A 121217-nucleotide genomic window follows, 5' to 3' on the forward strand; every position below is an offset into this window, starting at 1 on the left:
ATCAATATCCAAAAACAACTTATAATATTTATTGTAATTATCAATATCCAAAAACAACTTATAACATTTATTGTAATTATCAATATCCAAAAACAACTTATAATATTTATTGTAATTATCAATATCCAAAAACAACTTATAATATTTATTGTAATTATCAATATCCAAAAACAACTTATAACATTTATTGTAATTATCAATATCCAAAAACAACTTATAACATTTATTGTAATTATCAATATCCAAAAACAACTTATAACATTTATTGTAATTATCAATATCCAAAAACAACTTATAACATTTATTGTAATTATCAATATCCAAAAACAACTTATAACATTTATTGTAATTATCAATATCCACATTGTTAATAGCGGTTAAAGCATGATAATAATTTAGAAAAATATTAGTAGCAAAAAAATTGTTGAAAGATGAAATAAAACGTGATTTGAACATTTTTTGGTGAAGTTTTGGTATCCAGTATAAGGTCGGAACCGTCATGTGATCGATGCGAGTACACAACAAAACAGCTGATTTGTTCTTTCGTTACATAACTATCTGTAGAATATAATAATTGACAAGTACTGGAGTTAGTTATTTCGTTACGATGTATAATATTTACGTTTACATCAAACTTGATAATTTCCCTGTTATCCACGATGTTTAGATCTCCGGTAATAATATGGCCACAGGGTTCATATCGAAATTTTGAACTGGCACTACATCAGGATGATGGGCAATTTTGTATTGATGTCCGTATCAGTAGAAACAGAATTGAAATTAAAAATAATATTTCTAAATACACATGTAGTAAGTGTCTTTTATGAATGAAATAAAATGGGAAGGCGATTGAGGTTTCTAGATTTTCAAAACTACCAGGAATGCATGTAGCTTCAATTACTTTGCAGTCCCTGAATATACTAGTCAAATTTATTAAATCAATATCTTTGTTAATAAATGGTAGTTTGAGATATTGTCTTTTAACATATTCAGATTTGTCAATTTTATGAAACAATTCATAGTAATAGTAAAAAAATAACGATAAGAGCTACATGTACCTCGAGGGCTAATAATGTGTCTAATTAGACCCAAATGTGTTACAGCCAAATATAGATAGATAGAATGAATGAGTGTTTATATACACTCACTATAAGATTACAAAAGGGTGTGAACAGATACACAGTACTCTCAGGGTTCTGCCTGAACTAGTTCCATCTAGACCACACCCTCTCTACCAGATAGAAAATCTAGTTTTAACTATACTGGAGTTCTGAATGGTATGCAATGAACTTTTTTTTATTTAACCTTTTGGAAGTCACCTAAGTTTTAATCTACCTTGTGAGTTCTTTAATGGATCAATGACTCAGACACTTAGAATGTATTGAAAAGTTAGGCTTATAGTTAATTGTTATCTTCACAGAACGATTGCTCATCTCATTAAATTGTTGGTAGGTTAGAGGGAGAATTGTCTTTATCGGTGCTGGTCCTTGATAAATTTTACTGATGAACCTTAAGCAAAATTATTCGCTGGCACCATTGAATAAAGTTTCAGGGGCTACAAACCAGCTTTAACGATGGATGAGATCAGCAATGATACAAGAAGTAATATAAATGTACAGCTATAAATCTGGTTTTTGAGATGCAATTTGAGTTACTTCTCTTGCGCCAATTTATTATTTTGTGAGTGAATTTGCCATTGCAAATTCTAATAACAGTGACCTGACCATACCCAAAAGAAAGTTTTGAGGGATTATTTAAATAACCCTGTCTGTCCGTCTGTTCGTCCGTTTACACTCTTATTATACACGCAACTCTTACTAAACCGCTCTACAGCTTTTCAAAATATTTCATGGGAAGTTTGGCCATTATATGTAGACTATATTATACATGTATGATACCAAACCTTCCGATACCAAACCTTCCGATTGAATTATCTACTAATTAGATGTGAATGGAGGAATATACTTTTAGTCGGAGGACTCCAAACGGGTGGACTTTTAGTCAAGCTTCATTTAAAATAGAAGAGCTTGCTTTCACAAGGCAATGCATCTTGTCATTGGCAAAGGCATGTAATCATATTTTAATAGAATTTACATAAATAGCAACATTATATGCACAAATAACTTTTATTTTATAGTAATAATGTTTATATTATTTCTGAAATATTATTTTTTAGCTGAGGTGTGACTTTTACACACTATATACATTCTTTAGTGATATTAACACTAATGCAATGATTCTGTAGTGATATTAACACTAGTAGAATGTAACTTTGTAGGTTTCTTTTGACACTGTCTATTTTAAATGAATATGAATAAAAATAAAAATTGTTCATTTATTTCATTCCTTTAAATGAAACGTGAACAAATGAATTGATTTCATTCAGTCCTGTTAACTATAAGTATAATGGCTCTGAGAGGAGTCGATATGTACACCTTTCCTATACTTTCTCGGTCCATTATAATCACTACACGGCTGGGATATAATATTATAATCACTACACGGCTTGGGCATTGGTATAATATTATAATCATTACTAGGCTGGGGCATTGGTATAATATTATAGTTTAAGTAAAATGTACAGTTATTCAAGACATATCCCGAATAAGCCGTTTAAGTTCGACAAAGCCACGTTTACACCATGTTCGAAGTCCTTTTTGTACATTTATCACTTTTTCTTCTGATCTATAAAGCCTTCATTTTGCTTTTATCAAGTATTTAATTGTTCCGTCTATTCTTTTTCAAGGGAATCGACTTGACCAATGTTCTTATCTACTCAAAAGATAGGCCATGTTCTGTTTCGCCATTTTATTTTATTTAAGGTATAATACCACTATTAAGAGAATCCGGTCGCCTGCATATACTAGAAAGTAGTCCGTAAAAACAAAGTAGTTCTTAGGATGCATTGTATATTTTTTTTTGTGATTTAGCCAGTATATGCAAACTGGGTATCATCTGAAAGCTTATCATGTCAGGTACACACTGAATACAACAGTTTTTAACTCTGATGTAGAAAAAAAAATTAGAGTCTCAATCGTAAGCCCATCGATTTGACAAATTTCCAAAACGAAAGTATTATTTTTAATACCTTTCTACACTTACATTCTTTCTTAGAAGCCATAAATGGTATGCTGCAATTTTTATGAAAGAGTCTTTAAAGGGTCCTATCTATGAAAAATCTGTTAAGTTCATTTTAGCAAACTTTAAAATTTAATAGAACAAACCATAAAGTAGGATTAGTATCGATGGATTTAATAAGCTGATATTTGTTAGGCATGTCATTAACATTTTTATGGCCATTACTTAAATGATAACAAAAACATGCACGTATTGTTTACCCGAATTATGATAAACTAAACACTGTAATGAAAGATTGACTAAGATATGTCGTCATCCAGGATATTTAAACGTTATATATGTAGGATTTGTCGGAGATTCATTTGATGTACATTGAAACAGTTCATTTGTTTTGGTCCTTTGTAGTCACCTTTTTTGTTTTAAAACTTAAAACTGATTTACTTGAACGACATGCATTGAAGATTTTGCAATTTTCTTTACCTTATTCACTTTTCATAAAAGAAATTAATGCTTGCTTTTCTTTTTTTTTATTGATATCGTACCTTTTTTCTTTATTTTTTTATTTCCAAAATTCAATGAATGTAATTTTGATTCGTAATGCATGTACTATGCGTTCGTTCTATTCGTTCACTACACGTTTTCAATGCGTTTAGATCGTTACTATAAACACAACTGTAATAGAGAATGTTTGACTTCTTTCAGTATTCGCTTTCGTGTTCGTCATTTGTTCGTTAAAAAAATCGTTCCGAATGCACTTTGCTCGTAGTACATTCTTTTTGATCTCGCTCCGATCATCAACTACTCATCTGACAGATAAATAGCAAGTGGCTTTTTCACTTTTTCAATTCGCTGGTAGTTCGTTCGCTGAATTGGTGATAATGTTAGAAGGGCTCATCTACCATGGATTTGTCCTATAAACCTGAACAAGTATTGAGTCAGACCAAAAGTATCAACCACGAAGACAATCAATTCAATTTGAAAGCATTTTTTGCTGTTAGACCGAAATTTATTGGATCACTTTTGTATTGCACTAGAATTATAGCAAATACGGTACTGTTGCTACAACATTGAAGTCATCACTACAAAAGTTTTATGGTCGTCATTATGTACTCTTGGATCGTTACGGTGTATCCATCTGCGTCACGAAAACTGATTTGTTCAACGTGTCATATTTTTCCTTTCCTCTTTCGTCTACCCCGGACTTGACTTTTTATGAGCAACTCGGCGGGTGTTTCTAGAAAAGCAGAGGACCCTTACCTTACCGGTGCACCTGGTCCATGCTCCTAGTTTTTAGTGGAGTCCGAGTTGCTCATTTGCTTTTGTTACTTTGTATTTATGATTTTAGTTACTTTATGTTCTTTGTTGTGTATGTCTGTTTTCCATGTCTGGTCTTTGTCCCTGGAATACATTCTTTTGATTACCACTATAACCTTGGTTCCCTTCATTACATTTTCGTATATTTCTTGGTTCAAATCAATGATAGACCTCAGACATCGCTTTGTGCATTAAATTTGCCCATATGTCGTCTTTAAGACGACTTAATAAAACCCATAGATCGGGTCCATTTCGATAATGTGCGTTTTGTATAACAGATTTCTATTCTGATTCCATTAATTTGAGTGTTGGAATCTGTAAGAATAAATCAAAATTAGAAACAAAACACACACACACGCGCGAGCGCGCGAATTTGACAATATGGGTTCGTAATTTATAGCCTAAAAGCTCGTTTGTTTTAGAAGTGTCAAAGGATGCAATATAGCGAGTTCTAAGTAACAATAAAATGTTATGGAAAGTGCGTTATCTCCCTTTGATTCTGTTTGTAACGATCATACAATTTATACCTCGAATTACTGACACTTAAAAGAGAAATGAATGCCATTTCGGAATTTCGGATAATATTCTAAATAAGATTTCAAAAACGATTTGTGTTTTTTTTCCGCCACGATTCACCCACTGCCTAATTGGTAATCAGATTGTAAGAGTATAAATATGCTTTATACCAGTAAAGAAAAGTTGGTATTATAATCATACACTATATACTATATGAAGAATATATAATTTGCGATGATCGAAATTGTGATTTTACAATATACTGTATGCCTCGGCTCACATCATTACCAATGTCTATAAAGTGTTACTCGTTGTTTTGAATTTGTCCAGTATTATTATATCAATAGCAGTGATTTGCCGATTGTTCCCAGTGTATTTTTATTCGATAATACACTCTGTGTAAATAAATTCGGTAATTTCACTCTGAGACTCGCGCTTTCTCCCGCCAAAACGTCACGACACTAATATCAATCCGCCGTCCACAACATTTTTAATTTGCGTTGAAAATAACAGAGAATAATGGAGGAAATCTATAAAATAAATAGGATAATCAATTGGTTATCGAGAATAACGAAAATATAATCACGCCTAAACAAGTTCCGCACACTCGTTAAATCTAGGCGTTCGTCGGCACCCGAGATCATATTTTGGTTATTCACTCTTGTCATTTAATTATCCTATTACTATTATTTGAATCATCACAGTTGTAAAGTTACCTGTTGCAATTTAAAGTGGTACATACACGCATATGGTTTTCCATAGACCCAATACTATATAAAATTTACAATGACAATTACTAATATGAATTTACAATTACTGATATGAATATACAATGACAATTACTAATATGAATTTACAATTACTGATATGAATATACAATGACAATTACTGATATGAATTCACAATGACAACTACTATTATGAATATACAATGACAATTACTAATATTAATTCACAATGACAATTGTTAAAATGAATGTACAATGACAATAACTAATATGAATTTACAATGGCAATTAATGATATCAATTCACAATGACAATTACTAATAATTATGAATATACAATGATAATTAGATAATTACACGAAGAAGGATTATTTCTTGATCTTTTTTTTTTTGATGAAACACGATTTCTAAGTTATCTTGAAATGTCCATATTATTTTTATGTATGGATTGTAAAACATGTTACACTGTTGAAATAGAACCTACATGTATTGTATGTGCCAGTCTGGAAAGCCAGATATGACCCTCCCAATTACAAAAAAATTTCCAAGGGTTTTAAAAAAATCGGAAGTTCGGTAACCAAATTTTACCCCGAAATTAATTTATTTTCCTGACTTCCCCCTTTTTTCACTACCTAAAAAACTATTAACGTGAAAGTAAAAAAGTTTGTTAGTCTACAAAACTAGAGTTACATGTACAAAGCATTATTTCTGTGTAAAACATAATAGTCTGATATTGCATGACAACTTTTTTTTATAATTAGGAACCATTATTTCCTTCTTCAGTACAGTTAATGAGCCTCAGTTTGCATGTTATCCAATAATTTGAAATATTTCTTATGTAAGGAAATTAGTTCATTACCGTTTTAATAGGAAATATCATTTGGAGTGTGATGAAAGAAAGGTAATATAGGTGAACCACTAAATCAGTGGTATGGTATGTAAGATCGGCAGGACAGTAGTGGGTATATTTGGTTCGAAGTAATTTCATTAAACTCTAAAAGAGAGTTGATAAAGAATGTTGAAGAAAATCTGAGTGTGTGGCACTCCCTGTTGTCTTTGATGTCACATAGTTTATTTTGATAATTACAATGCATATTTCAGAGTATCATTCAGATTTCAACAATCTTAGATTGTTCGCAGAGTCAATGAAAGTTTAGCCTTTCTCTAGAATGTTCTTGCATTATTTCATTTGGCTGACGGTATGTACATATATGTGAATCATATCTGTTACAGCACAATGCTAAATGTAAAGAAATACTTCATATGGTTGCTATATTGTGCACATGATAGTTCTTCTAAAACCTATACTGATATGTAAAATATTTGATAACAAATTGCGGGAAGTTTTAGAAATAGCTCACCATAAAGTTTTGCACTTATTCCAACTAAACGAGAGCTTTGGTATTTCATCTCTATAAGTAATTCTTTAGCAAATTACAATGCTGCACTTCAATCAATCCGCTGAAAAGTTGTTTGAAAGAAGAGGTAGGCTTTACCAAACATTTTTGTACTTTTATTAAATCGTGGAATCCATTTTTCTGTCGTTCCAACTAATGACTGTTGTAATTATTTCTATAAACAACCGGAAGTTATTGTAGCTTTCCACATAGACTTGAATTAATAGGACGCCACAGCGAAACAAGAATTAATCTACGCCAGAACATTTATAATTGAGACTTTGTAGATGACATATTTTTACCATTTTTCAGATGCACTGGAAGTGAGTTAAATGGGATATAATATACTTACTGTAATTCCTCTGTTAATATAGACATCATTTGAGGTATACTTGTACTTGTAGGCAGATATTGATACTACGGTTTGATTCAAATGTCATGAAATATTCATAAAACTTTAAAATGTATTAAAATGCGAATGGCGGCATTGGAAGTTCAAAAAGATATAACGATAGAAGAGCGATCATTTGAGGCAATAGATTCCTTAGTGCATAAATGTTTGGAAGAGGAACAGAAACAATCTACCTCTGATGTTGCCAGAGTGTCCCGTGGTATTAAGTTGGATAGCTGTAAACGGACAAGGGATCGGTTAAGTAAACATCAGACACAAGGTAGGTCCAATGTATTCTGTTGTGGCATATGTTTAAATGAAAAATACAAAGTTATAGTTTTTATCTGTCACGGTGCACATTTGTTTTCCTTAAATCTCACTTTAAAAACATGCATATAAACTTGATAAATATAAATGCCACAGACCTGGGTGTCAGTATTACTGCTTTAATACACATGGATGGTTGTAATGACTTCCTGTTCAATGTCCGGAAATGTTTTTATTTAAAAGAATAACATGAAATACATGATTAAAAATTGAACAAAAGGACCATGCTTTCTGCTCTTTCGACCTATTGTTCATAGGATTTTATTTTTGTAAATGTTTTTGTGGAAGTTGATTTTTAGGTCCTTGTTAGTTCATTCCAATCTCCTCCGCGGGCATTTTATCGCTTCCTTACAACGTATTTGATACGTATCACTCCGCCATCTTAAAGGTACTGCTTTAAAGGATTAGAAAAAAATCACATGGCATGAGCACTAGTATTACTCATTACAAATCAGCAGAGCTGTGTTTGGCGAACTGTACTATTCTGCATAAAATGCAGGATTTAGCATTGGATGTCACAGAAGTGTAAAGCTTTGAAATAGCGAATATACACTCTGAGCAGGAGATTAGGTTCATTCGTTCTGTAAACGTTTCCTTTACTTTAAGTAACAATTTTAGAGCACTTACAGATGCAGACCCCCATCATTTGCCCAACCGTATCTTGAATCATTAATTACCTTCATTTAAAAAAAACATTTAACACGTTAATCATATAACATAACATAGAAATTCCACAACCTAGATGTATAAGGCGTTGCACTCTCGTGAAGAGACAAAGTTTCAGGATCTATTGGAATATGCCAAGATTTTCCAGTAATAAACTTTCAATCTGCGGTGGTATGTCGTTTAGAATAAAATCGTTTGATTAAATAGGCTTCGTGAGTTGTTTCAGTGAGAACTAATTACAAACTACAAATATTTGTAACGTTCCTTAAAGTTTAGATTTCCCCGTTATATGTATATGATCTGATTTCTTGACACGTTTTAGATTGGCTGATTATTTCATTCGGTCATTGGCGTTACCTTACATTAATTCGCGGTAAGCATACACTGTGTACAAATACTGTCCCTTTTTCTAGTACCATATACTTGCTTACTGTATTTTACAGTGGTTTAATTTTCGTTAATTACGTGGTAGAGATCGAGACACGAAAATAAAATACGCAAATTATAATCTCTGTAATTTAGGGTTATTTTCCCTTATGTGTGCATGCTATAGGCTAAAAACCACTAATTCCACTTTCCATAGGCTTCTATGCTAATTTCACAATATTCAATGGCTTCTCTGGACTTTACCTTAACTTTAACCTGCAGAGGACTGTATATCAGCATGATTCTACATATGTCAGCTCACAATCCTCAGAATGGCATGTGGGGTTAGCAGACTTGCAGTGCAGTACTGGTCACCGGAAGTGAAGGGTCTATAAATAGCATGGGAAATCCCAGTGTTTTCACAAGACAGGGGTATATTTAAAAATCATTATGGAGATTAGGCTTCACATCACAAGAAGCAAAATGCACCTATAAAATGTACAGCAATGTTTTTCCTTTCAGAAACTGTTTCAATTTTTTAAATAAGATGAGAACTTTTTTCACAGCACTATGAGGAACAGGGGTAATTTCTGCGTAGGAATATTTTTGCCTACGTTCCAAATGCTCATTGGTTGAATTGGTGGTCTGTAACCTATAACCGGGACCACGAAAACAAATGAGGCAAACATACCAAACACATTTCAACAATACCAAAATACAAAATGTTCAACCTGCAAACACGAAGACAAAAGTACATACAAAGAAACACCAATACATTATGTTTTTTTTTATTTAACATTGAAACTATTTTATCCAGACAAATCATACTAGACACTATTTCTCAGTCGGAAATTGACATCATATGTTTTATGTTGACCTTCAATCATCATTAACAATTACTGTCTGTATAAGGATTAGACAATAACTATAACAAAGCGATAACATCGAAGGGATGTTCATTACAAAAGCTGTAATAAATGGAACATAGATAACAGCCTTAGAAGTAATCGACAGGAGTTGCAATTCATTAATATGTTGTATTCAACAGAGGTGGAAATATTGGCAATTAAATAATATGATTTATAAAATCTATATAAGGTTCAGACAGTCTAGTACCTTTAAGCAATTCCATACCCACTGAAGTATGTCTATAATGTTTGCATGCTGTAAGACAATTATGAAGCTTTAAAGCACATCATTTAAAGCACTAAGAATTTTTTAAAAAAAAGTTAATTCTTCGGAGCGATTTACTGTGTCTAAGAGATTGCCCTTACGCAAATGTTTAATTCATCAAAACAATTTCAGGCAGTGGGATGATCAAAACAGATTTTTCGCTCTTAAATTTGAAAGAAAATACAAATTTTGATGACACTTGGTAAAACTCTGTAGCAGTTATTTAGTCTAACCGTGGGTATGAATCGTGTGGTCATCATTTTATCTTTCTGTGACAATTGCTGTATCTAAATTTGGGTATGACTTGTGTGACAAATCTAAATTTGGGTATGATTCTTGTGACAATATTATTTTTATCTAACTGTAGTATGAATTGTGTGGGCTTGGTATATATATTTACCTACCGTGTGAATTCTCTAGGCTTATATATTTACCTACCGTGTGAATTCTCTAGGCTTATATATTTACCTTCCGTGTACATGCCATGCGGGATAATTGTTTAAAGGGAGTATGGACTGTACATGTTTAAAGGAAGCATGGAGTGAACATTTTAAAGGAAGTATGAACTGTACATCTTTAAAGGAAGTATGGACTGTACATATTTATAGAGAGTATGGACTGTACATGTTTAAACATACTTGCTTTAAATAACCTTCAAACTCCATCTCGCTGTCGTGAATAAAGTTAATGTGAAATTCACATTCACTAGAGAGGTTGTAATTAAATTTTCTATACTAACAATGACGTATTATTAAATATTATCAAGTTATCATATGCAATGATTTTTTATTGTACGTTAGTGAAATATCATAAAATCATAGTAAAGAGTCAAACGATCTAATTATGGCGTGATAGGACGACATATAATAGATAAAAGCCAACAAGGGAAAAAAACAACTCATTACGACGAATATACATGCGCTGTATTAAACAACTGATTCAGTTTGATATTATGATATTAGCCAATATAGAGGTAATAATAATAAGCAATTAGAAGAAAGAAGAAAGCCAAGTTTGCAGACGTGTATCATAGAATATATTTATGCGTTGGGTGTTATAATTGAATAATGATTAAGATAAGATTTACTTTTCTTGAAGTCAAATATAATTTGTGACAAATTAAACTAATTTGATAAACAGAACGATTTTGTTGGGGGTGAAAATGATCTTTTTGTAGCAACTGATCATACAACTATAAGGCTATGGACAAAGATAGTCAGTGTGTTTGTCTTCTATATCTACATGACTACTTCAATAGTTCGATATTTAAATGAAATTTCTACAGGGATTCTTGACTACAATGACTAGATATTGACTACATTGACTAGATATTGACTACAATGACTAGATATTGACTATAATGACTAGATATTGACTACAATGACTAGATATTGACTACATTGACTAAATATTGACTACAATGACTAGATATTGACTACATTGACTAGACATTGACTACAATGACTAGACATTGAATTTCACCACCCACTTAAGCATGATGTTTCCTGTTCCATGATTTCTTAACTTTGTGAAATTATATGATAAGAACTCACGATCGATGAACAACCAAATTAATGATAAAAGATTTGATATAAATTATGTGTAATTATTGTCATTCTATTATTTTGAATAGAATTAAAACGTATCTAATGCGGAGATATTGTCAGTTGAAATTTAACCAAATTTCAGTTGCAGTACCCAAGTGATAGCTAAAAATACATCAATGTCATTTTATAACTTTGATACCAGACATTCTATATAATCTTTGCAATTAACCAATATCCCACTATTGTGGAATCATATTGCTTGTGCTTTAGTTTTGTATGTGACGTCTTCCATATTTATATGGACTCCGCTACATTGTGTTTATAGATCGTCTCTTTTCGTGTGTTCACGTTTATTCTATGTTTCTGGATTTTGACGTATGTGAATCATCCCACTGCTGATGCTTTAGTATTTGTTGCCGTCTTTAGGAGGTTTTATGCAATATATGCTCCTTACTTCTGTCAAACAAATGTCAGTGCAGGCTCTTAGTAAGCGAGATAACTGGAGGAAGACTATTTAAATCATCTCTGTAACTTAATAGTCTTTAAAAGGTGTAAATAATACCTGTTATGGATATATTCAAAGCTTTGGCAAAAATGTGAAAAATGTAAAAGAAATAACATTGGACTGGGTAACATCGCGGTACATTAAAAAAATAGCTTTGCGCTACCTATTTTGTCAAGTCATCACTTGATACTATGCAGATCATATGAATAAGCAAGCCTAATTTTATCGTTTGGACGAAAATTAGACTTATACATAATTGCTGCAATGAAGACCTTGAGATGGTTTCCATCTCGGTTCATGTATCAACTACAGTTTTTTTAAGGGTGAACTTTTACACTCTAACAGCAACATTATCTAATTCCGATCTAAATCGCCATGCTCATTTCCCATGTATCATTCCCAATCCATCATGTCCGATAATACGGACTTTGCATATTACATTTACAAAATTGGTTTATTATTTATATTAGATTAAACAATATTTTACAATTAAATCAAAAGTAAGATCATGTTAATCATCAATGTGTGCTTAATTCAGCAGTATGCAAGATGTAGTCCGGTATGAAAATGTCCGTCCGACCGTCACCCACTTCTTTCATTTAAAATCAATATACAAAAAACCGTATTATTATTGCTAAAAGTAAATTTAATAATATTTTAATATGGAACTTTGGGATAATGTTACCAGTGATCAATTATTCTTACTCTTATTGTCAATCAGTGCGAAAGTTGATAAAATTAACTTCTGTTTATATATATATATATAACCATATGCATCTATCGTCCTAACGTCGATATTAAGCTGTTGAATAGAACGTTGTACCATTTCGTAGCTGCCTAAATATAATGTTTCTGACAAACATATTAAAGATGATGGATTTTCACAATGTGTACAAATTATATTTTTTGTCGTTTGTACTTGTGTATTACTAGTATTTCATCTTGAAATAAATCTTTGGTTTCATGCTGTCCATATGTTTTGAAATATACCAAAGATAATGAGCCGTAATGTAAGCGGGAGGTATAGCGCAATATAAAACCTGGTTTACCTCACCTTTCATGTTAGAAGTGCATGTACCAAGTCAGAGCCTTTGCGATTATTTTCAACTTTATAGTTTTACCCTGACTCTGCCATTTGTTATACGGACTCTCCTTTTCGACTATTCTTTTTGACTATTGCCTAGATTTGATTAGTTCGGTAATTTTGTTATTATCCTTCATCCATAGATATTCATATTTCTTGGTGATCAAGCTATGTTATGTGGACCTCACGGATTTGTACTTATCGAACAGCTATTTTAACTTTCATTTTAAGTAAAAGATCAAACAAACAAACTCGGCATTGTACACACAATAACAGGCAAAGTCGTTTTTTTGTACTAACTATTAGAATGTGAGGTGAGGTAAAACACATTTGTTCAAGAATATTGTTCAGGTTCCTTATACTTCTCTTTAAAAAAAATTGTCGCAAAAAATAAACTGTAGCATTATTGTATTATATTGGCCACGTTCTATATCTCTACATCTTACGACTTTGAAGTGTCAAACTTGCATCAGACCTGTCAAATAAAACATAAAATACGACTTTGAAGTGTCAAACGTGTAACAGACCTGTCAAATAAAACATAAATACGACTTTGAAGTGTAAAAACAACTGATTCAATTTACATCTATTTCAGGAGTAGATTTTAATCTAAAATAAATATTTGCAATATTTCTATTTCTTTGCAGAGTTTCCTTGCAGTATCAAACATATTGACACGTGTTGGAAAGAAATAAATAAAAAAACGACAGCAAATTACAAAAAGACAAAAAGTTAAAAAAAAAAAAACAAAACAAAACAAAACAAAAAAACAAAAAAACAAAAAAATCAAAAAGTAGAAACGTATATGATTTTAAACATTTGTAGTTTTCTGTGGCTTCTTTGCTTGTTTTTTTTATTAGCTGTCTCAATTTCCCTGGCTTTGATCTTTCTACCGTATGTCATTTTTACTGCTTTGACCTGTTATTTATTATGAAGCTTCACGCGGCTTGACCCGTATTTAATAAACTTTATATGCAATGATTTCAGGCGCTGTCTGATGGAGACTGGCGAAGTGCTTACTTTTGTATGTATATATTGTCGTCATAACGGATTAACATTTAGACTTTTTATTTACCAGTGCAAAGATAATGTTTATTATCCAGACAATAATAGAATTCAGAAAAAACCACCTGCTACTGGTTCAAGCCATCTAACCAAAAGGAAGAATTATGAAATTTTATTGTGTTAACACTGGATAGAAAATAAATGCTATCTGTGATACTCTAGATGTTGGTTAGAGCTTACACTGAATAGAGAATTTCCGTGTTTAGAACTTTAAATGACAGCGCCAATGAACCGGAAGTCACTTCTGCCTCTAGATTATATATTTCATAGAGACGAAGACTTTTAAAAATATAGTAAAACAACGTGTCCATGGAAATAACTATTGAAATATAACATTAATCATAACTTTAACATTTTTGACTACTTTTTATAAATTAAAAACATTGAGCATGCGCCGGAGGGTACGACATATAAATCATTGACAAGGCTTAATATTGTTTACCATAATCCCTACCACTAGCAATTTAATTTTAAATTTTAATTGTTATACATTTTATTTCCTTTTTATTTCATAAAATAATAATCAATGTTTTATTATTAAATCATTACATAATATTCATACCATCTATCTATTTCTGTTTATCAGATACAGAGGAAATAAGAAGACCATTATAAATGATTTACTATAAAAGCAATAAATGGCAATATTATGCCGGATTAAAATAGACATTAGTAACGCGAGACGGACGCGCAATATGCAATAGTTATACCATTGTAGAGAATGCTAGTTTTTTTTTTAAATTTTAATTTGTAACAATATCAATTCATTTTAAAACGTTGAATACATAACTGTTTCATCCGAATGATAATTAAATAAAGACTTCTGAATGATTTTTGATAAAAAATGAAATTCTATTTGAATGCTTGTTTACTTCCTGTATAGAATTGTTTAGTGTGAATCTTTAGCATCATAAGTATGGATTATAAGGTTATTCCTTCCAACATGTGAACAACACACCGAAATTTACAATAATAAGGTTATTGATAATTTAGTGTCTTGATTTTACATAGAAACCGAATACTTATTTTTTATAGGGGTTATACGATGGTGCACTTGTTGCGTTTCACCATATTTGTTCTCTTTTCTATTGTATTATTAAACAACTACCCAAAATACGTTAAAATATGTCAAAAACTGACCAATTGTTTGAATTCAAACTGGCCATCTGTACGGGGCCAATATAAAAAGTGAGGGCCAATATGGATTATAGCAGGGCCAATACGGCATCATGACTTCTAGTCGTTTGATACTGCCATTCCGAATTAGATATTCTCACTTCATTATCCTGCTGGATTATTTATGCATATGTACCTAAACAAGTATACAACTAACCAAACAAATATGAAACTTACAATAAGGTAAGAAAACTTTATTTCGATTTGGTATTCATATACAATCACAAGGTCTAAGGAGCTTCAGACAACCAAAAAAAAAAAAAAAAAAAAAAGAAAAAAAAAAAAAAAAAAAAAAAAAAAAAAAAAGCATACATTATGTAACTTAAACAAGACAAACTAAAATCAAAGGTTTTGCATATAAAACCAAAAAAAAAAAAGAAGAAAAAAAAAGGGGGATCCAATATAATTAATAAACATTTAGGTGTCATTGCTATATTTTATTCTATGTCAATAAATATGTAATTACGTATCTGAATGCTTAGTAGTACAATATACAATATAGCAATGATATCTGAATGGCTTTTTGTGTACAATTACAATCTGAATGCTAATAAAAAATGCAAACTGCCGACCGATCGACGGTAATGACGTCAGAGTACCAAGTTAGTTTAAGGATAAGGGAAAATAAACTTTTTTGCCTAGACGAAAAATAAATTTTTGCCCAATGTTAGTGGATGCTTGTTATTGTATTTCACTTGACATATGGTACGACAGACGAATATCTTAGATGTATCACGTACGTTGATCGTAATTATTTCGCTCTTGCTTCATTTTAAGTCCAAATAGGTATTAACGAATATTTAGTACATACGTCTATGTTCAGTTTTCCTCTTTAACTCCATATGAATTATTATGTAGATATATTTTTATTTTTTTAGCCTGTCTGAATACATGAATCTGTTGCTGGATTTAATTGTTTAATTCGACCTACTTTTTGACATCAGAGCATTTGATATAAAAATGCATTTACATAATTACATTTTATTATTACGTAAAAAAAATATTTGCTTTTATTCAATTATTTTCAAAAAACCTCCTTCTTGTTTCAATAACTCGACCAGTTTCAAAATTATAATCCGATTCCTATTACTTCCTTAACATTTTCGTCGTGACATTTTATGATGTAAATACATTAATTAAATTATCTTATATCGCAAGAAAAGCATATAGAGCGCTTTTGTCGCCTGTAGATTGTCGTAAATCAGATATGCAACTAATTCTTGTTAAACTTACAATGGGCTTAAAGGATGCTTCCAAGGCTTTTTGCGAACCCACATTGCTAATTAACAAGAAGCTGACTGAGATTATTCCCTTTTTTTTTAAACATTTTTATTTTTGTTTCTGTTTTTCATGTGATTTCTGATACACGTATTTATTTCTGATGCATTATTTAATCCCATCTAATCATTTGTACTCTGACAGAAATTATAAGAGAAGTTGTTTTATCGTGAAATTCTCAGTTTTTAGTGCAGTACGGGTTGTTCATTTACTTTTGTTTCTTTGTACGTGTCATTTTGGTTATTTCATGTTCTTTGTTTTGTTTGTTTTTTTCGCTGTCCTGTCTTTACTCTTGGAATGTATTCTTTAAACTCCACTCGAACCTTCATTCCCTTGATTACTCTTTCTCTTATAATTAAGAAGACCCCGTCAATAGAAGATACCATACAGATTAATTACGATTACTGTCAAACTTGTCTAAGCGACCACTTGTATTAAGCTGTACCTGTCAATAACATGTTAAAGGCTAAAATCCACTAATTCCACTTTCCATAGGCTTCTATGCTAATTTCACAATATTCAATGGCTTCTCTGGACTTTACCTTAACTTTAACCTGCAGAGGACTACATATCAGCATGATTCTACATATGTCAGCTCACAATCCTCAGAATGGCATGTGGGGTTAGCAGACTTGCAGTGCAGTACTGGTCACCGGAAGTGAAGTGTCTATAAATAGCATGGGAAATCTCAGTGTTTTCACAAGATAGGGGTATATTTAAAAATCATTATGGAGATTAGGCTTCACTTCACAAGAAGCAAAATGCACCTATAAAATGTACAGAAATGTTTTTCCTTTCAGAAACTGTTTAAATTTTTTAAATAAGATGAGAACTTTTTTCACAGCACTATGAGGAACAGGGGTAATTTCTGCGTAGGACTATTTTTGCGTACGTTCCAAATGCTCATTGGTTGAATTGGTGGTCTGTAACCTAAAGAGTCACTATTTGTCTTAGAAAAAATAAATAACTATACAGGTATCTTCCTACACACATACTGAATGCATTTGCAAAGTTTCAGTGAAATGTGACAAGCACTTTTTTAAATATTTGATTTTTAAATATAGGGTAACCAAGTTGTGCGAGCAAAAAAGTGACAATATTCTACCATACTTAAATGCATTAAATATTTGCAAAGAACTTTTTCTGACTTTTCAAATAAAAAATATCAATCACAACTTGTTTTTTAACAATATTAATGAAGAAATAGTTTTAAAAGTAATCATTTTCTGAGAAATTGGTCTATTTTTAAAAATTTATTTCTGACATGCCTCCCCCTTTTTCTTGATCACATGTCAAAAATCCTAAATCTTTAAATTTTCACAAAAGGTGATATATTTGGCTTTAAATTTGTAAATACAGTGTTTTCACATTAAAACATGACCAGTAAAGGGCACCTAAAGCAAAAAAAGTACTCAATAATGGATTTTCCATGTTGCCATAGGGGAATGCTGATATGGCCTTAACCGCAGTAATGAAAGTGAGTTTTTCCTCATTTCTAACCTAATTTTTGCTCAAATCTACACAAAACTTGATTTCAAGTGCTTATTACCATCATATTTAGGTAAATATAGCCCTCAAAGTTTAATATTTGATATTTTTACTAAATTTTCTACACTTTTTACAAGATAGGACATAAAAATCAGCCAAAAAGACCAATTTTCCATAATTTGGACCTATAACTTAAAAAAATGCATATTTTGAAGGATTTTTGTAGTGTATTCCTCCCATGGCAAAGTTAACAAGATCTTCAAGTAGTTTAAAGCTATTTCAAGAAACTTTTCATTTTGCCATGGCTTAAGCTTAAGGCTAAAAACCACTAATTCCACTTTCCATAGGCTTCTATGCTAATTTCACAATATTCAATGGCTTCTCTGGACTTTACCTTAACTTTAACCTGCAGAGGACTATATATCAGCATGATTCTACATATGTCAGCTCACAATCCTCAGAATGGCATGTGGGGTTAGCAGACTTGCAGTGCAGTACTGGTCACCGGAAGTGAAGTGTCTATAAATAGCATGGGAAATCTCAGTGTTTTCACAAGATAGGGGTATATTTAAAAATCATTATGGAGATTAGGCTTCACATCACAAGAAGCAAAATGCACCTATAAAATGTACAGAAATGTTTTTCCTTTCAGAAACTGTTTAAATTTTTTAAATAAGATGAGAACTTTTTTCACAGCACTATGAGGAACAGGGGTAATTTCTGCGTAGGACTATTTTTGCGTACGTTCCAAATGCTCATTGGTTGAATTGGTGGTCTGTAACCTAAAAGAGAACGGTTAAAATATGTATGTATAACTAACCTGCATATTAAGGCCACTTGTCTTATGTTACCATGATTTTACTCTTAATTGGATGGTACGTTTCAACAGGTTTAACTGTATATAAAAAGGTAATTACAATGTGATTATTGCGCGAAAAATCAGATTAAATGAAAACATTTATTCTGTACTGTGTAATCTAGCTACGATTGACTTCAAAGATGCCAGGTTTGAAGATATTTGTAACACAACAGCACCATTTCGATATTAGTCGATACTCGGCATCACATACATAGCAAAGGGTTCAAATTTGATTTAAATATTATTTAACAATTGTATTGACACCTACCGATTTTTAAATTGGATAAAATGACTTGTGAATTGTTCAAATCCGATGACATTTAAACCCAGCTCCCAATGTTTACGTCGTCAAATCGGCCGTGAAATTGTTACCAAGACGGATTTCGGCTGTTGGTATTTGACGGAAACAATGCTTTACCACCTAACTGCATTCTTATTTAATTAATTAAATAATTAAATTCTTTTGAAGGTTATCGTTCCTACAAAATAATTAGGTAATTTCATAGTTGTGAGGAATTACAATTTTTGTCAACACAGAAATTAAAATCATAGTTTGCAGTACTTTGTCAACACACAATCGACACTCAGCAACAAAAAAAGGAAGAATAACTATGGTATTTCTTGTAAGGAGCTTTCGATTTGGCATATAGATTGTAAGTACCGATGTTTTGTTTTCATAAACTAGGAAATATTAATAACATAAGAACAAGAAAGAAAGACAACTCGGCCTCGTTGATATAATGATTGAAGAAAATTATGATTAAATCGAAATTGGGTTTGAACTGAAATCTCCTATGATATTTAATTTTTATATGGAATTTCAACAAATCAATCGATCACTTATGTAAAAGGTTTCCACGTTGGTTTCAATGTATCTGCATTATAGCTCTTACATGCACAAGCATTCAATTCTTATTCTCATATATAGGATGGACGGTTTAAGAGGAGCTTAACACTTCGATTTTATTTTTTTTCAATTTCTTTTGACAATATGCAAATATACATTTGTATGTTTTCTTCAATTTAAAAAATGTATGGCTTTTCAGCACAACCATAAATACCTTTAAAACAAAAATTAATTAATAAATGCAATAAACCAGCAGAACAGAAAATATGAGATAATGTTATCTACACAGAAGAGGTAGCAACATAATGAGTTGATTATAGTAATATTTATAAAACTACGATGTAACATTCTTTTTCATAGGATGAAAAAGCAATCTTCTTTCTTATTTTCTTATTGTTTTCTGTCATTATTTCCTTTTCTATAACAATTTGACATTTCAAGATGTTCTGTTTTGATTGGAAAGTATAAAGTACAAATGTATATTTTTGTTTGTCGTTATGGCGAAACTAATAACTTAACTACGTTTTGCTTATAGTTAAAATCAATAAAAGAAGTAAAGAATACAAGTGATGTTTCTGTTGTAATATGATTTTGTGACATGTATGTTTCCCTAAGGGTAAACAAATCAACATAAGATACGTACGTATAAGAAACCTCTGACTGCTAAAGGTAATAATAATGATTATTATACCTTACATAAAAAGGATTAATTCTATTGGATAAAATATAATCTCGTGACATAGATCAATTTTGTATATTTTTTTATTTAATGGCAAGAAAAGTTTAAAGGGTAATCAAGGGAACCAAGGTTATAGCGGTAATCAAAAGAATGCAATCCAGGAACAAAGACCAGACACGGAAAACGGACATATACAACAAAGAACATAAAATAACTAAAATCATACATACAAAGTAACAAAAGCAAATGAGCAATTCGGACTCCACTAAAAACTGGGAGTATGCACCAGGTGCACCGGTAGGGTAAGTGTCCTCCTCTGCTTTTCTAGAAACACCCGCCATAAAGTTGCTCATAAAAAGTCAAGTCCGGGGTAGACAAACGAGGAAAGGAAAACTATGACCAGTTGAATAAATCAGTTTTCATGGTGCAGATGGATACACCATAACGACCCACGACCATAAAAATTCTGTAATGATGACTTCAATCTTGTGCAACATAACCCTGTTCTAGAAGCCTATTTGTTAGAGTTCTAGCGCGATACAAAAAGTCTGCGTAGTTTCGACAAGCTCTGGCAAAGCGTACTAGTTGTGATAAGAACATTGCATACGCAGGTGCTGAAAGGATGTTGCCACATATAAAAGGAAAGTTGACAATTCTGAATGAAAAGTCATCACGTTTGTTGTAAAGTTTGGTCAGTAGTTTTTCTTTACCATCGATTTCTAAGTGTAGGTCAAGATATGAGGCTGACCTTATAACCCCAAAATCCATGCCATCATTGAATAACCATATTATTCATCGGTGAATAACCCGTCAAAAATACAAGAGCAGGTGAATAACCCATCTTTACAAATTACGACTGTATTATTATAAAAATTATTGCATTTTTTGTCAGTCCTATGTTTGTTCGGTATAATAAAACAATTATATGTACGGCACTCTAATTCGGTGAATATCCAAAATTGTCAACCTCACTAAGGTTATTCCCTTCGGACTAAATCCTTCAGGGAAATAACCCTGGTTCGGGTTGACAATTTTGGTTATTCACCTCCCCGGAGAAGCCCCGTGCAGATCCGGGAGTTAAAGGAATAGGCCTGCAGCAGCGCTAAGCTTGTCGTAAAAGGCGACTAAATAGTGCTAAGAACCCTAGCCGGGGGCTAGGGCGCTATGCCCACAGAGTAACTGGGATGTGTGCCCCAGGTGGTTGAATGGGGTACTCCTGGCGTGTTACACGCTGGGGTTGTCAGGCTATAATACGGAAAACCTGACCGCAAACCATAGTGGTGCACCGTGTTGGAAAAGATGCCACGTTCCTCGCACGTTAAAGAACCCTACTGTGGTATCCTCCCGGAGTAGGAACCGTAGGGTTCCGCCACAGGAGGCCAAATTGCCCGACCCTACCCACCTCTCCCTATTTCCAGTGGCAATCAAAATTTGTCAACCCCATTGTCCGTGTGTCCCATCCCTTTTTCATTTCATCAGCATTTCATGTTCATTTTATCATCATTTTCATGTTCATTGTCTGAATATAGCTGAAATATTGCTGCTCGGACGTTAAACCCCAACAAACAAACAAACAATCCTCCGGTGGTCGTAACTGTATATGATATTCTGTTTTGAAGTAATAGTTATTCTATCAACTACATAAACACTTATGGAATGTGAACCCAGAGTGATTAATTTTGTTTTACTACAGAGTTTCATATTTAACAAAGAAGGCCTGGCTAATTTGAAATGACCCGTTCGATTTATCTATAGAGTCATGCCATATTAACTGCAGGCCTTAATTAAAAGCCGCAACATATTCGTATCGGCACAAAATATCACGGCGACAGCAGCCTGATGATACAAGTACGTCAAAATCTAACAAACCTGATACAACGACGATATACTTACTCAATGCGGTAAACCGAATATAAAAAATACACATAAAAATGAAGATAAGGGAAATTAAATGTCACAAAACTGTTAAACATGAACTCCCACAAGAAATAAAGCAAAACAGGAAAAAACCATGATGACAGCCGGTGCTCCAGAAGGGTAAGCATTTCCTGCTACGTCAGCGGTGCCCGCCATATTGCAAGAAAGGGTAACCCAGGTTAATTCATGTATCTAGTGTTGTCAAAATAAAACCATCTAAATTTGAAGTGGTTATTCGCTGTTTTCAGGCTGAGGTAATGTATCATTAATGTAGATTTGAAACAAATAGATTTATATGTAGAAAATAATTTAGTTGTTATTGATTTTAAGACAGAAATACTAGAAGACTAGTCTTTACAAGCTACCTGCTGTTTAATACCATATAAGAATATAAGAGTTAGTAAAAATCAGGTAATTGTTAAATTTGACTATCAATGACTATCTAACATGCGAGGCAATGATGGGCATTACTTTCAAAATATAAATTTATAAATGTAAACATAATGTTACCGTTTTTTTAATCAATTAAAAGATCTGAATAAAGGAAAACTCAGAAAACGAATAGTTCCAATAAAGATTTTCATTAACGGGAAAAAGTGGTATTTCTCAATACAAAATATCAGTCGAAGTTAATGTGGTTTTGTCAGTAATTAAAAGTGCCAACGGTAGCTTTCCTTATTCTACATGTTGTATTGAAAACCCGTGTAATTAATTTCTAATATCAATTTGTATCTTCTGAGGGACCCCGTGTTCGTTCATTCTATGCTTATAAATAATTTCATCTAATTTTCAGTCTATTCACACAATAAACAATTCTCCGCGATGTATTGTAAGGCAAACACATTTCTTAATTTAATAAATCTCACGATACAGAAATAGCATCTGGATTTTACAATAATTTATAATGACAATTTCTCACGCTATATATAAGGAAAAAAGTAAAGTAAGGAAAATCGATCTATCCTCTTAAACATCATTTCCATGTAAAAATAACGATTATTATATAATACTATGGTAGTTGTGTATACTATGGACACGGAACTAATCTTCTATTTTAAAACATTTTCTTGATACACTTGTTGAAACTTATCTAGAAGTAGACCTGATTGTACAGGCAAAAGATTCCCGGTATGCAAAAAACTATATTTGCCTGTTCCTTGTTTTATACAGAATATAAGTGAAGGTTAGTAACCCTATATATATCCTATTTACCTATTCATAATATAGCTGTACATTACCAGTCATTTGTCTGTGAGTGTCTTTAATTCATATTTTATATACATAATTGATATATTCATTATATGCATTTTCGACTTAAGGTTATATGAATTGCTCATTTACTTTTGTTACTTTATATGTATGATTTTAGTTACTTTATGTTCTTTGTTGTGTATGTCTGTTTTCCATGTCTGGTCCTTGTCCCTGGATTACATTCTTTTGATTACCGCTATAACCTTGGTTCCCTTGATTTCTCGTATATCCAGCAGAGGATAGTAGAGGTCTTTGAAAAACCACAATGTACGTACATATTGGCAAAACAAATCTTAGCGTTAATAATTGGACAATTCAGATACATCAAGATCCAGGTACAAGGCCTGAACATGTTCATTCCAATTATGGAAACAAAAGAAGTAAAAGCAAATGTGCAACCTGGACTCCACTACAACCTGGCACCACGGACTAGGTGCAGCGGTACGGTGAACGTCCTTTGCTTTTTTAGAACCCCAGTCGTGTTGCACTTAAAATGTCACGTCCTGTTTAGACGAAAAAAGAAACATAGACGATCTAAATACACAATATAGTGAACCGAGTGTATCATATAAAAAACTGAAAATAAGAAGTACACGACGTAACAAAAAATATCTAAAGCATTAGCAAGACGAATCTCACCATAACCGGGAGTAACATCAAGTAATCAATATAGATTAAAATTTAAACCATAAGGAAAAACAGTTACATTTAGCTTTCTTTTATTCCCACTTTTCCGCGGAGAAATTGAATCACCTCAGGCTTTTAGTAGGATTCCAACTGTTTGGTCTGTTACCCCACTGTTTCTGTGTTGTACTATTCGTTTTTAGTCTACTTTTGTGCCCTTTATACCATTTTTTAAGTCTGATTTTGTATCCCCTATATTGGTTTTAGTCTGATTATGCCCCCCCCCAATTGTTTTTTTGGCTGATTTTGTGCCCCGATATTGTTTTTCATTCTAATGTTGTACCCCTCCCCATATTGTTTTAAGTTTTATTTTGTGCCGCATATTGTTTTTAGTGTGGTATGATTGTATGTCCCCGATATTGTTTATGTCTGATTTTTTGCCCCGATATTGTTTGAAGTCTTATTTAATGCCCCCTCCTAATCCCGATATTGGTTTTAGTCTGGTTTTGTATCCTCGATATTGTTTTTAGTCTGATTTTGTGCCCCCGAAATCGCTTTTCATTCAAGTATTTTCAATCGTTTGTAACTTCAGTGTTGCTAAATCTGCAACGAGATTTGACGCAAAAAAGTATACACCACATGCATAAAGACATATGGATATTGAAGTTTTTTCTAAAGGATAAATAACAAATTCATACTTTTTTCACCTTGATGGTAACTATATTATTAAAACAGAATGCATATCTCATAGGGAGAACATGCAGCGTTATTAGGAATTAGTTAAATAGGATAAAATGTCCTGCCAGTGTAAGATAATTGGTTATTTTTAAGGAACGATCTTCTTGCCTAAAGACAGATGTAAAATCTAGCATCAGCACTGCATTACTTAACATTATATAATGCCTGTATTCCAAAACTTTCCACTCTGTGACTTCAATCCCTGTATTGAATACGGTATAACCTCTGGGTTTGGCTTCTTATTTCGGTATTTGTGGTACTGAGCACATGTTGTACACAATTAAGTAGCACTTCAGCTTAGATTCATGCAAAATGGTTGGAAAGCCTTTGTACGTTTATTTTTGATATTTGGTTTAAAATGTAATAGTAAACAGAAATTGACATATTGATTATTTCCTAAGAGCAAATGAATAATTATACATTTCATCATATAAACCAATAAAGCAACATAATAAAAACATAGTAAAAGTGTGGAGCCTTTTTGGGGTGTATCAAATATTACAGAATTTGCATGATTCTCACAAAGACTACTACTAAAGTTTTACATTGAGATATTTCTTTATGTTTGACTCCAATGCTGCTGACGAGAGGTTACACCTTGAAGTACGTGGACAGGATATCGAAATTTGCAATATAAATTATTTGCATTTTGTATTGCATAACTTAAGTTTCATATCCCGTTCCTTCAAGAAATTTAATGTTCAACATCATTTTGATTAATATTTAGAAATATAACTCTGGTTATACAAATGTATATTTGAAATCTGAGAATTTGTTACCTATACAATATGATTTAGACATCTTTCATGTATTTGATCGGATTTTCTCACGATAGAATTATATTATCAGCCAGTGGATGTATTACATTCAATTGGAAAACGCTTCTATATACAAAAGAGATACTCGAGGGTAATTTAGTTGTGTCAGTCAACAAAGTTCCAAACCGCAAAGGCTCGATTGGTATATTATTGGGGTAGCCTTATAGTAGGGAAAGATACATATCTAGTTTGTTGTGCAAGTTACTGTTATTAACTATAATAACTGTGGTTTGACAACAAGTGGCTATCATTTATAAAAAAAAAACATGCAATATGCAATATGGAGACAAAGGTGTTTCAAAATATATTGAACAGATTCTTAAAGAGCAGTTCACTCAATTGTGTTTATCTCGCCAAAATGTCTTTGTTATAAAACATACAAAAAAGTTCAATTTGAAAAATATCTAGAATTTTTACCACATAATTTGTTATTTACTCCATGCAAATTTAGATGCGGTAGGCACCCATTGCCAATCGAGGCGAGAAGGTGGCCGGGTGTTCCAAGGACTCTGTTAACTTTGCAACGCGAGAGATATCGGAGACGAATTCTATGACATTCTATCTGGCAAGTATTTTTCTTTGGATAGAAAAAAACATTTCCTGAGAATTGTTGGAAAAATCCTAATATTGTAAAGAGTAATCAAGGGAACCAAGGTTATAACGGTAATCAAAAGAATGTAATCCAGGGACAAAGACCAGACATGGAAAACAGATTACTGCACGATTTTTAACGGTTCTTTGATAGGAAAATGTTTACAAAATCTAAACCAAATAAATAACAGAGTTTTCTGATCATTTACTTATTTATATTTAAAGAGAATATGAACCCCAAAAGAGTTTTACTCTAATTTAATAGTATCTATGTAAACATGCAAACAAATGTGTTTCTTTAATATCGAAGCCTCACTAATTAGCCTTAATTAACTGATAAACACTAACACAGGAGGCTGACATTTTTCCCCAGCATGCATCATGCCTATAACGTATTTGTGGCACTAATCTGATCAAGTAATACTTTATCTTATCATGTGGTCAGACAAGAAACAAAATATGTGTGAAGTAGAAAATATAATTCAAAACAATTGTATAATAAAAAAATATCAAATCTTGAAATTGTTTTTTTAAATCAACATTAGGTGTAAAACAAATTAAAATTTAATATCATAATTTGAGACACCACAGCAGGTCTTTGATGTAAATAATATTACACTTTTATAACATGTTTATAACAAGACAAAATGAGAAAAAAAGAAGATAAATAATAAAAGAGTTTAATTTTCTCTTTGTTTGCATTGAATGAAATTTCAAATTCAAGAATGTTAACTTCATTAATTTGTACAAAAAGTCTTTCAAAATCTTTTTTAAAAGAACTTTTGGTTTTGTTTTCAATTCAATTGAAATTAAAAAATTAAGAGAAACAAGTATATATATGTTTTGCATGATTGAGTGAAGTATAGAAAAAAATATATAATGCATCAGCACTGTCAATGACTTAAATTAAAAAAAATAAATATATGTTCTTTTTGTTCCATTATTATCTTGTGTATATTCCATTGAACAGAAATGTAAACTTCACTCACAAGTAGAATACATTTTCACAACCACTTTCATGATTTTCTACTTGTGTCAAACTGTACATTATTCACAGATTTAGGGTTGTTTACTTAATACTACATCAGGTAAAGTGCCACATTTACATCATAATGTCTGCCCCCTGTAACCATAGATTTAGAGGAATTATATTCTCTAATTAAGTAATTAAGTACGATATAGGAAAATGAACTTCAGATTCTTCTTGTATTATGTAGAGACTATCAATATACCCCACATGTTGAAAAGGGTTTCTATTCCCTTTGATTCAATTACCATGATTCGTTCTCTTCAAACAATGATTGAATCAAAGTGCGATGGTTGTAATGTGTATTTAATTAAGAACAATGAAATGTGTTTTCATAGGTTGTACTTCTCGGAAACAGAACACAAACCATTATGAATATAGATTATGAACAGAACTTTTCTTTATCGCATTTTACTATCGTCAGAACAAGTAAGTATGAAAACTGGATAAATCAGGTGCTATTCTTTCATTTATTACATAAATGGCACGATGAGATACATTGGCAGGACGATGAGGTACATTGGCAGGAATAGTTCAGGCTTATGAGGTTTATTGGTAGGGACAGGGACTTCCAGAAACACACGATTTTTAGACATTTATAAACTGAATTGTAAAAAAACAAACATGTTAGTGAAAAGAAAATTAAAATATATTATAAGCTTTTTAAAAATATAAGAAAAAATGGATCTTTCAACTTCTCAAGTCAAAACAAGGGACAAAAGGTATCAGGTTACTTATATTAAAATAGAAATGGTCAATATTATAAAATAACAAAGTGTGAAGAGGTTCACTGTTTGACATACAATACAAAGAGGAATTCCATTTTATTAAGTCGCCGACCACGATGTTGTTTTTACTGTGTTTCTTGTTGTTGTTGTTGTTGTTGTTCTTCTTCTTCTTCTTAATTTAATTCACCTGTCATAAAAATTGTTGAAAGTGTTCGCCCTTTTTCTCAAAAGAGGCCGGTCCTATTGAGATGAAACTTTTCAGAAAGTCACAGCTACTCTTCGAAGGATGCAAAACTTCAAAACAAAATTTCCAAATTTTGAAAAAAATGGGTGCCGAGCTGGACGTACCGATTTTTTACACCGGAAATTGGAACATCATATATCTCGAAAACTGCTGATCAGAATTTGACGAAGTGTGGTGTATACATTAAGCTCTATACTTCAAACAAAATCACGAAAAAAATCGCGTGCGTCTCAGCCGCCAATTTCAAAATGGCCGCCAACGCGGTCGAAAATTCAAATTTGTCCGATTTCGATGAAAATTAATATCTATTTTTTTTTAAAGATGCCACGATTAAGACTTCTACACGATTTCGATGAAATTTGACATCCAGGTTCTATACGCTGCCTCGTTTAATTATAAGCAGCAGTTCCATTGACGATATGTTTCTCAAAAGACTAATTATGAAACGGGAGGCGACTTCTACACGGTTCGTGGAAACGTAGAATTTCATACTTGTATGTCCTTTTTTATCTAGATTTAAAAAAGGTGCATATTAAACCTTATTTTTGGGGAAAAAATTACTGCAGCTCTTTAATTAAGAAAGTGCCAGTAGTAAATTTTGGAACTTTTAAAATTCGGAGTTACTTTCCTTCAAAAGAGTTTACTTGTTACTTGTGTATTACTGTTACTAAACTACCTTCATTATATTGCATTCTTATATACATGATTAATTTACATTAATGTATTTAATATTTTATGTCTGCTAGATTACCTCTGTTGTGTCAATTGACCTATATACTGTATAGCATTTGGTATAATAAAGAACAGACGCAATAGAAAGCGGAATAAAATAGGGTAATAGAGTTGATTTGAACAATACAAGTGTATTTAAAATTTGTATCTTACAATCAACGCTTATAAGTAAACTGAAGTTTGTCAGGTCTTCTCAACACAGCTTTCGGTGAAAAAATAATAATAAGAAACGAATAACGCGCATTTTCTTCTGTTATTCCAGTATAACTTTTATAACGAATAATATAGTGATAATACCAGTAGAAAAAGTAAAATTATTATTACTATATAACGAAAAGCACAGTTTAAAAGGAGAAATGGTAGTGATGGTATAATTATAATCTCCAAGAAAAAGAGAAATTTATGAGAAGATATAAGGACTCTCACTAAGAAAAGGAGAAATTGATGAAAAAATATAATAATTCTCCCTAGGAAAAGGAGAAATTGATGAGAAAATATAATGACTCTCCCTAAGAGAAGGAGAAATTGATGAGAAAATATAGTGATAATCTCAGCTAAAAGGTAGAATTGGTTGTTACGATATAGCCATAATCTCAGTAATAAAGTAGAAATAGCTTTAATGATAAAGAGATAATCTCAGTAATAAAGTAGAAATAGCTTTAATGATAAAGAGATAATCTCAGTAATAAAGTAGAAATAGCTTTAATGATATAGAGATAATCTCAGTAATAAAGTAGAAATAGCTTTAATGATAAAGAGATAATCTCAGTAATAAAGTAGAAATAGCTTTAATGATAAAAGGATAATCTCAGTAATAAAGTAGAAATAGTTGTGATGATATTGTGATTATCTCAGTGGAAAAAGGAGAAGTGGTTTAAGTATAACGTGATAATCTCAGTAGAATAGGAGCAATAGTAGTGATGAAGTATTATCTCAGTCAATTGATGAAACTAGAAATAATTAATCCTGCTGTGGGATATGGATGTCCTCAACTAAACCCCAATAAAGTTTGATGATGATACAACATTTTAGCGTTTATGACAAATCAAAGGACACAAAAAAGAAAAATAAACAAAGTGTTCAGGGGCTGACTATATGACCTACAATGCAATTTAAAGCCAATTGAAATAGACTTGAACTGATTTTTTTCCGGTCGTTGCAGCAAGGCTTTTGGTGGCAACAATTATAACACGTACCATTACAAACGACAAGTGTAACATTTGTTATCTTATATCTCAAATAGATACACTAATGAGCAGCAACATAACTAGCACCATTCATATTACTTCATGTATGTCCCATATATAAATTAATTAGATGGGAAAGCACTTACCTGTTTTTATTTTTGATTTTTTGTGTAATCTGACTCCATGCAAAAAAAAAAAAAAAAAAAAAAAAAAGAAGAAAGTTTGATTAAAAGAAATGATTGTTAACTTTAATGTGAAATTCCATCAACTGAAGGATAGTACCGAACTTTATACAAGTTGAAGACATTTTTTATTGTTTGTGATCATGTAGAACTTGTAGTTCAATGCAAGTACTTTATGTTAAAGGTGTAAAGATGCTTGAATTCTTAATTTATTCCAAAATGTTGTCTCACAAGTGTTCCCTCTTAATTTCCCTGCTTTACTAATGTTCTCTTAAATGACAGTAAATATATCAAATAGTCTTACTAACTTAGTCAGCACTTATCCCAGTATATATGTCTATTTCCTTAGTAATTTAATTTATATGTTAATTTCATTTTACCTGATCCGTTTTTTCCCTGTTTTTTTTTCACATAGATTGGGTTACGATATTTATTTATTGCTATTGTCTTCTTTGTCTGAACTTGATTGAATTTGTGTCACGTTCTACCGATGCAAGTATGGCAATCTTAGCACATCGACTTTTCACTGATGGAAGAGTAATCAAGGAAACCAAAATTATAGCGGTAATCAAAGAGTAATCAAAGGAACCAAGGTTATTGCGGTAATCAAAGAGTAATCAAGGGCACCAAGGTTATAGGGTAATCAAAAGAATGTAATCCAGGGACAAAGTCCAGACATGGAAAACAGACATGCACAACAAAGAACAAAGAGTAACTAAAATCATACATACAAAGTAACAAAAGCAAATGAGCAACTCGGACTCCACTAAAAACTAGGAGAAAGATAATATAAATGCATGGATGAGGATTCCTATTTGAATATGGAATTTTGAATGGTAGGAAATATATGGAAAGTTGATAACATTTGAAATAAAAGAATATTGAAAAATAATTAACTATTACAAATATTTATTCTTGTATAAGATATAAAAAAGGTTACATGAAGTATTTACTACGAGGTTTTAAAATGGAAACTATAAAAATAAACGTAACTGTCTGTTTGCTGAAAAATGTACATATCTTTATATGCATATATGGTTTCTGCAAATAAATTAAGTACCAATCCATATAATATGGAAACACTGCCAATAGCAAAGGAGGTATATGGTGGAGAAGAACCCACCGAAACAAACGATCCTTTTTTTGGTCTACATATATGTTTTCACCTTACGATAGTCCTTTCTGTACAAATGAAAAATTGCTACATATGTTTTAAAACATACGGAAACATACGTGTAGGACGGACTTTCGAAATATATTTTTTTGCCGATTAAACTCATGAACTGCATATTTTTCTAAAACTCAAATAAAAATATATGTCTTTGATGTTTTAAATAATCTCCAAAACACTTGTGTTGATGAGAGAATATTATATATCTATATTTTAATTGAAAACAAATGTTTTTTCATTGTGGTCTTAAACATAAATAACACATGAGAAACATTTTGTCCTGTATATTTAGATCTGTATTTTTGAGGAAATCATTCATTCATCTCCCCATTAATTCAACCAAGTCAAATAAAGAACAATAATTCTTGCAAATTTCAAATTAAATGTACTATTTATATTTTCGTTATCACAAAAGTAAAACAACTGAAGACTTGTTACATGCATGAGGTTTACAACTGTTTCTGAATTAGATTTAATAGTGAATTAGGTCGGTTTTTGATATGCATAAATCACCTTTTTCTGAGTTTTTATTAAGATTGTCACTTAAAAAATTACAAGTCAAGGTCGTGCAGTGTATTCAAGATATGTGTTGACCTCTCAAGAAACGACATCTTCAACTGTAGTCTACACAGGCAAATATTTTTCACATGAAATTCATGTTAATCGAGCTTCACGTGAAATTCATGTGAAAATCACATGAAATTAACATGATTTTCATGTGTAATTCACTAAACACGAAGTTCATGTGAACATTTTGTGTGAATTTCACGTGAAGGCTCCATTCACCCGAATTTCACGTGAACTCTGTCACTTAGTGTATTTGCTCCATTCAGGTGAAATTTATGTGAAATTCGTGTGAAAAATAAGTTTGCCTGTGTACACAACGTATCTTGCATACTCAGCATCCTATCCGAATCGTCTATTCCTCTCAAGGTTGACACAGAATTGTCTATTCTATCAACGTTAACGCTGAATTGTCCATTCTATCAAGGTTAATACTAAATGTAAGTTTTAGTGTACAAGAAACCATTGTAAGACGTATAATACAATTATCCCTGGAGACGATGTGCTTTAATCCCTTCTTAATGCTGTCATTGTCAAATTTATGGATCTACAAGACTGACTTTACTGCCTATTCTCGAAAGAACAAATAAGGACATCAAATACATCCATTTGGAGCATTGTATGACAAATAATACAGCTTTCATAACTGCCATGTCAGTCAAAGATATTATATAGGCTTTTTTGCCTATTGATCTAGGAAGAAGATAAAACCTTCGATAATTGTTTAATACAAATTGTAACATTTCCGACAATACAAAAATAATAATTGGATTATCTTTATAAATAAAAGTGGAAAATACATTTCATGTAATTCTATTTTAGTAAAACTGTTATGGTACCAAGGTTGAAGAGTGTAAATACCAACCATATCAAATTATCTACACAAACTCTAAAGGAAATATCATGGTTAATTGAACAATGCCGAAAATTCTTCACTGGTTAAATCAAAATGAATGGATCTAAATTAAAACAGCTAAAACCAAAGGAAGGGAAATCTTTTGAAGCAATTGACAGTTTGGTGCATGAATGTTTAAATCCAACATTAAACTTTAATACGGATATAGAGAATAACCGTACGCGTACACGTGTCCGAAATAAGAGCCAGAAACAAACAGGTACGTCGAATAGGTACATGTATTAATTTAGCACTGATATTATTTTTGCGGTTTCAGTAAAGTTGTAAGACTGGAAAGTGCGATGGGGACGCTGAGGTGCGATGGTCGCTGATCTGCGATAGTCAACGCTTAAGTACTTTGGGTGTAACGCCAATGCGCGGGAGTGCCTTGATACCCCTTTCAACGTCGCCTCGAAATTTCACGTGCATAAGCGCGTATTAATGTTACGGAGAAAACTACCAAAGGAGAGTCATGAAAGTAACTAGTATATTGTTGCTTGTATAAACAAACGTAACATGTATCATTACTAATTTTGATTAGTGTTTCTGGGAAAGCGGAGGACGCTTACCCTACGGGTGCACCAGGTTCATGCTTCCAGTTTTTAGTGGAGTCCGAGTTGCTCATTTGCTTTTGTTACTTTGTATGTATGATTATAATTACTTTATGTTCTTTGTTGTGTATGTCTGTTTTCCTTGTCTGGTCTTTGTCCCTGGATTGCATTCTTTTGAATACCGCTATAACCTTGGTTCCCTTGATTACTCTTTGAGTGTTAACAGTACATGTATTTAATGCAGTATCAAAACTTAAAACCGATTTGCTCTTTTTCTTTTGTTACTTTGTAGGTATCATTTTAGTTACTTTATGTTCTTTGTAGTGTATGTCTGTTTTTCATGTCTGGGCTTTGTCCCAGGATTACATTCTTTTGAATACCGCTATAAACTTGGTTGACTTGATTATTCGTAAAAGATACGTCACGGTAATCGAGGTAATTAAAAAAACTGTAGCTAAGGGTAACAAAAGATAGCAGATACTGAAAGTCGTATTGCATGCATCATGAAACATGTCTGATATTTTTTCAGGCTTAGATATAACAAAATTAAACTGCCAAGATGTTTATGTATAAAAGCTATTGTTATCACTGTTTTAAAAATCAGAAAAAAATGTTGTTTCTTATTGAATTTGATATCATGAATTTTTACCAATAGGAAAAGTAAAACCTGCTTTCTCAACGGATCATGGAGCATATTCTATAGATGAAAGGCGAAATAAAAACTGCAATATACGAGTACAAAGAGTGTATGAGAATGTCGAAGACATAAAATAAGTTTCGTGGGACCAGACTGACACGTTTCTCTTCATATTATGTATTGTCCGTTTATCCATCAAATCTAGACCTCTGTAGCATTAATTATCCTCTGATAACCTTAACAGCAGTGTACAGGATAACACACAGAAAAAAAAGTGTCATTCATTGTTGTTTGCAAATTATACAGGTACTATAGATCAGATGTGTTTTATGTATTACATGTAAATTATATGCTAATAAAGAAGAGCTATCAGCAGCTATTTTATGGCAAAGATAGCCAAGAAATATTTTCATGTAAAAGATTATTCGCTCTTCGTCGTAAAACTGATTTGTTCAACGTGTCATAGTTTTCCTTTTTCCTTTCCTTTTTCGTCTACCCCGGACTTGACTTTTTATGAGCAACTCGGCGGGTGTTTCTAGAAAAGCAGTTTGTGGTGAAGTCCGAGTTGCTCATTTGCTTTTGTTGCTTTGCATGTGTTATTTCGGTTATTTCATGTTTTTGTTGTGAGTGTCTGTTTTCGACGTCTGGTCTTTGTCCCTGGATTACATTCGTTTGATTTCAGCTAGAATCGTGGTTCCCTTGATTACTCTTTCTGAAAGGGACTACCAGTTTTACTCAATTTGCCACTATGTGTAGGAAAACATGGAAGTAAAGTTATAAATAATTGTAAGTGTGAACAAGATGAAAGAATAGGTTTTTTATATTGCATGTAGACTAATATCATATCTGTAGTATTTCAAGATAATGGTATATTTAAGGTATCAACAGAAAATTCTACATGAGAGTTAAAACATTTAAACGAAATAAAAAAAAAATGAATACACGCACCTCCTCGTTGTGGTCAACGCATTTCCGCGTTTGCTATTGGCAGTCAACAATCATGTCTAACAATCGCAGTTCAGTGTGATCATAAACGCACTTCGGCGGACTACCAAAGCACTTTCGCGCGACCATCGTTCCGCCGCGTCCCATCGCGGTTTCGTGTCTTACATATTTACTCTTGTTCATTATTGAAGATATTGAATATTTACTAAATTAAATTACAATTATTCGGCAAAAACCGCATTGCATTTTAATGATACAATAGCAATATCAGTAGAAATATAAATATATTCAACTTATTTTTGAGTCCCACATTCACTTGCAAATATTTTTTATAAAACCTAAATATTTTTCTATTCGTATTTGTCGACCTTCAGAATAAGGAGTATTGACAAACGAAAGCACAAACGTCTAATTCAAATTGCTTTAATTGGTTTTTTAGTGTAAATGTTTCTAAGAATCAGCCAAAATGGCAAAAGTCAGAAAGATGCATGTCAAATCCCACTGATCTGACAATGTAATATCGCTCAATGAAAAGACCATAAATTGACATCTGCATCACTGGCTTTGCTCAGAACTTTTTCGATAGAATGCTAGAAAAATGAGATTTCTGACGGAGTTATCTGCCCTTGACATGTTCATTTTCCGTGCATTTCAGTAAAATTAGAACCCAATGCACCAACATGATTTGGAAAATATTGTGTTTTGTCTTTGATTCTGATGGTGCAAATAGTCAAATTACACTTTCAAAATGATTATTTTATATCATGTTTCACCTACTGCCTGGATGTTACCGAGACTGACACTTAATTTACGTTCTCATTTTAATGGCTGAATCATTGTACGGAGGGGCTTGATTAACCTTGAATTATGAGTTTGCGTGGTTCATTCCCGTACACTAATTGTGTCACAAAATCATATCTGTTGATAAATTATATTGCAAATCCACTTCATACAATCTAATTAATGTTCGTGAGAACACACCTGAAACGGCGGTTACTCCAAAATCGTAATATTTCTATATCTTCTATTCTTTGTATATGTTAAAATCCAATCCTGAGCTTATTTCTTTCAAGCCGATGTGTTTTTTGATCAAGAAAGGCTTACTTTGGTTTGGAAAACAGCTTTAGATTTCTTAAATGTTACTCAATGATTCTTTCTCTGAAGCCCTATAATCTAAACGTATTTTACATATAAATCGCGAATTGCTTGTTTAAGGAGCTACCAACAAAATGCACGAAGAAAACTGTGCTAAACTTCTTACAATTATATCAAGGCGTCTGGAACAGGGTTTATGTTGCCACAACATGGAAGTCGTCGATAAAGTTTTATGGTTGTCATCATAAAAATGTGGATCTTTATTGTGTATCCATCATTAAAATCATAGTTTTCTTTTTCTTTTTCGTCTACCCGGTATGTGACACTGTACATATGAGGAACTCGGCGGATGTTTATAGAAAAAAAAAACAAAGGACGCTTACCTTACCGAAGCACGCGGTCCATGCTTCCAGTGCTTATTAAGAGTCCTGGTTACTTTTTCTGTTGTTTCCTTATACGTGTTTTATTGCAGTTTCATTATTTTTAGTGTGTTTCTGCTTTCCTGATTAATCTTTATCCTTGGAATTTGGTCTGTTAGTTTCCCCTCGAATCTTAGTTCCCTTGATTACATGTATCCGTCCCTATATTATGTTTACATTACTTTTTCAATCGCAGTCGATCGACATTATTTACACATTGTTAAAAATGAGATTAACAACATTTTATATTTTGCATTACATAATTTGTTAAAGTTTTCATCTTAATTGTTAATTTCTATTTCGTCCATTCATTGTTCACTAGGCATTACCTTTATCATTTAAGTGAAGAAATCGGTAATTAGCTTGAAAAATAAAACAAAAAATGAATATGTCAAAAATACAGAAATCCTTACGGGATGATACAATGTCATCCAAAGGCCATCGCTTGATCTTCATTGAACGACGAGGAAACCCTCACACCACAGGGAAGGTTGCAGCTGGTCCCAAAATAACAGGGAGGATAAAGTTGTACTTTCATAAAAATGAACTGAAAAAAAAAAGGTAACAACAAAATTACCGAACAAAAAATCTACTCAGAATCAAGTCAAGTCCAAATTAAATCTGGCAAAAGATATTTTGCCACCGGAGATGCTGGTACCGCCATGGTATTTACTTGGTACACGCATTTCAAACGAAATGGTCGGTTATATATAGGTTTTACAGCGCGAAAAACCCCCATTTTCCGGCGTTTAAAGACCTTTTCAAACGCATTTCCCTATACCCCTGATTCAAGAGTCTGTGACACAAACATTGTGGCGTCAAAAGTTTTAAAGAATAAATTTCCTAAAAAACTACGGGATTCAAAGTTTTCAAAGAAATCATAGAATCTTTGAATATCTACATATTATTAATGCCACTATGATATTAGGTGGTATTGCAACTGCTTTGTTCATCGTTCATTGCGGACAATATCTTTGTTAGATGAATTGATATCTCCTCCGTGAGTGGAACAAGATGAAGATCCAGCTTTATACATTTCTTTGTGTGGATTCTTATGAAGTTGAGGAATCCAAGACAAGTAAGGCAAGTCCTCAAATTTTGTTTCTGATATTGAGAGAAGACATGAAGGCCTTATTATTTCATCTTTGTCATAATAGTATGTTGGTATGTGGCAGTACCTGTGTGTTTTTACTATCAATGCCAACTTCCGTGATAAGGCAATTAAGGTACAAATATCATGTTGTTTGAAGTTTTCTTTACGATAAGAACCTTGCATGCCTCGACCGACAAATTGTTTAAAACAGTGAGATTTATGTAGAAAATTTAACAGGACAATTATTTCGTGTGCGTGATATCCGAGCATACTGTTAAAAGATGCATCGTTATTAAACCGTTTCATTTTCTGTTAACGAAAATTGACATAAATAACATCGTATTGAAGTTATTTGCAAAATCATCTATCAGTACACGTTCCGTAATTTAGAAACACAAGTTGTAAACTTAGTAAATCAGAAGTAATCCTTGACAGTATATCTTGTAAACAAAATGCATGCGTGTATTTGCACAATTGAGACTTCACAAAAGGGCACTTGTGGCAACTGAAGTGGCACGAGTAATACTTTTGCAATACCATATATATTTTTTGATCTTATAACCATCTTTTTTTATATAAAATTTGCAAATTGCAAAAATATCAACTATGCTATATACAACTCTAAAGGTTGCAAAAAACCTAATAAGGTATTTTTGTCATGTGTTGTACAAGTTTATGAGTATTAAAACAATTAGAACTCAAGATTACTGTAACAAGTCTTTGACAGCCTTTTCGCATATATCATTCTTGATAACAGATGTATATCAGCCAGACACAAGTAATTATTTTCAAAAATGAAACAAACAAAACCAGACATATAAATTTTTATTAAAAGTTGTTGGTTCACTTCAATAGTACCTTAAATAGGCGTTATATTGTACTTAGGGTACGGTTTTGACATTATCACCAAAACGGGAATTGAAAGCGCTAATCCCGAATAAGAATTCTAGTATAGATAACATGAAATGAGAGTTCTCATTATAGGTTGATAAAGTACGTGGTAGCGTGTTTATGTATAATTTTATTTTTGGATCATTAAAACAAGACAGGATACATACCTCAGATTAAATGTCACTAAATAAATTAATAATAAACTTGTAGAGTAATTGAGTAACTCAAAGTCCACAGGATATGAGGTCGGTTAGAAACAAACATTAAAAGTATTGACCCATTTTGAAAAGAAAACTGTTGGATATGTCATAAGTTTAAAAGTTGTTGATTTTGTCTACCCTTTATCAGTCATTTATCAAAATGCATATAATCAAGAGTAAAAAAAAATAATTATTTCTTGTTCAGTGGCTATCAAGGTACTTACATATCTGAACTGCAGAGGTTGGCTTTTTAGAAACTATATAGGTTTTTTGTTAGCTATTTGTGGAACTATTACCAACGATACACATCATACTTACGCTGTTTTGGTCATAAATAAAATATTCGACTTTACATCAAAACAGTTCCTAATAACAAATCAATGATATGGATGTTTTGCCGACTTATTTAACTACTAATACATTTATGTTACTGCTTAGAAATTCAAGAAAAAAATATTTTTCATCCAACCACAATAGGGCATCGAGTTGACACATACCCGGCGCGTCTAGAATGTACAAAACACGAGCTTGTCATGAAAATAAAATTTGATCTATATAGTATAATGCTTCAGTTTACAAAATTGTTCGATCGGTATTAAATAATCAGTTGGAAATCATAAATTGACAGACAAACAGATGATCATATGCATAGCAGATAAAATAGAGGTATCACAAAAAACCTAATTACTACATGTGACGAATGAGAAAAAACAACAATTTGTGATATGAAGTGGACATTAACCAAGTCACTTCGGAAAATTTGTGACGTCAACATTTATTAATGTACAGTCACTCCAAATTACGTGTTGGTAAATATGATTCCAATGAGTTTAGTCACAGGAAGAGGAACGGTAAATAAATAAATAAATAAATAAATAAATAAATAAATAAATATATTTATATATATTCTGTATTAATAAATGAAAAATATCAATGTGTAATTACAGTCAGGTCATGTGTTGTGTATATGTAACTGTTTTCATTTATATGATGTAACTGAGTTATCACGCTTTGACGCCAAAAGTACCATAGTACACCTGTTGACAGACCAGTAACTGCATTAGATTGTAGTGAAAACGATATTTTTTTCAGTTTCTTAAGAGTAATTTTTTGATACAAAAATACCAATCATATATATTGCATATTTCGATATGCTGTATACGTGTCTGAAGGGGTAACCCCTTATCCACAGCATTAGAATCAAATATATGGGATGATCTAAATCCATAGATCTTATCTTCAATATACAAGTACTCAACACCGAAACTATAGAAACATGACGTCAAATCTATCACCAAGAGGTTATACAAGGAAACGAATGCTCTGTGTTTTAGGTATTTGGAAATTTGTACTACTGCTAACGCTTTAAATGACTGCAATATAAATTAATTAGAGCCTCTAAATAAGGGTCTACTTGAAATACCTTATAAATGAAATAAATATTATTGTAGTAAATTTTGACAAGAAAAAAATGTTCTTAATTATGACGTTTAATGTTCTTATTGGTTTTATTTTTTGCATTTTAATACAAAGATAATGCAGTCATTGCCTCAACTACACATTTCCAACTGAAAAACACCGTTAAGTCGAAGCAGCTCATTTGTGTCATGAAAATTTCCGGTGGTACACATTCAGACAACAAATATTAAGACAATTATTAAAGTAACTACCTCTGCAAAATACATGATTATGAACGATATATTTTAAAATGTAGTAAATGCGTTATATAAATCCACGATTTTTATTTTGGAGATTCGACTTTCTATTTTACTTTATTTCTGATATAATATAGCGGAAATAAAAAAAAATGTAATCCAGGGACAAACACCAATGATAATAAGTGTGTTTAATTTTATAAATTAAGCATCGAAATATTATTTTATGCCAATCATTATTTCTAGTAATGATTTTAAAAAGCGCCTACCACATATTTTGCTATTTCTGAGTAATTTATCAAACAAAGGATTTAATAGCTGTCACATTAACTCCGCTATGAGACTATTGTTGTTTGATTGTTCACTGGTTGATACCTTTATATCTTATAATTGTTTGTCAGTCATGGTATTTGCCCCTTTCACTGTTTTTTCATCTTTTTTCATCTTACAAATCTTCTTAGGGCCTATTATTTTCTATACTGATGTTGTGAACCAAGGTTATAGCGGTAATAAAAAGAATGCAATCCAGGGACAAAGATCAGACATGGAAAACAGACATACACAACAAAGAATGTTAAGTAACTATAATCATACATACAAAGTAACAAAAGCATTGAGCAACTCGGACTCCAATAACAACTGGGAGCATGGACCAGGTGCACCGGCAGGGTAAACGTCCTCTGCTTTTCTAGAAACACCCGCCGAGTTGCTTATAAAAAGTCAAAGTCTTGAAAGAGATTTGGTGGTACATTTTGCAGATCCAGCTATGAAACGTTGTTTGTATGGATTCTTGTGGAGTTTAGGAATCCCGTACATAGACGGTAAATCACAATCATCGTCCTTGGTAGGGAGACCGAAAGAGGATAGCATAGATTTGTGGTTTTCCACAATCTCTTCTTTGGAGAGTGTGGCAGCAGTATAGGTCTTATCACTGCTATTATTTTCTACGTCTACCTCTGATAATAAACATTGGGTGTACAACGGTTTGCAGACAAAAACAATGTTGTTTTGGGCTTTGTCTGCTGGAACGACAACATACTTGTCATGTATAGTGGACAATGTTTTTGCTACATCGGGGTCTTTGAAAATTGATGTAGCTTTGGCATTCATTGATCTACTTAAAACTTTTATCTGTTTCAAAATTAAAGACCTCACGGCCTTTAATAACTCTTCCAGAGAATCAATGTCTTCTTGTTCTCGTTTTATCCATTTTCTTGCATAGTCCTCAATGGCATCCATAAAAACTATAAAGTTATAATTTCAATTTATGGAGCGTATTTCACGGTACCAGGGACTCTTAGAAATGCTATTACTCAGAGATTCGTTTTCAATGATAGCTAAATCTCCCGTACGACGTGATCAGAAGGACCATATTTGAATGGAGTGTTTTTGCAAGAACAGTCAGGTGGTTTAGCCTTGAAGTCTTCAATTTCGAGGTTCTGCAATAGCCTTTTATAATTGAAAATGTTGGATGCAATGGGTGAAGGAAGTATATGAATATGAAATAATTGGTATGGATTTGTGTTTGAAATATGGGGGAGTTTTGTTGGTAAGGTTTTTGTGATGGAGGATGTTAGCCAAATTAATTGTATCTATACCTTTTATTGACAAACGGTAGTGGAAGAAATGATCGTTTTTTTTTCATCATGACCTTTCTCACAAACTGGTTTAAAGAGTCTGTGGAAACCAATACACAAAATGATGGCCACAAATCTGTACAATTATGAGGTGGGGTTAGAAACAGGAGTGTCAAGACTTGTTTTCAAAAGGGGGTGTAGTAGAGTGAGAGGTATAGATTAAAGTTTGGTTCTAATGTGATGAGGTCCAAGAGGCTTTTGTATCAAAGAAAGGAGACCATCTATGGAGACATCATGTAACTTAGGTGACGTATAGTGGCGATGGTCATGACTCTTTTCCCGTCTTGGATTTTTGTCAAATAAATTCATCACATTTATGCTATTGTTATATTGGCTTCAAAGGTTTCCTATACTCCGTAAGGTTTTGCAATACCTAGTCTGCGTATCCAGTTCTCCTCTCTTTCCCTACGATAGTTTTTACTTAGAATAAGACTGTTCGTAGGATGGTAATTTTTTTTCTAAAATACGAACTTTCATAGAGAGGATTGAATGATCCTATATAAATAGTACATTAATTGTCTAGCAACCCTTTCAACTTACCCAACATGTTGATATCTTTTCTAAGAACAAAACAAATTAAGAAATCTAAGGAGCCAAGATTCATACAAGGACAAGGCATGGAAACTAGACACACACAACAAAGAACATATAATAACTAACATGATACGTACAAAGAAACAAAATTAATTAAAATATTTTCTCCCTTATGATTGTTTGTAGTGTGTCCTACCTACACCCCTGTATGACAAGATCAAATGTTTCTGGTGAAACAATATATTTATCTATTCTTATCTTGTTTTATGTTTATGTGTCTAGCCTTTTTGCAAATTGTTTACTTAAAAGTGGTTGCTTTTTGTGTATTTTGATATTCTTTATTTGATAAAATTAAGTCAGGACCGTTGATGTGTCTCCAACTTCCGGGTTTAATCCTGATATTGACATTAAGTATACGGACTCTCCTTTTGACTATTAATTTTGACTATAGTCCAGATTTCATCAGTTAGGAAATTTTATTTTATTCTTTCACACTAATTTAAACGACAAATATAATGACAAACAGCAAATAGATGATTCATTCCGTTTAGAAGGAAGACCTACGGTAAGAGACATACCTCTTGAAATCGCTGATATGTTTGTAGCATATTCACGAAAGCCCTTCAAGCTTTCTTTTGATACAGATTGAAATCAATCCAAGTTACGATGATGCTTACATGAGTTTGATGTAAAATGCTGAATACAAACGTTCCAATGACCAATGACGACAAACAAACAAACAAACTATAGCATTAAGGGAACCAAGGTTATAGCGGTAATCAAAAGAATGCAATCCAGGGACAAAGACCAGACACAATAAAGAACATAGAGTAACCAAAATCATACATCGAAAGTAACAAAAGCAAATTCGCTGAGAAGAAAATAAGAATAGTGTTGTTGAGAATGTTTTTTTTTTTAAAAAAAAAAAAGCATTTTGTCATCTTTATGTTTTGTGTTGATTTTGTTTCTTTATTCTCTCGTTTGTACCATGCAATGATTGAGTATCACGAACGCGTCATCTTCTTACCTAATTGGACGACAAGGATTTAGCTACATTTAATTGTAGCAAGTAACAATGGTAGGATGCTATCGGAATGGAATGATTCTTCGAGACGAAACGGATCCACTTTAGTCATAATTATCCCTATTACACAACTAATGTTCAAAAATATATGACTGTTTAATGCACTTTAGTGTCATTGTGGTACTATATTAATAGACGTTTAGTACATTTCAGTACAGTTGGGGCATTACCTGATTGGACGACAAGGATTTAGCAACATTAATTGATGAACGTTACAATGATTCGGTGCTATAGGAAAATGAATGTTCCAGATACAATGTTTTGATTATTAAATAAAATATTCTTAATTTAGGTTCTATATTCGAGGTACGCATGCCTGGCAAAAATAAATATATTTTTTATTTCACTCATGTTATTTATTATTTGGAAATGAAGTGCCCTCGTGTTAGTGCGTTCATAGAGATATACATTTTATTTTTTTGGAATTCTTCAAGTAAATCTTTGGCCACACCTTAATTTTTATCGCATGATTTACACGTTTGTTATATAAAGTTCAAGATGGAATTTCGGCAGTTATGCAAAAAAGATTATTAGTAATGACGTGTGTTTTGTTTTTCCCTAAATTCAATTATTTCAATTTCGGTTGTTTCAAACATCATGGAATGAATAGTTTCGCCCTTATAAAATTAGGGTGTGACACGTGACGCGGTGTTGTATTATTGTCGTAGTTTATTACAGGATTATACTCGTTTGCAATGCTGCTGATGACGCTAGCAAAACAGGACATGCTTACCCTTCAGGAGCACCCGATATCACTCTTGATTTTTGGTGGGAGTTAACATTGCTAATGCCTTTTGTGTGACGTCTTGTTTCTCTTATCTCCGATAAGAGTTCCTGTGCTGGATCAACGTTTGTTCAACGGAGTCATTTTCGTTAGGCCAAGATAGGGTGCACAACATTGTAAGTGCAAAGAAACGTTGGCCCAACGGTGGCAAACAATATTTAGTTTAACATTGGCCCAACGAATTGCCAACAAATGCCCAATGTTTACCCAACACAAGCCAATGTTACCTAACCATGGTCCGATGATAATATTCATTAAGATATCAAAACAGAATTTTATAATTTTTTCTTTGTTATGTCACTATGCACATCTTAAGAGTAAATGTTCATAATTCCACTCAGTTTATCAGCAAAACTCCTTACAAAATTTGTGAAAGGAACAAAGAGAACAGAAAAAAAAATGTTTGTGTTTCAACGTGGCCCATAGAAGTGTCTTAGTTAATATGCAACACAATATTAAAAAAATAGAAATTTAACATTACTCTCAAGTACAAATAGTTTCTAAAAACAAGTTCTGACAGAGAAAAATAAAATGCAATGGTCATTCTGAATATAGTAGGACAAACGATAGACCAAAGTTGAATTTTATATTGAATACGATAATAAATATTACTTCATGTGTAACCATTGGCTTGTCAAGTAGAAACCATTTCGGTAAAAAAATAATAAGTAGAAAATATTTTCTAGAACAACTCACCGCTACATTGGGCCAACGTTGTCTTGTCAACGCCCACTAAAAGCCAAAGAACAAACCATCAGCATACTTAACTCAATGGAGGCATGCTGTCTGGGCTTCAATTTTTATGTGTAATCGTTTACATTCGCTTCATTGTGTATGTATATCGTCTCTATTTCATATGTTCACGACAGACCGTTTTTTGATTTTCCCGTATTTGAATAATCCCACTGTAGACGTGTCGATATTTGTTGCCGATATTCGTAATGCATAACGGACCCAATATAGACATAACTGTCCCTGTTTTAAATTGAGTGATTGTGTAGTATATTTAAGTACAATTGTGATATGTAAACTATAGTGTAATTACATAAACGATGTTTTAAATCTGTCTTAATACAATCAAGTTATTATTAACTGCGTTGGAACAACTGTGTACAAAGTTACATCGGAATACGATTCTATTTTAATATCTCGGAGCTTTTTTCGAGATTTGAGACGTTTAATTTATTTCTTTTCGGTTTCAGGCGTTTTGTCTGTCAGTTGCTTTTGCTATTGAACTATTTTGTCGTGGTTGTTTTCAAAGTTACATTACAGAGAGAGTACTAATTTTCAGTGTTCATGCAAATGTTCGTATTCGTATGCATTTGACAATAAGATTTTTATATTTTATTAATGTTGTGCGTTTACACGTAAGGAGGTCAACTGTACAGTATACATATATTTACTTGAACGATTTTTTTTTGGATTTGCTATATCATCTGTTTTGATTTCTTAATGTAATTACACAGTTACTGAAAGTAGTATACATCGGCTGTGAACATCAATCGCATTTCTTAATTAACATAATTATTTGTTGTGCTCAAATCATATATACTCGTATCTTTAATACACAGAGAAAAGGTTTGTCTTATGATTATGGCGATAAAGTTACCAGACATGATTATCAAAGTGTTCACTATATGACAGACAGCTTGAATATTCTGATGGTGACATAATTATGTACAGCTAATGTACATACCATAAACATTACATCTCACAAATCATGATTTTATGATATTCGCTTGTGAAAACACGTGATATTATAGAGTTTATAGAGTACTTCAGTGCATCATAGGGGCGACATATGAGTGTGTAACACACATAAAAGAGTTCAAACGAACATTTTATTCCATCCAAACAACAATTACAAACAAGTGAATAATGAATCCATAACAAAGAACGCAAATAGAAATATTAGTTTCTTAACACAAAGTTAATATGATGAGTATTAGTTAAGAATAATCAAGGGACCCAAAACATCAAATTTCGAACCGAAAACTAAAGAAAGCGATGTCGGGACAAAGACCAGACAGGGAAAACACATCAAATAACATAAAATATTCAAATTAATGCATACAAATCAACATAAGTAAATAGGCAACGTAGATTCCACCACAATTTTGGAGCATGGACTAGGTTAGGCAAGGTAAGCGTCTTCTGCTTCTAGAAACACCAGCTGAGTTGCTTATAAAAAGCCATATCAAGGGTAGACGAAAGACGAAAGAAAACCTATGATACAAATATGTTCTTGTGGTACAAAGTGGCACATTGTAACAATCCACGTGTTCATGATGACGACCACAATATTTTGGTATAACATATCTGTGCGGTTTACATACATCACTTCGATCATATGAAAAGTATAAAATAGCTAATAGTTAATTGCATTCGGTTAAAATATCAGTATTTGAACCTAAGATTTGATTCGGTCGTTTAATTTCTTTGGGACGAAGTACCGGTTAATAGACTGCAACATAACCCCAATATAAGTAATCGTTAGTATGATACTGATATTGTGTCATTACAACACAAAAGTCCCCAAAAAGTGATAGATTAAAGATAGTTATCACTCTTTAATCGCCATTATATGAACAGCCATATAACATTCAGTAAGGTCGAATATTAAAGTAATTCCGAAATTTCAAATATACATTATTCACACATGTACAACCAATTTTGTTTATAAATTCCTTAAAAAAAAAAGAAATTAAAAAAAAAAAGAAAAGTTGTGAAGAAAACACATGATATAGACTTAGCCCTTTGTTTTATACAAGATTGCAGGGTCTCTTCTATTTTGATTCGTTGGCTCTACATCTGAACACATTGATATCCAATCTATGTGAAATATATAATGTATAAAGTGTTGGTTTGACTTTTTATTTAAAATTATGGATCCTAAATGAACAGAACTTATGTTAAAAAGAAAGCATCATCGCGTACTTTCTGTATATTAAATTATACGACTTTTTGTGCAGTTTAGCTGAGAAAATTGATTCTTGTGTAAATAGAGATCAAATATTAGAACGTAAAGACAGGAAGAAGGAAAACTAGATGATGTTTATATTGTTTTTAAATACGGCATTATAAATCCCTTGTCTGTACGAAAACCAAAGTAAGCCAGATATGTTTGTAAATTTCTTCCTTTGATAGGTGTGTATAGGTTTTAATTGAATATGAAATGAAGAATTTTAATTAAATAAATTGTTATGGTTAATTTACACACTAAGTAATATATCAGTACTTTTGATCGGGTATGAAACAAATGAGTGTATTCATTTTTACACAAGAAAATAGATCTTGTGTATATATATCAGTATATAGTAGAAACATGTTTTAAACGATTTAATGAAGTACTGTTATGATTGATACCAATATTTGATAAGCATTAAGATTTACTTACATTCTGGTACGACTGGTTGGCTACTGTCTCTACCTTCAGCGCTTGATAGATGGACTAGTGTCTCTTTCACTCGGCTGATATTTGATGGATCTGAGAGCAAATGGGTCAGTGGCTATTGTAGACGGCAAACGCAAATGTTTGATGAATTATCTGAGAAAGCGAATTGTTGATAAACCGTGTTCGCAAACTTTAATAGACCAAAATATTAAAAAAGACAGGAACCAGTTTTTACTAAAATAGATTAAGGTTAGTGATATTAGTTAATGAATTTCTAAACTTGGTAAGGCTTTCCTTTTCTGTGAAAACGTTGGAGCTTTATTGCTAAACCCTGCCAGGTGGTGTTTGTGGAACGTCAAATACGAAATTCTTCGTATATAGTCAGACTGAAGACAAGTTGATACAGACAACATGAAATAAAAAAAATATTTTTTTACAATTAAAGCTAATTTTTGTTGCTAATAGTAAATGGTTGAGATGTTAAGAGATTTAGCAGAGGTTTAGTCCGTCCTTTTTGTCCATCAGGGTAGGAAGATTTGTACTTTGTATAATATTCAACTTTATAAGAAATTGGACTAATTTTAATGCATCCTTGTACAGTGTATGTACATGTATATACATGTTGGATGACTTATAGAAGTGTAGAATTTAGGTTTGTATAGATATGTTCAAGGACCTCTAGACGTGTAGACATCTAGGTTTTTACATACATGCCGGGACCTCTAGACATGTAAAACTCTAGGTTTTTTATACATGATCGATCGAGGACCTCTAGACGTGTAGAAATCTAGATTAATATATACATGATCGAGGAACTCTAGACGTTTAGAAATCTTGGTTTTTAGCATGTTGATATTCTTCCTTTTGTAGAGATCCATGAACATGCATAAGTCGTAACTTAATTCATCTCAGGATAATGTCTGAACCTTTGTCGCTGTTTTTAATGATACGCGCTACTTGAAGATGAAAATCAACATGTTTTTGTCTCATCAAAAGTCATGATGGATATTGGCAATATCATAAAATATCTATGCCGAGTACAATATCTCCCAAGTAAATAATATACAAAGTTTGAGTTTGTGATAAAAAAAATTTGATATAGTTTATACTCATATTTGTCAATATTTTCATTAAAGTATGTGCAAGTTTAAACTAGGCTAAAATGTCTGCAAAGTATTAGAAATATAAGATTAATTACATTGAAATAACCCAACATAATTTACCCTCTCAAAAGAGGCAGAAAAATAGTTCAAAATGCAATATTTTATTTTCTTGTTAATTGAACGCTTCAAGGTTATAGAAAGTCAAAGAAGATATAACGTGTTCTCCCATTCTAAGCCGGTGATAAAAATGCATTTGACTTTTAAACAATCTGGCGGTGATTAAATTTCTAAGATTTACGGTGTTTCCATCTGCACCTTGAAAACTGAATTGTTCAACATGTTTTCCATACCTGGTCTTAGTCCCTGGTTTACATTATTTTGATTTCCACTAGAATCGTATTAGTCTTTGCACAATTTAAATCTGGGCGGTCATGATCATAATTAGGTTATTAACACTTTTCAAGTAATTATTATTATAAAGTAAGATACTTTCTATCCAAATATTTTTTTGGACGACCAACCGATCTAAGAAAGGTGTATGCAACATGACCCTACGCATCATGAACTATGATGAATTAACTTTGTAGTACATATTTCACGCAAATTTGAGTTCTATTCTTTTAAGACAAGTTCAAGATCATGTACTTCATTAACTCAAATTTTTTCTATATTATAACTATATTTACAAACGAATGACCGAACATCAAGGCCGACGAAGCAGAGTAATTTCAGTCTATTAATGGTAAAAATGGAGTATCCAAGCAATTAAAGCAGAAAGAGCTTGTGTAATCTTGGTTTCAGGACATATAATAGGTTTCATTTCATTTTATCTCTGTCTAAAGCCCATCAGGCTAGATTCTACTTAAGATATTTAAAATTACCGTTATAATGAACCAATTAAGCTTATTTTAGATCTGTTTATACTTGGAGTCGGAATGAGTTTAGTTATGTATTTTATCATTTAGTAATAAAACTAACTTGCCCCGAGCAAATATTGCTAAATATATAGATAGATTAAATGGACGTTCCCAATATGGTATTCTTCATTTCCAGTGATCTTAAATTAAATCTTGTGTATTTCCTTTATTTAGATATAAAATCGTTTCTTTTTTTTATGCTTATGTCTTTAGAAATAAGAAAAGAATACAAGTCATAAATAATACTCAAATCAACAAATCAAAATTGTCACGATCACACAAAGCCTATAAAACTCGTCTAATACTTGGTATTTACAATGCTGAAACCATACAATCGAAGTTGAAATCTATATTTGTACGGGGATATTCGAGAATTGTGTATCTTGCATTGGTTTTAAATGTGGAAAAATATATACGAATCTATGGAATTAACTTTGAGTCAAACACCATTTATAACATCACCTAATCATACATGTAAGAATAGTAAATAACCGAAGTCATTATTACAAATAAGTAAATCCTGGTAAACTAATATCTTTTGACATATGCTAACGATCTTCCTTTAAGTTGGACAATGTTTAGTTTATTGTTATAATAAAGTCGGATACTACTTTTAATCTTGATCATATTACTATTTATTGTCTATTGTTAAAAGCGTAACGTTTGTTTACACGTGTCTGGTCAATAAGCATTGGATAAGATGATTATATATGGTATTTGGGTCAAACGAATGTTCCAAATCTGGTCATTACAGTTGTAATCATATCTATCAAATAAGAAGAAAGAATATTATGAAGGAATGGAATAGAAAACTTAGTTTTGAACTGATTTTTAAAATGGCCTTTAAGGAGGTAGATCTAGGGTAAGGGGACAAAACTGTCACAAATCATTGGAATGTTTGTATTCAGAATTTTACATCAATCTCATGTAAGCATCAAAGTAACTTGGACTGATTTCATTCCGTTCCAAATGAAAGCTTGAAAGACTTTAGTGAAATTGAATGTGATACAAACATATCACTGATTTCATGAGTAATGTCCCTTACTCTAGGTCTACCTCCTGAACAGGAAACTAAAACCATTGTTTGGTGTTTTTTCCTTAAAAGCACATATTTCATTTATGTTTTAATTTGCTGTATGTACCGTCATTGTTTTGGTACGTATGACCATGTTCATGCATTAGCCTGACATTAGCATGACATTGCCGACGCTTTGATTCAGAGGCGAGTAGCACACGAATGTTATCGTCAAATCTACATCTTGTTATTCAGACGACGAAAGTAAACGCAGAAAAAATATGAACGACTATGAAAAACCTTCCATTTCACGAAAGCAAAGTTTGAAACAAGTACCACATACCAAAGTAGTTTAGCAATAAACACCCCAAACAGCTATTTAGTAATAAACATGCCAACAGACTGATTCATGTATTCAGTTCTATTTTAAGTGTATGGAGTGAGTCGTACATACGAAAACTATGTAAGTCACAAGTAAAAGCGATGATAATTTTAAAAATATTTCAAGCGTTCAAATAGTTCTTGGTAGAGATTCCTCATACTTTGTAAGAAATAATTCCAAATCATCTTCCAAATATACAGAGGAAGATGTTTAGAAAATGCTTGAATTTTTAATCGACAACATATTTGTCCAGTGTGGTGGACGTGTTTTTCAACAAACAGTCGGCATTCCAATGGGAACAAATTGTGCTCCTTTACTTGCTGACCTATTCCTTCACTCTGATGAGGCTGACTTTAAAGCTGATCTGATCCGAAAGAAAGAATATCGTTTGGCTAGATCCTTCAATCTCAGTTTCCGCTATATAGATGACGCATTATCTTTAAACAATCCTAATTTCGGGGATTTGATACATCGCATCTACCCAAAAGAACTTGAGATAAAGGATACTACAGACACTGTGAAGTCAGCCTCATATCTTGACCTACACTTAGAAATCGATAGTAAAGGAAAATTATTGACAAAACTTTACGACAAACGTGATGACTTTTCATTCAGAGTTGTCAACTTTTCTTTCATCTGTGGCAACATCCCTTCGGCTCCTACCTATGGATTGTTCATATCACAACTCATACGTTATGCCAGAGCTTGCCGAAACTACGCAGACTTTTTGTATCACGCTAGAACTCTAGCAAATAGGCTTCTGGAACAGGGTTATGTTGCTACAAGATTGAAGTCATCACTACAGAAGTTTTATGGTCGTTATCATGAACTCGTGGATCGCTATGGTGTATCCATCAGCACCATGAAAACTGATTTATTCAACGGGTCATAGTTTTCCTTTGCTCGTTTGTCTACCCCGGGCTTGACTTTTTATGAGCAACTCGGCGGGTGTTTCTAGAAAAGCAGAGGACGCTTACCCTACCGGTGCACCTGGTCCATGCTCCTAGTTTTTAGTGGAGTCCGAGTTGCTCATTTACTTTTGTTACTTAGTATGTATGATTTTAGTTACTTTATGTTCTTTGTTGTGTATGTCTGTTTTCCATGTCTGGTCTTTGTCCCTGGATTACATTCTTTTGATTACCGCTATAACCTTGGTTGCCTTGATTACTCTTTAAGAAAGTTTGAATACGTACTTAACACTTTGCGTATCCTTAGACCTTTTCGTGTGTCCTTGAGACTTTCGTGTTAAGGAGTAATCAAGGGAACCAAGGTTATAACGGTAATCAAAAGAATGTAATCCAGGGACGAAGACCAGTCATGGAAAACAGACACACATCAAAGAACATAAAGTAAATAAAATCATACAATCAAAAGGAATGCTTTTCCGTGTCCTGCTGCTGTAGAAACACAATTTTCTGAAAGGTAATAATAGACAAATAAACAGTTAAGTCGCACACAACTTGTCACCCCAAATTATCCCGAAAAGCGACGATAGTGTTAATTGACAGCAAGGCAGAAAAACGATAGGCTGACAACAGTTGTCATTTGGATGATATTTGGAGCCAAATATCAAACGTTTAAATAAAACAGTGATGTTACAGAACATGGTTCACGATATTATGACAAAGATAACAAAATAATGACCAAACTTTGAGTGTTAAACAATAATATGATAGAGTTGCACTCGGTGCTACAAACTCGTAAATGAATGGTTTGGATCGACAGTCTTTTAATCTTTATTATAAACTAATAACGTGTATCTTAGAAAGGTTCCACACTCAAAGGTAGATGTTAAATTTATTATGCCGAGAAAACAGTTGTTACCACGAGGCGTAGCCTGAAGCTAGGGTAACAACGAATTTCCAAGATTGATACTATTACATCTAGTCCATATGTATGACATAATTAATACAAATATATCAATTCCAAGATTATATGATTAAAACAAAACAGAAATCATTACCATCATTGACATGGCTGATATGCATGTACTGGAAACTTGACGTATTTAGCGTGGCTGTGTATGGAAATTAAGCACATAATCTAGGTATCATTTACAATCTGTTGATTTCAGTTAAGGCTTACCCGATGAACTCAGCAGTGTTGTTTAAATATCATATTCCAACGAAACACAAATGATGAAAATAAATAATACTGATGCAGATTAATGAATCAGAAAAGAGTCATGTGCCTGTACAATTAAAACATCGAAGGGACCATATTCGAACTATAATCAAAAGGACATGGTCCAGTAATATCAACCACACTAATAAAAAAGTCGCACACAACTATGAACATGAAATAACCAATATAACCCGTACACATAAACAGAAGTAAATGAGTAACTCCATTGGAAACTTGGAGCGTGACTAAGGTGCACTAGTATGTCTCCACTCGAAACTTGGAGCATGAACCAGGTGCACTGGTATGTTAAGATTTCGACTGATCACTTTCGTGCTTTATCCCATGGTGATATATCAAAGCCATATATAAATGAACTTCTGCATAAGATAAATCTGTTATTCACTGAGGTTGATTAAGTGGATTTCTATATTGTACTTCCAACCAACTGACTACTTTATATAAAATATTAATTTCCTAAAGCTAAAATAGTAAAATGCCATATTTTCATTATATAAGTAAATGCTTATGATAATTTTATGCTCATCTTCAATCATATGTCACACAAAATATATTACGATTGACATAAAATCACGGATCACACTTTGAATGTCGGTCAGTTAATTGACTGTAAAACATTCAAAATATTGTTGTATCCTAATTAGCAACGGTTACACTTTTGGTCATCACGCACCGTTTTATCTTAGTTTTAAAAGATTAACATACATTGTTATGTATTTACCGTGCAATATATGAACTTTCTGGTTCACAATTGTATTCCGCCATAACCTGATTTGTTTTATTTCTCGGCAGATAATATAAGCTTTACAATGCCGCCCTACTGTTTCAGTCCTATAGACATTCATTTTTGAATGTTTTAAAATTAAATAAAATGATATTACAAACGACTAAGAACAAATAAAAGTAGCACACGACACCGAATGCAAGTTGTATAGTTAATATTATCCCATTCAAGAGACTTAAAACATCTTTTTTTCTAAGTGTGCGATATATCCTTATCCCATCCAGACAGTACACATGCGTTTCTTGTGAAAACGTGTCACAATGACATAAAGCGAAAGATCATATTTTATCAAAATTATGTAATTGAAAGTTTTGTTTGATCAATTTCTTTATCGAGAAGAAGCAGTTATTGATTTTTTATAGGTTGTTTTTATTCAAGAGTGACATATATTTAACACCTGGTCGTGACGTATCACTGGCCATATTGAAACCTCGTGATCATCTGTTAATTGTATTTCATAAGACTCATAACAAAGAAACATTTAATCAGAAAACTACATGTAATAAAAAGAACAAAACATGCACCAGCTTTTCTAATGCACGGTTTTAAAATCAAGACACCCATGATTAATAGATACTAGTTCTCTATCTTGTAGCCTCGTTTACGAACGATTAGTTCTGTCCATAATGTGTCTGATATTTCCCTATCTTTCACTCGTACAGATAGTACATGATTTAAATTTCACAGAAGAGACTATACACATTTGCACAACCCATTAATTGTTTTACTGACACAACTAGGTTATACAGTTTTCAAATAGTTTTTGTTAATATAGTTGAGAAAGGGGGAAAGCAATGACAACAACATTTCTTCTATGGGGTAAACGTCACAACTTGCCCATTTCCCAATTACTCATTGCCCCATTCCCCTTACCCAAAACATAATAAGCACGGATTTTACATGATACAAAATTAAGTTATTGATCGCACATTATTTTCAATAAATAATTTACTGTAAATTTGTTTATCATCAATGAATGCCTAATCAATATACATTCTCCATCGCTCATTATCCGCTATACTGACCATAATCCCATGTGCGATACCATATATTCCATTTGATGGAAAGTTTACCCCATGTAGTCACTAAACAAATAATTTATTAGATATTATAATATGACGTCATTAAAAGGCTATTAGACAACACTTGAGGTTGATTGTTGGATTGCAATATGAAAGGCACGCGACTTATTGGGCGTGACGTTTGTGTGTGTAAATCACTGCCTACCTTAAATCATGTAAACAAACACACGTAGTATCGTGAATGAACATCAAATTCATATTTAATAAATATATTTGATGTTATGTTTTAGAAAAAATTATATTATATTCCGTAAACATAATTCACATACGTACATGGTAGTACTCACCACATACGCCATCATGTACATTTGTATGAAATCAAACAACAAAAATGGTCAAGGAATGAAACTTTTCAGTCCAGGCGTTGTACCTGTCCATATGTGACGTTATAATGCAAAAAGCTGTGCCATATCTAACATCATTCTACTTAATTCACCCTTTCTTTCATTATGAATGATAATACAAAGCATACGTTTCACTACAGACAAGTGTACAGCCAAATATGGACAAATATGGCGGGTCTAGTGTTACCGTAATAGATCACGAACATGTAAAAAAAAGTGCGGTAATTGCCCTATCAGAATCTAAAATAAATCACGGAAACTCCATTTTATCATTTGTCGTTTGGTGTAAAATAATGCGGCATAAATGGTCAGCCCGTGGTAAAACAATGATAGAATGGAGTTTCTGTGATTTATTTCTTAATTTTGAAACCCTGCACCATATTGTTTTCGCTATTAGACAATATTGAACCAATATGTTTAGTATTTTAGCAACATTTGACCTTCATCGTCCTAATTGTTACATATACTTCTTGGAACGGTTAAGCAAGTTTGCATTATATCTCATTTTGTCACCGATGTATTTATTCTGGTTGATTTATTTCATCATAATAGTATATAAAATAAATATCAAAATAATGTAGCAGAAATTACTAATGACGGCGAGACGTATACCACTTTGTTAGTGGTCATTCTGTGCAAACACCATCAAGACTGAATGCAACATTAGATAATGTAGTTTAAGTTATGAAATATCTATTAGGTACAACCATTAGCAATAACATCCAGTTTTTCGTACCCACATTTATTTCTATTTTAGCTATATATGTCTCCATATAAAAGATACTGTCTTGATCTCCCGTCGATAATTCACAGTAACGTTTCATTATTGGATGAATTATAAAAAAGAAGTGGACGTCGACTTCTATATTACCAACTACAAATTGAACATCACAAAATAGTCTCAATTAGTTTGACAATTCTAAAATTCATTTATTGCAATCTTCGAATAAGTCAAATTTATAAGCTGGTGTCAACATATCAGCGAATATCGCCCGTTTTGGCTTTGCGAGTTGTAATGCATGAATACTATCAGTTTAAATACTTTACATACTTTACCTTCATGATACATACCCAGAACAAAAACACGTATCTGATATTAGCGTTATTGACGTAGTTGTTTGTCGATTTATAGTAAGTAGTCTTTTGTAGTAGTTGGAGAATTACAACAAAATGTTTGGATAAAAACGAAATGAAATAACATATTGAATTTAGCATATTTTCCCATTGAAATGTAATGTCCTTATTTACGAGTAAATTATAACAATTTTGTTTATGACATGTATAAAAGCTATTACATATCTAGCTATTTCGAAAATTATGTAAAACTGTTTTATTTCCATCCAATACAACTTCATTCTGGTGTTTTATGAGAATTGAAGACACGAATCATCTACATGATCAATAATTAATAAATCCTTTTTAAAAGCTGTATCTCGGAGGAGATGAAGTGACAAATTTACGATGTATTGAAACATGACTGAACACATAAGAAAACAAATTCTTTGTGAGGTGTTAATGTATAACATCGTAACTGTAGATGATGTAACATAAATTATAAATAAAGTATCCAAATTGAAAAAAAAATGAAATTAGATTTTAACATTATTTAAATATGTCAAGTCAAACCTGCAGGTATTGCTAATAATTGATAAAAATACCAAATATTGGAATTATAATTAATTGTTGAGTAATTAGCTTCTTGAGTTTTACTATCAGTAGAAATGGTAGAATTGTTATCATTTTGACGTTACTTCATATGCAGTACGGCATATTGTTTGTATCTCATCAAAATCAGATATTAGAGCTATTTGTATTGATTCCGAAGCTATATCACATATGTAGAGTCACAAAGTTAATAACATGCTATCATAAGATAAAATACACGGAGAAAAGTTAATTAATGACGGTTGATAATACACCACCATGTTACTTTAGGTGATGTTCTAACCATTTGGGATATTCATTAAATCGTAAAGAACCGGATGTGTTCGGTTTGAATAGGTTGGAGCCATTCATAGTTCTGATCCCTAACATATATAGGACTTCTTTGAAGCTACGCCCTTATGAATGCAGTTTCAATCTTACAATATATTTTCATTGATTTCATCTTCTGACCCTCGCTTATATATCAAATCCATCTGAATTTACAGTCTTAGATAACTCTGTTTAGAAACCTTGGTTATTGATTAGTTTTTGTTTCGATAAAGAATGTTCAAAAATTTCAATAACACTTGCTGCTCTATCAATATGAAGCATAATGATATATACTAACACAACCAAGTAATCTATCAATGATTGTCATCAAAATTTAAATATATTAACATTTGATGAACTTTTCTGATCAACTAAAGATAGTAGCAGAGACAGAACTTAATGTGTGTTTTAATAAAAATATTATGAGTCGTTAATAGATAAAGCTAAGGCGTACATATGGTGTCCTAAGTCTATGTAAGGTTTGAAAATGCTACAGCATTGTCCAAAGTTGATAGGTTGAATTGCTACATACGAAAAAGACTTGCAAAATGATATTTGCTCTGACTAATGCCAGTTAATGTTTGATATGAGTTTTTACCTGTAAGAAGGTAGAAACTTTCGTCCTAGGTACTAGACTTGGGACGATCTACCTTTTGGCTGACTTTCCACAATTTCTAAAGTCCTGTTTTTGAACAATAGGATCTGCTTCCCCACTTCGCTGGCACGTGTATTGATGTGACAGAATATTACGAGCAGTTTTAATTGATATATGCCCAGTAGATCACTTACTGCTGGATTTAAATCAGACAACAATCTAGTCTCAAATGCTTTAAAGGCCATAGGCTAAATTCGTATTTACAACAATGTCCAGTAAAGATAATGGAATTTGTTTCCATATTTCAGTCTGGTTATATATTCCTTATGATGATTCATCATGATATAAGTAATATGTACGGTGTCCAACATTTACACAACATTTGTGTATAAAAAATAATTAATCAAAAGGTACATGAAGGCACGGGTACCTCTGTATACAGCACTGATAAGGGTTGTGAATTCTGTAAACAGATGCAACAGTCATCAAAACGTTCTTGCTTCCTTATCCTGTTTGTGATCTCCAATATGTTGGCTAATACAATAAAATACAAAAACCCTTTTCATAAAAGTTTGAACGGACAAGAAGCCACTTATCAAAAATGTTTAAGTTCTTATATTTCAACAATCTAAGATCGTCATTGTCTAGAAGATCGCCATTGTCTAGAAGATCGTCATTGTCTAGAAGATCGCCATTGTCTAGAAGATCGCCATTGTCTAGAACATCGCCATTGTCTAGACGATCGTCATTGTCTAGACGATCGCCATTGTCTAGTACATCGCCATTGTCTAGAAGATCGCCATTGTCTAGTACATCGCCATTGTCTAGTACATCGCCATTGTCTAGAAGATCGCCATTGTCTAGAAGATCGCCATTGTCTAGAACATCGCCATTGTCTAGAACATCGCCATTGTCTAGACGATCGCCATTGTCTAGAACATCGCCATTGTCTAGACGATCGTCATTGTCTAGAAAATCGCCATTGTCTAGAAGATCGCCATTGTCTAGAAGAATTCAACCAGTTTCAAATCTGAATTGGTGAAAAAATAACGATCAGGAGCGGTCAATAGGGAGTGAAGCATGGGTATTTAGGATGAAGGAACTCCTTTAGTTATCCATGTTTTGGTTTGTTTCTCTGCATTCGCGGTTTGTTTATATTTTTCACAATTATACGAGGTTCAATTTCGATGGACTTCTAATACGTCATAGGGACAGGTTTTAACTTGATAATGCAGTAAGTTTTGTTCATTCCATTTACTTTCATACACCCACAAGTTATGTTTAAGACACTGAAGCTAAAAAGGCTATTAGATGACAGAAGAATATGCTTATTTACATTTCTTGTAGGGCTTATGTTTGTCTTCTTTATTGGTATTGTTCACCAATCCTCTTAACTTTTGTATGAAATTTATATAGCAATAATATAACAATTATTACAACAATATATTACATGTGCTTTGAAAACCTTAATTCTGTGACATTTCCATTAAGACACTTTATATTGTAAATGACAAGCCTTTTAAAATCCAAACACTGTCAATGGACGAGATATTGTAAGGTTCAGAAAAACTCAACAAACAAACAAAGCTTTTTTTGGTCTACATAAAACATATTTGTGTGAGGCTTTGGTATTTTTATATAAAAGCCTGTATTTTTATGAAAACTGTTCATTCATATCCCATTTAAATCAATATGTCATTTTTCATCTTAAATGTACAACAACTGATTAGTAAACGAAGATGTGGGATGTTTTTGAATTGGAAATAGAGTGAATTTTAGTGTGGATGTTTGACAAGAATTTAACACCTTTTGTCTGATATCTTTATTTGATAAAACTCTAGCGACTATCAGTCTTTAGAAGATAATATGTTTTGATTCGATATATTGAGATTTAAGCATTTTAATAAGTTATAAAGGTTCATCAAAGGCTTGGCTTGTTTATTTACCTACCACCACAAATGTTAATAAGTCATACATATACCACACAGTTGCATTACCTAAACCTACCTATTTGAATTTGGTTGACGTATACCTTATTTCTGTTGATTTCATGTCCCTGTGGTAAAATACTTAGACATATGTCGCGTAGTATGTTTGAACTATATTTGATTCATCATCAATTTTGACACAATGCTTTTAATTGAGAAGTAAGAGTCACACAATCGGAAAAAAAATCAGATAATATTTTAGAGACGAACAATCTTGTCGGGTTAAACCTTAACAAATTAATCAACGACAATGTCCATGTTATAGATTTTAGTTGATTAATATCGTATGAATGCAAATAAAAGATAAATTGACTATAATTGAAGAGACCGTAAAAGTACACCAACTAGATAAATAGAGCAGGAGTCTGGAAAAAGTAAACAAAAACATAAGAAAGATAATGTTAAAGCGCAAAAATCATTGACGCCTATAGGACAAAGTAAACATGTTATCCAGACTTATCTGACACATTCCGAAAAGTCAACAATAATAACCGTTTGGACAAACACAAAAATCCCAAAGAAAGTCCTAGAGGAATGCAATAATTTTAGCCATGTAGTTAGTAAAGTGTAGATTACAAACTTAGATGACAAGGATTTTCGTCTTTTTTCAATTCTAAATGTGAGTCTAAACATAGGAGAAACTACTCGACACAAAAGGATGGAATTTGCTATCATATATTACTTCTTGATAACATCTCTAACAAACGTCTAAAGATAAACGGTCACTTTGTAAATAATGAAAAAAAAAAAAAAAAACGACTTTGTTTCCATTTAAAGAGGCATTCAAAACTAAATGTGTCAAAGGGAGATATAAACAGCAAATATTAATGTTAAAATCAATTACGCTAACTGATTGAGCTATATGTGTACAGAACAAGTGTATGCTATTGTTATATATACATTTAATTCATGTCAGACATAGTACGACATACTGGACCTTGAAGAAAGCTGTAGGACGTTTTGAGTTTGAGTGATGACTTGTGGATTCGACACAATGAACATAATTTGTCATAGATTTAATGATAAACAAGAAATGTTAGATGGTTTGATACATCATAAAAGTGCTTTTCTTTCAAAACAGATTGTTATCTTTTTCTTCTGCCAGATACAAATGTGTTAGATATATCTGTGAAAGCAATCACACCAAAAATTTCTTACATAGCTAATATTATATGGACCGCCTCGATTTTAAATTGACATCGTGATTTAAAAAAAAAGAGATGAGTGAAGAGATTGAACAATAAAGTATTTGTCATTTTACAGTGTTTGTTTTATTGAAGTCCTCATTGAACTGGTAAGACACAAGCATGGAATCAAAACCGAGATTTACGTCATAGTAATCCAACTCCTTACTTAATAAGTCGTGGTTTTCTCACCTGTGGAAATTTGTAAATATTATCTGCTAGCTCCGAAAATACAAATCATATGAAAAATGCTATGGTAGACAACCCCTTGACACTGATACAATGAAATGTACACATGGGAATCCGTACAACTAAAACCCCACAACCGGCGTTGTATTATATTGCATTGTAATACCCGTGTTGATTCGACGTGTATGACGTCACAGACCAAGTCGTTCAATAAAAAAAAATCAAAACAAACTTCCAATAAACAATAAAAACATGGATGGTGTTCAATTTCAATTGATTGTTCTATCCAAGACAAAGATACTTTTTTTTTATATCTGTTTAAGTAACGTTGAAGCACTCATACGTCATAACAATTTCCTGAACATTTTAATTAAAATACATTAGGATAACAAAATGCAAAATTTTGCTAAACAGTTATAAAATATGCAGTTTTTTTGCATATATCTCAAATTATAATTACTTGACTGTAATGAAATACACGCGCAATTGTCTGGACAGTCAGTTTCCGAAATTGATGGAAATAAATTTACTATAAAGCTGAAACATTCAATAATGGCCATACAATAATTTTACTTTGTTTGAGGATAAAATTAAGGTAAAGCTGTTGAGAAGCGATGGATATACAATCCAGTTGAAAAATGACGTCATGGTTGATATATTTTTTGCACAATTTACCTTACTTCAATTGACCTGTATTTATCCTAGAAAGAATAAAACTTCTAAAGTGTGTTATTTCATATTTCATATTAAAGCCTATAATTATTTTCATGCAATAATACAATAAACTATTTTCAAAGTAAAAATGAAAAGTCACCCAATAACATCTGTTTAACAAAGATAATATGAGGACAGACACCAGAAAATTGGAAACAACCGCAATACTCTTGAATTGGTGAAGACATTCCTGGTGGAAACGATTGATAAATCTAGGTTTTAATGTGCGCTATCCTTCCATTTTCATTATCGTAAATTGTTTCCTATATATTGCTACAAAAACAGGCAGTACAAAAAATCATCGGGGAAAATTAGTATACAACAGTAGTCAAAACGTTTATCAGCTATCATTGTATGACAGACCCAGGCAGAGGTCAATATATCAAGGTATACAGAATTTCACCAAATTTGTACCAAATAGTACTTTAATGAAGCAAAGCTTAGGTAACATTTCATTTTTCATTTTTCTCAATAATAAGAGGCTAAAATAAGGACCATCTCTAGGTCCCCCTTTTTGACCCCTGAAATTCATCAAAATTCCTAAAAATCACCTAATTTCAACACCATACTGAAATGCTCCTGAAGAAAACAAGGCAATCAAAGGTTATAACTATATAAATGTTTCAAATATCTTTATGTCTGAACAAAAATATAACAAAATTTAAGTTACACTTTCAGGGAAATAACTCTAGACGTAGGATCAATTTTCCAAATTGAAAAACTACCAAAATAGTGCCAATCTTCAAACAAAAATAAAAAAAAAACAGAATGGACGCCTCATTTTCATTCTAAATAATTTCTAATTAAAGATTTAGACTTACTTTTACATCATATTAAGGTTTTATTCGGGTTTGGAGGATTAAGTACTTTTTGTAAATTTTAAAATTGCATATTTAAAAAAAAACGATAAAAATCACTGAACAAAGAGTTATCTCCCTTGAAAAGCATATCTTATATAAAATGCAGTTTGTTATATTAGTGCTCATTTACAGTTTGTTTTCATTTATTTTCATTCAATACCACAATTCAAATAAGTTAGCTTACTTAAAACGTTTAAGTTAAATGAAAAAAGGGGGAGGGGTTTTTACAAGTACTCCCATATACATGGATGAATTTCAATTTCTATTAAATGCATAGCAAGAACTTGTGGATTGAAAATAGCATCTTGTGAGAATATCACCACAAGATTTTATTTCTGTCTTTTGTTGATAACTCCTCTAAACTTCAGTGAAATTATGCATTCTCTCTTTCAAACGGGAGACAATTTGAATAAAAAGGTATTATTTGAATTCGGAATTATGTTGGATTTAAGAAAATAAGTGAAAAAAATAACGGTTTAACTTACTCCTACTAAGGAGGTTAGTCATCCCGTCATGATTAAGTGGGATTAGTAAGTTTCCTTGACTTTTGTTATCCCAGTAACCCTACCCCTTAGACATGTGGGCATGACTAACCCCCTCAGTAAGGGTTACATGTTGTTTTACAAATTTTATTTTTGGTCATTCTCTTAATTCCAAAGTAATTCCAAAGTCAAACAATACCTTATTTATATTGTATTTCACATAAGTTTTCACATACATTTTGTATATCTTAATTTAAAACTACTTTTCAAGAAACTAGCAAATCTTTCTGCATAAAACACAACAAACAGTATAATATAATAACTTACATGAATGTGACGGAAATGTTTTTTGTATGTACGCTTGGTTTTTTTTCTTCAACAATCTCATACATGTTGATGTTCATGTTGTACATGCATTATATATGGTCTGCATCAATAAACAAAAGTTTTCAGGGTAGAAATAATGTTTTTCCCATTTATAGTAGAGAAACCCTTATCATGAAAATTATTTAGTTTTTTTTTAGTCAAGGTAAAATCATTCTCCTATTACATGTATTACAGACCATACTACAGACTAGTAATACTTTGGGAAAAGTTCACTTATTGGTGAAAATACGGTATGAAAAATTCAAATATGATGAAGAATGTGTGGAAATCTCAGTAATTCCATTTATTAGTTTTCTGAGGAGCAGCGAATGGACCGACACACAGAATGATCAATAAACATGTATAATCATGCTTATCAAAGGGTACATTTTGATTTTAGATTTCTTTCAAGTCACTCATACAATTCATTTCACAGCATTTGCTTACCATCAGCGGTTTCTCTTTCCTCAAATACATGTTCATGTATATCACATACTGTTTAACATCTTTGTTTGATAATGGCCCATCCAGTTATGTTTTTGTTTTCTGTGAATTGTAATTCTTCTCATTAGACTGAATGTCCAATATATTTGACTTGTTATAGGTTACTGAGTCTGCACATGGTATTTGTCAACAACTACATATGTATATTGCAATATTTGTAGTGCTAGTTTCTCCATGGTAAAAAAAAGTGTATGGCCATCACCGTGTTTCTCAAGAGGAAACTACTTTCATTTCACATGGTTCTTTTAAAACCTGAAATGTAGAGACCAAATAATAATCTATGCAACTTATTTCACTTGTAAGCAACAATACTGAGAGAAAAAAAAACAACATATCGCTCTTTTAATGAATACTGCTATTTAGTTTATAACATAGAAAATACTGTTTTAATACATCTGGTATTGATAAGCGGTCTTGGATACAAATGCCTAGGGTTTTCAGTACAATACCGGCCATATCTGTGTTTTGTACACTTAACTGCATCCAATTGATATACATTTTACCATTAATACGCCTACTTGTACATTAAGTGAACATTCAGTAAAATGCAACTTCTACTACAATGTATGATGTCTTAAATAAGGAAGCTTATTCTTATATAAATGTCTTCTTAATTTATTGATAGATTATAAATAATTCAAGTGATTTTAAGTTGGTTAACTGCTAGCTACATGTATTGTTTACACTGAGATTCACTTTTTATATGCATGCATGAGATGCGTGTAGCATAATGCCCAGTTTGCTGTATACTTGCATTTGTCTTTTTGGGGCAAGTCCAAGGCATACCGTCGTTGTGGGAATTCTTGCACAACTCAATGTAGATGCATATTGACATTTTTATAGAGTATAATGCAGTGTAGCTTATCATAACAGCTACTTATAGTTATATTGTATAATTAGAACCAAAAAAGATATAAATTTATGGTTTATGTCCTGAAAATAAAATAAGTAAAAGGGATATCTTGAACTATTGCGGAATTTTACAAGAGTAATCAAGGGAACCAAGGTTATAGCGGTAATCAAAAGAATGTAATCCAGGGACAAAGACCAGACATGGAAACCAGACATACACAACAAAGAACATAAAGTAACTAAAGTATTACATACAAATTAACACAAGCAAATGAGCAACTCGGACTCCACTAAAAACTGGAAGCATGGGCCAGGTGCACCGGTAGGGCAAGCGTCTTCTGCTTTTCTAGAAACACCCGCCGAGTTGCTCATAAAAGTCAAGTCCGGGGTAGACAAACGAGGAAAGGAAAACAATCAAGGGCGGATTTAGGCTGGTGCATGGCGGGCGGGCATCCCCCTAGAATTCGCCAAGCATGGGTTGTCAGGGGTAGATTTAGGTTTTAGGTTGATACTTTAATTTCTCGCTAATTTTACCACAAAAGATACCTACATTGCACCCAATCTACAAGAATATTTCACAAATTTAATCTCAAAAGATTGTATATGTGCGTCCCCCATAATCTAAATTCCTGGATCCGCCACTGTAAACCATTATAAACAAATGCAAGGATTTCATTAAATAATTCTTACTTGAACCAATCTAGGTGGTATATTCCCTGGAATATGATATAACCCATTTAATATCACCTCAATTTAGTTTTTAAACAACTGAAGAAATAATGTGAAAATGCAATTGAGAACAAAGGTGCCAGTGACATATTTTTCATGACCTACATTTGTACATGTAAATAAACAACTCCTCATGTTTAAAAGAGTGTCGCAGTTCATGGCTTTGATCCCTGACTGAAACACATCATAATATGAAATAGGTAGTCATGCACTGCTTGTCGGCATAGCCTCTGCGATATGAGAGGTTAGATTATGAATGGTTGGCAGGGAAACAGAATAATGAGTCTGAATGCCTACTTGCAGGCTGTTACTACTGTCAGGTCAAGCACCAGGCAAGGTGAACTTTATTGGTCAAACATTCTCTTCCTGAAATGCATGAAAAAATGGAGAATAATAAATCACAATCAACAAAATCTATATAGAAATGGCAGGTGAATATGAAAAACTAGCTATCTATTTCAATATGCCTTGAAAACACAGGCCCCCATTTCTGACAGAGCCTTGCTCTCTAAGTACTACCACTCTTGTGCGGTAATGGGGTCTGTGCTTTAATATTATGCTTTATAGCCCGCCATGGCATGACCATGTGGAATATAATTTGCTACATCGTACCAAAGACTTTGAAAACTGTAATCCCCATAATGGTACTCAATAGCAATAGAATCAGATACCGAATACAATGTCCAGTGGACATAATGTCATTGACTTTTGTATCTGGCTCCATTGATTGTGGTGCTCTGAATAGCCACAAAATCATAGCTACAGACATTTTTTTATATTCAGTAATTTGAACGGTCATCACAAGTTCTAGTAAATATTTAAAAAATAATAATAAATGAGCAACCTCAATGGCTACATGTTTGCAGCTAGGGGATGATAAAATTTCAACTAACAAAGTTTTACCAAATTGTGTAATTTAAAAAAGAAAAATAACTTGAAGATGATGTAAAATTGTAAAAGGCATACATTTAAAAAAATCAATTTACTCTTCTTCATGCTCTTACAGTTCACATCTGCCTCATAGTATACAAGTATTTGTAATTTTAATTACCAGAATTAACTCGTACAATATGCCAGTGGTTGCACAAGTTCTTCCCTTGTCCAACTTCTCCTTCTGGCAGTGCAGTAGATGCAGAATAGTCTTATTGAAAAATAGTACATTGTCTTCCAAAGCAGATTTTTTTTTATGTTTATGGCTAACCTCAAAACCAACAACATCATGTTGGAAACAAATTGACTCTTTTGTAAGAAGTACATGTAGGAATATGATTTCTGGTGTTATTACATGTGCATGGACTGGGAATGATTTACACTTTGTTAAGAGCTTTAGAATGTATGTCCTGCATGTACATACCATTTTCCGCTCTCTAAAACGCGAAACAGATGGACAAGTTCCAAAAGATGAACAAAACTTCTTAGTGTGATAGGGCTGCCATTTTGCAACTATTTTACCCCACAATTGAAGAGTGGTTGCCTGAAAGGATACCAATAGTTGAAATGGTTTATTTCATATCTTTTATGGAGTTAAATAGTGATTTCTCAGCATGACATAAATAAATTACTAGGTATAGCTTTTTTTAAATAATTTGCTGGCATTCATGACCAGAGATGATTGTTACAAACAAGTGTTTCAATTGGAAATAATTTTACACATTTATTGCAACGTAAATTCAGGGCTATTTCAGCAGTCATATATTTCTAAACCGGCGAAAATACAAATATGCCAATTGGCACATATAGAGAGGAAGAGTTGGTTCACCCACAAAAAACAGTACATCCATTCTATGCTTTTATACTGGGTAAAGTTGATACTTATTGAACCATAGCTGATATGACGTCATTTCGCGTCGTTGCCATAGCAACATGTCAACTACTGTTTAACAAAATGTAACTCATACTAGATTGTTATCATTACTTTTCACATTTTTATTGTTAGTTTGTGGAAATAACAATGATCAACTTAATTTTTTTTCATTTCATTTCGTCATTTTTGGGTCGATATTTTACACTGATTTTTATGCATTTCAATCTCCTCTATTAAAATTATAACAAATAAACAGAAGACAATAGGACATGCATTTTTATCCTTTAAAACACATAAACTTTTTAAATCTATCACAATTTTGGGGTTTGCGAATACTACAGAAATTAATATTTTTTTCAATATTGCCTGGTTTTCTCGTAGAATAACAGTTACGAAATATTAATGTCATGAAATACGTCGTGTTTAATCTGTTTGTAAGAAATAGAATATTTCTCAATTTAGTCTGAATATCTTATCAAGGATCAGATCCAGCATACCGATCACCTGTTGCCCATTGTAGAGGCTTTTGTAATTTTGTTCTGTAGTGGTTAAATACGAGGAATTGTAGTCTAAACATAATTCATTTTAGACTCATTTAGACGCAATAAAGTCATGAAATAAAGATAATCGCATGACCTATTTTTTTTTACAAGAATAGGAATACTATAGGCTGACTGATTGTTTGTACAATTTAACCAAATGTGTAAAGTATTTTAAATCTGTTTTTTTTTCATAATACAAAATGTTTAGAAAAAACACTAAATTATTAATTTGGCTCTTCTGAAAATTTTAATGAAGATTTTCACCATATTGAATTAAAGATTTTATATTATATTATAAACTTTATTCGAATGCAAAGTATAAAATCTGAAAAAGTGAAAAATATAGTATCTCCTTTCTTTATTGAATGATTCTTTAGAAGAAATGAATAACGTTAAATCAAAATTATATTTGAATGTCGATTTGTATTTTTTTTCACAAAGGGGACAAATACACTGTTAATTCTGTATCATTTGACACATTCATTTACATAACATCAGCTACCATTTCGAGTAAATGTCCATGCGTAAAGATTTAATGATTAAGTCTATTAGTGGTATAAGAACCCATAATAACTATTCTTAGGACCTTATATCGGTTTATGTCTAGCAAGTTGGAATTATTCATGATTTCCTAGTAATAAATTACATCAACATTTCATTAAGATAATAGAATTATAGACTAAGGCAATAAAATGACCATAGCCACGAGTCATACTAAATTTATTTCCTTTTGTCAAAAACAATTAAGACTATATATCCATACCATTCAGTCATGGTAGGTCCATAAAAGACATTGATTTGTTTGTAACAAAGAGTTGATAACGCCGGTGACGATGTATGCGTTACGTGTAAGTGTTTATAAGAATTAGGCACAGAGGGAAAATTCACAGATCTGACAATATGCTTTCACTCAAGGATGATTTTCCTATTTGAAAAGACTATTATTTAATCTCTGCGTCACTGGATTTGCACAGAAAACTTTCATTTACATCTCTTGAATCATATAAACATCCCATATACACCATGTACCATTCCCCATTCTCCACTATTCCCATCCCCATTCCTCATTGAGAATTCCCCTTTCCCCATTACAAAATCCCCATCCACCATAGAATCCGCATTTTATATTTCTTATCAAATATTTACATTATCAAATTGAATTTATATTTTTAAATTGTTCAACGTTAAGGAATTATTTTTAACGTAATTTAATACACAGTTTTATATCTATGAATTGTTTATTAATAATTTTTCCACCCTCCCCATTAAAAGCCCAATATCCATTCCTCACTCCATTTTCTAACCCCCATATACCATAGAATGGGAAGATTTCCCCATAAAAGTACGGTGGAATGGTAGAAATTTGATGTTTTTTCACAGAGTTATCTGCCCTTAAAATGTTTACTATCAGTGCATTTTAATGAAATTATAACTCAAATCACCGACATGATAAGAATTTTTTTTCTGTTTTCCTTGATTTTGATGGTGGAAAAAAGTCAAATTGCAATATCAAAATGATTGGTTTCTTCATACCATGTTTCACTCATTGCCTGATTTGTCCAGAGACTGACACTTAAAGCTCGATCGACGACAAATATGAGACATGCTAGAGTAAACCATGATTTGTTTACGTAATGAAAAGGTTTTTTTTGTATTTGTTGCATTTTCGTCTGTCTTGTTTATGTATGGTGTATTTTACTTTACATTTCGAAATGATTATGTTACTTCTGTCTTCTTGACATGATATGAGATGAAGTAAGTTTTTAATTGACTTCCAATGTAATAAAAACTACCAAAAAGAATAAGTACATCTCTGCTTTAAAACCAGACAAAAGCCTTATGATTAGTGATTCATACATATTATAACCCTTTAAATACTTCGATTGGAAATCCCACACTAGGGAATTGTTTTGGACAAAAGAAAGCGCACTCAAAGTTTGATGACATTATACTATCGCAAAGTGCGGATACTTTTCCCGTCAGAATCTTAACACAATACCAGTCCAAATTCATTTCAAGATATAAAATACATTCAAATAAATTTGTGCATGAAGTGTTTGTTTAAGAGAGCAAAATGTGTTTGAACAGTTTCAATTGATACTGAAAAATTCGCAAAATCTTCCGGAGACCCTCATTTTAAGATTTTGTCCCTGAATACGATAGCATTCAAGCCTATGATTTATTTTACTGTATACTTCTACTCTCATACTCGATTAAAACCCCGACTCGAAATATTCTACATCGTTGTTGTTCCAAATAGACGGTACACCTAGATGATAATATGAAGTTCTTAATAGAAGATTCCTCATACTTTGTAAAAAAATAATTCAAATTCACCTTCCAAATATACCGCAGATTTTTTCAAAATGCTGGAATTTTTAATCTACAACATATTTGTCCAGTGAGGTGAACGAGTTTTCAACAAACTGTCGACATACCAACGCGGGAACAAATGGGTCCTCTACTTGCTGACCTATGACTATAGTCTTATGAGACTGACTTGTATAGTGATCTGATCCAAGCGAAGGAACATCGTTTAGCCAGATTCTTAAATGTCAATTTCCGCTATGTAGATGACGTATTATCGTTAAACTATTCACGTTTCGGGTATTTGATATATGGCATATATTACAACGAACTTTAGATAAAGGATACCACATACACTTTGAAGTCAGTCTCGTATCTTAACCTACATTAAGAGATTGATTGTCAAGGAAACTATTGACCAAACTATACAACAAATGTGATGACATTTCATTCTGTATTGTCAACATTCCTGTGCCACATCTATGGCAACATCCCTTCAGCACCTGCGTATGGAATTTTTTATTTCACAACTCATACGTTATTTTAGAGCTTTCCGTTACTACAGAGACACTTTGTATCGCGCCTTTACTTCTTATAATTAAGCTTCTAGAACAGGGTTATACTGCTACAGAATTGAAGTCATCAATACAGAAGTTTATGGTCGTCGTCATGAACCCGTGGATCGTTACGGTGTATCGATCAGAACCATGAAAACTGATTTGCTCATCGTGTCATAGTTGTCCTTTCCTCTTTCGTCTACCCCGGACTTGATTTTTAACGAGCAACCGATGGGTGTTTCTAGAAAAGCAGAGAGCTTGCTCCATGTCTGTTCTTTTCCCTGGATTACATTATTTTGATTTCCGCGCTGGAATCTTGGTTCTCTTGATAAGTCTTTGAATTTAACGATGTATTTAAATTGTTTTATGTTGTTCGTTTAATTAACCAAATTTTTTTGGTAATTGCAATATTAGCCTTAGTCTTATATTATAAACTTGGATGTTAGAAATTTTAACTTCTCACTTAGAGAAATGATGATGTCCTTTTAGGGTAGCTTACATTAGTTTATCTAAGGATTCCCAATATAGTTCACCGTCGGTATGGCTACGTATTCTTGAATGCTCTTTCTTAAAACTAATTATTTCTGGTAATTATCGTTACTTTTTCAACAAACGACAGGCGTTTCCTGTTGAAATCAATACGATAGGAATTTCTTAAGCAATTTTAATTGTGATTTGACATAAACAACTACTAAAGGTATGTCAATCAATTTACAATGTTGTGCTTCGACGCCAACGTGTTCTGAAATTTTACAGTCAACTTAATTAGTCGGATATCATCATTCCAAACATTAATCGGTAGTCATCTCTAACACTGAAGACACATAAAGGCGAAATTCACACTAAGATGTAATTGGGAAATCTTTGAAAATTCTTTTTTTTTGCTTTGGTTCCTAGACTTGAAAATTGATTTGAAATTAGGTTTCATCCTTTGTTCGGTATAAATATGTTCCTTCTTGTTAAAAAGTGCAATTGTCAATGCATTTCTAAAGTAAGATTTCTATTTCAAACATGATGCAACATCCCTTCAGCACCTGCTTGTGGAGTTTTCATATCACAACTCATACGTGATGTCAATGCTTGCCGTAACTACGCAAATGTTTTGTATCGCGCTAGAACTCTAACAAATAGACTTCTTTCAAAAGTTAGCCTTCCGAAGCAGGGTAATGTTGCTACAGGGTTTAAGTCACCACTACAGACAATACATGGTCGTCATCATTACCCCGTGGATCGTTACGGTGTATCCATCTGCACCATGAAAACTGATTTGTACATCGTGAGATTGTTTTCCTTTCCTCTTTCGTTTACCTCGGACTTTGTCCTTGAATTACATTCGTTTGATTTCCGCTAGAATCTTGGTTCCCTTGATTACTTTTGAATTTTGATATTTAAAGTATAGTAATTGTAGATTGATATTTAAAAAAAAGCATCATGGTCTATAATTGACAAAATGACCTTAATGAGATTTTTTCTTTGTATATTGTAACATTTGCATCAAATTAATAAAATTTGACTATAATATATAGAATATACTAATATATAGTTACCGTCTATCAGTACATTTTGAACTGATTCCAGTCCCATCTTTTTAGTCTATTTTGCGTATAATCGTGATATCTAATGCAGCAAATGGAGTTCTGTACCGATGTTCTATTACCTACTTTTACAAATTTATCTGTTTAAAACGATAATTAAAATGTTTTTACGTAAGCTTTAGGTTCATCTTTAAAGCTGTAATCATGACAGTTGATTTCCAAACATATCGCTTGCCTGTTATTTTTAAATCGGTTTATTGCGAAACCTTACATGCAAAACTACTTAAGGTGATTCAATGAAAATTGTCTTACTTCGCTACATTATGACTGCTTCCGATTCTAGAGGGAAACCTGTCACATTAATTAGATAGTTACTGCCACTAAACTTTATAATTGCAGAAAGTTTTAGGCAACAGGGAGAAATATTGTCGGAATTCACATTAAGTTTTAATTAGGGAAAGCGTTTTATTTCAATAGGTTTCAAGGAACAGTTTTCGTTTAAACTGTGAAGTAGCCAATTTTGTGGTTTGATTCAAGTAGTTTTATCCTGAGAGGGAAGCAGCAAAAACAATAATATTTTCTAATTATCGGCAAAACAGTATTGAAGCGTCAGCAATGGGATGATTTAAATGCGTAAAAATCCAAAACATGGCCTAAGAATACACAATGCAGCGAACCGAATAAAAAAATCACATATAGTAGATACAGATCAGGGAAAAAAGGCGTCAAAGGAAAAATCTAAAGCATAGCAATATGAACTCCAACAAAAAGCAAGGAGTGAAACCAGGTACTCTGGATAGGTAAGCAAGTCCTGCTCCGCTAGTGGCACCCGCAACATAGCAATTGCGTATAATCCGGTAATGTACTAGCAACAAGAATGAAGATCCCCGACACGTGTCAAAGGGCGAAATTATTCATTTCAAACAACGTATTATAAAATAAACATTGGATATAACTTCGAACTAGTGGAAACGTGTCCGAAGTTGACAAAAAGGCTAAAAGGTAACAAAAGACCACATAAAACAAAATAAAAGTTATTATAACCCCCTTCCCTGCCTGCTGAATTTTACAACTAAAATAATCGTCAAATCATATATTTAAAACTTTGTAAATTGAGGTTTGCGTAACATATTCAAATATAAAACGTTTGGAAATGATCATACAATAAAAAAGTAAACAAAATATCTTATTTTTCGAATTATTAATCGTGGTTTTGACCATATTCGATCGAAAAACATAACCATTGTAACAACAAATCTTGAATTAAACAAATGATAAAGTTTATGACTACACATTTTGATATACATGTACTTGCATGGTATATGTATATTTTTATACCAAGATGATTGTAAATAATTAATTTGATTTCACCATCAAGGTCAGAGATAAATACCCGCTGGCACAGCTACATGTTCAAAACGTTGCACTTGATAATAATAAAAAATAATTAAAAATGAAAATAAAAACAAAAACAGACCTATGTGCTCATTCTAGTTTTAAACTGAACATATTTTTTAACTCCACCATTTGATTAAATTTCTATGTTACAAAGAATTTACATTATAGCTTCTTTTTGTTTGTTGTCGTTGAAGTATTTTTTTGCTCTTGATTACTCTTTGCTTTGTTCTTTTTTTTACAATAACCCTAACTCTAACCGCTATAACCTTGATTCCCTTGATTACTCTTTGCTTTGTTTTGTTTTTGTTTTTGTTTTTTTGTTTTGTTTTTACAATAACCCTAACTCTAACCGCTTAAACCTTGGTTCCCTCGATTACTATTTGCTTTGATCGTTTTTTTAACAATAATCCTAACTCTAACCGCTAAAACCTTGGTTTCCTTGATCACTCTTTAAATTAGTATCTTCCGTAGTACTCCTTCTGTTTGTCCTTAATCACTGACTTGTCTACAGTGAAAATATTTTAATAGAATATTGCATTGTCTTGAATTTGAATTTGGACAAAAAAAAAAAAAAAAACAGGAGCAAGTTACTAATTCAATTTAAACCGCTTCCATGCTATGTGGTTCGCCTATGTTCCAAACAGATGCATACTATTTCTTTTAACCTGTTCTAGTTAGTGATTAGGATATGATGTTGTTCTATTTAATCTCAGCGTATCTCGGATCATACTATTGTTTGGTATTTCTAGAAAATTACTTTACTAATCACCTTAATCGAAAAACTTACGTAAATAACAATATCCCTTTACGATTTTTCTTTTTAATGGCATAGGATAACTGACTTGTTTTACAAAACTATTGAAACTTAATCAATTTCATACCCAACAGTCTTTTGTTTCGACGAATCACAGGCATCGATTGTGAAGGTAGACGTCATTTTTTTAACCGTGTGGTGTTGCATCATTTAATCCCATATTGCAGAAAAGGTTTATCAAACAATATGTTCTCAATTGCCCTACATGTATAAACCACTACTTAAACATAAATTACCATTGTGTAACTTCTAGTTAAACTGTTAATCAAATACGGGTCTGTTTTTAGGGTAAATGGTATATTTCATGATGTTACTGGATGAACGCTATGAACGTAAGCAGTATTTCCATACCAAAAAATTATTCTTAATGTTCTCCCAATTATGAAATGAACCGTGCATTTGTAAGCCAAATAGATTTACGCGCATAATATGTAATTTTGTATTGCAAAAACGGGTTTTCACGGTTTCGAACATACTCACACCTGAAATTAAACTTTGTCATATCGACAGGGATGTATTGTAATTGTGAGTGAAATGAATGCATAGTGTCCCTGTAATAAATATTATGATGATTCTGCAAGGAAAACATAGTAACAAAATACAGATTGAAGACAGGAAGTATGATCGACTGGGTAGATATTAAAAGTATCGTCTATAATATATAGATAACTTTTGATAAAACAAATATTGGTAGGTAAAGCCTTTGGCAGATACTTTTGGATAAAATAATAACAATTAAAAACGTCCTGGTGTCACACAAAATTATTGGAAACCACATAGACTGCCAAAAATATCATTTGTCTATGTAAAGGCAATGTTTACACAAAAGACTTTACATTTGTACGCTAATTTGTTCACTAGTTACATGGACTGAAACGAATAAATTCTCATTCCTCATTATGAATTTTGAACTTAATGCATATGGCGGAAATCAACACGTTTCAAGTATTGTGTATAACAAAACTTGGTCCCTGTTATTCTACTGCTATTAAACTATTTCGGAAACATTTGATATTGTTACACCATGCTTTGATTTGTCCAATTCACTGGTGACTTTGTACGAATGTACATACTGAAAGATTTTCTAGCCTAGAATTTTAGCGGCAGGTTATACCAGTTGAGGTATCAGTTTTACGTGATTGTATGCGTTTATATATTAACTTAATTATAAAGGTTAATTGCTAAATACACAGTTTAATATGACATGAACAATGGAACCTAATTGATCATTGCAGAAGCAATTAATATCATACAATACCAGACATAATAGCTGCATTGTATATATCTGAGAACGAGGAATAGCATAATGGATGTTGTACCTGTAAAGTTGATTTCAGATTGAGAATTACGCATTTTATTGACAGATTTATAACATTAAATTGAATTAAAAACTAAAGACATGAATCCGGGCATTATTTCCATAAATAACTGCAATATTTACCGACAAAATAGTGGAATAATTCACATTTTATCTACAATACCGTAACAGAACAGGTGGATATTAACCCATTTATCAACTTCGTCTCCATAGGGAAATTGTCGTTTGTCAGATTTTCCATTCCCTGATACCTTTAATGTACCAACGTTTTGTAATTTTCTCCAGATTGATCAAGTGCTTGATAATCAGAAATGTATCGTTCGTATATAAAGTCTCTGACAGTCAACATCTGTAATCAGATATCCAATGAAAGTTGTGGCTCTAACTTCTCCAGATCCATTTGATTAACTCAAACGTATTGGAAAAGACGTATTGTGGATTTAAAAAAGGCATCCATACTTGATGTGCGTCAGGGTTAAAGTCTTTGTAAATTACTTCCGATTGTTGTAGTACCAAATTACAAGGTTTTAGTGATCAATACCTATTACGCTTCTTAAACATTGCATTAATTGTAATCAATTTGTGTTGCAGGGAAGTTAATAACTGTTGAGATGACTTGTACAAAACGCCATGTTACCTTTGTATGGGCTTTATTTGAATGTTTACTTTTCACCGGCCTTATATTTGGATGGCCTTGGTTTCTATCCACGCTTCGTAGAAATAGATACTTTTTAGATCTGTGTAATGTAACGCTTCCAGAAGAACAGGCATTTCCTGAGTCGGACAGTGAGGACTCTCTCCTTAAACCTGGCGGAATTCACGATTTTGATGGATCGAAAAAACAGAAAATTAGATGTCGGCCAAGAACTACTACCCCTGCAACAACCGTTAACCCCTTGCCATATCATGACTTTATGTCTAACTATACTTATTTTTGTGACGATCAAGAGGAACATTTAGAAATAGTTTATGGAATGGTATATCTGATTAGAAACGCTTTAGTTTTTCCAATGGGATTTTTTCTAGACATGTATGGAACAACTCGAACGAGACTTCTTACAATGTAAGTATACCTTAAAATGTTATTGTTTTGTTTCGATAATATGGATGCCAATTAAAACATTAGGTTAAGTCACTAACAAATGACTAAAATACACACATAAACCGATAAACAGATAAAACAAACAGATTATTGCAAATTTATACATGTATGTACATCATTATATATGATGAATGTGAACAATTGCTCCATATGTGTATGGAAGTTTGTTAGATAAGCGCCCCAATTCTTTTGCTAATATCAACAATTAAGATTGGATTCCGTTATTATCATTGGTCATTGCAAAACACCTATGGCAAATGAAAAATAAATGGGAACCTTGTACGAGTCTAGTGAAGTAGCACTTATTTTCTAATGAGAAACAAGGAAACATTGAACTACTTATGGTATGGAGAAACGACAAGTTGATGAAATACACGTACGTGCTATGGTTTTACTATTCAATCATCTCATATCCAATGTTGTAACTGAGATATCAAGCAAGAAAAAAGAGAACAACCTTAAGAACACCAACCAACTGTATTTACGAATGAGAGTGTAAGTGTACATGTACTTTACCATGCATTTTTTATGTTTACAGAAATCTTTTTAAATCGAAATAAAAATAATATGTATTGGGTAACATTTTTAAAAGTTCAATAAGTAATATTTTATTAATGTAGGAACCCTACCAGACGTTGTAGTATTTTATTTCCGCACACTATGCAACATTTACAAACCCTTATTATCTATAGGAAGACAGATCTAGAACAATTGAAATTCAGAAGTATATCATCGATGTCAAATCTGTTTTCTTTAAACAGACTGAAGTTAGACATTTAGCTATTGAATAAGGACGGTTAACCTGGTTAAGAAATCATTCTTTCCGGGGGTAGATTTGTACTCATTTTGGGTTTGGCATTTATATTCTCATTTAAATGATCGAATATAAATGCCGGACCCATGTCAAAATGAGTAAAAATCCATCCCCCGGAAAGAATTATTTCTTTTCTAAAATGAGAAATACGGAATTTTTGTGACAAAAATTTCACTACGCGCAGCCAAAATAATGGCTGTTCCGTTTACCCCCCGTATGTAATTTGGATTAATATTGTATATTTATGTATTAATGTCATCGTATGTGTTAAATATTTGTATTTATATAATTTATTTCAATAAGATAACCTCTCAGCCGTTAAGTCATCGCGTAAACGTTTTTAAATGACTGTTTTGTCTCAAAGCGACAGAGAAAGAAAAGAGACAGTGCGCAGGTGCTGAAGATGGGGTTGTACCAACATATACTGTTTGACGATATGATTAATTGATTGATTATTGGGTTTTAACACCCGAGCAGCAATATTTCAGCCATATTCAGGCGATGAACATGAAATGATGATGAAATGAAAAAAGTTATTGGACACAAGGACAATAGGGTCGACAAATTTTGATTGCCACAAGAACAAACATAGGGAAGGGTAGGGTCGGGAAATTTATTCTTCTGTGGCGGAGCGCAAAGGTTCCTACTCCCATCGAATACCACATCAGAGGAATGTGGCATCTTTCCCAATACGGTGCACCACTATGATTTGCGGTCAGGTTTTCCATATTATAGCCTGACAACCCCAGCATTTAACACGCCAGGGGTACCCAACTCCGCCACCTGGGGCACACATCCCAGTTGCTCTGTGTAGCCCCGGGCTACATTACTGAGCACTATTTACGACAAGCTTAGCGCTGATGCAGGCCTGTTCTTTTAACACCCTGACCTGCACGGGGCTTGACGATATGAAGACGTCATATTAGAATATTTGAAGACGTCTTATTAGAATACTGTATAAACTATACAATCAAGTTCGTTTTATATTATGAATTCCGTGATAAAAAGCTTAATATATTTTATATTAATTGGTGGTCAATCGTCCAATTACTACTATCTGCTTCAAGAGTTTTGTATAATACTAGACAAGATAATGTTCGGTTGTAATTTAATGAACACAAGGAAATAAGGTAATATGCCATGTTCTGAAAATGTGTTTCCGTGAAGTGTTTTAATATTAAAGTCAATATGAGAGAGTATTATGTATTCTGTCAAAATTATCCATTGAACTGAGAAAAAAATAGAAAACAAGTTAAGTCTTTGTTTGTCCAGTACTGGCACAGCAACCCTGAAATTATGGTATATTGGCAACGAATATATGATATTGAGTAATACGTAGGTCCTTTATTCTAAGTTTCCACTATATAGATGACGTATTATCTTTAAATAATACTAATTTCGGGGATTTGATACATCGCATCTACCCACAAGAACTTGAGATAAAGGATACTAAAGACACTGTGAAGTCAGCCTCATACACTTAGAAATCGATGGTAAAGGAAAACTACTGAACAAACTTTACGACAAACGTGATGACTTTTCATTCAGAATTGTCAACTTTCCTTTCATCTGTGGTAGCATCACCGGAACCTGCGTATGGAGTGTTCATATCACCGAAACTACGCAGACTTTTTGTATCGGGCTAGAACGCTAACAAATAGGCTTCTGGAACAGGGTTATGTTGCTACAAGATTGAAGTCATCACTACAGTTTTATGGTCGCCATCATGAACTCGTGGATCGTTATGGTGTGTCCATCTGCTCCATGAAAACTGATTTATTCCACGGGTCATAGTTTTCCTTTCTTTGTTTGTCTACCCCGGACTTGACTTTTTATGAGCAACTCGATGGGTGTTTCTAGAAAAGCAGAGGACGCTTACCCTACCGGTGCATCTGGTCCACTTTCCCAGTTTTTAGTGGAGTCCGAGATGCTCATTTTCTTTTGTTACTTTGTATGTATGATTTTAGTTACTTTATGTTCTTTGTTGTGTATGTCTGTTTTCCATGTCTGGTCTTTGTCCCTGGATCACATTCTTTTGGTTACTGCTATAACCTTGGTTCCCTTGATTACTCTCTGAAAACTGAACCGATTGGCATGGCCCCACAATAGCAAAACAATTGTTAATAAAACGTACATGCTATCCACGTTGTTTATGTTTCACCTTGTCACAAATATGGAAAGAGTTAAGCTTCCATAGAATACGATGTTGGAGATGATGAGATTTTAAAAATGTCCATAACTCATACGTTTTCCAAACAATTAATCTCATTTCAAAATATTTAATACACTTTTTAGTAAGGTGAATGGGCAATATTTAATTTAATTCACTATCGCAAGTATTTTACAGGAAACCTAATGTTTGTTGATTAAAGAACGAATACAATTTCATATTTCTTAAAAATCATTTATGCTTTAAAATCACGGACGATTCATGATCGAGTACTTGCATGCGTACCAGCTTGGCGTCCAAAACGCTTAAAAATGCTAAAAGAAAAGATAGTTGTGAAATGTTTGTAAGGTCTAAAACACACAATGTATTTGATATTAAACAAATTCTATTTTTATACATTTTAATTATCATTTTAATTCTCCACACGGAACACGAGAATAAAAACTACCATTGTTCGAAAAAATTTTTTTATTCATATGCGTACAGTTTAAAGTTGTGTATTCTATTTCAAGTATTATAAAATTCATTTATTAATTACCTCAGTATTATTGTTCCATATTTGTCTTGGTCCTTGAATTACCACTAGAGAGCAATTGCTAAATATGACAAATGTAGCTTTTGTTAGCAATTTTTATTTTTTTTTAAGTCAATGAACTGCTACGAATACTTTAAGGGAGTAAGAATTAAAAACAACACAAAGCATTTAAACTAGAAATGAGCTCCAATATTGTTCTCTTGGGAGTTTCATTTCAACAAAGACAAAACATCAAATGGAGAGAAGACAAAACGAGACAAATACTGTTGGTAAAGTTAGTATCTGCAATATAAGAGTTGTAAACAGAATACAACTGACTACATATAATTAACGACCCCCTTGTTCCTACGTTAATATAACATGCCTCAATTAAAATGTCAGTCATGTCATATTACTGTTATTTGTGTTGAAATGATGAACACTTAAATTAATAAAAAAAGAGATTTTAAAGGAAATTAACTGCTAAATTTAATGTCATTGTCCTTCGGTTTAAATCACTGTATGGAAATTCCTACATTCCACACATAATTTTTCCAGTCAGAAAAGTAAAAATATTCATCCCGATAGATTTGCAGTTGAATTGTTTGCTATTGTATTTGAAGGGTCTAACTCAAACTTGATTTTCAAACATTTACATTATAGCATTCGATATCATTTTAATGTAACTACTTTTCATACCAGTTTCCCCATTCTTCAGTACAATTCAGGCATAACTCTTATTCCATGCAGGAATGACATTGTATACAAATATTTCCCATACAAGTACTGTACGAATTAGTGACAGTCATTGTAAAACATCCTAAATGCTGCTTTAGGCGTGTTTGACTTTCTTGTTTTGAATGTTATTTATATTAAACAGATAAATAAAAGAATTCATGTCACAGATTCTATTGTTATATGATACTGAATAATTTCTAAACATCTGATTGATCAAAAGGTTGTCATACGCAGTCACCACTTTGTTAATAGAAATTTATTTTGATAGTTGAATCATTGATATGTATATTTTAGATTTCAATTAGAAATAATCAATGTCTGATTCAAGTATTCTTTTTTTTGCTTTACTTCTATCATTAGTAGCGAACCTTAGTTTATATTTCGAAACGAACGTACGTCTCCTTTATATTTCGTCAAAATTTCAACCGCGAAAATTCATAGACTTTTCGTTCTATCATGAACAGAAATCATGTCTCAATTTAATGCAATATTCCGCAAATCAAAGAAAACAAACCCTAAATATCGTCAGGACAAAATATTGCACTTTCCGAAAAAAAAGTATTGTTTATCTTTATGTACTACTGAATTCTTCTGGATTCGTGTCATGTAAATAAATGATATATTAGTTTTTTTAATGCTTATGAAATGCATATGAAACAAACACCTGAATATTGTTAATATGAAACAAATACATAAACATAATTATAAAACCAAAAACTTATTTCTTATGATAAATTGAAGCCGTATTTGGACTGAACAAAAAGCTCGACCCTTCACATTAATTCACAATCTAGTTATAAGACAAAAATGTAATTACAAAACGATAAACAGATTAAATGAACAAAAACATACTACTATGCCTTCACCATACCTAGCTGGCGAGTGGTCTAGGTCGACTTGTGCAACGGTTAGCCGGACACACAACTTAAATATTGTAACATATACAAGCCAAGAGAATTTGGTCATGGAACTGATTTCAAAGTGACAGTAGCCTATAAATTCAAATAAAAATTTGCCTTTAATAAACAAATTAAAAAATCAATAATTACTATATACAGTATCTAGATCCGGTGTACAAAATTGAATTTGTAAATGAACAATCATTTACTAATCCTTTTTGCCACTTTCAGCTATCGTTCTTTTTTTATGACTAAATATCGCAAAAAAAATGTAAATTTTCTAGTGTTTGCTCAGCATGTGAAGATTCAATGCTTTGTTGCTAGCTAATTCTATTACAAGAAAGGTAAAGGGCGATACACATTTCAGGAGCAACTCAGTCTTATCTTTAATATATGTGAGATTGTGTGATATGAAATACCACATTTGAAAGAGAAGGATCGTGGCTTGAGCTCAACAGCTGTATTTGTGCAATAATATTCCTAAATATCCCACATTGTCGGTCATCGATCATTCGTGCAAATAAAAGAAGTAATCAGTAACTAATTTCAAACATTTCGCTAACATGTGTAAATAAGGGTAACATCAACATAACCGAACACTAATCCGATACATAATCAAGTCAAGTCCAAACTTAATATTGCAAAATAGAGATTTCACCACCGGAGCAGCTAGTACAGCAGTGGTCCTGACTTGGCACAGGCATTTCCAACGCAATTGTGAGTCAAATCTAGGTTTTTCAGCGCTAAAACTCCCAATTCCATTGTGGCGTGAAAATACAAGTAGTGATTAAATAGCATTTGCTGATATTGCATGCTATTGCATCATAATTATTACTCATTATCATAGAGTATTTTTCAAGCAAGAACTGATATTTGAAAATAAGGAAATTGGTGAGATACCTTCAGTGACCCGTTTCCTCATACATGTACCCCTGATTGGGAGTCTGTTACGCCGGTATTTATGGCATTCCAAGAAATCAGAGTAGCTAATACGTACTCGCGTAGCAAATCAATTGTGAAATATAAACACCATACCATGCATATGCAGAAGATGAAGGTACATTGCTGCACAGGTAAGTAAAATTTATGATATTAAAATTAAACTGGTCTCATCATGGTAAATCAAAGTGCTAATATGACTACTGTCGAGATTTAGGTCCAAGAGAGATGCAGAACAAGTCGTTTTTGTAGTCTCCTATGCCTCGACTTCTGGTGGATATACTGAAGGTAACTATTAACAAAGAGAAGAATTGTTGATGGACAATACATCATCAATATATATGTACGTAAAGTTAAAGGATTTGGCATCTTTTATATTTTTATTCTTTATGAGATTCTGAAAAATATCAGTCTCGTATGAATATAAAAACAAATCGGTTAGGAGCGGAACACAATAAGTGCCCATTTGATTGCCAACTTGTTGAAAAATACCTTTTCCAAATAGAAATCAAGGAAACCAAGGTTATAGCAGTAATCAAAAGAATGTAATCCAGGGACAAAGACCAGGCATGGAAAACAGACATGCACAACAAAGAACATGAAGTAAATCATACATACACAGTAACAAAAGCAAATGAAAAACTCGGACTGCACTAAAAATTGGAAGCATGGACTAGGTGCACCGATAGGGTAAGCGTCCTCTGCTTCTCTAGAAACACCCACCGAGTCAAAGTCAAGCCCAGGGTAGACAAACGAGGAAAGGAAAACTATGACACGTTGAACAAATCAGGAAAGTTGACAATCATGAATGAAAAGTCATCGCGTTTGTCGCAAAATTTGGTCAATAGTTTTCCTTTACCATCGATTTCTAAGTGTAGGTCAAAATATGAGGCTGACTGCACAGTGTCTGTAGTATCCTTTATCTCAAGTTCTTTGGGGTAGATGCGATATATCAAATCCCCGAAATTAGGATTGTTTAAAGATAATAAGTCATCTATATAGTGGAAACTGTCTAAAATAGTGAGAGGTATAAAATAAAGTTTGGTTCTAATGTGATGAAGTCCAAGAGGCTTTTGTATGAAAGGAAGTAGACCATCTATGGAGACATCATGTTACTTAGGTGATGTATAGTGGCGATGGCCATGACTCCTTTTCCGTCTTGGATTTTTGTCAAATAAATAGAAATATGGATAGAATATGGAAAAGAGAAAATGGATAAATTAGGTATGTCATTTAACTAGAGGGTACACTATTGGATTATGAAATTAAACGTTAAGATTGCGAGCCTTTTATATGATACATTTGTTTGATAGTTACTTAATAAAAACTTGCTTGGCTTCTTTTTTATGTCGTTCTGATAGAAAAAGACGTGAGGGCAAACGTTATTTTTACACGATTCTGACAATGTGGCAGATTTGCTCAACCAGGGTATCTATATGCTTTCGATTTATATCCAACATGACCTTAAACCTTTGCCAGAATAATGACTGTGACTCATGCTGATTACTGTCATTATATTCTCAAAAAGGTCATCTGTGAGGCTAGTTCCAATCGACAAAAACACCCAAGTTCATGTAAACAGAAAATGGAGGAGCCAACAACAAAAGAAATGATACAACCATAGAAGCGATATTTATACTTCTAAATGAAGAGAGTTGAATTTGGGTCGTCGTTTATTTATTCAATGTTCATTGAAGATATATTTATTATGCCACCGTTATAGAGGTATAACGGAAGTTAAACAAGACAAAGAATAACAATGGTCCATGGAGGGTTTTGGACGCAAAAGGTGAAAATTCCAACCGGATTGCTCGACCATTCCAACATTAGTTCTTAATGTACTATACATTAATCAATATCCGCCCAACTGTTTCGGACTGGTTGCGTCACAAGAGAGTTTATTCAAATAATATGAAAACTCTACATGTTCTTGGATAAATAGGTTCGTTTTTCAGCCCCCCCTTGTGACTTGCTTAAACTGACGTTATTAAAACGATGCACTTGATTGCGATCATTCATATACGAAGTAGCACCTGTTAAGCGGATTTTTTTTATAAATCTTAAAATCTTGTATGTAATAAAATCCAAACAGATTGATCGTTTGATTGCCGGGGTTTAATGCCCGAGCAGCAATATTTCAGTTATTTTCAAGCGATGAACATGAAATGGGATGATAAAATAAACATGAAATAATGATTATGAAGTAAAAAATGGGATGTGACACAAAAATAATAGGATCGACAAACTTTGATTGCCACAGAAAAAAGGGAGGGATAGGTAGGGTCGGGTAATTTAGCCTCCTGTGGCGGAGCGCAAAGGCTCCTACTCCTAACGAATACCAAAGCAGGATTCTTTAACGTGCGAGGAACGTATCATATTTCCCAAAACGGTGCACCACTATGATTGGCGGTCAGATTTTCCGTATTATAGCCTGAAAACCCCAGCATGTACATGTAACACGACAGTGGTACCGCATTCCACCACCTGGGGCACACAACCCAGTTGCTCTGTGGCAGAGCGCCAAGCCCCCAGCTAGGTTTCTGAGCAATATTTAGTCGCCTTTTACGACAAGGTTAACGCTGCTGCAGGCCTATCCTTTTGACACGCGGACCTGCACGGAGCGAATACCTAAACAGAATTAGGTCCTCAGCACGAATTACAAGAATAGAATAAGAAAACCAAAAACAAAACAAAACAACCATATCTCACCAAAATCACTATTCATGAGTTACTAAAACTTAATTCAAACAGGTGACCGAGTGCGTTGTATCAATATAAAATCAGAAGGAACGCTCTAACAACCAAAAAAATAAAACTCTTTACCTTTGAATTTTGTCTGTATTTTTAATTTTCATGAGCAAAATGAGCTTTTAGCTTGTTAGTTAGTCATTTTAAATTTTCTTCTTCTCATGTTATGAAGATCTCTATCTGTTGATCTGTGATTTTAATATCACTACATTATCAAGTGTCATCCCGTATTTTTCTGAATAACTTGCATGACGACTGTGTAAGAATTGTAAAGTATCGGGAGTCCCTTGGTTCAGGTTTATCTGTGACTTTGATATCTCAGCAATTGTATTTAATTAGGTCAATTAAAATTGCATTCAGTAATTATTAATGGCAATGGACACATTTCACATAGAGGGTGTGGACCGGGAAACGTTTACAATTGCTAGGGTCAATTATGCTGTTTTTCGTCCCAAGATATTGATAAAGGGTCCAGTTAGCGTATTGACAAATGAGTGCACTTTAACCTTCTTGCGTGTAATAAAAACACTACCAGGTTATGGTCGACAAAAGCACCAACCATTTTTATATTAAAGGAAAAAAGGAGGGGGCGGGGATTATTTTGAAAAAAAAAAACAAAGCAAAGCAAACCAAAACAATAAATGATTCCAAATTTGAGCAGAAACATTTTATACTCAGCCATGGACAGAAAAAAAGAAAACGTTTATTCAGTATTTGCCCAATTACTTAACTATGTAGATTTTCAGAATGGAACACAATATCGTTAGTTTAAAGCCAAACAGATGATAATCTAAGATTCATAGAGACGTACGAATACTCCCCTCGAATTTTATGGATTAATTATACCTACTTCAATAAAAACTATCTTGGATACCATTTGCTAGGTTTAAATTTACACAAATACGAACATATAAACGATGCAGATATTGCAAATTTTGTGTATTAATGTCGTATCATCAACATTAGAACGATATATCAAGTTTACTATTCAGTTGTATACAAGTATTACTAACCACAAATATCTAAATAGGACGCCAAAACCAGCACTTATATGTTATTCCGGAGAATGTCAACGTTGTTACATTATGGTAGCCCCGTGTTTTATACCAGGAAAGAAACATCCATGTTTAAGGGTTTTCGAAAATTTAAAATTTTGCGCCACGGCAAATGTCGGTCAATTACAAATGCTATAAATAGTTTGTGGTTAAAAAAGTCTGACTAATGAGTTCATGAATAGCCTAGGAATCGACCATGATTAGAACAAAATGATACAATTCGGAAATTACAGAGTGTTTTTTTCTATTATTTAATTAAACATCGTCATTTGTAAAATACTGTATATTGCAACATTTGATAAAATTGTCTTGAGACTCGAAAGTAAGCACAAGTAATGAACAATGTCCATAATAGATGTCCGATGATCTTTTTAAATGTAATCATTTCATTATAAGAAATTTAGTTTATTGTAAATGTGTTAATTTAAATATATTTAATTAAATTTTATGAAATATGTTCCTGAAAAAACAAATCATTTTCATAAGAAATATTTGTAACTAAAATTTCATAATTTTTGGTGTACAAACAACAATGTAGAGTGCAAAGAGTTGTGATTGTAACATTAGAAAATTCGACATTATTTTTTATTAGAACATCATAAAGTGTCAATATTGCATGAGATCCGCCGTAATTGATTTTGTAATATCCTCTTCATTATACATTCCTATGTCCGTATGCTGCATATGTATTTTAAGTACTCACCAGAATTAGAACAAAAACCTTAGAAGATTTTTTCTAAAGATTGTTTGTATGCCAGAAGTACTTATAACTAGAAATATTATCAATAAAATAGAATATTAACAATTGGTCATTTCATATATATTAACGAAATATCTTAAATATAAAATGTGTTGCGTTTTAAGCAAATTAAGGCTGGTAATTGATTTAAAATTCAACCATATTGTGGAAAGCTTAAACCGAAATAAATATGTAAGTTTTCAAAAACTCCCACTTATTTGTTTACATATTCATATGAAAAGAATATAATAAATTCTGTCGAAAATGGAAGGATATATTTTTACTAATGATATAAAGAAAATCTTAAATGAACAAAGTAAATTTGAAATATTAATAATAAAAAATACACTTTATGTTCTACTTAGTTGAAAACGCCATATCATCTGTTTAAAATAAATAATAAAAGTAAATATCTCATTAACTTAAGTCAATTATTTGAAGTTGCACGGCATAAACCAGACATTTGAGAAAATGTTTAAAACTGAAACTTGCCCATTTTTAAACATTTTACTTTACCTTAATGTCTTTTACACTGTAAAACTATATCAAAACTTACGTTCTTAACTAAGTTCAATCTAGTTTTTATTTACGTTTCCGAGTTATACAAGTTAATAGTACTAAATGTAATATTCTCTATAAAATCTCTTTTTCTGTATTGGGGACGGAGTAGATTTTTCATTTCAACTGCCATATGAATTTGTAAATGTTATGATGTTTGGACTCAACGTTAAGCAGAAACGATAGAAGATAGTTTAAGATAACGAAACTGTAATTCAATTGATAAGTAAGTTCAATGTGATTGCTAATTAAACACTTTCATACATTCCAAACAAGTAAATTATCGTTCTAAATATAATAGAAAAGTACCAGAATGTATAATCTTGAAAATTGAACAAAGGGGTTAGTTAAGGTGTACAAACTTATTTTTAAAAGATTGATAAAATACTTTACTCTATGCCAAAAATAAATCTTACTTAAAATCGAATTGTACAATTGAAATTTGCATTTTCCAAAAACGGATTGATTTGATAAGTAATCAAACGAAACAATATCCGAGGTGAAATAAATTGAAAACTATCCAATATTGAAGACCAGACAGGGAAAACAGTCACACACACACATAAAACAAAGAACAAGAGAAAAACATGATAACCAAAATGACACTTATAAAGATACAAAAGCAAATTAACAACTTGGTATCCGCCAAATACTGGGCCCATGGACCAGGTGCACGGGTACATGAAAAATAGAAGTAAACGACAGATGCACTGCTGCAAGCATTTCCTATATGTGACCTTTTAACGACCCTTTATTCAGACATCTAGCTGGCACTAATGATATTTTTGATCAGCATATCATTCCTACATCAATTTATCAACAAATAATACAGAAAGTTCAACTATTTCTATAATATTTTATCACACTGTTCTGATAAGATAATGACGTTGCGAACGTCACATGAAGCAAATCACAAGTCACTGTAATTAACAATTTACAAGTATGGCTTCCGCAATATTAACTCTCTAAAAACCGCTTGAAATGAAATACTTAAGGAAAAAACTCACGAAATGAAGGGAATTTCAAGTATTTTTTTCTTCATTAAGCTTGACTAATACCATTGTAATACATGTTCAATTGTTTAAAAAGTAGAACTCGATGCATAATTTTACACATCTAATACAGCGTGAGTGTGAATGGTTACAATGGTTTAAGGCTTATCACACTGCAACAAGTTGATAAGCATAAAAAGGAATAAAATATACTTTATTTTGTTCGATGATTTGAAAATCTAGATAGAACGTGTGTGTTAGGTTATCGATGGATTAGGTTTGGGACGATCATCAACATTTCTTATCTAAATACCTTGAAGTGTCAAATGATGAGAGGACAATGCATTTAGTGTAGTATAAAATGTATGTTTTATCCTGCTCACTTTATATATCAATCGACTGTTCTTGTGCAATTTTGTCCATGAAATAAAAATAAGTAACTAATAAAAGTAGCAAAATAGGTCAAATATATTTGTAATATCATTACATCACTTATTGTAGAAAAAAGAAACGTAGTGAATACTACATGTAGGGATATAAATCAAAAGTAGGGACATTATTACATCACATATCAAAATCTTAGATATAGAAACACGAAGCCCTCGTATACGCTAATCAAATACTTTTGGTGTTTTACAGCGTGTCTCCTAACATTCGCCCACATATATACACAACTCAAACATATATCAAATAATAAATCTAATTTCTATGAAAATTGTAGTTCAAATGTAGCTTCCTTAGAGAACTGAAAAAAAATAATACTATTTGATCTGAAAAAGCTAATAGAGATCTCGTATGTCAGTATTCTCAAGGGTTCAATAATTGATGATGAAACGCACTAAAATGATTACCTATCATTATGTGTCTCTAAAATATTGTGTCTAATTGTTGTGTGTATCCATTTCTCATGGCAATTTTATTATCAATATGAACATGGGAGTTGATTTTATTTGTTAAATGAAAATATACTTTTAAAAACTGTAAATCTCTTGAGGTAAGTACTGTTCTACATGACAATATAGTTTTAGATTAGTCTCTCCTCGAAGCACAAGTTATACTCTGATTTTCAAGCATTCAAAAGTGTGTACCAACGACATTGCGAATGTGAGTTGATTCATCGGTCCACAGGTTTATTTAAAGTGTACTTGTTTCGGATATTAATCAACATGACATGTAAAAACAACTTAGCCTTATCTATAAGAATATTTGTTGTGTTATCCAGTTGTCTAACAGATGTTTTCCTTGTTACTGAGATTTCTATTACTAAATATGCTCACTTCACTACAATACATTTAATGAAAGAAACAACTGAAATGTGCAAAAGAGAATTTAAGTCATATGGACGTGCGCTGAATATCAATTTAGAACGATCGTTTTAAAATAGTAAACTCCTTTGTAGAAATGAACACTAGAATGAGCACAAGAAAAAGGTAATTTACCCCTTAAAGTCTATATTAATGTCGCCAATTATTAAAAATTTTCTGTGAAAAAAAAAATGCTTATTAAATCTGTTTTTTTTATTATTTGCATTAGTAGTTAAAGGGGTCGTAAAGATTTTGTAAGACTCTCAACAACTTTTTCTTGAAAATGATTGCTGTACGTTTGCCTTTAAAAAAACACCTAAATGTTTGAGCCAATGGGGGCGGAGGACTTTATGTACTTCAATTGTTAATTAAAGATTTAAAGACTTTTATCCACTGAAGGTGCAGCTCTTTACACATTTTATTTTGTTATTGATTTTTTTTGTCTGTCTCATGAAGGAAGTGAATATAGTATTAAACATTTGGCAGTGTTATTGCTTGTGAAGAAGAAAATATAAAAGTTCAAGTTATGGTGTCTTTGAAAAAAATATTTTACCAATATTGGTTCTGTGAATCTTGATGAAAAGTTTAACTTTCCCCCCAAAAATTACGATATTCGTTTGTTAATTAATGACTTTTTCTATAAACATGACAAATAATGCAAGTATGAATATCACTTCTGAACGTTTACGTTCTATGAGCTATACATTTTCTAAAACAAACAACTCTTTTTCAGTAAATCTCAACAGCTTTGTTGTGGGTTTGACTGAAATCGCCTTATAGAGAAACAACTGTGGTGGATAAGCAAATAATAAAGTTACATGTATTAAATCTGTAGTAAATTCTCCTCCCGAGTTCAAATGAATTCGTATACTTTAAAATAATATACACTTTAACATGAACGAAATGTATTGTAATATTAAGTGAAATACCTTTTTGTTAAAGACAATATTTGATTACATATTAAATCAAAAATGGTTAGAAGTTTTGTGTACCGTAGTTACGTGAATCTGTTGCCGTTTTCTGATGAAATATATCTCATTATATTTATTCATGTGTTCAGCTACTTGGTCAGAAAGGCTAGTTTTGAATTGTACTTTGAAATTGTTTTTTTTCTTTTTTTCTTTTACGCAACTTAAATTTCATTTCAAACAAAAGGAAAATAAAAATACAGTCCAACCTCGATGTGTCGAACTCGGATTAGTCGAAATCTCGGATAACTCGAACTAATTACAAAGTCCCAGCAAAACTCCCCTTACTCCAATACAATTTTACCTCGAATGACTCGAACTCGGATGAATCGAAACCTCGGATAACTCGAAGTAATCAATCCGTATCCTCGATAGGACTTCGAGGTTAATTAACCCTGATGTCTTGAAGTCAACTAATTAGTCGGAAATCTGATTGATTTATTACAAACCATGATCGAAGTGTGTTTTAACAACGATTAGCGTGGCTTTTAAAATTAATTTGTTGACACTCTTTATGGTTTGATTGGTTTATTTAATCAATTTAAAATCGCGCGTGTTGTTAAAAGAAACGAATTGTATTAAGAACACGTCGGAATTTACACTAACAGTGATATCGGATGTTTTGATAAAAATTTAAAAAAATACAATTTTACCTCGAATGACTCGAACTCGGATGAATCGAAACCTCGGATAACTCGAAGTAATCAATCAGTATCCTCGATAGGACTTCGAGGTTAATTAACCCTGATGTCTTGAAGTCAACTAATTAGTCGGAAATCTGATTGATTTATTACAAACCATGATCGAAGTGTGTTTTAACAACGATTAGCGTGGCTTTTAAAATTAATTTGTTGACACTCTTTATGGTTTGATTGGTTTATTTAATCAATTTAAAATCGCGCGTGTTGTTAAAAGAAACGAATTGTATTAAGAACACGTCGGAATTTACACTAACAGTGATATCGGATGTTTTGATAAAAATTAAAAAAAATAAAAACTGATGAACTGCAATGGTATCTGACTATTTAATGAAACATCAAACAGATGATAGTAAGGGTATTTGAACTACATTCGTTTGGCTAGTGAACTTGAAATTTTATTGTAATAATGTAGAACACATGGTTTGACGATACTCATGATTATGAATCAAACGAAGCAACATGTTATGAACTACGACGTTTTTGATGTAGGAAAGCAAATAAAGAAATTTCACTAAAATACTCGGTGCCGTTCAGTATTTCAAACATGATATACAACATACAAAAATATTTTCCGATACGAAACACAAGACATTACGAAGTGCCGTGTAAAGTGAAGTACATGTACAAGCTCAACAATGATGTAAATACAGAAACAATCATTGACCAAACTACTTGTATTTCCGGTTTATCCTCGACCTCGGATTACTCGAACCTCGGATTACTCAAACATTTTTGCATGGTCCCTTCGACTTCGATTTAACGAGGTTCGACTGTACCAGGTGAAAGACTTAATTGATTTAATGGGCAACTGCTTGAAGTTTACGCAATCTGTCCCACTCGATTTACAACAGAAAATAGTGTTTATTTCGAATTAGCGATTTAAAATGATGTTTACATATTGTATGTTTAGAAAGCTACTTCCAAACAGCAATAATAAACAAAATCAACGAGAAATAATAACGACTCCAATATTACTCAAGATTAAACTATGACTATTCGTTTGTAAGTTAACCCTTTTATAGCCATAGGCTTGTTAAGCTTAAATTAATCACAAAGTGAAGTCCGGTTATTCCAACAATGGTTCATTACAGTGATTTGATCAGTGAAAATTTCCGAATAACCAACTACAATTAGAATTGTTCGTTCTCATCAAGTTAGTATTTTCCTGAAACCACGGATATTCTTGCAGCCTCTATTTACATAATTGACATAGTATTAAAGTAACACATAAATTCGGACCTAGAAAATAAAATGTTTCAAATGTAAGTTGAAAGTCTATTAAAAGATCTGGATTAGAAACAATGACAAATTTGATTAGCATGCAAAGTACTGACCCCTAAATATATCAATAACAACAAACAAAGAAACACCAACAAAAACGGAAATAAAATCAAAACGACAAAACAGCGATCTGATGTTTTAATATTGACGTGTTCTTTTACTTAATTAAAAAAGAAAGAATAAAAGAATAAAATAAAATATTTCAATCAAACCCACCATATTAAGATTATATTGGCCAATAACTTACGTCCATGTTTTTTGTGCACTTTTATCTTTCTGAGCGAAATTTTAATTATCAATTATCATTTCTAGAACGTGCCAAAAGTTTTGTTTTATTGGACAAAAGGGAAAGTACAAAAATAGTAAAATAAATGCCTATAGTTTCTAGAAAAGCAGAGGACGCTTACCCTACCGACGCACCTGGTCCATGCTCCCAGTTTTTAGTGGAGTCCGAGTTGCTCATTTGCTTTTGTTACTTTGTATATATGTATTTGCTTTTGTTACTTTGTACGTATGATTTTAGTTACTTTATGTTCTGTGTTGTGTATGTCTGTTTCCATTACGCTTAGCCCACCGATGCACCTGGTCCATGCTCTAAGTATTTATTGGAGTCCGAGTTGCTCATTTGCTTTTGTATGATTATAGTTACTTTATGTTCTTATGTACTTTATGTTGTTTATGTCTGTTTTCCATGTCTGGTCTTTGTCTCTGGATTACATTCTTTTGATTACCGCTATAACCTTGGTTCCCTTGATTACTCTTGTTTCATTAAAATGCAGCGCACTTGCTCACAAAAGACATAAAGACTTCACAAAAAAGATTGTTATACATACATAACGTAATATTATCAGTTGCGTGTCATAATATTGTATTGTTTTGTTTTAGGTTTTGTTTTTGATTTTTTTGTTGTTGCAAAATTATATACTTTTAGGCTGTGCCTAAGACGAACGGGGCTCAATGACCTATAAAAATACAAGACAGCGCATCCGCAATTTTGTACTTCCGTGAAGACAAATTTTGTCACTTCCGTCAGAATATCTTTAACCACTTAAACCGATTGATATCAAAAAGAAAATTTGACCGTACAATGCAACTGCTGTATCCATGTGTCAGATAAATAATTTCTGTTGACTTCTAAACTCTTTACCATCATTAAACTCCTTTTAGTCATAATCTGATGAATAATACATAACTGTCTGGTCATGCTTACTTCTCTGACATGAATATAACCACGATTTACTACTTATCGCTCTTAACATGCAAGATGGTAGTTATCTAATTCACAGCATATATAAACTGAAATATTCCTTTTGATCCTGTCAAATAAAGGAAAGTACTGGTTTCCGATGTAGGCTTGAATTTGATATTTGGTTGGTAAACATTTTTGCACTACATCGAAAAAAACACGGACTGCTTTAGTTAATCCACAAATATCCATAAATAGAATATATAGGAAAATAAAAAAAAAACTGTTTAAATTTTGTTTTAAAATATCGTTTGAAGTAACTGATTTTGTAAAGATAATAATCAACGGCTTTAATAAAAAAAAATCTCACTGTCTTAATAATAAAAACGTAATTTAGGGCAAGATTTCCTTGTTCCTTGCGAACCTGATTAATTTCATGTCAAATATTTTGTTGGTATTGACCGCCATACCATTATCGGATAACGGTTATAAGTCAATAAGTTTCATGACAACACATGATAGTAAACCTCATTAACATTATGAATTAGACGACAATGTGCAATTAGCATAAGCATACAATGTTGAAACATTAACAATGAAATGCGAATTATTGAAACACCTAATTTTAGCTGAAGGAATAATAACATAAAATAATGATAAAATAGTGACTTTGAAATTATCATTGACAAACATAATTTGGAACAACCTTTAAAGCACTGCACAAAATGTTCATATTTCCTAGACTGAAAGTAAAATGTATAACATTTATAATAAGTAATATCGGTGAGTAAATTTTCCGTCTTATTTCTGACTTCTGAGAAATAATTTGTCAAAAAGAATTTAGATATATCGTGAAACTGATGTGTTGTACATTATCACCAAGTTTCGTGTCATAAGTAGGATTATAATGGAATTAGGAAATTGAAATATATTGGTCTCCATTTATAGAATCTGGCAGTAATGGAGCAAAGTCTAGACTTACAGAACACATAAAACAACGTGTTATTTATAGAGTTGTGTGTCATTATTTGTCATATCGTAGTTATTACAAATTCGACACAACACAAACACCAAACTGTCAGCAATGTTTATCAAATCGGCTCGATCATATTATGCATTACGACCAAAAGTCGTTCTCCGGTACATATACCTAATACTGAATGTCAAAATTCTCTTCATTATAAGAAGACCAAATGATTGTTTTTTTGATAATGCAAAATCATATATGTGCCAAACATATTATTACAACGATACTGTTTTGCAAAGGCGAAATAAATGGCTTAAAAAAACAAAACAAAAATATTCAGGTCGCGGCATTTTTATGAAAATAAAAAAAATAAATTACAATGAACATATGTCATATCAAGATTCAACAAACTACATACTTAAAGGGCAAACAAACAATTTCATTAAAAGTCCAATTAAAATTTCATGAGGCAAAATAAGGACCATATCTAGGAATAAGACCCATCATTAGCTGAAGTTCAATGTTTTTATACCTTTATTAAATATTTGAAAAATTTGACATTTTAAAACGAAAACAGGGATAAAGATTTCCAAACGGAAGATCTTTTCTCTTGTTTTCCCTTGTTTAATAATGTTGTTTTTCAGATATCTTTCTTTTTCTTTCAGATTGATTTTCATCATAGGAACTTTAATGATGACGTTTTCAAACTCCGGTAAGTGAAAATAATATACATCTTATTGATGAAAGACTTAACAGTTTAAGCTTGAATATGGTTAATCATGTAAATTACTGGTTTTGATTGAGCAATATCGTATGTACTTCCTTAATTGAATTTAGTCTCAACTAGTTCAGACGCAGGTGGCCCTGAGTGCCATTCAATCAATCCGTTAAGATTTTGTTGATTGCAAGATGCATGATATAACGCAGAATGAGCGATAACATATTTCTTTCACCAACACATATCACTTCTCCAGTGTTTCCATGGAAAACATGAACTTTGAAAATAGATACAGACTCATTTGGCATTTTGATTTACAGCAAGTAGAATACAAACAATGTTGTAAAAGTGGACGTTTGACGTTTGTGTATGTCGTCTCTGATTTGTTTTGTTATATGTGTACAGTGTGCGAGATTGTGTTACGTCAGATAAAAGAAATACTGATTTAACTTGTTTGCTTCCTTTTTGAGACAGCATCAAATATAAAATAGTTTGGAGGTTTCAAATATAATTACGATTAAATGCGTTTTTGCAATTAATCGATTCACATTTTATAACACGTACAGTATTGTTACTTATACACTTAGTTCTAACAATCTCATGTAGTTAGTTACGTAAATATGCTTTGACTATTCTTATGATTTAAGAAATATGTTGATGATTAATAGAAACCAATATGAGTTCCATAAAGAATTATTGCGTCTCAAGCAACTTTCAGCATTTATCACAACAAAATTTTATTACTGTTCTGATTTTATGATAAACAATGCATTATAGGCAGTTGTTCTCTACAACTAATGTTATTATGTACCCAACAAAATGAGGCAAAAATTAGAAAAATAAATCACTTGCATTATATTTTATAATTAGTTTCAAAATGCTTCTATCAACATTATTGACGTACGATTTAACAAAAGAGTAATCAAGGGAATCAATGTTATAGCGGTAATCAACAGAATGTAATCCAGGGACAAAGACCAGCCATGGAAGGGTAATCAAGGGAACCCAGGTTATAGTACTAATCAAAAGAATGCAATCCAGGACAAAGACCAGGCATGGAAGGCTAATCAAAGGAACCCAGGTTATAGCGCTAATCAAAAGAATGCAATTCAGGACAAAGACCAGACATGGAAAACAGACATACACAACAAAGAACATAAAGTAACTAAAACCATACATACAAAATAACAAAAGCAAATGAGCAACCCGGATTCCACTAAACACTGGAAGCAAGGACCAGGTGCACCGGTAGGGTAAGCGTCCTCTTCTTTTCTAGAAACACCCGCCGAGTTCTCATAAAAAGTCAAGTCCGGGGTAGACAAACGAAGAAAGGAAAACTATGACCCGTTGAATAAATCAGTTTTCATGGTGGAGATGGACACACCATAACGACTTTATGATGACGACAATAAAACTTCTGTAGTGATGACTTCAATCTTGTAGCAACATAACCAGAAGCCTATTGGTTAGAGTTCTAGCGTGATACAAAAAGTCTACGTAGTTTCGGCAAGCTCTGGCATAACGTATGAGTTGTGATATGAACACTCCATTCGCAGGTGCTGAAGGGATGTTGAAAAACGCGTCGATAAAAAGTTCAGGTCCAGCATTTTGAAAACATCTGTTGTTTATTTGGAAGATGATTTGGAGTTATCTTTTTTATAAAGTATGAATAATCTCTACCAAGAACTATATATTTGTATCTAGGTGTACCATCATCTTTGGAACAATGTATAATGTTTTGAGTCGGGATTTTAGCCGAGTATAGGGAAAAGAAGTATGCAGTGTTGACAAATCAATCATAGGTTTTAATGATATTATGTTCTGATAATAATCTTGAATTGAGGGTCTCCAAAAGGTCAGTCGAATTTTTTCAGGATCCACACTGAATTGATACAACTACAGGAGTAACAAGTGTTGTGGTAGGACTACAAACTCTCTTTGACAGCTGTGAGTATTGAAGTTGAAAGTTTTGAAAGACGTCTGGTGGTACATTTTGCAGATCAAGCTATGTAGCGTTGTTTGTATAGATTCTTGTGGAGTTTAGGAATCCACTACATAGACGTTTAATCACTATCATCGTCTTCGTAGAGACACAAAACAGGATAGCATAAATTAATTGTTATCCACAATTTCTTCTTTTCTGTTTACCTCTGATAAAAAAACAATCGATGTAATACCTTTTGAAGACGAAAACAATGTTGTTTAGGGCTTCGTGTGCTAGTGCGACAACATGTTTGAACACATTGGGCCGTTCAAAATGTCTTGCCATCACAATACTTCCCGCAACATCAGCCTTTTGTCATTTGTCCCAACCAACAGAACTTTATCATATTCCCGACCTTAACTCCGTTTTTTTTCTTGTTTTTTTTCTTTTTTTTTCTATTCCTGTCTGTACTATCTGATACTAGTTTTCGTCTTAAAATTATATCTCTGATAAAAAGAAATCTTGTCTTTAAGTTTTTGCGTGATCACTAAAGTTGTGCAGTACTACTTCTTAGTGTCTGTAACATTACATTGACACTGAAATTCCGAACTTCTGTTTAGCTTGTTTTATGTCTATTCATATAAAACTGCATAGTCTATTTGGCCGATGATATATTTCGTATTTCCTTCATGACTAGTTTTGTCGATTCCAGACTAAGACATGCTGGCATCAACATCCCATCATTCATTCGATCAAAATCTAATGTCTAAGATTTAACAGGGCTACTTAGCTTACCCCATAGTTTTAAAAGTAAAGTAAAAGAAAGAGAATCATTTGCTTGGGCATTTCAAAAGACTTCTATGGTCAAATGACTGAAATATAGTTTTCGACACATTGTACATGCTCACAACTTTGATCAAACAAATAGCGAAGGGGTTTATGTGGTTAATGTTGAGAGACTCTATTGCAATTACAAGTAGATATATGACTGACAAGTACATCTTCACTGGTTTCATCCATTTCATAGCATTTATTAGTCTTAGCCAGTGATTCCTAGTGATACCTATATTTCAACTGATAATTTCATTACACACGCCTTTAAATATTATTTGAAAAATTCTTATGAATTCCTTGTTATTTTTGTTTTGTATTATTTTTTTCGGGTTTTTAGGTAGATACCTACCAAGACAAAGCTTAAGGAAAACCAAGAGAAATCCTTTCATCGCCAAAGTTTCAAATGTTCATATTAAAAGAAAAAAAAAACGAGCACACTGACCCATCATTTTTTTCTTATATTATTAAAAAAAATCTTAATAAGATTTCCCACCCTTTGAAATCCTTGTTATTATTAAAGAAGACAGCAAACATCTTTAAGTTACTTGATTAACAGCCTGCTTGATTTTCATGATACTGTAACATCATATGTATATATATTTTTTAGCATTTCCCTGGCTAGTCATCCCTGCGTTTAGCATGTATACTGTTGCTGGGTGTGTAATAATGCTGACAAATCTACAGATTTCTAACCTTTTTGGTGACAGGCGGTACACTATTATGTCTACATTGCTTGGTGCTTACAACGCAAGTGCCATTGTGTTTCTATGTATCAAGGTAAGTATTTAACTGTAGTTGTGTGAATAGACTCTGAATGTTTTGTCCATATTAGTATCATTTTTACTTTTCCTATTGTACTAAGTAACAATTAAGTCGATATAGCCCTGAATTTATATGAACTTTTAGTTGGAAGTACAGATCATCATAGTTGTGATACCAAAGAAAATGTAAGCTTGAAAATAAATATATATACTTTAATTGCAGTCCATGAATGACATCCAGACATCTTTTATGTTTATGACGATGGGTGTTGTACCTATTCTTGTGTCCACTATAGCTTTCTTACCAAAAACCAAGGTTCCATGGCCTCTTCCAGCAGATTACGGAGAGGGTAGAACAGCATCGAATGGATCCCGTCATCGCTCATCACCTGAAGGTAACGCAATAGATATTTTTTGAAAATCTAAAGTCAATGACAATACAACATTACTCTGTCAGTACTATTGGTCATGGGGTACTATTTTTTGTGGTTTTCGTGGGTAAGCCAAAACAAAAAATATGGTTCCCAACGAAAAGGAGATTTCCATTGATATGAATACTGAAAACTTCAAACACCGCGAATTCAAGAATCCGCGAACATGTGTTTCCTCCCTAATCCACGAAAATTGGTATCCAAGAATTAAAATATTTCCACAGTATATATATTTGGATGAAGCACCTATTGCAATTTTTGTAATATTGAATTATGCATGTTTTATTGCAAATTACTGTAAACAAATCATTTTTTATGGTTGTTAATTTTTACGGATTTTGCCGTGAACAATATTTTTGAGAATAAATTTTCGCGGTTTCAAAAAAGTGTAATAAGCGTTTCATAGTATTGAAAATCAATTTCATGGGAATTATTTATCGCAATGATCTGTCCACAGCCACAATATTGACTTTTATACGTTTACAGTACTTTTACCACTGAAATTCCTCAGCACAAATATTTCAAAATTTAAAAAAATTATCATAATAAAAAAAAACGTCTTACGTTTTACACGACCCAAGGTATTCCCACCTATAAGTATTATAACTATATTTAGAACTCCTAAATATCAAATGTCTAGAAAAATGACTTTTATTGGATTTATTTTTGTTTATATGATTTCCGTCCTTCCACTTTAGTAGACATGTCAAGACATCTCAAACATATCGGATTAAATTTTACAATTTGTGTGCTTGAATTCAATTTACATTCATCACCAAACATTTATTCAATTTTCTACGAACTTCTCAACTATCCATCAACTTGATGGTAATTCTTCTCGTCATACAGAGTTGTTAGAACAAATATTATTTGTCGCGTTGGCTTAGCGTTTTTGAATTCAATTTGTAGAGTCGTTTAAACTTCAATTTTTGTAATAAGAAGTGTGATTTTCAGACAATTATAGTAAAGTTCTTGTTAGATGTCAAATACATTTCACAGATAAGTTATTTCCTTGAATTTTATTGACGAGCAAGTAGAAAACCAAGAACAAATTGAAGTGAATTGCATTTAGATATGGAATATAATTTTGGTAAGCTTACCGATTTCTAAAGATGATACTTCCAACTAGGGATGATATAAACTACTTCACTACAGTATATGCAATTCTTTTTTATTACATGCTATCTACTAAAAAAGCATAAAGCATAATGGTTCTTTGCAATTAAAAAAAAGTCGATGCAATCACGTTGGCTGATAAAATAAAGGTTTTATCATGTAATAATTCAAGAATTAAAAGTCTTAAAATTGAAAAAAAAGTTTATGAAACTGATTATATTTTTCACATGCGGTTAAAACATTTTGAGATTTATTAACATGTTTTTAGTGTTGTATTATAATATGCACAGGAAACAAAGCACCAATAGTTTAGGTTCAATGTAGAAGAATATAATATATGTAAACATTTTAATTTGATGAGAATCATGCCATTTGATTGGTTTGTTGACAAAAATCAACATTGTTTCAATTGTATAAACTAACTTGCTATTTAGGCAACGCCCGTCTTTTACGGAACTACTTTTCGTTTGTCAACATCACAAAAGCGAAGCATCTGTCCGTAGTTACAATCGCCATTGCTCAACTATGCAGAAAAAAAAACAGTGAGCGATACCATTGCCTAACTTGTTACACCAACCACATCATCATCAAATGAATCTGAAAACAGTTTGGTACCTCTTCCTCTCCAGAATGACACACGTGTTGCACAAAACGTAAACCATGATGATCAGACATACGTAACTGGGGATTCGATTGGATATGGTAATTTTGAACTCACTTCTGCTAACTTTATGTCAGCCGGGTTCATGTCAAATTCCTGCTTTAATAACTGTCTTGCCGCTGATTTTAAAATGGCGGCCAATTTGTTTACTAGAATTACTACATGGCGGCAAAATTAAAGTTGCTGTCTACTCAGTGTTAGTAAAAGTGATGGATATATCATTTTTTTTTAAAATTTGGGTCCGTTTACGCTGAATAATCCGCGGATTATGTTTCAGCGTAAACGGACCCAAATTAGGTTATAGCGTATAAATTAATCGGAAATTGAATACCTTCATTAAATATATAACATACTCATGTATAAAGATATTTTCAATTTGGATCCCTAAAATGTTGTCACAAGACATTTGTACAGTTGTAAAGTGTCAATCACTAAACGTACATCCGAACGGTATTTGGGGGAAAATCTTGAATATAGAGCAATCGATATATCAGAAACCAGATACCAACCGGCAGAATATTCAACGGCATCTCTCCGATTGAAAAATTATGTTAACCCGTAGAACGTGTAAGCCAAAAGACAACACCGTGTATTTCAAGTAGAAAATTTAACGTGTAATGGCTGTTGCACATTCGGTGCCTGTAGATGCTATCATAATATGTGCAGTCTCTTAAGGTTTTTTTTAATATTTCTTATGATAAGACTGAAATATTGTCAAAATCTCCCTCCAATCTGACAAAGTAATATCAGTCAAGGATAATTTCTCTATTTGAAAAGACCATTATTTGATCTCTGCATCACTGGCTTTGGTCAGAAATTCTCCAATAGAATCTCAGAAAAATGAGGTTCTCTGCCCTTGAAATGTTAATTTTCAATGCATTACAGTGAAATTGTAACTCAGTGGTCCAACATGATATGGAAAATTTTGTTTTTTTTTTCTGAAGGTGCAAATAGTCAAATAACACTATCAAAATTATGGATTTATCCATATCATGTTTCACCTATTGCCTGATTCTTACGGGGACTGAAACTTAATACGCCACCAGCTACAGTATATGAATTGCTCATGGCCTACCATGATATTGATTTATATATTTCAAAGTTTGTATTGTATTTTCTAGCAATGATCATCTTTTATATGCCTGCAAGCTCAAAGAAGTTCCTTTGTTTTTACTACAATCAGCTCCTGTTCAAGTTTCTTCAATAACTGAATCTTTACACGGTATAAATGGATTTGAATTACGTTTTCAAATCCTTGAGCTAATAAGAGATTCTTCACGAGATAGCATGACCTTTATTAATACAAAAGACAATTATCTTTAGCAAAACATATTATTTGTTTTCCTCTAACAAATCTGATACTTTTGTTTCTAATTGCCTTGAACATTTTGTATGACTTGAATGTCATTAGTTGGTTTAATTATAACAGTGATGTTTAAACATAATACAGAAAGATACATCAGCTGTGCTAGCTTAATGCACCGGTTGAAATCTTTTTTATTTTGGTTTGTGTTAGATGGACTAAAGATCACTTGGCTTTTTTGTCTATTTACCACCTATATATTTCCAAATAGTTTTACAGCTACCAGACGAAGTGAACTGTTACAATATCTGTTGTACAGGTATGTCCAGTAATTCGACAGTTTTGATTTTTTGTTCTTGTTTTCCCCTTTCGTAATTTAATTTGATCATAGATAAAGGTAACAACAAAGTTATCGAACACTAATCCGATCTATAATCAAGTCAAGTCCAAATTAAAGCTGACAAAAGAGATATTACACCACTGAAATAGCTGATACCACAATGGTCCAGACTTGGTACATGTATTTTTAACGAATTGGTGGGTAAAATCTAGGCTATACAGCCGCCACCCCCACGTTATTGAGGCGTGAATATATCGGAAAATATCTTAAACGACCACAAATAATGTTATTAGACATTCCAGAATTTGATTCCAAACTGGCTGATTCCATGATTTCGATCACTCAAACATCTACTGATGATACATTTACCTTCATCATTTTTAGAATGAAATTCAGCTAATGACAAGTTTATTTACAAATAAGTTAACATTACTGCCCCGTATTTCTCAAATGATAAATATAATATACAATGTGAAATTAATAATCATATACAGAAACAGAATCGAGAGTAAGTCCTGTTTTCCGTCCACGTTTCATACCTTTAGTTTCAATACATTTCTGGCTATTTTAAGTATTTATTGTGTTATAATATTTATTCTATTGATACCCGAATTTAACATTTTAAATTATACTCCAATGAAACGATCTGAAGACATTTTAACGATTCAGAAAATAAAAGAACATTGGTGACTGTTCATTTAAGGACAATATAGCAAGGCTTTGTTTTCATTGACGAGAGTAGTGAATTAAATGTTTTCAAAACATAAGTTTTATGGTCGTCATGTTTGCTATGGTATATCCATCTATACCATGAAAACTGATTTGTTCACCGTGTCATTATTTTCATTTCCCCGTTCGTCTACTTCAGACGTAACATTTATAAACTACTAACTACTCAGAGGCGTTTCCAGAGGGGCAGAGGATGCTAACCCTACCAGTGCGTCTAGTCAATACTCCAAGCTTTTAAGGAGTTATATTTTTTTTTTATATTTGATGTTCTTTGTCATTTGTGTCTATTTTCCATGCCTGTATCTTTAGAATATAATTTCTTAATATTAGTTTCTGCTCGAATCTCGATTCCCTTGATAATTTTCTAATAACTCTTCTTAATGAACTTTCATAAAAAACATGCATAATGCTGTAAAAATTAAAGGTTTTTACAGAATCTATTTATGTTATATAAAAAAGTATCATTCCTCTATTTATTTTCTTTATTGTCTATTTTATAGATTAGTAGATAATATAATGTACTCTGCGCATCTTACCCAAGATTTTTCATGTGAAAGGTTTCCTCCTCTATCAATTAACTTTCAGTGATCAGCACATTTACATTTCAAGCTCATATCTCGTTATTATCTCAATATTCAATTTGAAATTCATGTTATAGGTATTAACAACAGGACGGAATATCCAGATTCTTAAGATTAAAGCAAATGTCTGATCTTTGTATTGAATAATCCGTCAGATATGTTATATGCACGCAAACCAAAGTATAGATTTCTTTATGCAAACATCAATAGTTGTTGGTGATAATTCTTACAGTTCTTGACACATTTTTTTATGTTTCTTTTCAAAAACAACGTGATTTAGTGAATAAGTACATTTGAATAAGGGTAACAGAAAATTACCTTATACTTATCCGTTTAATAAGCAATTCAAGTAATTCTGACAAAATAGATATTAAACTACCGGATCAGCTAATACCGCAATGGTCCTGACTTGGTACAGGCATTTCAAAAGACATGGTGGATTAAATATAGGTTTTACAGCGCGCTTAACCCCCCTCTCCCATTGTGGCGTGAATATACATTGTACCAGTGGTGATTAAAAGGCATTTGCATGCTACTGTCATAATCGTTTAATCGCACAAAGAACAAGTTACAAAAACAATTTTAATTACTATTTTTTTTTAAAAAGAAACTGAGTATTTTTCAAACAAGGACTGATATCTAGAAAAGAATTTAGTAAGAAACCTTCTAAAACAAAGTTCCTCATATCCCTGGTTCAGGGGAGTTACGCAGATATTTAAGGCATTCAAAGAAATCAGCATAGAGAATCAGGTGTGAAAGAAATATAAACACCATATGCAAGAGATTATGGGGTATTGCTGCACAAGTAAGAAACATTTATGATATAAACTTTAGTGCTGAAATGACCACTGTTGTCAAATTCCAGATGTAGGTGCTAGAAAGATGCAGAACAACCTGTTTCTGTAGTCTCCTTTATCTAGAGCTCTGGAGGATGTATTGACGGTACCCATTTACCATAAGAAGGGTTGTTGATGGACAATACGTCATCATTATATTTGTATGTAAAGTTAACGGATTTATCATATGCTTATTTTGCTTTGATTTACGAGATTCTGAATAAAGTAAATATGAATATTAAAACAAATCGGCTAGGAGAGGAGTACAGTTAGTGCCCATTGGAATGACAACTTGTTGTTGAAAAATTGCTCTTCCGAATGTGACAAATATGTTATCAATGAGGAAATCAAGCATATCGCAAACCTGCTTTTCTGTGTAGCCCACTTTGCCCTTCTGTGATGTTTTAGAAAAAAAATATGTGGATTTGTAACCAAGAACAACATAACTTTTCGTAACAGCAAAATAATTTACAAATAAGTTCTTTCAAACGAGATTTCAATTCATCATGTGGTAACGGATTGTAAAGAATTGAGAAATCAAAAATTTGGAGAATACTAATTTCCGAAAAGCTGCGGGATTTTAGGTTATGAAGTAAATCTTTAGAATTTGCAAGTATCCACATATGATTAATGGAACTACAAGAGTAGGTGGTATTAAAACAAGCTTGCTTTCCATCCTTCACTACGGACAATATCTCTGTAAGATGAACTGACATTTATTTCGTGGAGCACGATGAAGATCCTGCTATTATATACCTTTATTTGTATGATTCTTATGAAGTTTGGGAAACCAGTACAAGTAAGGTAAGTCGTCATGTTTTGTTTCGATGATGAGAGAAGACATGAAGGACTTATGGGTGTTCAGGATTTCATCTTTGTCAAAAGTAGAACGTTTGTATTTGGCATTACATTTGGGATGAACTGGGATGAACAGATACAAATAAAACGAATAAATGTTCTCGAATATATCTATATACCTTCATCTCCTGTATATGATTTTTATTTTTATTGATTCGCTACGCTGGAGCAATGACTACACATCTTGAAAAAGTAATCAAGGGAACCAAGGTTATAGCGGTAATCAAAAGAATGTAATCCAGAGACAAAGACCAGACATGGAAAACAGAGATACACAACAAAGAACATACAGTAACTAAAATCATACATACAAAGTAACAAAAGTAAATAAGCAACTCAGACTACACTAAAAACTAAACATGTAACATTCCCATTTTAGTGTGCTTCGTGTGCGTGTTTCGAGGGATCGTGTGTCGTGCAGCGTGGGTTTCGTGTGCGTATGCTTTTCGTGTGCACACATCGTGCTTCGTTCTTCGTGTATCGTGCAGTATTTTTCGTGCAGCGGTTCTGTATGCTGATTGGATGATAAAAATAGCTCCTTTGGTAGATCAATTTTACGGAATATTGTTGTAATTTCGTTTTCTATGCCAAAATCAATACCCTCTTACATTGTAAAGACAATATTTTGTTATGAATCAATACTTGAAGGAATTAATTGGTTTCAAACATTCGAACATTATTTGTACATATAATAAAATATTTGAATGGCCATCCGGAATGATCGAAGAAAAAATTCCCGAACTATATTTTTTTTATTTATTTCATGGCGATCATTCTCTACTGGTAATAGTTTGTCGTTTGAGAATAAAACTTGTGTATATATTACTCCAATTTTATGAAATTTGAATATATTCATACTCCCAGACCAGTCTTTGTTTGTTTGTTTGTTGGGGTTTAACGTCCGAGCAGCAATATTTCAGCTATATTCAGACAATGAAGATGAAATGAATGATAAAATGAACATGAAATTATAAAAAAAAGGATGGGTCACAAGGACAACAGGGTCAAGAAATTTTGATTGCCACTAGAAAAAGGGGGGATGGGTAAGGTCGGGCAATTTAGCCTCATGTGGCGGAGCGCAAAGGTTCCTACTCCTATCGAATACCACAGCAGGGTTCTTTAACGTGCGATGAACGTGGCATCTTTCCCAACACGGTGCACCACTATGGTTTGCGGTCAGGCTTTTTCATATTATAGCCTGACAACCCCAGCATGTAACATGCCAGGGGTACCCCATTCCACCACCTGGGGCACACATCCCAGTTGCTCTGTGGGCAGAGCGCCTAACCCCCGGCTAGGTTTCTGAGCACTATTTAGTCGCCTTTTACGACAAGCTTAGCGCTGCTGCAGGCCTATTCTTTTAAACACCCGGACCTTCACGGGGCCCCAGACCAGTGAAAATGTTTTTGCAATGTACCATGTATAATAAAATGTACATATTTTATATCAACAATGTATTGCTATTTTTTTTAGAGAAATAAGATGGTATAACATTAGTTGAAATAGTTTAATTATTTTAAAAAAGAGCACTTTTTACTAATATTTTATGAAATTGTGGTATTTTTGTTCTCCTGAAGCAAGGCAAATGTGTTCCCATTAATCAATATACACCAAATATGGACATTTTTCACATACAAATTACTTTCTTTTTTATATTTAAAGCAATAAGATGGTATCGCATAAGCAAAAATAAAATACTCTTTTATCTTAAAATTGAGTATATTCTACCACAATTTATTGAAATGTGTTTCGCGTTTCGCGTGCGTGGGATTGGGAACGTTATACGTTTCTAGAGGTGTAACTACTCTGATAGCGTGCAAATGCTTTTTAATCACTACTAGTATATTCACGCCGCAATGGGAGAGGGATGGTTAGTGCGCTGTAAAACCTAGCATTAACCTACCATTTCGTATAACATGCCTGTAACAAGTCAGGACCATTACGGTAGCAGCTGATCCGGAGGTGTAATATCTATTTTGCCAGATTTAATTTGGACTTGACTTGATTATTAATCGCTCGTTTATGATTATTGTTCGGTAATGTTGTTGCTATTTTTTTTTCTGTTACCTTTTTCAAAAGATCATATAAATCCGATTTGTTATTTTCTAAAAAAGACTTACAGCAAGCATAGCATTTAGTCCATTTAAATTAGCATTCAAAGTTTTGTAATAGAATGCTCATTTTCATTGAGTTAACATTTTGTTCTTCTCATTTCAGATGGACAAAAGTGTTGTCTTAACCTCCAAACATTTAAAGTATCAGCTGCGTCATCTATTTTTATATGGTCAGTAATATGGTTCAGTATATACCAACTCCGAGCCTTTAACTATGATAGTAATTTCAGGCTGATGTTTGAATCTTATGGTACCCCTAACGAGGATGGTGAGTAACTATGGGCAACAAAATACAACAATAACAATTCAATATCTCAACTCAAGATACTTAATTTCAGTATGAACAAATGAGCCTCGGCGAGTTTGTTATGATGTTAAAATTAGAAAACGCGAGTAAATATTTTGAAATAGTAAAAATTCATGAGTAATTTAACCGTGATCTACCGTCTATGTATAAATTCTTAAACTTCACAAAATTCATTCAAACAAAGCTACAATAGCTGTATCTGCACCACCAAACCGCTCTCAAAACTGATATACTCATCGTCAAAGAGGATCTCCAGTCCTACCAAGACAATTTTTACTCCTGTAGTGGTATCAATTCGATTTGGACCCTGAAAATTTCTTCTGGAAACCCTCAATTCAAGATTATAATTAGAATACAATAGCATTATAACCTATGATTTTTCAACTCTTTATACTTCTATTCCCCATACTCAGTTGAAATCCCGATTCTAAAACAGTATACATCTACAAACAATATGTAGTCCTTGGTAGAGATTCCTCATACTTTGCAACAATAAAAAACAATTCCAAATCATCTTTAATATAAACCAAATACGATGTTTTCAAGTGCTGGAATTTTTGATCGGCAGCATATTTGTCCAGTTTGTTGGACACATCTTCAACAAACGATCGGTAGCATTCCATTGGAAACAAATTGTGCGCCTCTTCTTGCTGACCTATACCTTTCCTCTTTTGAGGCTTAATTTATAGGGTCCAAAAGAAGGAACATCGTTTAGCTAGATCCTTCAATCTCAGTTCCGCTATATAGATGGCGTGTTATCGTTAAACAATTCTAGTTTCGACCAATCAGTTTTTGTAGAAAATGGTGCACAACAACCAATCACAACGTCGAATGTTTCTCATCACATTCTTCCACGATTTGATATCGCAAATATCTTGCCGTTCAAGAAGTAGATAAAACGATCAATTCATAGATACATGGCAATAAAATAATATTTCAACACGGTCACGATCTATCAGGAAAAGAGGAAAGAATACACTACGTTAATATTATATAGTAATTATCTTTTTTTCCGTTTTATCACCATACACAAATGTGTTATTCTCTTGGGTAGTTTATAATTAAGTAAGTACACAGTCAGAAAAACAACATACAACAATCTATGTGAATGACCATAATAACAAATACAGATATATACAAATAACATTTCCTTACGGCTCCTTTTCATTCGAAATTATGTTAACAGATTTGATTGAGCTAAATGTATGTGCAATGCCACAATCAAGACCAAAGTCACCAGTATGATAACTACATATTCAATAATTCCAAGGAAATAACAATAATAAGGCAAAGGGAGTCGCAGTATTTCATGCATGCCTTATATTTAATTGAATAAGTTGCTAGTGATATCAAAATAATATGATTAATGGAAGACTACAGATACCCTAACAACAGCCTGCGTGCCAGATGCAGTAATACACTTGCCTACTAATTCAGTTAACACAGATCTTTTCAGAAGAAATGTTTAGAGAAATAAGAAAATATAAGGATATTGTTGAGTTATTTGAAAACAAAAATGATTTGGCAAGTAAAACGAAATAAGTTAAATATATTGAGTGTAGTCTACAATTTTCTTTCTATTTTATCAATATTTGTTTAATGATTCATGCAATCTGCTCTCATTCGTAGTTCTCACAATTTTAGTGGTGTATTCCATTTAAAGTCAGATTTGTATTTATGCAATATGGAAAATATCTAAATTTTAGTTTTAGTTAAATATTATCAGAAAGGAGGGAACTCATTCAATTTGATGCCAATTTAAAACCGCAATAAATGTATAAGTTCAGTCAATATAAGTTTCTACACTTAGTCAATGGTAAAATAAGGCATCGTCTTCTTGTCTCTTGGCATTAAGGTATACACTCAGTGTACTATAGGGACCTTCTGTAGAATAACCAGGATGTTAACTCGACGAACTTATCATTGTTTTAAATGAGGAACGAAAGAATAGGATGGTGTAAAACGTAAACAATGTCAAATCATGACATGCGTTTTAAGAAAATCCAAGTCATAAGATTAATGTCATTGTTTCATTCAAATATGGTCCTTCTGGTCACGTCGTTACTGGAGCTTTAACCATTATCGAATACGAATACCTGCGTAATATCCTTTCTAAAGGTCCCAAGTACCGTGAATCACGCTCAATAAATTGGAATTATAACTTTAAAGTTCTTATGGATGCCGTCGAGGACTATGCAAGAAAATGAATAAAAGGAGAAGAAGAAGACATTGATTCTCTGTCAGAGTGGTTAAAGGTCGTGAAGTCTTTAATTTTGAAACGAATGCAAGTTTTAAGTAGATCAATCAGTTTTCAGAAACCCCAATGTAGCAAAAACATTGTCTACTATACATGACAAATATGTTGTCGTACCAGCAGACAAAGCCCAAAACAACATTGTTTTTGTCGGCACATAATAGCAGTGATAAAACCTATACTGCTACCACTCTCTCAAAAGAAGAGATTGTGGAAAACCATAAATCTGTGCTATTCTCTTTTGGTCTCTCTACCAAGGACGATGATTTTGATTTACCGTCTATGTACTGTATTCCTAAACTCCACAAGAATCCATACAAACAACGTTTTATAGCTGGATCTGCAAAATGTACCACCAAACCTTAGTCAAAACTTTCAACTTCTACACTCACAACTGTCAAAGAGGGTCTGCAATCTTACCACAATACTAGTTACGCCCGTAGTGGTATTAATTCAATGTGGATCTTTTGGAGACAATCAGTTCAAGACTATTATCTGAATATAATAACATTAAAACCTATGATTTTTCAACACTGTATACTTCTATTCCCCATACTCAGTTAAAATCCCGACTTAAAAACATTATACACCGTTGTTTTTCCAAAAAAGATGGTACACCTAGATACAAATATATAGTTCTTGGTAGAGATTCCTCATACTTTGTAAGAAATACTTCCAAATCATCGTCCAAATATACAGAGGTAGATGTTTACAAAATGCTGGAATTTTTAATCGACAACATATTTGTCCAGTGTGATGGACGTGTTTTTTCAACAAACGGTCGGCATTCCAATGGGAACAAATTGTGATCCTTTACTTGCTGACCTATTCCGTCACTCTTATGAGGCTGCCTTTATAGCTGATCTGATCAGAAAGAAAGAATATCGTTTGGCTAGATCCTTCAATCTCAGTTTCCGCTATATAGATGACGTATCTTTAAACAATCCTAATTTCGGGGATTTGATACATCGCATCTACCCAAAAGAACTTGAGATAAAGGATACTACAGACACTGTGAAGTCATCCTCATATCTTGACGTACACTTATAAATCGATGGTAAAGGAAAACTATTGACCAAACTTTACGAAAAACGTGATGACTTTTCATTCAGAATTGTCAACTTTCCTTTCATCTGTGGCAACATCCATTCAGCACCTGCGTACGGAGTGTTCATATCACAACTCATACGTTATGCCAAAACTACGCAGACTTTTTGTATCGCGCTAGAACTCTAACCAATAAGCTTGTAGCAACTGGGTTATGTTGCTACAAGATTGAAGTCATCACTACAGAAGTTTTATGGTCGTCATCATGAACTCGTGGATCATTATGGTGTATCCATCTGCACCATGAAAACTGATTTATTCAACGGGTCATAGTTTTCCCTTCCTCGTTTGTCTACCCCGGACTTGACTTTTTATGAGCAACTCGGCGGGTGTTTCTAGAAAAGCAGAGGGCGCTTACCCTACCGGTGCACCTGGTCCATGCTCCCAGTTTTTAGTGTAGTCCGAGTTGCTCATTTGCTTTTGTTACTTTGTATGTATGATTGTAGATACTTTATGTTCTTTGTGTATGTCTGTTTTCCATGTCTGGTCTTTGTCCCTGGATTACATTATTTTTATTACCCTATAAACTTGGTTCCCTTGATTACTCTTTCATGCTTCTACTTTAATAACCGAATTATGGTTTGTGCTGTATTTGTCATCGATCTGATCATTACAATCAGACATTTCACTATTGTGTAGGCAGGTTATGCTAAAGAACCTATACTTGTCAAAATCTCATTTGAAAATTCGGTGATTAATTTACAAATCACTCAAGGCTCTTTCTAAATGCGCTTTTTTGTCTGTAAGTGAAGTAAGACTAGGACTCCTACAAACAAATTTATTATTAAAAGGATTGTCCGGATTTTCATTTCAGTGCATAAATACAGCGAATTATTTGGAGCAGTTCAGACCATAGCCCTGCCTGTGGGGCCGTTAGTAGGATTACTTGTAGATTGGAGACGAAATCAATCATTCTGTAAGCTACAATTTAAAGTCCATTACGTTATTGAAGCAATAGCATATTAAAGTGATTGAAGTGGAGCAAAATTCTAGACCGGAAATGTGGACAACTTTTTGCTTTAAAATTCAGAACATTATGCATTCTCGAAGTTGTACATTTATGTTTTATAAAGAAAACGAGATATTAGACATAATTTTCTATATAGGAACCTTTTTCCAATATTTATTATTTTATTTTCACAATAGTAATGAAAAAAGAATAAAGGTCAGCTAATTACCATTGGCAAATGCATAATTTTTAAGGTGTCAATTTAATAACCAACCACATCAACTGTCCTCATTAAGTTTCTTTATATTTTTTAATTTTCATGTAAATGAACTGTACATGTTATCATATGTATATATATATATTATTGTTTGTTAGCTGGTAATCCATTGATACTGCAAATGAAGAATGTACAGTTTATAATTTTTGTGACATTTGCCATAGCCTTAATGAATAGCATTATTGTAATGATACCATCAATACAGTTACAAGTAGCTGGATTCATTGTACAAGCCGTAGAGAGGGTGGCTGTAATGACAGCCATTTGTGCATTTCTAACTCATTTGTAAGTTTTGTATACTTTTTTAACATGTTTAATGATAATTCAGTTATTGTTCATCATATTAATTTTTAATTCTTTTTAATTAAGTTTGCACCACGTTACATACTTAATGTGTCTGTCCCAAGCCAGGAACCTGCAATCCAGTGGCGGTCAATGGTTTTTTTTATGTTCTTTGTTATCAATTTTTCTCTTTATATATTAGGACGATTTTCCTCTTGTTTAATAGTTGAGCTATTGTTCAAACAGAAAAACAAAACAGTTTTTGTTGTTGATTAAAAGAGAACCCCTTTTGTTTAGATAGTTTGAATAACGGAAGTTTTCATCATAAAAAAAATGTTCTGAATGTTTCCACTTAAGAATATATCAAAAGTGAAATCAAACTATATATCAAATTGTAAATTAATGGGGTCATTGGAACTATTCAAGTCTGTTGTTGTCCGTTTAAACAATATTTTGACAAACGTTTAACGCCAATCGTAAATTTGCTACGAAGACGCTTTTTCTAACATTTAACATTCGACGAAAGCAATAAAAATACATTTTTTATTATTCGTGAAATAAAGAGAAAAAAAACCATTAATTATTACTGGCATTAGCCAATAATGATTTTAATGATATAGAGATCATAAATAAAAGATATAATTTTCAAAGAAAGTTGATGGATAAGATTAGATATAAAATCCTTCATTTTACGAATATCTTTTTCGGAAATGAAAATTGATATTTTTTAAAAATTTTTATCATTTTGCTTTTTGTGACATGAATGTCTCTTTTTTCTTATTCAGGCATTTCCCTGCAGAGCATTTTGGAAAATTGATTGGTTTACACTTTCTTGCCTCCAGTATTATATGTCTTCTTAGATTTCCATTTCAATCTTTTATAAAGACAGAACTTAATGGCGATCCTTTTTATGTGAGTGGCTATAACATTTATCACCGTAACTTGCATCTGTGTTATAACTTTGTTCATCAATTTATGTTATTTCAATACAAAGTAGCTTTTTGTTGCGGACATGGTAATAAAATTTGCTGTTTAAAAATAATTTATAAAAAGTACACTGCTGAAAGGTATTTTGTAAAACCCATGTTTTGACAATACAAGCTTATTTGCTATGCAAAAACACAGCTGTTGGTTATAATCTTCTAGTTTTTCTGAATCAAATAAAAAGAATAATACAAGACCCCAGGTTGATATGTACAATACACAGTCTACGTGGGACTTCTACAAATTGAATTATCACAAAAGCTAAAATATATGAAGATTTTGGGATACGTATTAAAGCAATTCTATGGACGTTTGTTCTATCATGTTCCGTGAGTAATTGCTTTTTAAGATGCATAATATGTCACACTCTAACATCAGTACTAATAACGTTTCATATTCCTTCGCAGATTAAAAGATTATACCAAAACAAATCTGGGCCAATTTCAAAATTTTCTTCACCGTTTTGCTTCCTTGTAAAAATAAACCATATTACACTAAGTGTATATAAGTGGTGATTTGAATGAGGTCTTGAACGACGAACACGAATTTTTCCGGTCGAATATTTATGCAACACTGAAAGAGGAATTAGCTAATTATATTACATATTCACTCAATGATTGTCATTTGGAAGAAGTTAAAGATAATGGTCTTCACATAACATACAGGAACCCAGGCAAATAAACTGTTTCACGTTTATTATTTCATTTTTTGATGTACATGTTAATAATTTTAATACTAATACAACGTGTTCAGTAAGTAAAATACTTTTTTTTGAAATTCCTTAAAAGTCTTCGAATCTTAATTATGATTATAAGACATGAAAAGAGCCATTTAGAACACCCTTGTCAGTGACAGTAAGAAACTTAATACATCGTACTCTCGATTTATCATTGAAGAAGATTGGCCTAGTGGTATATGTATTTTGAATTATTATTAAAGAAGATTGGCCTAGTGGTATATGTATTTTGAATTATTATTAAAGAAGATTGGCCTAGTGGTATATGTATTTTGAATTATTATTGCAGACGTTTGCCCTAGTGGCGGATGTATTTCTAATTATTCTTATTGTAGAAGATTAGCCTAGTGGCTGATGTATTTCGAATTATCATTGAAGAAGATTGGCCTAGTGGCATAGTTCTATACTTAGCTAAGAAATATTGTGAAAGTTTTATTTACCTTGACATTACTGTGCAATGAAGGTGGATAATTAGAAAGTTAATAAATTGTGTAAACTTATTTTGGCTGCACGGTGGTGTCGATTTCTTTTTTTCTATTTTCCATTATATTTGTATAAATACGTTGGTGTATTGTTTTGCAGATAAATTTATTACTACTGGCCTTGTTATTGGTATCGTGTGCTCATCCATTTGTGATATTGTACCACTGTAGAATAGGTTTACTCCTCGATAGTTCGTCACCAAATACAGCTAATGGTAGAGAACAGTTAGTGGTCACCATAGAAGACGATACTGACAATAGTAGAAGGAGAATAATACAGACTTGACGTGCATCTATTACTATTGACTAAGATGACAATGTGTCTTCAGGAATATTATTCTCTTGATAAACTAGGAGAATTTACTCAACGACATGTAATTTCCATATAGAGATCTAAATTGCTCTAAACTCTATCGACAATGTTCAGTTGGTAATAAATATGAATATACTGAATGACATTCATTCGAGTATAAGATTCACTGCACTTCGTACTTAACAATCTATGGTATCATCTGATGAAAACGATTCTTGCCACTGTAATAATTATTAATATTAGAAACAAAAACTGTACACTGTGTTAATGACAATATGGTTATATAAACATAAATTATTTCAAACAATAATGAAAGCATATGTATATATGACATAAACGAAATTAAGCAGAAAACTTTTTTACGAAATGCTCTCATTGGGTCAACTGATTGAAGGTATACATAAGCATAGAGATATTTAATAGTAATTGTACTCTTTATATCTTGTTTGTTTATAACTAATTATAACAAGATCTTTCAATCTAGTCGTTTTGCAAAGTGTGACAAAACTATCATCAAATAATATTTGTTTGTTGTTAGCACAAAATGAAAATAAGAATCGCTAACACGAAGATAATAAACCTAACATAGAGGAATATCAATTAAATGTCAGGGCACTAACGGTAAGAATAGCGGTTTCTCGATATGTCAGGGAACTTACGGTACGAATGGCGGTTTCACGATATGTCAGGGAACTTACGGTACGAATGGCGGTTTCTCGGTATGTCAGGGCACTAACGGTACGAATAGTGGTTTCTCGATATGTCAGGGCACTAACGGTAAGAATAGTGGTTCCTCGATATGTCAGGGCACTAACGGTACGAATAGTGGTTTCTCGATATGTCAGGGCACTAACGGTAAGAATGGCGGTTTCTCGATATGTCAGGGCACTAACGGTACGAATGGCGGTTTCACGATATGTCAGGGAACTTACGGTACGAATGGCGGTTTCTCGGTATGTCAGGGCACTAACGGTACGAATAGTGGTTTCTCGATATGTCAGGGCACTAACGGTAAGAATAGTGGTTCCTCGATATGTCAGGGCACTAACGGTAAGAATAGTGGTTCCTCGATATGTCAGGGCACTAACGGTACGAATAGTGGTTTCTCGATATGTCAGGGCACTAACGGTAAGAATAGTGGTTTCTCGATATGTCAGGGCACTTACGGTACAAATAGTAGTTTCTCGTTTTAATCATATGTCAGGGCACTAACGGTACGAATAGCGGTTTCGCGATATGTCAGGGCACTAACGATACGAATAGTGGTTTATCTATATGTCAGGGCACTAACGGTACGAATACCGGTTTATTTATATGTCAGGGAACTAACGATACGAATAGCGGTTTCACGATATGTCAGGGCACTAACGGTACGAATGGCGGTTTCACGATATGTCAGGGCACTAACGATACGAATAGCGGTTTCACGATATGTCAGGGCACTAACGGTACGAAGGGCGGTTTTACGATATGTCAGGGAACTAACGGTACGAATGGCGGTTTATCTATATGTCATGACACTAACGATACGAATAGCGGTTTCACGATATATCAGGGCACTAACGGTACGAATGGCTGTTTCAAGATATGTCAGGACACTAACGATACGAATAGCAGTTTCTAGATATGTCATGGTACTAACGGTACGAATGGCGGTTTCACTATATGTCAGGGCACTAACGATACGAATAGCAGTTTCTAGATATGTCAGGGCACTTACGGTACGAATAGCGGTTTCTCGATATGTCAGGGCACTAACGGTACGAATACCGGTTTATCCATATGTCAGGGCACTTACGGTACGAATAGTGGTTTTTCGGTTTTGAGACAAGAAATAAAACACACCTAGAAAACACTGTGTTAATGAGATACCGAGTTATCTCTATTACTAGATGTCTAAAGAAAGATAAAGAAAAACGAACGTACTAACTGAAAAAGAAAATTCAAAGGCTTCCAAAGAGAAATCAATATACATGAAAATGGTTTACAAGACTTTCGTAAATCAGTCTCATGCTGACGCTTCGGTACTTTTTGCCAAATCTGTTCAGATACAATGTACAAAGTGGAGACAGTTTCAAATGCCTCGAGATAATCCGTACTTTCAAGCTATATTGTTCGTTATATATTTTGTATGTCCGGTTAATCACTATGTTCAATTTTGTTGTTTTTTTTTTCGTTATGAATTGTAATATTATTATTTGTTTTCATTTAGGGACATGTTTTGAAATGGACACCATTGCAAAGGTTAACTCGGTTCTTACGATATATCTGTTTTATTATTAACAAACTTTGAATAACATTCTACATTATACAATACCTAAACATTTAATTCTATGTCTAATCGTGTTGACTCTTTAACAGTTTTCTATAGTGTTTGAAAGACCTCAACGATAATACTGGATATTTTATCTCATGATATTTTCTCCTGATTTATATTTACATTTACAATTACGTCATCATTTAAAACATTTTGTGATACAATGAACATATGTTCCTTCTTCTTCCTGGTGCCCTGTAGAACGGTGACCATGAGCTGACAGTTTTCATCCCGATGGGGTTGTTGTCTTTTTAACATGCTCACTATTTCTATTCTCTTTATGCAATGATTTCTGATGTTTTATATTCCCTTTTTTTGTGGTACATCGCCATTTTATTTTATTTCGAAAAGCTATTACAAGAGAAAGATCATTTTACATATGTTACATATGATTTGCTCTTCAAATGCAAAAAAAAAATACCAGAATAGTAAATTCAAAAAGATATCAGTCTTCAATTTACTTTAGTAAATATAGTAAATAAGTAAATATAGAAAACAACTATTTACAATAAAGCCATTTAGATATTTTATGAGCAAATCGGCCTTTTCTAGAAAAGCAGAAGATGCTCAACCTACCTGTGCACCTGGTCCATGCTCCCAGTTTTTGGTGGAGACTGATTTGTTTTCTTTCAACGTTTTATTGTTGTTGTTTCATGTTATATGTTGTGTAGGTCTGTTTTCCCTGCCTAGTCTTAGTCTTTGAGTTACATTATTTTATTTTCTGCTGTAATCTTGGTTCCCTTGATTACTTATTTACTTTGATAGGCATTAACTGTACCTCTTTGGTCAACAGGCTGGTTGAAATAAAATGATTATTTTCGTTTGTACTTTGCATAGATGACTAAATAAAGTACAGTGTCATGTATATATTCTAAAGACAGGAACGTGTAAAAGACAGGAACGTGTAAAAGACAGGAACGTGTAATAGACAGGAACGTGTAAAAGACAGGAACGTGTAAAAGACAGGAACGTGTAATAGACAGGAACGTGTAAAAGACAGGAATGTGTAAAAGACAGGAACGTGTAATAGAAGTTGTTAATACGTTGCGTTTAACACAAAAATATTGTATGAAAAAGGAAACTTACACTTGATGAAAGATAGTCTTTATAGCTCTTATTACGACAATTACACATGGTCATCAAGACGAAACGTTTCAATCGGGCTGAAAAATAAATACGGTTTTCACTGATGTTACAAAATAATGGCATTTTAATGCGCAATTATTTTCGTCTTATCAATCACTTACTTTTTTTTAAGTTTAAAGACATTAAGAATGATAATAAATTTTCTGTTCCCAGGAGGGAGGTTCTTTTACGATTTACAGTCCACATATTGGAGATGTACAGAAGTACGCTTAGTACAGTTAGGTTAAATCATCGGGTTTTGAAATTATACAGGTGACATGTTAAATCATCGGGTTTTGAATTATTCAGCTTGTTACATGTCACCTTTATGTTCGGCAAATTGAGTAGTATTGTTTGATTAATACAGCCAATATGTGTTGAAATACAATATATCGGAAATAAGAATCTTAATGGAAGCAGGAGGTTACAGGCGCTATAAAACCTGTTTTAACCCACCTTACATTCTAATTTGCCTGTACCAAGTCAGGACCGTTGCGGTAGTTTTCAACTTTCCGGTTTTACTCAGATATGTCTTTGTTAAACAGATTTTCCCTTTTTACAGTCCCTTTGACGACTGCCTAGATTTTATCAGTGCGGTAATTATCTTACTCTTCATTAAGGTACATAGGGGCGATTCCAGACACCGTGTACC

At 32.5% G+C, this 121217-nt stretch overlaps 1 protein-coding gene across 1 annotated transcript; it reads left to right on the forward strand.

The window, feature by feature from the left end:
• The first annotated feature begins 7171 nt into the window (after nt 1-7171).
• LOC148608652 (equilibrative nucleobase transporter 1-like) lies at nt 7172-117602 on the forward strand. The gene is made up of 10 exons (XM_088546054.1): nt 7172-7702; nt 77143-77614; nt 96892-96938; nt 100310-100479; nt 100687-100858; nt 109536-109700; nt 113915-114016; nt 114425-114611; nt 115394-115520; nt 116911-117602. Exons 1-10 carry the CDS (start codon nt 7504-7506, stop codon nt 117094-117096), a joined length of 1827 nt encoding a protein of 608 aa, XP_088402180.1. The 5' UTR covers nt 7172-7503; the 3' UTR covers nt 117097-117602.
• The last annotated feature ends 3615 nt before the right edge of the window (nt 117603-121217 follow it).

The sequence above is a fragment of the Perna viridis genome, chromosome 9, assembly GCF_037379345.1.
Source record: "Perna viridis isolate PV_CMFRI_1.1 ecotype Kerala chromosome 9, ASM3737934v1, whole genome shotgun sequence".
Lineage (NCBI taxonomy): Eukaryota > Metazoa > Mollusca > Bivalvia > Mytilida > Mytilidae > Perna > Perna viridis.

Excerpts from the sequence above, each read along its gene's own strand:
- LOC148608652 (XM_088546054.1), top strand. The coding sequence starts at position 7,504 with ATGCGAATGGCGGCATTGGAAGTTCAAAAAGATATAACGATAGAAGAG. Across the intron at positions 100,859-109,535 it reads TCATCGCTCATCACCTGAAG|ATGGACAAAAGTGTTGTCTT; the intron begins GTAACGCAATAG and ends TTCTCATTTCAG. Across the intron at positions 114,017-114,424 it reads GAGACGAAATCAATCATTCT|CTGGTAATCCATTGATACTG; the intron begins GTAAGCTACAAT and ends ATTGTTTGTTAG.